The following is a 144,179-nucleotide window of genomic DNA, read 5'->3' as shown; positions in this document are numbered from 1 at the left end:
GCTTAAAAACATTAATTTTTATGAATTAGTACATTCATTCAATGTACTTTCTAGTTAAGAATTAATGTACCGATACATTGATTCAATGTACCGATCCATTGATTCAATGTACCGATACATTGATTCAATGTACCGATACTTTGATTCTTAACTAGAAAGTACATTGGATGAACGTACTAGTTCATAAAAATTAATGTTTTTGAGCATTAGTTAATATATGTACTTACATTGGACCAATGATACTGATCTTTGGACGAAAATTATGCTTCCCGTTTTGGAATCAGTGTTTTTTTCATTATATTTACGTACTTTTTTGGTTCAGTGTACAAACGAAGTTTTTTACTTCTGTACGATTTTTTAATTATGGTATACAGCCAGCTACTGGGATTTTCCCATTGATTTTACTCTACAGAATGGTCAAGTGCTACATATGGTCCATCTTGCTTTATGGCACGGAAACGTGGACTTTGAAAAGAACATCAATCAACAAACTTGAAGCATTTGAAATGTGGTCATTGAGAAGAATGATGCGCATACCGTGGGTGGATAGAGTTCCAAACGATGACGTCCTTAAGAGAGCCGGCGCGGAAAGAGACCTACTTGAATTAATTAAGAAACGCAAGATTACTTACCTTGGGCACATATTAAGAGGAGCAAAATATGAAATACCACAGATAATCCTACATGGGAAGATCAAAGGTAGGAGGAGAGTTGGCCGCAAACAACTATCCTGGTTAAGGAATATTAAGGAATGGGCAGGAATATACAACACAGGCGAGCTGTATCACGAGTAATGAGATAGTCGCCTGCGCACTGGTGTATGGCATGTTAAGAAGAAGAATTAAGATCTGTTGGTAGAGCTGAGTGTTATTCTTAGAACTTCCAACTTATTTGTTGACAACCCATCGGCATTGCTGAGAGTTTTATTATACATATTCATAATATCGACACTCCTTATTGCCTTGAAAACCCTTTCCAACTTCTAACCATCTCTATGATTCTTTTATATGAGTAACATATTGTTTTCAACTATAAATTTGATTTTTAAGAGAAATTGAGAATTTTTAAGAAAAATCAAGAATAGATTAAAAGTACCTATACAAAGTATTCGACCACAATTTAAAAATTTTAAGTGCACAATTTAAAGCAATAAGCTAAGGTGAATGTAAAAAAAACTAAAACAATGGTAATTCCAAAAAAGCACACACCAGTTATACTGTCAACATACTAGTCAACAACAATTTCATTGAACAAGTGAAAAAGTTTAAGTACCTAGGATGTTGGATACATGAAACCTTAGACCAAGAACAAGAAGTTAATGTAGAATAAAATAGGCAAGAAACACCTTCTTAAAGATGCGACAGTTACTCACTGTCTCTCGCAATCTTGATCTGTCCCTACGATACCGCATGATAAAAGTGTTATGTATATAGTGTATAATTACACAGCGTGGAAGCTTGGATGTTAACAGTCAGCTCGTTACAACGTTTAGGGAGCTCTGAGATGTGGGTTGAAGAACTTTTTGCAGACGAAAGACTAGAAATAGCAGTGGCAGCACCTACAGACGACACAACAGGGCCGAAATCCTAAAAAGCGAGATAGAATATGCTATACGGAACACTAAAGTGGATAAAGCTGCAGGATTAGAGGAAATTCCTGTAGAATTATTGAAACTTAGAGACGACGACAGACTTGAAATAATGGTGAACCTCTTTAACACAATTTATAGAACAAGCATCATACCAAAGAAATGGCTCTCCTCTACTTTTTTTAGAATAGAATAGAAATATGCTTTATTGTCATGAAAAATTGTACAATTTTATCGACAAAGCTTATAAAAAGTCAAGACAACAAAACAATAATCCAATTTACTAAAATTACATAAATCGTCAATATATTTACAATAATAACAATAATAATGAAGTTAAACAGAAGTAGTCAATTGCAAAATTTAAGTAAATTGCAAATGCATAGTCTACCTAGTAATTAATAAGTTTAAAAGTTAAGCTGCTGCATATGACACCCAAATATACACAAAAAAAATGATAATAAAAATACTACTTGTGCAAAGGGTACTGTAATTTCTTAGTTATTGATTAGGAAAATCTTCTACTGAATAATATGGTCTTTCAGATAGGTAGGCTTTTATCACAATCCCGAAGACGAATAACGCCAGAGAGTGTTCAGACCACAGAACTATAGCATTGATGAGCCACACACTAAAAGTATTTTTACAAATAATTCACAAAAGAATATTTAATAAATTAGAAGTGGATATAAGCACCACACAGTTTAGATTCAGAAGTGAACTGGGAACACGGGAAGCTTTGTTTGGTCTGAGTGTGTTAAGGCAAAGATGTTTGGATGTAAACCAAGACCTCTATGTGGGTTTCATAGATTTTGAGAAGGCATTCGATAAAGTCAGACAACAAAAGCTGTATGAAATCCTAAGAAGCAAAAACATCGACAGTCGCGATATTAACATCATATCCAGGTTGTACTAGGGACAAACAGCAAAAATCAAAGTTGATAATGAGTTAACCGAAAAAATTGAGATTCATCGAGGTATGAATCAGGGTAGTGTGCTTTCTCCACTACTATTCAATATATATAGCGAAACAATATGTCAGGAAGCGCTCTTAGAGCAAAACGTTGCTATGAACATTAACGGAGAGTTAATCAATATACGATACGCTGATAATACGCTAATAGTAACAGATAACCTAGCAAATTTACAGTATTTGATGGAAAACATAAATACTCACCAATAATTATGGTCTAAAACTGAACATCAAAAAGACTAAATTCATGATTGTAACAAATAAGCTATACACCAATGTCAATTTAACCATAAATAATCAGCCAGTTGAAAGAGTTACGTCCTACAAATATTTAGGGGTTTGGTTCACTGATACTAATGACCCAGACAAGAGAAATCAAGAGGCGAATAGAGATAGCGAGACAATAGTTTGCCAAAATGAAAAAGTTCCTATGCAGCCGGTACAAAAATATAAACTTAAGAACGAGAATGTTAAGGAGCTATATTTTCTCCGTTCTACTGTACGGCATGGAAGCTTGGACACTGAAAAAGATAAACATCAAAAACATTGAGGCATTCGAGATGTGGTGCTACAGGAGAATGTGGAAAATACCATGGACAGAAAGAGTAACAAATCAAGATATTTTGCTAAAGATAGGGAAGGAATGCGAAGTCATAAAAACCGTACAAACGAAAAAACTGGAATATCTAGGCCACATAATGAGAGGAGAAAAGTATTCTCTGATAAGACTCATAATCCAAGGAAAAATCTCGGGAAAGAGAAATGTGGGACGTAGGAGGATTTCCTGGTTGCGAAATTTAAGGGAGTGGTATGGGTGCAGTTCAATACAGTTGTTAAGAGCCGCAGCCAACAAAGTTAAGACTGCTGTGATGGTAGCCAGCCTCCGATAGGAGATGGTACTACAAGATGAAGAAGAGATGTGGGTATTTCGTCGTATGCTGAAAACTCCATGGACCGACCGCGTTAGAAAAGAAGAAGTTTTAAGGCGTATGACTAGAGAACGTAAACTCATAGAAATTGTCAATAAACGTAAAAATTTTATCTTGGGCACATATTTAGACTCGACAGGTATAACTTCTTTCAACTTATTATAGAAGGGAACGAAAAATGACCTGAATGCGCAACATCAAAGAATGGACACGATTAGACTTTCAAAGTTTAATAAGAAAAGTCCAATATAGAGAAGACTTTGCTGAAGTCATCTCCAACATTCTCTAAGAAGACGGCACCTAAAGAAGAAGAGGATGGAATCTTTTTTGTAGTATATATGTTACGGACAATGACGCAAATCCGGCCAATAACGTTATTGGCCGGCCAATAACGACAATGGCCGGTTGAATTGGTCATTGTCGACAATGGTCGGACATTAACGTTATTGTCCATAGAAACTGAACATTGATGATAATTTTAAATTCTTGATAACATTTCTATCATTGCCCGGCCAATGTCGACAATGCCCGTTGTTAATAGGTTAATGTTGAGATTTTGACTAAAATATAGGTTATGTGTAGGTTTACTATTGTTTACTTCATGTGTGTATATTGTGTATTGTTTTCGTGCTGAAATTACTCGTAAATTTATTTAATAAGTGTCATCATGGATATCCACGATGTGCGCACTCGTTTTAATAATTATATAAACGCAGTAGTCAAACGTGATGACAATAAATCATTTTTAAACTGTGACGAATACAATAGCCGAATAAGTGAAATTAAAGAAGCGTAAAATATTTTGAGAACACCGGGTGCTAAAAAAATAACAAAGCACTATAGAATGTTTTGTAAATATGATGTAATTACAATAAGTGGTAAAGATCGACTGATTATGCCAGTTGACAAAAACACCCAGTCTAAAGTATTATATTATGCTACAACTATATATTATAAAAATATTATTATTTCCTTGTTTGTATTTATGAATATGTTACCCATATTATGATAAATAAAGACGTTTTATTTGTTTTTAATAACTACTTATATTTCTGCAACTACGTTCAGAAACATCTTAGTATCTCATTTTACACACTCATTGACTCACACCGATTTATCTTCTGAGGCATTGATTTATCAACATTGGCCATTTGCTTCTGGCCACTGTCGTTATTGACCGGTTATTGATGAAAAATCTAATTTTACGTTAAGTTTTTACAACATTGGCCAATAGCTAAGGTTATGGCCGGGCATTGTCGTTAATAACCAAGGAAAAGGGACATTCACGACAATGCCCGGCCATTAACGTCAATGTCCAATTTACATCATTGACCGTAACATATACATAAAAGGCATCGTCACTTTTATGTTATGCCACTTATTTCGCTTGAGTTTAAAGAAAAATTTCATAGTCATTTCATTTGAGCATCCTATTATTATCTTTAAATTACACATATCCATGATTTAGTTCGATTTACTATATAAATATTAAAATTGTCAAAGTAATGAATATATATGATTTTTCGGAATAATAGGATTATTTCGATATATATGTATATTTTCCGAGAACTTTGTATAGAAAGTTTGAAAGTTTAATTATATTTTTAGTTGTATTCGTTATCAGATGGCTGAATAAATACAACAGTTGCAACAAAATGGGCGATGCTATAGAAATCATCATCATTCTCTTTGCCTTATCCCTATGCGGGGTCGGCTTCCCTAATTGCATTTCTCCACACAATTCTGTCTTGGGTCATATCAATGTTAATCCCCTTTACCAACATGTCCTGCCTTATCGCCTCCCCCCAGGTCTTCTTTGGTCTTCCTCTCCTACTCCTTCCAGGAATCTGCACTTCAGCTATTCTTCCTATTGGGTGATTAACGTCTCGACGTTGAACATGACCGAACCATCTTAACCTATGCTCTCTCATTTTGGCATCAATTGGTGCCACACCTAGACTTCCCCTAATATACTCATTTCTAATTTTATCCTTCTTTGTCACTCCACTCATCCATCTAAGCATTCTCATTTCCGCCACATGCATTCGTTGTTCCTCTTTCTTTTTCACTGCCCAACATTCAGTTCCGTACATCATAGCCGGTCTTATGGCTGTTTTATAGAATTTTCCCTTCAGCTTCATTGGAATTTTTCTGTCACACAACACACCACTCGCTTCTTTCCACTTCATCCATCCAGCCCTAATTCTACTGCATGCATCTCCATCTATTTCTCCATTACTCTGTAATACCGATCCTAGGTACTTAAAACTATTGCTTTTCACAATCATTTCACCATCCAAAGATACCATTTTATTTGTAGTAGCTGTAGTAGTAGCTGTATTAGGGCGATGCTATAGAAATATGAAGTCTAATTAGACCAATTACATTATTTTTAAAATATCTATTTACCAAAGATATTATCATTTCCAATTAACGAAAATTTTAAGCAAACTTCACCATATTGTTTTTTTTTCTTTTTAAATTACAAAAAATAGTTGATACAAATTATAAACCCTTGTTTATTTCTCTACGGCGCGGCAGGTCGATTAGCATAATTATGTTTCCTATCTTCACGCATAATATCTTTCTCTTCACGCCATGTCTCCTGTAATTGTCATTAACTATGTCTTTCTCTTCTATTCTCTCCACGAACATCACAAACTTTTCTTTCCTCATATGGGTTTAAGTTTTAGGTTAATTAGATCGAAGCAAGTAAATGTGAACTATTAAAAATAATAGTTCACATCATTGATTTGTTAAAATTATTATCTATTTGTGTTTATCTAAAGTGCATAATACGTTGAAATAAATACCAATAAAAGAGAAAGTAATTAGAAAAGAACAGGAAAAAATAAACAGGGTCAAGCAGAAATTGATGAAATTAATGGATAAGCATGTATATATGTATGTGACAAGAAATCGCTAAAAATACAATTACTAAAAAAGATAGCAAAAATGTTCAATTAAATAGTTTAAAAAAAGAAGTAGGTACCTTAAAAGTGGATAACCAAAATTCTTCTTCCTCCTCAGCTTTTCCATTTTCTGGATCCTCTGTTTCTTACTCTTCTTCTCCACGCATGTTCATCGGGTCTCCTTTATTTGAATCTTTCTCTCTCACCGCTAAAATTGAAGACAAGCATTACTACATTGATATTAAAAAAAGTACGAAGAAAAATCCAGCTAACTACATAGGAGTATCATTGCTGGGAACAATAACAAACATATTTATTAAAATTATAGCTAAAGTATCAGGGATGTATCCTATCGCCGTTGATATTTAATATGTACTCAACAATATTAGAAATGCCGACGACAATATGGTGATAGCAGACAGTTTAGAGGGACTTCAGAGGCTAATGGACAGAATCAACGAGTACAGTCAACAGGAACGGACTAAACATTAGTACCCAAAAAACCAAGCAAATGATTATCAGCAAGAAGAATATAAACAGGGCTCATCTGTACATTAATAGAACGCAGATAGAGCACGTAAAACAGTATTGCTACCTAGAAACTATTATAAATGAGCAGTGGAGCAATGTACAGGAAATAAAGTGCCGCATAGGAAAAGCAAGAACGGTCTTTAATAAAATGAGCGCGATCTTCAAAAGCCACAACATACCCCTAGATGCAAAAATGAGACATTTGAGATGTTATGTTTTCTCTATATTATTGTACGGAGCGGAGGCATGGACGCTTACAAACACCACTATTAAAAAACTTGAAGCGTTTGAGATGTGGCTCTATAAAAGAATGCTGGGAATATCCTGGACGGCAAGGATCACGAACAAGGAAGTTCTAGGAAGAATGAAGAAGGAACCGGAGATTGTGCTTACCATCAAACGCATAAAACTGCAGTATAAGGGACACGTTATGAGAAATCAGCACCGTTGCTCCCTGCTGCAGTCGATATTGCAAGGTAAAGTCAAAAATAAGCGCGGACTTGGTAGAAGGAGAATATCATGGCTGCGGAATTTGAGAACATGGTTTAAGAAAACTACAACGGAACTGTTTCGAGCCGCAGCGAGCCAGGTTATTTTGGCCAATATGATTTACAACATCAGAAATGGATAGGAACCATAAGAACAAGATTAAGAAAAATGATCCCTATTAGCGCAGAATAACAAGGGATTCGGAAGACTATATCGGCAGTAGATGTCATCTTTATATAGTGGAATTCTCCAGGTAGTGGAGTGTATTAAATAGTGTGTTGTTACTGCCTTCTGGTTCTAATTAATTAAAAAGACTAAACACGTCTTACTATACACTATATTTTATTCACTGGTATCCAATATCTAAACAATAACATTAATGATTCATAGCACCTCGCCTCACTACATACTAACTTCTAATAATTATTTGTATATCTATATCCATACTGATTGTTCAGCGTGTTTTTATACCTATCTGAACCATAACAAATATAGTTCAAGTTCACTCGTAATAAACATGTGATACAAACTATAAGCTATTGTTTTTATGTATGTTCAATACCCTAAAGGTTAATAACATCATATTTAAATTATGATTTATACAGAGGGTTCATAATATACCACATCTCCGCCGTTTTTAAAAAAGAAAGTCCTAAGAAGAGAAGAAGAATATCTGACGGTATATTCCTCTTTCCCTTTTACAAAATGTTTATGGTTACCTAATACTATTTTCAAAAATTAAATTTCCTAACTATCCTAACTAACTGTAACATGGTACGTTTCAGAGTTTTTTTTTAATCCTAAAAATTGTTTATTATTATCACTAATTCACTTTCTGTTCCGTCTTGCTTTTTAGTCTTTTCTCCATTCACAAAACAGTGTCCACATAAAAACAGTGACTAAACCTATCGGGATTTTTAATATAGTCTTTTAGTGCCTATATGCATCTCCTATAAGCAGGGGAATAATCTAATCTACCTAACTAAAAATCTCGTATCTAACTAAAAGTCCTAAGCTAAGCTCATATTACTCGAATAAGTAAAAAAATGTATCCTTTACTCTATTAATAATTCCTATTTCAGTCTTCTTTTGATTTATTTATATATGTCTTACTAACTTTAAAATAATGTACCTATAATAAAAATGTAGGGGAAGGACGGGGAAGATGACGCAGCGTCTAAGATGACGCACCTCTGTATTTTATCAAGTACTTCACTAAATTCAGTTTTAATACCCGTGGCGCCCTCCTTTAGAAACTACTATTACTTTAAAACTTCATCGGTCAGCTTTCGTACTGTTTAGTATCTGTGAGGCAGAGTAACGCGATACACGTTGATTTCTTGTTATTTTTGACACTGCGAATATTAATGGTAAGTTGTTTAAAAATGGTTCCATTTTTTGTAGGTTATGCTGAACAGGCTAAGTTGACGCAGACTGCGTCATCTTTGCTGTTATAGTGCGTCATCTTTGCTGTTATAGTGCGTCATCTTTGCCTTTTCAGTTCATTACCTTAAATAACAATGGAGTATAGAATATTTATTATTTAGTGTCTATTTTGCATTTTGAGGCATCTTTTTCTTTTTTAGAAATGGGAAAATATATACGAAAAACACAGAGAGGATCATTTTCTGCAGCAGCTCTTAAGGTGGCAAGGGCATTTTCAATACCAGAAGCTACATTGAGGAGAAAACTTAAGGTTAAAAATTTATTAAAGGAAGTCAAATCAGAGTCTCTTGGTACAGCCCCATTGTTTTCGGCACATCATGAAAAGGAGATACTAGATCATGTTCTCAAGCTGGCCAATTTATTTTTTGGTATCACTTGCATAGAGCTGAGAACCATGGCATTTGCTTATGCAGAACGCAATGAAATTAAACACAATTTTAATAAGAATAAACAAATGGCTGGAAAAGACTGGTATCTAGGATTTATAAAACGAAATCCTCAAATTTCCTTGAGAAAGCCAGAAGCTACAAGCATTAATAGAATAACAGCCTTCAATAAAATAGAAGTAGACCGCTTTTTTAAAAATTTGGAAACAGTGCAAGAAAAATATAAATTTCTGCCAGATCGCATTTACAATGTTGATGAAACCGGTATATCTACGGTTCCTAAAGAATCATGTAAAAGACTTGGACCCAAAGGAGTAAAGCAGTTTGGAATCATTTCTTCTTGGGAACGAGGGAAGAATATCACGGTAATAATGGCGTTCAGTGCCTCCGGTAACTACATACCTCCATTATTTATATTTCCCAGGAAGAGGATGAGCCCACAGCTTCAGAAAAATGGACCAAGCGGTGCGATTTACAACTGCACGGATAATGGATGGAGTAATACGTCTATGTTTTTATTATGGCTGAAGCATTTCCAAAAAAAAGTCCTGTCTAGTCCAGATAATCCCGTGCTGTTAGTATGAGATAATCACTCGAGCCATATTTCACTGGATATTTATAATTACTGCAAAGAGAATTGGATTATAATGGTTAGTATTCCACCCCACACATCCCACAAATTACAACCTCTTGATGTGTCATTTTTTTCTGCATTAAAATATGCGTATGGTCGCCATTGCAATTCCTTTCTAAAATCTAAGATCAGCAACTCAGAGTTTGAAGATAAAATTACTCCATATGATGTCGCCGAGATTTTTAAGTTAGCATATGATCAGGTGGCAAATATTGATAAGGCCGTTTCTGGTTTCGGAATGTGCGGAATTTTTCCGTTAAACTCTGATAAGTTCACAGAAGATGACTTTTTTCCTGCTGATAATTTAAACAATGATAGCTTGGATAGAGATGTTTCTCCTGAACCTGCACCTCAGGGAACACCTCCACTAATAACAACACCATCTATAAGAGAACCAGAATTACCACGTCCATCAACCAGCCGACAGTCTCCTGAAAGTCGTCACACAACCCCCACAAAACAAAATGAAATAACCAAACGTCCACATATTTCTCTTTCACTTATTTCTTCAGTTCCTTTGCCCAATAAAAAAATTAAAAGAAAATATGGACGACAAAAGCAACATTCTGAAATTCTAACAAGCACCCCTTTAAAAGAATTCTTAGAAGAAAAAGAGAATAAAAAAAAAGAAAAACTGGCGAAGTCGGAAGAAGGAAAGAAAAAAGTAACCAGACAAGTATTGGTTAATGATGCAGGATTAAAACTAAATAAAAATAAAGGGAAAGCCAAAGTACAAAAAATAATCAAACAAAAAATAAACAAAAAAATCTTGGAGGATAGCGATACTGAAGAAAGCGATTTTGATGAAGAAGGTCTTTGCAATGACGATGAGTTGGATGACATAATCAACGAGGGAGGTGAAACTGATATCTGCATATTATGTGGAGACTTCGGCAAAAAGACGGAAACATGGTTCAGATGCACAAGTTGTGGACAATGGGTGCATAAAGAATGCAGTGGAGCCAAAAGTCCCGAAAACTACATTTGTGACTTTTGTTAATATGTTAAAAAAGCTTTGTTTACATTTTCTTACTTTCAGTATTAAAAAATAAATTTTCTTTTCATATCACTTGCGCTTTTAATATAGATACCTACATGCGCCATCTTCACCATCACCGTGCGTCATCTTTCCCTCGGTGGAAGGTAAGATGGCGCAAAAGCGTTTTTTTTTTAAAGCCGCATAAAAAATACTTCCTTTTATTGAATTTAAAAATAATCCTAGAAATTGGTTATAGAAATGTCAAAATTACAGGCTCGTAGCATTCAAAGTTAGCTTAAATATTTTTTACCCTTAAATAAAATGTATTTTGCTTAGGTGCGTCATCTTCGACGTCCTTCCCCTAATCTCTCTAAACATTTCTAATATTTCTCTAAACTTCTAATAACTCTTTTGTAGCTATAATAAAGATTTAATCTCTGTTGCTGAATGTCTAAAAATTTCACTTTTTGTGTCCCTTTGCTTACTATCTACTAACACTATTGTAAGATATTGTCTATCCTTAATTCAAATACTTCCATTTTTCGCGAAAATTTAACCTGAATTCATTATCTACATTTAAAAATAAGTTATTTATAATTAACATTACTTTAGAGAAAAAAAAAGTTTACAGCTTTAATTCTTAGACATAATTCAATGATTAGCTACTTATTTGATATTATTCTTAATTTTGCTTCTTTTCTTGCAATTTTTATGTGTCTTCTTTCATTTTTCCCACATATTTTAATAAAAAAATTATCTTTTTTTCTCTTCTTCTTCTTGTCTGGTACTACAACTATATTTCTTCATTTTCTCCACATAATAACACTTCTACAGTGTACATAATTCATCTTCATATACATCTTTCATATAACAATCATATATCATTTATCTCATATATCATTTCATATAACATCATAATCATCACTTCATATACTAGCTCCGATACCTTCGTTTTACCTTAATAAAAGAGGTTTCACTCGGATGTCTTAGTTCTCCGCCAATATTAACCCGAATTTTCGCCCTGATCTGTACGCACCATTAAGGTGGTATAGTTAACTCAAAACACGAAATAGGTATTTTATGCGGTTCAAATTCTTCTAAAAATATTACAACCTCAATCCCTTGCTTTGAGGCCGTTGTTTATTCACGAATAATCATGAATAAAATAGGTACCCTTCAAAACACAGAGTGGGTCTCTAATAAGCGTTCAAGCTTCTATAAATCATTAGTACCTTCCTAATTTGACAAGAGCAGTGGGTTTCTTATTGTCTCTAGTTGCCTCATAATATTTAGCTTATATTATTGTTAGTTCTTCTTCTTATCTATATAGTCCTCCAGATTCTTTATCTCGACTCTTCAGGTCGGTTCGTTAAAAATATATCTCTTGCTTATAGCAATGTTTGTCTTAAAGCTCTTATATCAACGTATGTCATCACTAATCATTATTCATTAGAAAAATATCATTTATCACTCAAAAAAATATTAATTCAGGTTCATCTCATACAAAATTTAACACAAAATCGATGAAAATGTATCTATAGAATCAATAAATATCAATAATAAAAACAAAATGGCTAATAAAAATTCAATAATAGTATATATATTCGATACAAATTCAATTCAAAATTCAAAAACAGCCTATGCAAAAGTTAGATAAAAATATTCAAAATCAGTGCAAATCTCAAAATTCGATAGAATTTTTTTAGGAAAAAATTCGATATTCCATACAATATTTAAAAATAACCGTACTAAAAATCGAAATCGGATAGAGATTTTTCAAATAAATTTAATAACAATTCAAAATTCAATAAAAATTCAAGAATAGCATATATAATAAACTTCTATAAAAATATTCAATTCAAAAATCACTTCATATTTCAAAATTTATAGATATTCTTAAAAAAAAATCGATACTTCATAAATTATTAAAAAATCTCAATGTTCAATAATAATATAAAACGAGGGAAGCATTTTTAATAAAGATAGACATTCTTACTTACATTTTATTTCCACTTTGTCTTTACACTGTCGCTCACTGGGTTTCCTGTCCATCTTCGTCGTCTCCGTTTCCAATTTGTTGCCGCCATCTCTGCTCCTTTCAGAAGACCTCCTCTAATCTGCAGGATCAGCCATGTATTAAATAGTGTGTTGTTACTGCCTTCTGGTTCTAATTAATTAAAAAGACTAAACACGTCTTACTATACACTATATTTTATTCACTGCTATCCAATATCTAAACAATAACATTAATGATTCATAGCGCCTCGCCTTACTACATACTAACTTCTAATAATTATTTGTATATCTATATCCATACTGATTGTTCAGCGTGTTTTTATACCTATCTGAACCATAACAAATATAGTTCAAGTTCACTCGTAATAAACATGTGATACAAACTATAAGCTATTGTTTTTATGTATGTTCAATACCCTAAAAGTTAATAACATCATATTTAAATTATGATTTATACAGAGGGTTCATAATATACCACAGGAGCAAGCCATAGAATGCAACAATCCTATAGTTATATTCTTCAGGGTTATTACTAAAATATTTGATACGACAGAGACGTATAGGTCTGGATCCCGCGTATGAAAAAAAAGTTGATTAATAGCAAGCTGAAAATTTGTTAATAGCTTAAGGGTGTATAGTCGGATAAACTTTGATATATGGGAACACTGGAACAGTGGCAGTTTTAATTGTGAAACAGGTTAAAAATTTGGAACGGTCAGACCACGAAAACGGTACGTTTATTTTGTCCGACAGAACAGACTTAAATTCTCCGAACAGAGATTAAACTCTCATGCAAAAATCAGACTGCTATTTATCACCTGTCATAATTCCTGTGACTTGATATATTCTACATGTTCCACTCATTAAAACGCCCATTTGGTGATAAATAGCAGTCTGATTTTTGCATGAGTCTGTTCTGTCGGACAAAATACATGTGCCGTTTTCGTGGTCTGACCGTTCCAAATTTTTAACCTGTTCCACAATTAAAACTTCCCCTGTTCCAGTGTTCTTATATATCAAAGTTTGTCCGACTAGACACCCATAAGCTATTAACAAATTTTTAGCCTGCTATTAATCAACTTTTTTTCATACGCGGGATCCAGACCTAGTTGTAAACTTATTTATAAAGAAAAATTTATCTTGAAAAATGATAAGGTTTTAATTCTTACTGCTTAACTAAAATAAAAGCAGATGGTAAGCTAACCGAAGGAATATCAATAAATACAGGAATAAGACAAGATGCCCGCTTAATTCCATTGTTGTTCAACTTGGTACTGCACAAACTAATACAGAATATAAGAGCATTAGCTGGCTACAAATTGGGATAGAGATATAAACAACATCACAGTCTGTTCCGGGGATAGTGTATTGCTGCCCAGTGCCCACTAGCGTAGGTGAGCTACAGAGAATACTCTAAATATTTAAAAAACAACAACAAAGGAATAACAGGTGGTATTAAATTATTTGGAAGTAAATATAACCAGTCATTCAGACATGTCTGAATTGCCGATGAGAATGAGTCAGATTAAATTAAATTATTAGAAGAATTTTTTCACTAAGCAACAACATTTTTGTTTAATTTATTAATATTTTGTATTTTGATAACGACGTGAACAGGTTTCTGTTCACAAGATGGTTCCTCCTTATGTAGATGTTCTACACACTTTTACAGTTTTAATTAAATGAAAATGCTAAAAATAGCTTAACACCAATAGCGATGAAGTTTGTGTAACTATATGTATCATGTGAACTAGTTGATTCTTCCTTTCTCCTGTTCGGGTCAGTCCTTTGTTGTTTATGTTCCTGTATTTAACCTGATGATGGCTGGTGCTGAGCCGAAACGCTTACTTTTTTGACCTTTTAATAAAAAAGTTTGTGGTACTTCTTCGAGTTTTTGTACTTGGTTATTTGCATTATCGTATAGGAGCAAAGTATGCTAAATGTGCAGTCACTCGAGCGCTATGGAGACCTATTGGGTGGTGATTATTAGGTCCTAAAACCAAAAAAAGTTAAGTAAAATTTTCCATTTTAGTGGGGACTTTTCATTTTTTAATTTAATTTTCCATTTCCAACAATCTTTTTTCCGATTATAGCGCCATCTATCCGTAATTCGAAAAAATGTTTCGAATAAAATTTGTTTATTTTTACGTAAAGAATCCAAATCTGCAATAAAAATTTGGGGCTCCTATTTAAGATTTTAAAGTAACCCCCCACCCCATGTCCGTGAGGGGTCGTGTTTGGTACCATTCGATAGATTTTTCAAAAATATTGAATAAGTGTGTTTTGCAGTTTTTCCATCTGATGTTTTTTTTGCGAATTATCGCGGGATTTCTATTTAAAATTTTAAATTTACCCCCACCTCTCTCCGTGGGGGTCATGTTTGGTATCATTCGATAGACTTTTGAAAAATATTGATCACGTATTTTTTAGTTTTTCGATCTGACGTTATTTCGCGAAATATTCGCTTTTTTTTGTAAAACTTTTTTACTCACCCATTTCTTTACGCCCCGCTCAAATCGTCAGATTTTTGAAAATACACTCTTTAGCATGTACTTAACTTACCTTATCTTAATCTGACAATTTCGAGTATTTTGAAGGATAGATTTTTTTCTCGGGACCCCTTAACGAACACCCCTGTGTTAAGAGAAAATATATGGTAGAGGTACATCTGCAGGGTACCAGGTTTCTCCCCATATGATAATTTGACGCGCTCGAGTAAGTGCAAAAATCCCTGCTTGGGCTTCCCTACCATTATGTTTTATTGTGGGACCTGGTTTAAAGAAAAAGTTATTTTCTTGTTATTGTCTATTTGAGTACCACTCCAGGTTATAATTGTACAACCTTTCGTTCTGCTCCACGTCCACCACAGAAACCAATACAATATTAAATTCTTGGTAGGTATTCAGTTTACGCACGTAATTAATTGTCCAAAACAATGAAACTGAAACCGAGATATAGAACACGACCTATTTCATGAAACACGTTTCAAGAAGAATGTTTCATGGACATGAATCACACTCGTTTCATAGATAGACGGAAGTCTATTTGTTTAGCAGTGTTTTATTTCCATGAAACGTATTTCACATTTCATGTTTCGTGTTTCACGTTTTATGTGTCTTTGGTTTGCGGCCTCCCGAAGATCAAAATGTTTCACGCGCATGAATCACACTCGTTTCATTGGTAGACGGACTTCTACTTGTTTAGCAGTGTTTTATTTTCATAAAACGTATTTTAAGTTACATGTTTCATGTTTTACGTTTCATGTTTCTTTGGTGTGTGGCCTCCCTTAGTCCTATTTAGATTTAAGAGACTTGTATAGTAAATATAGTGACTGAACAGAAGTAAATAACCGTTCGGTAAACAAATTGAATAGCCCCTTTTATGCAAGACTCAACTCGTCCTTTTCCTTAAAATAACGTTTACGTGCCCATCTCTTGCTCTATCGAGAGGAAATAATATTGAGAAGTTCGTGATGGCAGCAGCATCGGCAGGTGTCTCCGCAGAGATACGACCTACATACGTTCGAAGTCCACACAAGCAGAGACATTGAAATGGGTTTAGAGTTCGAATCGACATCGACAAGGAGCTAGATGATTTCCCCTGGGAAAGGATTTGCTATCAGTAGTTTACCTGCTGTGTCAATTACCTTCTCGTTTTCAGTACACACTTACAAAATATGAAAAATTGCTTATTTTATTATATAACATAATTTTGTCGTAAAGGCTACAGATCACATTTGACATTTAAAAAAGATAAGCATATATACAAATTTTGGGAGAAAGGTATATATTGTGTTATTTAAAATTGTTGAATTTGCTGATTGGAACAATGACAATTATTGAAGATTAATCTTACAAGAAAAAAGTGTTAGAGTTAGATTTTAACTTTATCTTTAATTAAATATTATATTATGTACATTAGAGAGTTATTGCCAACGTCTTTTAAGTCGGCCTGTAATAAAAGATCCTTTATTTTGACATATAAGCATGCGCATTATTGCGTCTTTTATTTTTGTCCTTTAATAAAATACAGGCCGCCTGTATTTAAGGAAAATTAGAAGACACCCTTCTTTTAATAAAAGTTCCTTTATTTTGACATAACGTGTCAAAAATGTGAAGAAAGGTCTAACTTCACTTGTATTTTGAATTTATCTTGTCTTGTCCCTTCTTTGGATTGATAATTTATGTATTGTGGGATTGATATTTGATTAAAACTTTCATCATTAAAGTTGTGTGTTGGGTTTTATTTATTAAAAAGAACTCTTAAGTAATATTCTCAGATATAGATTATTGATGTTTTGACCCAAACGAATATAAAAAAGAACATTTTATTGAAGCTTGAGTTATTACAAAAAGTTGTAAAAAGGAATATATAATGTAAATAATTTTAAAGTGCTACTAATTACAATGATCAGACATAGAATATCATTAATTCATTTATTAAACTCAATATATTTTTCATTTTTGTATAGAAATAAATATTTATTGTAGATATAAGAGGTAATTTCAATAAATTTTAATGAAGGTTAGGATTTGTTAAAATTCTAGATTCAAAATAGAGTTCAATTCAACAGATATATAACAACAGGTTAACAAAATAAAACAAAGTTTCTAGTATGTATTTATTTTTGAAAATTTAATCTTTTATAGATTAGAAACTATAAAATTTTTAATCAAAAGTATTAATACACTTTCATTTTCATATCATCTTCTTTTGGTTCCTACCCGTTTCAAATCGTATTGCAAATCATATTAGCAATCATAACCTTCCTAGCTGCGATTCGAAACAGTTCCATTGATATTCTCCCTCTACCGGGTTTTCACTTACCTTTGAATGTACCTTTCAATATGTACTGCAGCAGGGAGTAATGGTGCTGATTTCTCATATGTGTCCTAGATACTGCAGTTTTATGAGTTTAATGGTAAACACAATGTCCAATTCCTTCTTCATTCCTCCTAGAACCCCCTTGTTCGTGATCCATTTCATGCCATCATTATTTGTTTATTTAAACACTGATAAAAAAATTAATAAAAAACCACCATAAGCTTAATTCTTCTATTATATTTTTGTCTATCGGGAAGTTTATCTGACAGATTAGATATTAGAGGTCTTTTCATTTCCAGATAACTAATTATTGGGAAGTTTATATAACAGTATCCTTGATACACGACAATTAGACCGAAAAGCACTTTACCGAAACCTCACTAGACCGAACAGCATTAGACCGAAATGGTACATACATTGAAAAAGATTGCAGTAAATAGTTATGCTAAGATTTTGAATATCTGTCTTTCTGTTTATTGTATTTTTTTTGTATTATTTTATATATAGACTGTGTACAGTCTGATATAAAATAATTTTCATCCGTTAAACAAATTAGTGGAGGTAAAAATAAATTAAGGGTAGAGTGACGTTAACACCATTTTAAATGTTTCTAATAACCATCCAAATAACATTTAGTTGTAATTATATTATTTGTCTTATCTCTTTTACTGCGACAAATAAAAAGAAGAAAAAATAAACAAAAAACAAAGCAAAAAAAAACAACCTCTAAACTCGCCAGTACTTTGTGCTGCGATTCCTAAGCCTGGTTAAAGGGTGAGGGGAGGTTGATGTTACCCTTGCTCAGATTACAATCTTGTTTGAGCACCCTGTATTATGTACCTATTGCTTTTCGGTCTCCTACTGTTCGGTCTAGTGAGGTTTCGGTGAAGTGCTTCTCGGTCTAATGATTTCGGTCTCTACAGTAAACCAGTATCCTTAATATCTGTCTTTTCAGCTCCGGATTACTAGTTAACGGAAGTTTTTCTCTGTCAGATATCTATTAGTATCTAATCTGTCAGATAAACTTCCTGATAACTAGTTATCCAGAGGTGAAAAGAGAGGCCCATAATGGATCGTAATGAACATATTTTAAATGATAAAAGATCATCAAACACCAATAGCATGTATATATTTATAAATTTATTATTTAAAACCTGCTAATGATCATAAAATACTTAAAATCAGTCACCAATATAATATTTATTTATACATATATTAACAAACTGCAGTCCAATAAAAATAAAATTAGTTTAAGCTAGCTTTAAATGTCGAACAATATTTTTAAACAAACACACACACACAATTTAGTTGCATTAGATTAGCTCCTGGTTGAAAATGTACTGCCACAGCTTCTATATCAATATCAACAGCACACTCATTTGCCAGTATTTCAATGTTTTCTCTATTATCTACTGCAATATTATGTAAAACTGAACAAACTGATATTATTCTTTGAACAAAAGGTAACTTGCATCTCATTAGTTAAAACGGGAAATGTCTTCAATATACCAAACGTTCTTTTAATAACAATTCTTGAAGGGATTTGTGATTGAAAAACACAACTTCTGTCTGAAAATTCTGCAATGGTGTCATAGTCATAAGGTAGTTGTAGACTGGATATCCACTATTCCCTAATAATATAAATTCTCCAGAAATTACCCATTTTATATACCCATAAGCCCATAATGCAATTAAAAACTCCATAGTGTTTCCAATTGCACTTCCATATTATTGAACGATGAGTATTATGGGATATATTATGTTGTTCTCTAAACATCTTTAAATGACAAAATAATTAAATTTAACGTTATACTCTTTTCAATTATCTTGTTTTAATTTTTATCAACAAATGGAATTATATAGGTTATTTTTATATTTACAAAAATATTTCATGTCATTTGTCAAAATAAAAGATTCCTTAACTGCGTTTGCAATACCACTCTTTTAGACCCGTCCTGTATCTGTCCTTTATTAAAGTATCCTCTAATAAAGGATCCTTTATTTTGCGTTGGCAATATCTCTCTATTATCATTATCAAAGCTCAGACGTTTTGAACGAGAAAAATTTTCGGACCTCACCACGACATTAACACAAACCAGTATAGGATCAGAACCAACTTCGAATTAAAAGCACTCTACGATGACACCGATATTGTCCAAGAAATTAAATCACAGCGACTAAGATGGGCAGGCCACGTGCACAGACTTCATAGTAGAGAGACTTGTAAGACTGGTATGGGAGGAGATTCCTACAGGCAAAAGACCACTCGGACGTCCCAGAATGCGATGGAGAGACATGGAGATGGAGAGATACGTGATGATGATGACAGACATTATCATTTAATGTCCACTACTGGACATAGATCTCCCTCATAATTTTAGTGATACGCTCAACATAGCACGTTTGCTAGGTCTCTTTTTACCTTGGGAAACTACCCAGGTAAATGAGTAGCAAGAAGGATGAAAACTATTCAAAATAAAATTGATTATTTTAACAGTTTTAAGCTACCGGCTAGGCTATTATTCAATCTATTTATTCGCGGAGAGTAGGTGGGTAAAAGGCTGTAGTTCAATTGAACGTATATCTATATTATTATAATTTACATGCTTAATGACAATAACAATTATTGATACCTTATAGTGTTGTTTATATACGAAAGAGGTTATATGAATATGGAAAGTTCCTCAAAAGTACTTTTGGGATTACACTGGTCTATTGCAAATTATTTAATATTATACCTAGATGAATATAAAATATAACTATATATATAGGGTGTAACAAAAATACAGGTCATAAATTAAATCACATATTCTGGGACCAAAAATAATTCGAATGAACCTAACTTACCTTAGTACAAATATGCACATAAAAAAAGTTATAGCACTTTGAAATTACAAAATGAAAATCGATTTTTTCGAATATATCGAAAACTATTAGAGATTTTTTATTGAAAATGGATATGTGGCATTCTTATGGCAGGAGCATCTTAAATAAAAATTATAGTGAAATTTGTGCTTTCCATAAAAATTTTATGGGGGTTTTGTTCCCTTAAAGCCCCCCAAACTTTTCTGTACGTTACAATTAAATTATTATTGTGGTACCATTAGTTTAATTCAATATTTTTAAAGCTTTTTTGGCTCCTAGTATTTTTTCGATAAGGCAGTTTTTATCGAGTTGCGGCTTCTTTTTTAATATGTTTACATAAAGATTTTATAGGGGTTTTATTCCTTTAAACCCCCCAAATGTTTGTGTACGCTCCAATTAAACTATTACTGCGATACCATTAGTTAAACACAATGTTTTTAAAACTTTTTTGCCTCTTTGTATTTTTTCGAGAAGGCACCTTTTATCGAGATATGGCTTCTTTTTTAATACGGTTCAAAATATACCTAAAAATGTAAATCATACATAAATTTTTATATTATTACCAAATCTAGATAATCGTACTTAACCATATACAAATATGTGGTGGATTTGACAAATATTCAAAATATCTCGATAAAAACTGACTTTTCGAAAAAGTACTAAGAGCCAAAAAAGTTTTAGAAATATTGTGTTTAAGTAATGGTACTCCAATAATAATTTAATTGAAACGTACACAAAAGTTTGGGGAGGTTTAAAGGAACTAAACCCCCATAAAATTGTTATAGGATGTCCAAATTTCACTATAATTTTTTCTTAAGATTATACTGTCATAAGAATGCCATATGTCCATTTTCAATAAAAAACCTTTAATAGTTTTCGATATATTGGAAAAATCAATTTTCATTTTGTAACTTCAAAGGGTTGTAACTTTTTTATATGCACATTTGTACTAAGGTAAGTTAGGTTCAATCAAACTATTTTTGGTTCCAGAATATGTGATTAAATTTATGACCTGTATTTTCGTTACACCCTGTATATTATGTTTAATAAATAACGATATAACGTGCCAGGTAAACCAAATATTTTTCACTAATTGTGATTGTGTAAGATGTAAGCGAACAACACACTTTATAGTCAAGAAAACAGGAAAGGTCTTACTTGAGTTTCGGTTGGTTATATGTATATTGCTCTATTCCTTGCTCATTTGCCGACTCCTGTTTGAACGGCTGTCATCCCCTGCGGCCATCTATGATATTGTAGTGTAGAGTCTTATATTGTATTGTACTATGGTAGATGGTGACGGAAAACAATCGTAGAGGCTGTTAGACCATGTGTCACTATGTTTTTGTGGAAATGGTATGTATCGTCATGTAGGTAATTGGTATCGGAACCAAAAGAAGGAAAAGAAAACGGTCTAAAAAGATTTAATAATTTTATATGCTGTGTCGTTACAACCACGGCTCAACAGTTTTACGGTAGATTAAATCGGAAAGACTTACCATAGATGGCAGATGATCTCTAAGTGGGTTTTTATATCGATAGGGATTGTATATCCATGTATCCCATGAGTCCTATAATTTCTAGGAAATGCCTGATCTTTGTTGTGTCCTTAAATTCGCAGATCCATAAAATATGTAGGTAATAAACTTAATTTTACCATGCGAACTTAAGTCTGAAAACGTGACCAAAAAACCAATATAGATCCACCTGCCGGAAGTCGCCTCTGTTGTCACGGCCTTGAAAGGTCAAGTAACGGATTTTTGACATTTACTCTTTGGTTCATGGTCAAAGAGGTTGACTGAACGTTCAAACAGATAAGACCATTTTGCAGTGAGCAAAAGATTGAGCGTTTTAAATTAAATATTACTGTATTAAATGAAATATATTTATTATTTTAAATCCACTCCCGCTAAGGGGAAAATTGACTCATCCCAGATACCTACGGTATCAAAAGGACTGAGCTCTGGTGGGACTCTTCCCGTGTTATCGAGCCCTAGGTGACTTGGAATGCAGGTGTATCTCCCAGAAATCTTCGTACGCATCTGGCCGTCGCGAGTAGTACAGCTTTCTGCATGGTCTTATAAAGATGTTCATTCAGACCCAGCTTTTTTATACTTTCGAGGAGGGTCTTCGGAATGACTCCAGTAGTAGACATAATAATCGGAATCGTCTGGGTACTTTGCATGCTCCATTGCCTTCGTATTTGAATTTCTAGATCTCTGTACTTGGCGACCTTTTCAGTAAATTTACTACGTAGGTTATTGTTGTTAGGTATCGCCACATCAATTAGTATTGTTTGTCTTGTTAATTTATTAACTAGTACGAGATCTGGTATATTATGTGCCACTGTTTGGTCTGTGAGCACAGTGCGGTCCCAGTATAGCTTGTAGTTGCCATCCTCAAGCATACTCTCAGGGATGTATTGATAATACGGGAGATGATCTGTTTGGAGAAGACCCAGCTTGATAGCTATCCCTTGATGAAGGATTTTTCCCACTGCGTCATGCCGTTCCTTGTATTCAGTTGCAGCAAATGCCTGGCAGCCCCCTGTAAGATGTTGGATGGTTTCTTGGGCTTGACATCCATATCGGCATCTGTCGTTTTGAACCTGAGGGTCTTTGATGATATATTTCAGGTAATTTCTGGTTGGTATAACCTGATCCTGAATGGCCAGTAATGAACCCTCCGTTTCAGGGAACATCTTTCCTGATGTCAACCAGTAGCTCGACGCTATATTGTCGACATAATCTTGGCTGACCTCATTGGGATGTCGCCCGTGCAGAGGTTTACCCATCCAGCCGCGCACTTTTTCGTCCTTAGTAAGGAGGTTTATGCGCATTTCTGGTTCCCTCAGTTTGACGGGTGTTGTGTCATCTACTCCTCAGATAGCGCGATGTAGAGTAGATATCTCAGCCTGCATCTGAAAATAAGTTCTTAAATGTGTGTTCGTACTTTTCGCTGAAGAGCTTCTATATCTGTTTTTGTCCACTTAACAATACCAAATGAGTAGCTAAGCGCGGAACATGCGTAGGTGTTTAGTGCTTTAAACAAATTTCTACTGTTAAGGTGTGAGCGAAGCAGCTGTTTTACCCTTCGTATAAACTCAGTAGTTATCTCTGTTTTCATTTGTTTATGGTCAATTCTCCGCGCTTGCTTTACTCCAAGATATTTATACATATCGTTTTCACCCATGGCCTCGATGTTCTGGCCATTTTGCATATCGAATCCTCCGGGCTGTACTTTTCCTCTGACTATATTTAAAATACGGCACTTATCTATCCGAAGTGCATACTAATATCATTAGAAAAAGTTTCTACAGTTTTTAGCGTCTCGTCGAGTTGGTTTCGAGTGGAAGCCATTCATTTCAAATCATCCATGTACAATAAATGATTAAGATTCGCCACCACATTGTTGTTATTCTTGATGCTAAAACCTGCATTTGAGGAGTTCAATAGCTGAGATAGTGGGTTCATAGCTAGACAGAACCACAGAGGACTCAACGAATCTCCTTGAAACAGGCCCCGGCTGATTACGATATTTTCAGTTTCGATGTTACTTTCACCAGGTATTTGAAGGTGAATTCTAGTTTTCCACTCTGTCATTATATGTTGTAAAAAGGTCACTATATATTATCATCGACTTTATATATTCTCAATATATATTTTAAATTATTATTATATTTTATTGCTGATTTTATTTATTTATTTAATATATGCAAAGTAAAAAGTGAACCGTAACACGTTCCATCGCCCTTTGAGCCAGATGGATCTTTTGCACTATTCTCCTTCTCCTGGTCAACTATTCCGCTTCATAAGTCAACACTGACGAAACACACTGATTAAAGGTTTTTCTTTTAAGGGGATGGGTACGTATTTTCGGCTGCAATGCTATTCAAATGAGAATTTATTTTTTTCGAATCCTGAGAAGTTTAATAAATATTTTTGAAAATTTTAAACGCAGAATGAAAGATTACGTTATTAGCGAGGGCCGAAAGTCCCTGAGAACTTCTATAATGTTTATTTTAATAAGTTACAGGGGTGAAAAGCTAAGAGAAAATTTAGTGTGATTTTTAATTTCAAATATCCCATTCAAAATAAACTTTTTATTTATTCTAAGGGACTTTCGGCCCTCGGTAATAATTTAGTCTTCCATTCTGCGTTTAATTTTTTTTTAATATTTATTGGTTTTTTCAAGATTCGAAAAAAATGAACACAATGTCCGTCGTAATATTTTCCAAATCTATCTTTGTCTTACAACGCACTCAGTCGAATAGAATACTGTCAGCATATTGTCAGTCAGACAGTGACAATCACTGACAACTTTGACATGGCATCGGGAATATTCTGAGTAGTTGATTAAATAATGTTGATATATTGTGTATTTGATAAATAATTAATTAAGACGTGAACTTAATAAAAAGTTATTTATTGTGTATTATTGGTGGAAGATCCAAGCAAAGAATACATCAGGATAATATCGCACCCTCAGTGCAAGACTGCAGTAACTCAAAATTTTATGAAAATGAAGTAATCATGGAATTCGATTGTAAACATGCATATCTATCCCCTGTAAAACTTTAGTAACTTTCAAATGCTTAATGGGCTAAATATTACAACAACAGTTTAACTATTTTGCCTTTTTAAATATAAGTTCCGTGAAAAACTGTTGTAACTCTAATGTAACAGAGATACAACAGTTTTGCATGGAACAATGCAACGGATTCGATAACAAGCAATAACAAGCAATGAAAAAAGTAAGATATTTGTTATTTTAATATCTATATCTGTGGTGTTTAATTTTAATATACAGCTTGTCTATGTAACTCATTAACGGCTGAGACAATAAACAAAGATTTTCGAGACCAATCTATTCATGTAAATTTCATGTCCTTTGTGTGATATTATATTTATTTTCCATAAGATGTGTGCGATGTTGTTTGACCATTTATTTGTTAGATTGGATTAAAACCACATAAATTAAGACAGTTATCTTAAAACTTGTGTATTGACAATACTGATAGGTCAAAAATATCTACTCTCAGAAAACTTGCCAAAGAACAGCCAAAAATTCAAATGGCCAAGAAGAAAGATTTGGTATACTTATGCCATTCGGGTATGATACCAGAAGCCCACCATAGCTTTTATAAAAATATTTTGGCACAAAATGATGTACGAAAAGAGGACAACAACTACGGTAAAACCTGTCAGCAACGGCCACTAAAAATGAAAGAACTATTGGCCGATATATAAAGGTGGCCGGTATTGCCAGTTTTTGTAGTGTAGATATACATAATTGGTTTGGGGAATTTTTAAACTGGCCGTTAGTACAGGTGGCCGATGTTGGCAGGTGGCCGGTAACACAGGTTTTACTGTAAAAGTAAATGTGTCTACACTTTTTATAATTTTCTCCGTGCAAAACTGTTGTAACTTTGAAATTATAATACTAAATGTGTAGTGATTAACAATTTTTTCCGTGCAAAAATGTTGTAACTTTGAAATTCCTAATTTTTTTGCATTAATATTATTTTATTTAAATTTCTATTTTTGGTTAATGTAATATAGGCTGAAAAGCATGCAAAATCATAATCAAATGTTAATTTTTCTTAACACTTGTGTCTTATTTCACCGATATTAGCACGAAAATAAACAAAATCGTCTTTATCTCGAAACTTACTTATTTTGACTTACTGCAGTCTTGCACTGAGGGTGCGATATATTCTGTGATCCAAGTACTATGTTGTTAAAGATGTTGAAAATTGTAAGCGTTTCATAGTAACAATATATTATTAAAAAATCACATACACACTTTTCCTCTTTTCTCGATTGAGTATTAGTTTTTTGAAGTGAAAACATATTTAGGGACGTTGTGCGATTTTTGGATAGGGGAAAAAGCACTGAATTGGCGACCGTCATCGCGACCGTCATCGCGACCTTCATTGCGACCGTCATCGCTTATGCTATATATTATGGGTATTTATATATAAGTTGTGCAGAGGTATTTAAATTTAAAATAAATGTAAAACCTATTTTAGGATGGGAAAAAGGATTGATCTCGCGAACATCATCGCGACCGTCATCACTTCAGCGAAATAAATTTTGTACATATTTATATAGTCTGGGCTGATTATCGGAGAATAGGCCATTTTTGGGAAAAGTTATTTACCAGCAATTTTATTGCAGGAATCGAATCTTACGATTGTATATATTAATAATATAGGTATGCAAAGTCCGCAGATAGTGTGCTACTTTTTTTATAAACAAAATGGCGCCCGAAAATCGTGTTTTTTTCAATTTTTGCTCTATAACTCCAAAGATTTTAATTTACACCAAAAACACCCAAATAAAAATTCACCGCAATTAAATTCTGCATAGAGACGTGTTTTTCCCGATTCACTTCGACGAAAACTTTCCCCGTAAAAAGCAGGTTTTTCCAACAAAATCTTTAACTTTCAACTAAAATTTTAGATAAGTAATTGTTAATCAATAATTAAATAACTTGGTAATGTAAAAGCGCTTTATGTATAAATTATAACTCCAGAATGCGATGGAAATTAAATGAACAGTTTAGCAACAATTGAATAGTTAATTAAAAATTTACGGTCGCTATAATAACGACAATAATTGTGATGCATGAGAATAACTATGATTTTTTCATAAAAAGACACTATACCTATCTAATGCACTTTACAGAATTGAAATTGGACTATCTAAGCGGCCTCAGGAATATTTTAAAATTATAAACAATTTTTTCGCATATAAACAAATAGAATATCTCGGGAAGTATTAAACTAAATTCAATTGTAAAAACGGCATTCGAAAAACAGCGACAGTGAGCTTCTTTTAAAAGAAAAAATATTTAATTATGATGAGTAGCTCCTGAGATACAACCGGTCAAAGTTGACCGGAATTTACGGAAAAGATATAAACAGTAGGATCATAATTTTCAAACCATCAACTTTTTATTTTTTTCCTCTTTCTCCACACCAATTTTCATATCCTTAAAATACTCATAACATATATTATTATAATAAAAACTATCGATAATACGTGTGAAAATTGCCAAAAATAGCAAAATTCCAATCAAAAATTAGGTTGGAGAAAATGTAACCCTCAAAGTTCAAAATCGGTATACGTTAAAAAAAATGCATTTTCTCGGCTTCCCATGGAGCAATTTCCTTCATTCTTTTTTTGTTCCCAAGTAACTCGAGTAGAGCCATTGAACTAACGCATTATTAAATGTCAGACTTGCTTTTGTTTTGGTATAATTAATTAATTTATTTATTATAACACAAAATTTTAATTTGTTTAAATAAAAATTGTTTAAATAATTATACAGCTTTCAAATGAGAATATTTATGTTTTTAACTTTAAAAGGTACATTTGTAGTAAGTTTACTTAAAAAAAAGCCTACAACTGGAAAAAATATGTAGTTTTCTGTTCTTATAAATAAATTAATCTATTATAACAAAACAAAAGCAAGTCTGACATTTAATAATGCGTTAGTTCGATGGCCCTACTCGAGTTACTTGGGAACAAAAAAAGAATGAAGGAAATTGCTTCATGGGAAGCCGATAAAATGCATTTTTTTAACGTATACCGATTTTGAACTTTGGGGGTTACAGTTTCTCCAACCTAATTTTTGATTGGAATTTTGCTATTTTGACAATTTTCACACGTACTATCGATAGTTTTTATTATAATAATATATGTTATAAGCATTTTAAGGATATGAAAATTGATGTGGAGAAAGAGGACAAAAATAAAAAGGTGATGGTTTAAAAATTATGATCCTATTGTTTATATCTTTGCCGTAAATTCTGGTCAACTTTGACCGGTTGTATCTCAGGAACTGCTCATCAGAATTAAACATTTTTTTCTTTTAAAAGAAGCTCCCTGCCGCTGTTTTTCGAATGCCGTTTTTACAATTTAATTTAGTTTAATATTTCCCGAGATATTCTATTTGTTTATAAGCCAAAAATTTGTTTATAATTTTAAAATATTCCTGAGGCCGCTTAAATAGTCAAATTTCAATTCTGTAAAGTACATTAGATAGGTATATTGTCTTTTTATGAAAAAATTATAGTTATTATTAAGCATCATAATTATTGTCGTTATTATAGCGACCGTAAATTTTTAATTAACAATTGAATTGTTGCTAATCTGTTCATTTAATTTCCTTCGGCTTCTGTAAATATAGTCTACACAAAAAGGGCTTTTACATTACCAAGTTATTTAATTATTAATTAACAATTACTTATCTAAAATTTTAGTTGAAAATTAAAGATTTTGTTGGAAAAACCCGCTTTTTACGGGGAAAGTTTTCGTCGAAGTGAATCGGGAAAAACACGTCTCTATGCAGAATTTAATTGCGGTGAATTTTTATTTGGGTGTTTTTGGTGTAAAGTTAAGATCTTTGGAGTTATAGAGCAAAAATTAAAAAAACACGATTTTCGGGCGCCGTTTTGTTTATAAAAAAAGTAGCACACTATCTGCGGACTTTGCATACCTATATTATTAATACATACAATAATAAGATTCGATTTCAGCAATAAAATTGCTGGTAAATAACTTTTCCTTGTATTTTGCTAATTAGCCCAGAGTAATATAAGTATATTATGTGTATGCGTATATAAATTGAATAGAAGTATTTAAATTTAAAATAAATGTAAAACCTATTTTAGGATGGGGAAAATGGATATATTTCGCGACCGTCATTGCGACCGTAATCTCTTCGACGGAATAAATTTTGTACGTATATTATTATAATGTACGTATAATAAAATACTAATATTATTGAAGTGAAAACTTCTTTAGGGACGTTGTGCACTTTTAAGTTGGGGAAAAGTATTGAATTGGCGACCGTCATCGCTTCGGCGAAATAAATTTTTGAAGTGAAGAAAAGTTGTTTAGAGACGTTGTGCACTTTTTAGATGGGGAAAGAGTATAAATTAGCGACCGTCATTGCTTCGACAAAATAATGTTTTGAAGTGAAATCTTCTTTAAGGACGTTTTGCACTTTTTAGATGAGGAAATACATTTTTGAAGTGAACACTTCTTTAAGGATGTTGTGCACTTTTTAGATGGGGAAAAAGTATTGAACTGACGACCGTCATCACGTCGCAAAAATTAATTTTTGAAGTGAAAAGTTCTTTAGGGACGTTTTGCACTTTTTAGATGGGGAAAAAGTATTAAATTAGCGACCGTTATTGGTTCGACGAAATAAATTTTTGAAGTGAAAACTTTTTTAGGTATGTTGTGCACTTTTTAGGTGGGGAAAAAGTGTTGAATTAGGAAAAAGTGTTGACTGTTATTGCTTCGGCGAAATAAATTTTTGAATTGAAAACTTCTTTAGGGAGTTTTGCACTTTTTCGGTGTAGGCACTCCCATGAGTGCTTTCATTTTTTTTGTACATATAAATTATTACAATCACTGAATAGATAGTTAATGAAAAACTTATCAGTAGTAATTGCACAAGAGCTCTAAAATTATCGAATTTTTCCCGAGTGACACTTTGACAGTTTTAATTTCACGACCCAAAGGGGAGTGAAATTATATCAAAGTGTCACGAGGGCAAAAATTCGAAAATAATTTTAAAAATCGAGTGCAATTTGTTGCGATTATTTCATGAATATAACTGATCAAAACCAAAATTTTATTGTAATTTATTTATGTAAGTTCAAATGAGTACAATTAAACACACAGTTGTTATAAATATTTGGCGGTTGAAAGTCATCACTTTTATAATTTTTAAAACATTAATTGTCATTAATGTCACTGAATGTATTTTTTCGTAGCAACGAAGGGCATCTGACGTAATATACTTGACGACGGGATATTATCAAAAATTATCAGTTTAACTTTTATTTCTGTAGCTTTCTATTGGTCAGAATCTCCTATGAATGAAATAATCGTCGGTCATGACGGTCCAGTTAGCTGAGGCGCAGTCGATCGACAAATTTAGTGGATTTGCGATTTGCGATCGCTGGTTCGAACCTCAGCTAGGTCATGAAATTAATAAAAGGCCAATGCCGTAGTATAAAGTTCGATAGAGTCTACGACTTGGACTGGAATAAACTGGCGTCTGATCCGCCTATGGAGGAGCGTTACGGCAAGGGATAAGGGCTTGCGGCTTGGTGATAATCCTCCATAGATCTCTACCGAAGGGCGTTGACGCCTAAAAACGGTGTATATATATAATTTGCAATTATACAAATAACAGTTATCCAAGAACATTTAAAAGACATCACTTTAAAGTTAATCATGACATTGTCAAGTAGAATGACGTTCTAGTAATGTTTACATATCCATAGCAGTGTGAATTTTACTACACATAATTTGCCGTGTAACGGCAGAAAAAGTAGGGATAGCCGTAAAATATTTGCGAATTATGTACCGATGGCCGTAAGACATAATAACATGTAAGACAATTTGAAATTGTGGGTACACTTGCTCAAGGCTGCCCAAGTCAGTCTTATACGAGGGTGAAACTCACCGGTTTGGTTATCTTTCCTATAAGAATCTAGTGACCTAGGCGTTTATAAGTCGTAAATAGTCTATGGATTTTGTTTTTAATCATAGATCTTCGCTGATTACAAGATTTGTCATCATATGAGTTTTAAATATTTTTATTTTGAATCTCCCTTCTAGCAAAGAAAGATAAAGCTGATTTAAAAGCTCGTTGGCCTCATTTATCCTATCAGCTATTAGCACAATAGCATCTGCAAACCTCTGCAAACCTGGAACAAATGTAGGGCAGTCCAAACAACTTTTTTTATTAACAATTTTCGATATTGATAAAGCTACTTTACTCTTGAACAAGATTCATATTTTTTGACAAACCTCATATGAAATTAATAAAATTTAATATCTGATATAAACATTAACTGAATAGGGAATTAAATAACCTTTCAAATGAGCTAGCACACCACCCCTATTCTCATTTAAAAAAATAGTCGACTACGTCATCACGTCCAGATAGATGACGTCACTAGTACGATATATATGTCAAAAAATCATAATTAAAAAATCGAATAACTTTTGTATTTTACATTTTTTTCTAATTCTGTAAATAAAGCAGTTAACAAGGGGATTAAAATATATTGAATAACCCTGTACATTCATTGGGGCCGATCGACCGGCTCTGTTCCGTCATACAGCTGACCGACTATAATAACTTTTATTTATATTTAATTTAGAATGTGTGTACTGATTTTTAGCCTTAGTGAATGGATTTAATTACCTCCGCAGGTAAGCAACTTTGACAAGCTGTCAGTACCACCTGTTCTACGTTTGGCTTGACCGAACGCAGTATGTTTCTCTACACAATCACCGTAATCAACTGTGAAAAAACTAGCTTTAGTAAATTCAGAGAGATTTTTCGGAGCTGCCTCTCCGTCTAATACATTAGCACTACAGGGCTAGGAGGCCCACGGCTTGGTTGACTGTTCTTCTCCATTCGTTTCTGCTCTCTGCTTTTCCTAGTTGGTCACTTTTACCCTTCTGATATCTTCCTGCACTTCCGATATCCATCTCTGCTTCCTATTCTTTTTCTGGTCTTCCTATTCTCTTCTTTGATGAGGCAGTTTGGTATCCAGGTGTGAAGCATTCCCTTCAAGTCGTGTCCCATCTATCTTAATATTTGTGTCTTTATGATTACTATATGTCAGACTCTTTATATAGTTCTTATAATTCTTGGTTTGTTCTGCGTATCCATATGCCATTTGTTGTTTTTTCGTCGTATATTTTTTTCAACACTTTTCGTTCCCATATCAGAAGTTTCAACTGTTATGCTGCTGTTAGTGTCAATCAGACTACCGGTCTGATTACTAGAGCTCGGGAAATATGCAAAATGCATATTAAGTGCATATTTGCATATTTTGGATAAATTTTGTAAGTGCATATGCATTTATTAAAATTGCATATTTTTAGACTTATTTGCATTTTTTGCATAGATGCATTTTAAAGAGAAATGAGAAGTCCCAGATCTAAACAATAAATCTGAAAATTCTCGTGGAACCACTTTATGGTAACATCCTTTCTCTGCCTTTTACAATTTTTAAGGCGACGAATAAAGGAGACGAAGCAGACTCTACAATATGCAATGCAGTCACATTTTGTTAGTGAAAACATTTTGTTATTGTTAGGTGATGCTTCGCCATATGACCAAAAGTGGACAACATTTAAAAATATTTTTTCAAATTTATTACTTGTCTAGAGCACGCTTCTGCTACAAATAGAGTAGCAGGAGGCTACAAACTGTAAGGATGGAATTTCCAATGATTAATACCCTTCTATCAAAAATAAAAACATAATTTTGAAAGCCCTTCTGCGAGGATAGGTGTATAAAGATCGTTTACCTAATGTACCTTTACCACCTGAACCTGTGATAACTAGATGGAGAACATGGTTAAATTCTGTAAATTTCATAACCGATATTTTGAAGGAATTAGAGACGTCAATTTGTAGTTTCGATGTAGACGTAACTCAGGTGCTATGAAAAATGTGTGGATGTTTTAAAGAAACCGTTATTAAAAAGTAATTTGACACATATCCAATCCAAACCAATTTTGTAAATATTGTTTAGCCAATTACTAAATTAGAAAAGCGAAACAATTCTTTAGACCAAAGTATTGAACACCTTGGTGAAACCAACAAAATGTATCAAAAATTCTGCACGGCGTTAAAGAAAAATGAGGAATATCACAAAATAATTAAAAAAAATATTATTATGATGGGAAAATGTGAAGATAATTTAATTTTATAGGTAGAACCCTCAATTAAACGATATTTTAAGTAAGCTTCTTTAACTTCATGTGAAGTAGAAAGAATTTTTTCCGTGTATGCTTAAACAATTACAATCAGATATACCTACGGCTGTTTTTCTGTAGAAAATTTAGAAAACGTTTAATAATGTACAGTTTTAATAATAATTGTAATAATAAATAATAAAGAATGATGATAAATATAAAGAATAAATGAATATAATGATGTAGGTTATAGAAATTTCAATAAATATTTTTTATGACTTTAGCATAAAATAAATATTTCTTTTATTTAGCTTAAATGCCTCGAGAGTCCATTGGCATCAATAAATAATTAAATACCTTCAAAACAAGGATTACCGTGTTGTTTATTTATATGCATTAAATGCATAAAAGCATATTTAAGTGCATATTTCAACTGTTTTTTGTGCATATTTGCATGCATATTTTAGGGTTTTTTAAGTGCATATTTCACGAGCTCTACTGATTACGGTTTTGTAGATCCTGATTTTATACCTCTATACTAAAATTACAATAAAAATGTACTAGAAATAAACAAACCAAGACACGTTGAATGTTACGAGAAGCACTCCCGAATCATGATTTATTTACAATGGATATACATTGTAAATCCCAAATCGTGATTTACAATGTTCATAGATTTTAAATCATGATTCGTGAGTGCTCCTCGTAACATTCAACGTGTCTTGGTTTGTTTATTTCTAGTGCATGTATATTGTGATTTTCGTATAGATATGTGGATACTTCTCAGTACTCTATTTAATAGTTAGCTAAACTCATAATACTCTGGGCTACTTAGCAAAATACAAGGAAAAGTTATTTACCAGCAATTTTATTGCTGGAATCGAATCTAACTATTGTATGTAATAATAATATAGGTATGCAAAGTCCGCAGATAGTGTGCTACTTTTTTTATAAACAAAATGGCGCCCGAAAATCGTGTTTTTTTCAATTTTTGCTCTATAACTCCGAAGATTTTATCTTTACACCAAAAACACTCAAATAAAAATTCACCGCAATTAAATTGTGCATAGAGACGTGTTTTTCCCGATTCACTTCGACGAAAACTTTCCCCGGAAAAAGCGGGTTTTTCCAACAAAATCTTTAATTTTCAACTAAAATTTCAGATAAGTAATTGTTAATCAATAATTAAATAACTTGGTAATGTAAAAGCCCTTTTCGTATAAATTATAATTCCGGAAGCCGATAGAAATTGAATGAACAGTTTAGCAACAATTTAATTGTTAATTAAAAATTTACGGTCACTATAATAACAACAATAATTATGATACATAAGAATAACTATGATTTTTTCATAAAAAGACACTATACCTATCTAATCTACTTTACAGAATTGAAATTGGAATATTTAAGCGGCCTCAGGAATATTTTAAAATTATAAACAATTTTTTGGCTTAAAACCAAATAGAATATCTCGGGAAATATTAAACTAAATTAAATCGTGAAAATGGTATTCGAAAAACAGTAGCAGGACGCTTCTTTTAAAAGAAAAAACGTTCAATTATGACGAGTGGTTCCTAAAATACAACCGGTCAAAGTTGACCGGAATTTACGGCAAAGATGTAAACAGTAGGATCATAATTTTCAAACCATCACCTTTTCATTTTTGTTCTCTTTCTCCACACCAATTTGCATATTTTTAAAATACTCATAACATATATTATTATAATAAAAACTATCGATAATACGTGTGAAAATTGCCAAAAATAGCCAAATTCCACTCAAAAATTAGGTTGGAGAAAATGTAACCCTCAAAGTTCAAAATCGGTATACGTTAAAAAATGCATTTTCTCGGCTTTCCATGGAGCAATTTCCTTCATTCTTTTTTTGTTCCCTAATAGCTCGAGTAGAGCCATCGAACTAATGCCTTATTAAATGTCAAACTTGCTTTTGTTTTGTTATAATAGATTAATTTATTTATAAGAACAGAAAACTACATATTTTTTTCCAGTTGTAGGCTTTTTTTAGATAAACTTAGTACAAGTGTACCTTTTAAAGTTAAAAACATAAATATTCTCATTTGAAAGCTGTATAATTATTTAAACAATTTTTATTTAAACAAATTAAAATTTTGTGTTATAATAAATAAATTAATTTATTATAACGAAACAAAAGCAAGTTTGACATTAGTAATACGTTAGTTCGATGGCTCTACTCGAGTTACTTGGGAACAAAAAAAGAATGAAGAAAATTGCTCCATGGGAAGCCGAGAAAATGCATTTTTTTAACGTATACCGATTTTGAACTTTGAGGGTTACATTTTCTCCAACCTAATTTTTGATTGGAATTTTGCTATTTTTGGCAATTTTCACCCGTAATATCGATAGTTTTTATTATAATAATATATGTTATGAGTATTTTAAGGATATGAAAATTGGTGTGGAAAAAGAGAACAAAAATAAAAAGGTGACGGTTTGAAAATTATGGTCCTATTTTTTATATCTTTGACGTAAATTCCGGTCAACTTTGACCGGTTGTATCTCAGGAACTACCCATCATAATTAAACGTTTTTTCTTTTAAAAGAAGCGTCCTGCCACTATTTTTCGAATACCGTTTTTACAATTTAATTTAGTTTAATATTTCCCGAGATATTCTATTTGATTTTAAGCCAAAAAATACTTTATAATTTTAAAATATTCCTGAGGCCTCTTAAATAGTCCAATTTCAATTCTGTAAAGTACATTAGATAGGTATAGTGTCTTTTTATGAAAAAATCATAGTTATCATTATGCATCGTAATTATTGTCGTTATTATGGCGAGTAAATTTTTAATTAACAATTTAATTGTTGCTAAACTGTTCATTTAATTTCCATCGACTTCTGGAATTATAATCTATACGAAAAGGGCTTTTACATTACCAAGTTATTTAATTATTGATTAACAATTACTTATCTAAAAGTTTAGTTGAAAATTAAATATTTTCTTGGAAAAACCCGCTTTTCCGGGAAAGTTTTCGTCAAAGTAAATCGGAAAAAACACGTCTCTATGCAGAATTTAATTGCGGTGAATTTTTATTTGAGTATTTTTGGTGTAAAGTTAAAATCTTTGGAGTTATAGAGCAAAAATTGAAAAAACACGATTTTCGTGCGCCATTTTGTTTATAAAAAAAGTAGCACACTATCTGCGGACTTTGCATACCTATATTATTAATATATACAATCATTAGATTCGATTCCAGCAATAAAATTGCTGGTAAATTACTTTTCCCAAAAATGGCCTATTCTCCGATAATCAGCCCAGACTAATAACCAGTTACCTTTATTAAACCTATAGGCAGTTCGTTGGGTTTGGGAGCTTTTCTTCCTTTAGGTTGTTTTATTGCATAGACTACTTCCGAATATACCATTCTTTATCTCATTTTAATCTTCTGACCTATTATCATCGAACACTTCCGTAATAGGCGAGCGACACACCCCTAATTTGAAGCTTAGAAATCGAAAAAGCGACCATGATAGGTGAATGGCATATTTTGGTCATTCTTAATATTTTCTTCGACGTCGGTGAATCCGAATATGAAGTTTATTTTTATCTAGAGTTGTTGAAACACGTGCAAAAATTAAATTTTATTTAAAAATGCGAAAAATCAATTTTGATGATTTTTCATATTTCCCGCTGTGTATCTCTGGTTACTGAAAATATTTCCTTTTGAAAATTTTATTGCATCATCTTTCGAGTATTTAAATGACAAGGTTTTTCCAAAATGTTTAAATAAATTACAAGCGGGGTTGTTAATTTTTAAACATGTTGTCGTCAGATTTCGTTAGTTTCATGTTTACTTAAATAACTTCAGTGGCAAACTTTTTAGTTTATAATTTTAACCAACACAACAATAAAATATCATCCATCAAAAAGTTTTCTGGAAAATTTCAAGTCAAAATATGCAATAAGGGAAAAGTTATGTGACTTGATAAACGAGTGGCACTCTTCCAAAAAATCGCTTATTTCTCGAGATACTGACCACGGTGTGGTGAATGGCTAATTTTGGTCTTACTTTATGTATTTGATAGTGCTGAAAACGAAAATAAGGTTTATTTTGAAGTTTAGATGGAGGAACTTTATCAAAATCGCAATTTTACCCCAAAAAAAAATTAGATCACGGTTTTCTTAAAATTAAAAGTTGCATTCTTTTTTTTTTTCTATAAAACATTTTATTCTTTGTGCCCTAAACAAGCCTATGTGCACTATATTTTATCATAAACTTGATTAAAAAATTAAATTTCAAATTTTGTCGGTCAACTTTTGTGATGAAACTTTGAAAATCAGGAATCTGCACCTTTCACTTTAAAAAATTCATAACTGTTAGTAGGTATAATGAGATAGAAAGAGTGAAACAGGTACCACTGTCTTTAAAAAGGTAAGAAATATATACTGCAAAAATTTCAGAAAAAAACTATTAAAATGGAACAGAGTTATTAAACGCAAAATGTGATTTTATTTTTTTTTTTATTTATTTTTGGGTAAAATTGCGATTTTGCCCATGTTTCCCCACGTAAAATTCAAAATAAACCTAATTTTCGTTTTCAGCACAATCAAAATCATAAAATATGATGAAAATTAGCCATTCACCACACCGTGGTCATCATACCACACAGTACCTTGAGAAATAAGCGTTGTTTTGTAGTGTGCCGCTCGTCTATAAAGTCACATAACTTGTTTCTATTGCATAGTTTGACTTAAAATTTTCCAGAAAACTTCTTCATGAATTATGTTTTATTACTGTGTCAGTTAAAATTATAAGCAAAAAAGTTTGTGGCTTAACTTTTTTAAGTAAACATGATACTAACGAAATCTGACTACAAAATGTTTAAAAATTAACAACTCCTCTTTTAATTTCTACAAATATTTTGCATAAAGCTCGTTGTTATCTAAATACTTCAAAGATGACACAGTAATTTTCAAGAGGAAATACTTACAGTGACCAAAGATACAGTGAGGTAAAGTTGAAAAATCATCAAAATTGATTTTTCGAATTTTTGCATAAAATTTGATTTTTGAATATGTTTCACCAATTCTAGATAAAAATAAACTTTATATTCAGATTCAGCGACCACGAAAACATAAGGAATGAAGAAAATTTGTTATTCACCTTAAAGTTGATTTTCGTGGTCGGTATAACGTAATTGTAGGGTTTCTGCCGCTCGCCTATAATGTATTCTAAAATAAGGCGTTGTGGAATATTACGTAAAATATTGACGTGCAACGACATTTTGCTTTATTTTTATTGTATGAGTGTTTTACATTGGCAGAAACCTGTACTTTAATCGACATGGTCCACACTATGTCCAGAAAAAAGTCACACCATTTTGAACGTCGGGTTTGGGGAAGAGAGGGGGGAGAAATCGGTAAATTCGTAGTTTCTTAAGTTTTTCGCCAATATTTCTAAAACTATGTGGTTTAGCATGAACAACCCTCTATACAAAATTGTTCTACATTAAATTTGAAATAAAAAAGGCCCTATGCATAATCTTTCTAAAATAAATGGTTCCAAAGTTACGGAGGTAGTATAGTATAACTGGTGCAAAAAAAGGCCTAACCCAAAAATCCAAAGTAAAAGTTTTCCTCCAACACCAAAATGTTCTATATGGTCCACATATTAGTCCTGTCGCCAGGGGGGGTACAACGGCCTCGTTAATTCAGATGGACTTACCCAAATTTTTTTTATGTATTTTGACCCGTAGAACACGAATTTTTTGGGTAACAGTTCATCCGGATGTCGATAAGATTGTTATAGACCAAGAACTTGAGGAATCAAATAACAGCGATTTTTGGCAAAACAAAACAATATTTTGTATTTTTTGGGTCATTTTAAGCAAAAAATATTTCTACAAGTTTTTTAGTAGGATGCACAGTTTTCGAGATAAACGCGGTTGAACTTTCAAAAAATCGAAAAACTGCAATTTTTAAACCCCGAATAACTTTTGATTAAAAAATAAAATAGCAATTCTGCTTAGCGCCTTTGAAAGTTCAAGTCAAATTATGTCGGTTTTGATTATTTGCATTGCTAAAAATTTATTGTGTTATTGCTAAACAAAGCTACAAACAACTAGTGCGTGAGTGATGTTTCTATGATTTCTCATTTAAAATCGAACGAGTAGGTAGAATAGGTACTAGTGCAATCAAGACTATTTCTACGTTACATGCGTTAAAACGCATGTAAAAGCACGGGAAACCCTACGTGTTTATAGCTTTGTTAAACAATAAAAAAATAAATTTTTACCAATGCAAATAATCAAAACCGATATAATTTGACTTAAACTTTCAAATGCGGTAAGCAGACTTGCTATTTTATTTTTTAATCAAAAGTTATTCGGGTTCAAAAATTGCAATTTTTCGATTTTTTTAAAGTTCAACCGCGTTTATCTCGAAAACTGTGCATCCTACGAAAAAACTTGTAGAAATATTTTTTACTTAAAATGGCCCAAAAAATACAAAATATTGTTTTGTTTTGCCAAAAATCGCTGTTATTTGATTCCTCAAGTTCTTGGTCTATAACAATCTTATCGACATCCGGATCAACTGTTACCCAAAAAATTCGTGTTCTACGGGTCAAAATACATAAAAAAAACTTGAGTAAGTCCATCTGAATTAACGAGGCCGTTGTACCCCCCCTGGCGACAGGACTATATTGTTCAGTAAAAAGTTACACCATTTTGAGCGTCCGGTTTGGGAGGGAGATGGGAGAGCAGCCGGTAAATTAGTAGTTTTTTTAAATTTTTCATCAATATTTCTAAAACTAAGCTTTAGCGTAAACAATGTTATGTACAAAAATATTCTACATGAAATTTAAAACAAAAAATGTTCTATACATAATTGCTATAAAATCAACAGTTCCAGAGTTACGGAGGGTGAAAAGTCGAGGTTTTTGATACTTTTTATATTTTTTGGCAATATTTATGATATAACTATACCAAAAACCCAGACATCCAAAGTGAAAGTTATCCTCCAACACCAAATTGTTCTATATGGTCCACATAATGTTCAGAAAAAAGTCACACAATTTTGAGGGGGGAAGAGGGGGAGAAATCGGTAAATATATAAAGTATCGAAAACCTCCACATATCACCCTCCGTAACTCTTAGTCCTGTCGCCAGGGGGGGTACAACGGCCTCGTTAATTCAGATGGACTTACTCAAGTTTTTTTTATGTATTTTGACCCGTAGAACACGAATTTTTTGGGTAACAGTTGATCCGGATGTCGATAAGATTGTTATAGACCAAGAACTTGAGGAATCAAATAACAGCGATTTTTGGCAAAACAAAACAATATTTTGTATTTTTTGGGCCATTTTAAGTAAAAAATATTTCTACAAGTTTTTTCGTAGGATGCACAGTTTTCGAGATAAACGCGGTTGAACTTTAAAAAAATCGAAAAATTGCAATTTTGAACCCGAATACTTTTGATTAAAAAAATAAAATAGCAAGTCTGCTTACCGCATTTGAAAGTTTAAGTCAAATTATATCGGTTTTGATTATTTGCATTGGTAAAAATTTATTTTTTTATTGTTTAACAAAGCTATAACACGTAGGGTTTCCCGTGCTTTTACATGCGTTTTAACGCATGTAACGTAGAAATAGTCTTGATTGCACTAGTACCTATTCTACCTACTCGTTCGATTTTAAATGAGAAATCATAGAAACATCACTCACGCACTAGTTGTTTGTAGCTTTGTTTAGCAATAACACAATAAATTTTTAGCAATGCAAATAATCAAAACCGACATAATTTGACTTGAACTTTCAAAGGCGCTAAGCAGAATTGCTATTTTATTTTTTTAATCAAAAGTTATTCGGGTTTAAAAATTGCAGTTTTTTCGATTTTTTGAAGTTCAACCGCGTTTATCTCGAAAACTGTGCATCCTACTAAAATACTTGTAGAAATATTTTTTTGCTAAAATGACCCAAAAAATACAAAATATTGTTTTGTTTTGCCAAAAATCGCTGTTATTTGATTCCTCAAGTTCTTGGTCTATAACAATCTTATCGACATCCGGGATGAACTGTTACCCAAAAAATTCGTGTTCTACGGGTCAAAATACATAAAAAAAATTTGGGTAAGTCCATCTGAATTAACGAGACCGTTGTACCCCCCCTGGCGACAGGACTATCTGAAACCGTTGATTTTATAACAATTATGTATAGAACCTTTTTCGTTTTAAATTTTATGTAGAACATTTTTCTATAGAACATTCCTTACGCTAAAGCATAGTTTTAGAAATATTGACGAACAACTTTAAAAACTACTAATTTACCGACTTCTCCCCCATCTCCCCCCCCAAACCTGACGCTCAAAATGGTGTAACTTTTTACTGAACAATAGGTGGACCATATACAACAATTTGGTGTTGAAGGAAAGCTTTTACTTTGGATGTCTGGGTTAGGCCTTTTTTTGGACTAATTATACTATACTACCTCCGTAACTTTGGAACCCTTCATTTTAGAAGGGTTATGCATAGGGCCATTTTTATTTCAAATTTAATGTAGAACACTTTTGTGTAGAGGGTTATATATTGACGAAAAACTTAAAAAACTACGAATTTGCAGATTTCTCCCCCCTCTCCTCCCCTCTCCACCCCCTCTCTCTCCCACCAAACCCGACGCTCAAAATGGTGTGATTTTTTTCTGAACATTATGTGGACCATATAGAACAATTTGGTGTTGGAGGATAACTTTCACTTTGAATGCCTGGGTTTGGGTCTAACTATACCATACTAATAAACGAGCGATTTTTCAATTAGTTTTCCGAATGCTGCAAAACATCTCCCGAATATTATTAGCGTTGGTATCGGAAATTTCCTGTTGCTACTTCACTATTCAAAACTTGCTGTCACTAATTGAGTAATTAAATTTTACGGTATATGTTTACAGATTTTACATATTTAATTAGGTTTTGGTAATACATACGTAGGAATTGTTTCAACGCAATGTTTTCCAGTTACGATGAAAATGGAAAGACTCATATTTTAATGAAATATTTTATAAACTGTTTTGGGTAATACATCTAACGAAAAAATCTGGGTATATTTTCAAAGCACATTTAAGTTCATGGTTATTTATTTATTTAATCTGCTCTACAGGCCTTGCAGGACTAGGGCTTTACAATTTTACAATTACAACTTTACAATTTTAGATAATACACATGATAGTATATACTAATGTCTTATATATAATTTTATTTAATGTCTATGTTAAAGTTGCTGCACTATGGTTCTCCACTGTATCCTATTTTTTGCCTTCTCTTTCCCAGTCTGAAATTTATATCGATGCTATATTTTCTTGAAACTTTTCTTGCCATCTTTTTCTTGGTCTACCTCGTCTCCTTGGTCTCCTTGTCTTAACTAGTCTTCTTAGCAGTACCTTCTTTGGCATTCTTGCTCTATCCATTCTCTCGACATGACCAGCCAACCGGATTCTTTGTGCCTTTGTGTATCTTGTTATAAGTACTTATTGTTATAGGTACTTGATTGGTTCTTCTTTGCCAACCGTATTCTGTATCTTTCCCCCGAAAAAAGCTATCAGTATATTACGTTCCTACCTCTCTGTCATTTATTCTTGTGTTATATTTAGCACCCATGTCTCACATCCGTAGGTGACTTTTGCTCTTATTTCGGTTTTGTATATTCTGGTTTTCGTCTTTCTCGATACATACTTTGACTTTATAATTTTTTTAAACTGTCGATTTTCGATTACCTCTTGCTATGTTGTGCTTTAGTTCATTTTTCTCGTGTTCTTTTTCATCAATTATGACCCCTAGATATGGAAAGTTCTTTAATCTTTTAAATTCCATCATTCCTTTCCATCGAACGCTGTTATAAAAAAAAAACGTATTTTTACTACAAAAGCGATATTACGTAGGTCAAATTTTTGACGTAAGAGAACTGTCAAAACATTAGAATGTGACTTTTCATTATTGCCATGTTTATAATAAACATGGCTATAATGAAAATTCACATTCTAATGTTGTGACAGTTCTCTTACGTCAAAAATTTTGACCTACGTAATATCGCTTTTGTAGTAAAATTACTATAACTATAACTAGTGTAGGAAACAGAGGTTGAACCTTGCAAAATGGACACAAGTCCGGTTTTATTTTTTTTCTGTTATATCAAGGGGTGCTCATTATAAGACTAACTTTTTCTGAAAAAATTTCGCCCTGGAACCCCCCTTTTCACCCCTTTAAAGGGGGTAATTTGTGGTTTTTGCAGAACGTAGCCCTTCCTGTACCTTTAACAAAAATTTTTTTATCGAAATATGAAGAGGACTATATTTTCTACGATTTATTTCCCGACAGCATATGTCTATCATCCACCGTTTAGCGGGGGTGGCGCCCCAAGGTTGACAACTTTTTAAAAAAGATGTTTTTAAAAAATATATATTTATACCTAACTGTAACGGAAATTAAGAAGAAATCCTGCGACAATTATTCACAAATAAGTGACTGATTTTTTGGTATAGGTTTTACTTAAGGGTAATTGCCCTATTTTTAATTACAGGGTGTTACATTTTAAAAAACCCATTTTTATACCATCTGAACCGTTTAGGCTAGAGTAAAAACCCTTTCAGCGATTACTCAAGTACTGGTGCTATTTACAAATTTTTATAATTCACCCCCACTTTTTCCCCGGAACCACCAAAAAAAAAAGAAGAATTAATAAATAAACTGATTTTCTTGGAAACCTTCACACACAATGCCCTTTATTAATATGCTTTATATATCATTTTGTGCACGTTATTATTACCCATGCATGGACATCAGAAGCGATTTCCTAGTGCAACCCTTATAGCAAAAAAAAATAAAATGGGGGGTTGAAATATTTTTTGTTTTTTGCTTTTTGATCCATATGGGCATATGCTTCATCAATAGTGTTTTTCAAAAATATATATGGTTATTGCAACATCCCTGCGGAAACCACCCCTATCCTTGAAAATATACTGCAGAAACTACCCCTATCCCTTGGCGAGCATGTTTTTACGATTTTCTCATTACCTACGCATTATTTTTAAACAAAACTTATACAAGATTAAAGACCACCATTTACTCTAAAAGTTAGGTTCTCTTCATTTTTTTCGTATAAGCAACCGTTACAGCACGCCGTAAACTTCATATATGCTTTGGCGGGCTCCAGTTTTTGTTTTTTTTTTTTTTTCGTCATCTGTTCGTTTTATTGATAAAGTACTTATGTAAAATAAAACAACACAGTGTAACCTACAAATTATGACCTATGCGCATTTTACAATCTTTGCGCCCCAAAGCCACAGTGGTGGCCCAAAAATCAATTTTTGCATATTTTCGCCACCTATACGCATTTTATTGCATTAATGCTACCTTAATAGCACAAAATTTACCCTTAAGTGGTCGCTAAGCAGTGGCGGATTAAGGGAGGGGTGATGGGGGTGATCACCTCCCCCCCTCTTAAACCAAGTGATATTATATTCAAAGATATAAAAATATTTATTTATTTTATAGAAATACTTATATTATATTATTATTTTTATAAGAATGGCGTACTTTTTATGCTTAGCGACAGTGGAGGATCCAGCATCGTTAAGAGGGGGGGTGCCAATTTGCTAAATTTCTATAAAAATAAAAGAATATTTTTATAATCTTTGAATATAATATCACTTGGTTTGAGAGGGGGGAGGGTGATCACCCCCATCGCCCCTCCCTGGATAGGCCACTGCTTAGCGACCACCTAAGGGTAAATATTGTGCTATTAAGGTAGCATTAATGCAATATAATGCGTGTAGGTGGCGAAAATATGCAAAAATTGATTTTGGGCCACCAATGTGGCTTTGGGGTGCAAAGATTCTAAAATGTGCATGAGTCATAATTTGTAGGTTACACTGTGTTGTTTTATTTTACATAAGTACTTTATCAATAAAACGAACAGATGACGAAAAAAAAACAAAAACTGGAGCCCGCCAAAGCATATATGAGGTTTACGGCGCCACTGTGCCGTAACGGTTGCTTATACGAAAAAAATGAATAGGGCCTAATTTTTAGAGTAAATAGTGGTATTTAACCTTGTATAAGTTTTGATTAGAAAGAATACATAGGTAATGAGAAAATCGTAAAAATATGCTCGCCAAGGGATAGGGGTAGTTTCTGCAGTATATTTTCAAGGATAGGGGTGGTTTCCGCAGGGATGTTGCAATAACCATATATATTTTTGAAAAGCACTATTGATGAAGCATATGCCCATATGGATCAAAAAGCAAAAAACAAAAAAAAATTCAACCCCTTATTTTATTTTTTTTTTTTTTTGGCTACAGGGGTTGCACTAGGAAATCGCTTTTGGTGTCCATGCATGGGTAATAATAACGTGCACAAAATGATATATGAAGCATATTAATAAAGGGCATTGTGTGTGAAAGATTCCAAGAAAATCACTTTATTTATTAATTCTTCTTTTTTTGGGGTGGTTTCGGGGAAAAAATGGGGGTGTAATATACAAATTTGTAAATAGCACCAATACATGGGTAATCGCTAAAAGTCTTTTAACTCTAGCATAAACGGTTCAGATGGTATAAAAAAGGGTTTTCGAAAATGTAACACCCTGTAATTAAAAAAAGGGGCATTTACCCTTAAGTGAAACCTATAATAAAAAAATGAATCAATTATTTGTGAATAATTGCCGCAGGATTTCTTCTTCATTTAAGTTACAGTTAGGGAAAAAATATATTTATTTTAAAACATCCTTTTTAAAAACTTGTCAAATTTGGGGCGCCACCCCCGCTAAACGGTGGATGATAGACAGATGCTGTCGCGAAATAAATTGTAGAAAATATAGTCCTCTTCATATTTTTATAAAAGAAATTTTTTGTAAAAGGTACAGGAAGGGCTACGTTCCGCAAAAACCACAAATTTCCTCCTTTAAAGGGGCGAAAAGGGCGGTTCCGGGGCGAAATTTTTTCAGAAAAAGGTAGTCTTATAATAAGCACGCCTTGATATACCAGAAAAAAATAAAACCGGACTTGTGTCCGTTTTGTAAGGTTCAACCTTAGTTTCCCACACTAAACAAATCTTCAGGTTTTCTTTCTGTATTTCCTAGCACCATGTATTTAGTTTTTTATACCTACGTATGGTTAGAGCTCGAGTTAATATTGCAAAAATATTTATATTAACTAAGTTAACACAGCGGGTAGCGGGTAGACACTTTCTACGATCCCGTTAAAGACAGATCTGTTTCAGGGATGAGCCCCTGCCCTGCCTACGCGAGCTCAACTTTTTCTCCCAATTCTCTTCCGGGAGAGAAGCGGTTCCTAATCCCTGAATCCTACCCACTAACCCAAATTCTTGTCTTCCCTCCTCAACCCGCACTGGACCAGCGTAAGGAGATAGCGGTCCAAACCTTCAAGTCAATGGATAGGACAAAAAAGAAAAGGTCCACAGTCCCCAGCACTTCTTAACCTTCGGATGACCAAGCGGGGGAAATTGTGACCCCAGCGTATGTTTTTCTTTAATAAATTCAAAAGTATTTTCAATTTTTAACTCATTATTTTTTTATTTGACTTTAATATCATTCTAGATATCCTCATATTTTGAAATAAAAAAAACTCCTTATATTTTACGAATAAAAAATATATTCTGAAGTTGATGTAGTAAAATACCGTCTCTTATGTGTAATTCCAAGTAGTTTTACGCTAATGACGTCGACTTTGCAAAGTAACAAGACACTTACTCAATATACACACTACACATGACACAAATACTCATGTTGTGACTGGCTAAATGACATAAAGTCCATGCAATAAAAAAAGTCTCGATCACGTCAGCGATCAAACAACTGACGGAAGAGGGGGTGCTAAGACTCCCTGGGCAGGACCCGGCTGCCACAAGATGACAATTTGGCTATGCTCGTACAATATTCGAACACTGACGGACGCCAATAGATTTTCAGAAATAGAAAGTGAATTAAAGGATATAAAATGGGATATCCTTGGTATATACGAAACCAGAAGAAAAAGTGATGACTATACAGGGTGTAACAAAAATACAAGTCATCACTTAAATCACATGTTCTGAAACCAAAAGTAGTTCGATTGAACCTAACTTACCTTAGTACAAATGTGCACATAAAGAAAGTTATGCCTTCTTGAAGTTATAAAATATCAACGGAGTTTTTTCAATAAATTGAAAACTGTTAAGGATTGTTTATTGAAAATGGACATGTGGCATTCATATGGTAGGAGCATCTTAAAAAAATAAAAGTGAAATTTGTGCACTCCATAAAAATTTTATGGGGGTTTTGTTCCCTTAAACCCCCCAAATATTTGTGTACGTTCCAAATAAATTATTATTGTGGTACCATTAGTTAAACAAAATTTTTTTAAAACTTTTTTGTCTCTTTGTAATCTTTCGATAAGTCAGTTTTTATCGAGATATTTTGAACATTTGTAAAATCCAACAGAAATTTTTACATAGTAACATTATAGAGACCTGGTAATAATATGAAAATTTATTGTGAATTTACATTTTTTAGGTATATTTTGAAACATATTAATATCTCGATAAAAAATCGTTTATCGAAAAAATACTGGGACAAAAAAGCTTTAAAAACATTGAGTGTAACTAATAGTACCACAATAATAATTGAATTGAAACGTACACAAACATTTGGGGCGTTTAAGGGAACAAAACCCCCATAAATTTTTTATGTAAACATTAAAAAACAAGCCGCATCTAGATAAAAACTGGCTTATCAAAAAATACTAAGAAGCAAAAAAGTTTTAAAAATAATGTGTTCTTGGTGCCGACAGAAGTTGTTCCGTGTGCGCACCGTTTGTGTGTCACTTGAAAATACGTACTAACGAGTACTAATTTAACGAACCAGCCACGAACCCTTACCGCACTCATGGCACGAAGTGTTCGGCGCACATATCTATACGTACCTTAATATCACACTCGTTCGATAAAGAGTCACTTTACTGACTTGGTATATAAATAACAAACTATAATCATGTGTTTCACAAATTAAGTAAATTTAAACCATTGTAATTGCTAATAGAATAGGAATGTTAAATTTAATGTTTTGGGTTTAATGTTAAAAATAATGAAGCGTTGATTGAATATACATGTATTCAATCAATAAATGAAGTAACCTGATGTTTTAAGTTTGTATGCTTGTTTTATACAGCATTTTTCTTCTTAACATTGCATTTACTGATAAAATAATTATTATAAAGTAAATGTAAATCAAAAATGAATAACCATTTTCAATTTCGTTGCAAACCGAAAAAAAATTTACTCTGATTGGAGTACGAAGGGAACCATTCTCGTTGGAATTTTACCGCGCTGAGCAGATGGGACGAGAATTTTAAATTGTAGAATTCCCTCATCTTACTTAGTCTCAGCATCCGTATGACTTGCAAATTGTAGAAGCCTCGGGGGTGTAACCAGAGAAGGCTCCCATTGTTTTCATTCGGGTGGGGTGTAGAATAGCATCATGTTGTTTTATATGCCATTAGAGTGAAAACTTAGTCTTTTTGCTAGCAGTTGCCGCTAGGGCATCTATGCCATTTCGTTCGTTGCGATCCGGTACTGCACGCTGGGGTTTGTTTTGGTTGGATCGGGGAGAGCAGCATATGTGCCTCCTGATGAGAGACTAATAAGTTTCGAAACCGGTAGAGGTGCTTGATGCACTCTCTGATTGGACTAGAATATGGTTCGGCTGTATTTTCGGTTTGCAACGAAATTGAAAATGGTTATTCATTTTTGAATTATTATAAACTTATTTTGGCATACCCTGATGAAGCATAATATGCTTCATCAGTATTAAACCTTTCTACTTTATTACCTCTGCTTCCAATTAAGGTAGGTGTAGGTAATATGGCCATGTACGGTAATATGGACATCTAAAAAATTTCCTACTATCTTTATGTTTAAACGATAGAAGTCTTGATATTAGCATAGTAATACAAATTTAGTGCAGCAATTGTTAAACAGATGGTGCCACATTCTGTATACGTCAGAACAGCACGTCATTGTTGTGAAAACTCGCCATTGTAAAAGGTGGTTATTAATTCCATAATTTTTAAAAAAATTTTAACTGGTTCTAATAGTTAAGTTTTTATTATATTAATTGTATTTACGGGTTTCGTAGACCTTGAAAATTATGTACATGTTCTTATTTTATTGTATAATTTTTGATTTATTATATTTTTTCGTAGACAAATATCAAAATACAGTGTTGAGTAATACGGCCAGGTGAAAAGTAGGGTTATATGGCCATGGCCATATTTACCTTCCTGTGGCCATATTACTCTACAATAAATATTTTGCTTGCTCTATTGATTGATTTCTTTTGATACAGAAATCAAACATGCCCCAGTATCAGTGCAGGGGCCTACGAGGCAACTGGACCGAAGAAAATTTGGCAGCAGCTTTAAGAGCGGTGGAAAATGGTACCGCAATTAACACAGCTAGTCGTACATATAACATCGCAAGGCGGACACTTCGACGATATTTAGAGCAGGAAAAGCAAGTAAAGTCTTGTCTAGGGCGAAAAGCTATACTTACAAATGTCCAAGAAGCAGAATTAGTTCAACGCATTATCCGTCTTTCGCAAATTGGATATCCACTTACTGCAAGGGTACTGTGTAAATGTGTATATCGGTTTACAGAACTCAATAAAATCCCAAATCCTTTCTAAGAAAGAAAAGGAATAGCTGGTAGTTATTGGATACGTGGTTTTATGAAGCGCAATCCTCGAATCAGACCTAGGAAAGCACAAAACTTAAATCCGGCTAGGGCACAAAAACTTAATAAATTCATTGTAAAATATCATTTTACTAAGCTGGAAGGTATTTTAAGAGAACTGGACATAATAGATAAGCCCGAACGGATATATAATGTAGACGATAAAAGTTGCAGGTTAACACTTCACCACCAGCAGAAAGTGAAGCACCACTGATAGTAGCAACTTCTGTCGTCCCTCTACTTCGGGTATTCCATCGAAAAATCGCCCGAAAAAATAATTTCCGGACACTGATAGTAGCAACTCTGACTCATCATTTAGTTTGAATGACTCTAGCAGCGATGAAGTTATTGATTCAGAAGACGTTCAAAGTTTTCCGATTCCTTAAACATCCAAAATACTTCATTCACAAGTATTCACCAAACACCTGAAAATGCAGCAATCAAGAACACTAACAAGAAGCCTAGAAAACTAGCAATCAATAGTCGAGCTCAAGTTGTTACTAAAGATTTATTCGGCAGCTGTGTTAGACTAAGCGATTCAGCAAATATTGAAGCCAATACGCATACCATAGATGGTAAAAAAGTCTCATCAATGCTCCAAAAATTACCCAATCCAACAAAAAAATTTAAGGCCTTGCCTTCTAAGAAAAAGGGAACAAATAAACAAGAATCTTGGTTCTGCAAATTATCCAAGGAAGACAGAATGATAGATATGAGACTATGTACCGTATGTAGCAGTTATGTCCACGAAGATTGCATGGGTCTAACATCTAAAGACAAAATTGATACATTCTTATGCCCTGATTGTGAAAAATATTAAGATAATATTAAGTTTCTGTACTGTATTTTCTTAACATTTAATATAGTGTAGGAAACAAAGGTTGAACCTTGCAAAATGGACACAAGTCCGGTTTTATTTTTTTTTCTGGTATATCAAGGGGTGCTTATTATAAAACTAACTTTTTCTGAAAAAAATTCGCCCCGGAATCCCCCTTTTCACCCCTTTAAAGGGGGTAATTTGTGGTTTTTGTGGAACGTAGCCCTTCCTGTACCTTTTATAAAAAATTTCTTTTATAGAAATATGAAGAGGACTATATTTTCCACGATTTATTTCCCGACAGCATCTGTCTATCATCCACCGTTTAGCAGGGGTGGCGCCCTAAAATTGACAAGTTCTTAAAAAAGATGTTTTTAAAAAATATACATTTTTCCTTAACTGTAACGAAATTAAGAAGAAATCCTGCGACAATTATTCTCAAATAATTGACTGATTTTTTGGTATAGGTTTCACATAAGGGTAATTGCCCTTTTTTTAATTACAGGGTGTCATATTTTAAAAAAACCCCTTTTTATACCATCTGAACCGTTTATGCTAGAGTAAAAAAACTTTCAGCGATTACCCATGTACTGATGCTATTTACAAATTTGTATAATGCACCCCCATTTTTTTCCCGGAACCACCCTAAGAAAAAGAAGAATTAATAAATAAAGTGATTTTCTTGGAATCCTTCACACACACTGCCCTTTATTCATATGCTTCATATATCATTTTGTGCACGTTATTATTACCCATGTATGGACACCAAAAGCGATTTCCTAGTGCAACCTCTGTAGCTAAAAAAAAATAAATAAAATGGGGGGTTGAAATTTTTTTTTAGTTTTTTGCTTTTTGATCCATATGGGCATATGCTTCAACAATAGTGCTTTTCAAAAATATATATGGTTATTGCAACATCCCTGCGGAAACCACCCCTATCCTTGAAAATATACTGCAGAAACTACCCCTATCCCTTGGCGAGCATGTTTTTACGATTTTCTTATTTCCTGTGCATTCTTTTTAAACAAAACTTAAAGAAGGTTAAAGACCACTATTTACTCTAAAAATTAGGTCCTATTCATTTTTTTTTATATAAGCAACCGTTACGGCACAGTGGCGCCGTAAACCTCATATATGCTTTGGCGGGCTCCAGTTTTTGTTTTTTTTTTGTCATCTGTTCGTTTTATTGATAAATTACTTATGTAAAATAAAACAACACACTGTAACCTACAAATTATGACTTATGCATATTTTATAATCTTTGCGCCCCAAAGCCACAGTGGTGGCCCAAAATCAATTTTTGCATATTTTCGCCACCTACACGCATTTTATTTCATTCTTCTTCTTTTGCCCTTTAATTCGTCCAATTCTGAACATAGGCTTCCCCCAGTTTCCTCCATTCGCTTCTGTTTAGTGCTTTCTGTTTCCAGTGCGTTCCTCCTATCTTTTTAATGTCGTCTCCCCATCTCATCTGGGGTCGTCCTCTTGCTCTCTTTCCTGTCCATGGTCTACATTGTTGTATCGTGCTATTCCACCTATTGTCCGTTTGTCTAGCGTTATGACCTGCGAAGCTCCATTTTAGCCTGGTTATATGTTGGCCTGCGTCTTTGACTTTTGTTCTATTTCTGACCCAGTTGTTTTGCTTTTTGTCTGTCAATTTTACTCCTAACATTGCTCTCTCCGTGGCTCTTTGTGTCTTTATTATTTTATCCATGTTTACCTTGGTCAAGGTCCATGTTTGGCATGCGTATGTGAGAATTGGGAGTATGCACTGGTCAAACACTCTTGTTTTTAAGTATTGTTGTATTTTTTTATTCTTTAGGACCCATTTTAATTTTCCAAATCCTGCCCAGGCTAATCTGACCCTTCTTTTTACCTCCGCTGTTTGGTTTTCCTTATTTATTTTTATAATCTGTCCCAAATATATAATCATTAACCGCTTCTATTGTGGTGTCGTTTAGTATAACGTTTCTATTGTCTTGTGTGTTTGTCATTGTTTTTGTTTTGGCAAAATTCATTTTTAGACCTATTTGTTCGGATTCATTTGCTAGTTCGGTTAGCATGGTTTGTAGTTCTTCAAAACTTGATGCTATGACTACTACATCGTCTGCATATCTTAGGTGGTTTAGTTTCTTTCCATTTATGTTTATACCCATGTTTGTCCATTCCATTTGCATTAATGCTACCTTAATAGCACAATATTCACTCTTAAGTGGTCGCTAAGCAGTGGCGGGTCCAGGAAGGGGTGATGGGATGATCGCCCCCCCCCATCAAACCAAATGATATTATATTTAAAGATTATAAAATTATTCATTTATTTTTATATAAATTTAGCCAATTGGCACCCCCCTCTTAACGATGCTGGATCCGCCACTGTCGCTAAAGCATAAAAAATACGCCATTCTTATAAAAATAATAATATAAGTATTTCTATAAAAATAAATAAATATTTTTATAATTTGTAAATATAATATCACTTGGTTTGAGAAGGGGGTGATCACCCCATCACCCCTCCCTGGATCCGCCACTGCTTAGCGACCACTTAGGGGTAAATATTGTGCTATTAAGTACTATTGCACAGTACTATAAGCAGTATTATTGTAGCATTAATGCAATAAAATGCGTGTAGGTGGCGAAAATATGCAAAAATTGATTTTGGGCCACCACTGTGGCTTTGGGGCGCAAAGATTGTACAATGTGCATAGGTCATAATTTGTAGGTTACACTGTGTTGTTTTATTTTACATAAGTACTTTATTAATAAAACGAACAGATGACGAAAAAAAAACAAAAACTGGAGCCCGCCAAAAAATATATGAGGTTTACGGCGCCACTGTGCCGTAACGGTTGCTTATATAAAAAAAATGAATAGGACCTAATTTTTAGAGTAAATAGTGGTCTTTAACCTTCTTTAAGTTTTGCTTAAAAAGAATGCATAGGTAATGAGAAAATCGTAAAAACATGCTCGCCAAGGGATAGGGGTAGTTTCTGCAGTATATTTTCAAGGATAGGGGTGGTTTCCGCAGGGATGTTGCAATAACCATATATATTATTGAAAAGCACTATTGATGAAGCGTATGCCCATATGGATCAAAAAGCAAAAAACAAAAAAAAATGTCAACCCCCCATTTTATTTATTTTTTTTGGTTACAGGGGTTGCACTAGCAAATCGCTTTTGGTGTCCATGCATGGGTAATAATAACGTGCACAAAATGATATATGAAACATATTAATAAAGGGCATTGTGTGTGAAGGATTACAAGAAAATCACTTTATTTATTAATTCTTCTTTTTTTGGGGTGGTTCCGGGGAAAAATAGGGGTGCAAAGTCGCTGAAAGTCTTTTTACTCTAAAATAAACGGCTCTAAAATCAAATGGTATAAAAAGGGGTTTTTTTAAAATGTAACACCCTGTAATTAAAAATAGGGCAATTACCCTTAAGTGAAACCTATACCAAAAAATCAGTCACTTACTTGTGAATAATTGCCGCAGAATTTCTTCTTAATTTCCGTTACAGTTAGGGAAAAATATATATTTTTTAAAAACATCTTTTTTAAAAACTTGTCAACTTTGGGGCGCCACCCCCGCTAAGCGGTGGATGATAGACATATGCTGTCGAGAAATAAATCGTAGAAAATATAGTCCTCTTCATATTTCTATAAAGAAAAATTTTTGTAAAAGGTACAGGAAGGGCTACGTTCCGCAAAAACCGCAAATTACCCCCTTTAAAGGGGTGGAAAGGGAGGTTCCGGGGCGAATTTTTTTCAGAAAAAGTTAGTCTTAAAATAAGTACCCCTTGATATAGCAGAAAAAAATTAAACCGGACTTGTGTCCATTTTGCAAGGTTCAACCTTTGTTTTCTACACTAATAAACTGTTGAAAATTCTGAAACTATTTTATTGTATTATGTGTTTTTATAATGTAAGTTTCATAATTTTATATAAAAAATTACTTATTGTAAAGTGGCCATATTGCTGACACCATGTTGGTAATATGGTCAATGGTAGTATTTTTTAATTACGTCATAAATATCGTATTTTTATCAATTTTGGGAAAATTATATATATATATATATATATATATATATATATATATATATATATATTTATTTTTAGCCTCTCACGACGTCCCCCCATGTTAAACTGTAGTCTCTCGTGGCGTCCAGGTCTTCGTGGACTCCGATATACGGTTGCCACGAGGATTTTCTCTAAAATATATCGCAGGTGAAAGGTACCACTTCCTACAATGCCTGAACAAAATATTGGCCGGATGTCCTCAGACACGTTATCTGTATAATAATATACACATTACTTGGAGCAGTTGCCATCAGGCGCGCCACGTTCGCTTGCTGTATATCTAAAATCACTTTAACGGTTTTGGTGACGTCCAAATATATATTTATTCAGTTTAAGGTTGTCGCGGAATCCGTATATTTCAGTTTATGTCCTCATGGCTTCTACTACGCTGTTGCCACCTCAAATGTTGGTATTTAGACTTCGGATATTTTTATAAATGATTATTGTAGTATGTTAAAACAATTATTGTTGTGACAGATTAATGATGTTCTCTTTGTATAATTAACAATGTATTTTTTATTACAAAAATAAAAAAAATTAAAAAGTATGTTCATTAAAATTGATGAATTTATCATAACCAGTTGCCGAAACTGGTGGTCTAATTGCTCAATTGTAACATATTATAGAAGTGTTAGAATTTAGTTCTTAATTCTTGATTAGAAAATCCAGATTTAGAAATTAGAACCACAAACACATTTAAAGAATATAAATATCTCGGATCTATAATATCTAAAGAAGGCAAAAGAGACATCGAAAACAGAACACAGCAGGGAAAAATAGCGGTAAACATTCTAAGCTCTCAGCTATGGTCTAAAAAGATAAGACAAAAAACGACAATCTATAGTACCTTGGTAGAGCCTATTATGACTTATGGGGCAGAAGTTTGGCAGATCACGAAAAAAGATAGAAAGAGAATAGAAGTAGGTAGTAGAAATGGATTATCTAAGGAGAGCGTGTGGTATATCCAAAAAAGATCGCATCAGGAATGAAGATATTAGGAGGACAAAAACTGTATATTCCAGAGTGGATAGAATTGAAACGAGACAACTAGTGTGGTATGGTCACGTCAAACGAATGAATGAAGATAGATGACCAAAGAAAGCTTTAAATTATATACCACAACAAAGAAGAAGAAGAAGGGGAAGGCCTTCAGTTACCTGGGAAGAACATGTACAGCAAGCACATCATGAGAGATAGAGCCATCAAAGAAGACGAATGGATGGACAGAAAAAGATGGCGGTCGAAATGCGAGAAGCAGCAGAGGCTATAGGAACCTCGCTTATAGATATATAGATATAATTCTTTATTACAATATTTTTAATTATATAATTTTTCTATTCTCATACTATAATAATAATATATCAATTATGATGTCACCACCTTTATCATAGATAGAATCAGATAGATCATTAGATACAACTAAGAAAGCAGGACGACCTTCTCCAGGAAGTACATAAAATAATGCCCTCTATTCGTCACGGAACATCACAAGAAATATGGGAGACTTTTAAACATTGTGTAACAACACCAATTGATCATCCAAAGATAAATAATCCTGTGCAACGGAAACACTGGATAACAGATGAAACCTTTCAAATCATTGAGAACAGAAGAAATCTTTGTCAAAGTGGTATGCATAGTGAAAGGGAAAAAGCTAGTTTAAGAAACCTCAATAAAGAAGTAAAGCGAAGATGCAAGGCAGATAAAAAACTCTACTATCAAAATATATGCAAAGAAATTGAGAGACATGATCAGAATAATCAGCCGAGAGGTCTATTTAGAAAAATACGCTACTTAACAAGATACTTCAAAGCCAGAACTTGGGCCATTGAAGACAACACTGGAACTCTGAGAACAATCAGAGAAGATATAGCAGAGACATGGAGATCGTATTGCAGGGACCTATATAAAGATGATCAACGCCAAGAACCTGTTAACCCAATCTTTGACGAGGTAGAACAAGAACCTGATATACTTGAAAATGAAGTAAGACTAGCGATCATTTAGCTCAAATATAATAAAGCACCAGGTCCAGATATGATAACAGCAGAAATACTCAAAGCCACAGAAGAAACTGGCGTAAAATTACTTCATCGACTCTGTAACCAAATATGGCATTCTAAACAATGGCCTAAAGACTGGACAAAATCTACAATAACAACGATTCATAAAAAAGGCAGCTTCCATAAATGCAACAATTATAGAACTATTTCTCTTATATCACATGCCATTAAAATTAAAATAATGCTACATATAATCAATGAGAGAATAAAAACATTTTTTCAAAGAGAAATTCCACAAGAGCAAACTGGATTTACCAAAGGTAGAGGTACTCGAGAACACCTGTTGAATATATGACAGATAATCGAAAAATCTAGGGAATTCAATATTCCACTGTACATATGCTTTATAGATTATCGTAAAGCGTTCGACAAGGTCAAGTGGAGACACTTATGGCGAATACTAAATATTACATGCGAGTAAGGGCCAAAATAAAGATGAAATTAGTCAAAGACAAAAACCGGAAAGTAAACACAAGAAGAAGATACAATGTCGAAGCTCTTAAACAAGAAAACACAAGAATCGAATTCACAAAAAGACTGAAATTAAACCGAACAGCACTGTCCGAACATGAGGAAACAGTGGAAGAAATATGGAAGAACTTCAAGGACATTATGCAAAAACTGCAAACGAAATTATAGGGATGAAAAAAAGAGAAAAGAAATGGATAACCGGAAACACATTGTACTCCAGGGAAATATATCAAAAATATACGTTCGGAACACTTGACCGGCCAGGTTTCAAATGGATTTTTTGGACACTATAGGTATACCTATTACATTATAAATACAAAAATGTCCGTTACAGTTCGGACGATAATTTTAGTTATTAACAAATAAGGGTCAAAAATGGCAGTTTTTTCGTTTAAATCGCTACAGGTAAAAATAAGTAATTAAATATCTTATATCAGATAGAGTATTCATTTTTAGTAGATGAACAAAGGTTTAAAATGGCAGTTTTTGAATTTTCGTAAGATTATTTGTTGCTTCGGTAATTGCAAAATAAAACTTAAATTTCGAAAATAAAAAATTTGCTATAACTTTTGCAAAAATAAACTTAAGACTGATATTACATGAAATATTGGGTCGAACAGTCCATGTCCAGTCCAGATAATATACAAAAAATTTCAAGGCGATTCGTCAATTAGTTTACATTTTATTCAATTTGTTTATAAAAAAAGCCTTTTTTTTGCAATTATGAAGCATGATTTTCTTCATAAAATAATAATGATACAGCAATTTTGTGGAAACCACATGAAAACAGAATACTTATGTTTTCAAAGTTTTTAAAAAAATAATAAAAAGTCATTTTTATCATTCCGAAAATATTTTAGTAAAATAGAGTCATTTTTGGCTTATAAACAATTTGAATAACTTTGTTAGTATTGACTGCAAACTAAATTAATCGACTTAAGGATGCTAAAGACCTACCGGTTATAACCTAAAACCGGTTTTTTTAATTCGAAACAACCGGTTGTTTTTTTGTCCCGGTTATAACCGGTTTTTTCTTTTTAAAGTAATTACCGGTGAAAAACCGAAAAAGTTACCTGTGGAAAAAAAATTTATTTAGAGAAAAATGAAAAAATTTCTATCTATTTTCGATCTCAATCATATGTATTATAAATAATATGCGAAGTAATTAACCCAAACAACCATAATTCAACTTTTATTTACTAATAGAGAACTGGACGAAAGTGTCACATCAGCTTTTATGAAACAATTTTGGGAATAGTTATTTTTAGATTTAGATGATAATATATTTACATAAAAAAGTAAGTGATCTGCTTGAAATTGATATTCCAACCATCATCTAAAAAATTGTTTATACTTGAGTACTTGAGACTTGAGACTCTTGTTTGTAAGAAATTTGAATACCGAAAACCGATTAGGAACCTCCATTATGTAATTTTTAAACAATAAATAATTCTTAGGATATAAAAGGTAGGTATTATACGAACGTATTAAAAAATATTACCTACTGAAATTTTTTGATGGCAATAGAGAAGTAAATAATGAATTGGTTTATCGAATTTATTTTTAAGTAAAATATGTCATTTGGATATTTTTTTAAACCTGATAGATCCAAGGGACATTTCGGTAGATCGGTAGGATCATCACTTTTGGGAATATCCCAATTATTGACAACGCAATATACGCCGACGCCGTCTACAACGAGCGACGAATCAGAGATTGGGGTACTTTCGCCCATTTTTAGGGTAATTTGAAAGCGCCTGGGAAAATTTTTATAGGTTGAATTGGTTGGGGAATTTTTCGGGAGGAAAATTGAGCAAACTAAAGTGCAATATAAATTTAACATTATAACCTATTGAGTATTTGCTTTTGATGAAAAAAACGAAAACCGGTTTTTGGAACAACCGGGTTTTTGACCGGTTATAACCGCCAGGTTAAGCCGTAAGTAAAAAAAAACGGTATAACCGAAAACCGGTTTTTTGTTCAACAACCGCCATCCCTAGACTTTAGGATTTAAAAGGCTGGTACTTTTACATTATTATTGTATTATCGGTTTATAACGTTCTCCGTCTTCCGATACCCGTTCGCCACTCCTCTCCGTCCGCACATTGATCTACTTTCAGACCTCTTTCATCCATGACTTTTTTTATTCCTGCCTGTCAACTTTTCCTCTTTCTACCTCTTCTTCTTCTACCTTGCGGTTTCTAGTTTTGCACTTGTTTTGTGATTCTGTCTTCATGCATTCTTTGTACGTGACCAAACCATCGTAGTTGTATTTCGTTGATTTCGTCATTTATTGTATGTGTAACCTTCATTATTTCTCGTATCCGTTCATTGGTGACATGTTCTCTTCTTGATCTTCCTGCAGCTCTTCTTTAGAAGTCCATTTCGGTGACATCTAACATTCGTTTTGATTTTTCCTTCATATGCCATACTTCTCAGCTCTATGTTATAATGCTTTTCACTACGGCGTTATAGATCTTTTTCTTGTTTTGGTTGTTTATCTGCTTGTCCCAGAGTACTTAGTTTAGGAGCCTAATTGCTTTCCTGGCCTGAGTATTTCGTTCTTTAATGGCTCCGTCCAGTGTTCCATCATTCGTGATTTTTATACCCAGGTATTTATATTCGTAACATTTACTGATTGTTTCTCCTCCTTCTATAGTCGAGGTAGTGAAGCATTTTGGCTCGCAATTTTTTCGTCCAACATGGATTTACATGAAATTTTCACAGAAGGTAGGGAATAGTACAAGAATCATTTTCTATATCATGCCGCTGTACGCTAAAAACTTGGGGTGGTTGCCACCCTATCTCGGGGACGGGAATTTTTTATTGCATTTTAACCATGTAAATCGATGTAAAAAGTAATTCTAAGAAAAAAATGTTTTTTAAATTTTCTTCGTAAAACTAATATTTTTCGAGTTATTCGCGCTTGAAAGTAACAGTTTTTCGACGAAAAAATCGCCTTTTTTAGAGGGTTTTTTGAGAATACCTCGAAAAATATGCATTTAATCAAAAAAAACTGTAGATATTAAAAATGTGTCTTTTAGTAACACAAATTAAATTAAACTTAAATAATCTTTTTTCAAGTATACTGTTAGACCTTTCAAAAAATAATAATATGAAGCTCCTCTAGTATGACTTATGATCAAAACAGTCGGTACCTGCTATTCTCTATGAAAAAATCAGTGAAAACAACCCCCTAACTACCCTACTAATTAAAAATTAGTCTTCACCTTTCTGTCATTCCCTTTATATTCGTATTATAAATACACACAAGAAGTTTGACCTATTTAAAAGGCTTAATTTTAGAAAAATTGGAGTTACGAATACTGGAGATACGAAAAAAATTATGGACTACTAAATTGTAGCTTATTATTTAATAAGTAAAATTCCCTTCTGCATAGATTTTCATTACAGTGAACAGTTAGCGAGATACTATAGCTATTTAAAACCTCTATTTTCGAGCAAACACCCCCTTATTCTTTTAAACCCACCCCAATTAAAACTAAGGGCTCTTACAGAATTTAGTTTTCACAGTCTTATAACTCTTTAAAAATCCTACAAAATTATTTTTGAAAAAACTTTTTATCGCAAAAAATGAAGGAGCTATGTTTAGAAAACCAATATTTTTTTGAAAAATTGGAATAGTCCACTTATGGATCATTTTCAATGTATGTATAATACCACAGAACCGGTTCGTATACTAGAAGATGACTAAAAAACTATTTGTATTTGTATTTGTACATATTTGTATATTCGTATTTTTGTGTAAATAAATATTTTTGTAATTCTTTAATTCTACTTTTTTTTCTGTATAGATCTATTAAATTATCTACTTATAAAAATTGTGATGTTATTAAGGGTGGTTTTTAAGGGTTGAAATATGATATTTTATCCTAAAGTATAAAACAATAATTATTTAACCAATCATAACCAAATTTTACCCATATTAAAATTTACAATGTTTTTATATCATTTTTGTTAATAAGGGGTAGGTTACACCCCTAAAATAATCAACGCCCTTAAGCATGATATAGAATATGAAGTATAGGGTGAGATGATCCTAATCCCAAATTTTTATGTAAATCGATGCAAGCCGAAATGATTCTTTTAGGATAAGTAAATTTTTTATATATAGCTCCAAGAAGGGTGGTTTTAAGGGTTGAAATATTACGATAGTATATCTTAAAGCATAAAACAATCATTATGTAACTAATAAAAACCAAATGTTGACAAGATTAAAGTTTAAAATGTTGTTTTATAATTTTTTACAATTAGGGGTAGTTTTCACTTTTCACGTTTCTGTGTTAATATTTGTATTCACCATTGCCTCCCACAACTTTACCAAAGGTACACTGTCGTATGCCTTTTTCAGATCAATATAATATACGAAATAAATCTCTTGGTTAATCGCTGTTTTCTTTTCCATGACTTGTGCGATTGCAAAAAGGTGATCAATTGTAAATCTTCCGGCTCTAAATCCTGCTTGTTCTTCTGCTTCCATTTCCTTGTATTCGTCTTCTATTCGGTTTTTTAAGATCCTTCCGTATATTTTGCTGATTGTTGGTGTAACGGAAATACCCCTGTAGTTATCACATTGTTTTCGATGTGTATTTTTACATAAATGTTAAAAAAAAATTACCTTGGTTAATTACGGTCAAAGTTAGCCACTTTTTTTTATTTAATTCACAGCTAGTTTGTTCATAACAATTAAGAAACCTAACTATCGCTATTTTGAAGTTCAAGGTATGTATATAGTTTATGTGTAAAAAAGTGTGAGTAAACTTGAACATAGTGGTTAATATATCTTTAAAAATAACGTGGCTAACTTTGCTCGTAATTAACCTAGGCGAAAGGTTTTTTTTTGAAAATTCGTGTAAAAATATCAGCTTTTCAAATCCCAACGCAGATTTAGTCAATATGTTAATATGGTTATTCAAATTGTTTATAAGCCAAAAATGATTCTACTTTCGTAAAATGTTTTCAGAATGGTAAAAATGACTTCTTATTGATTTTTTAAATAAGTTGAAAATATAAGTATTCTTCTTTTCCGCAAATCGCCAGGAAATTTTGACATTCCTGTCAAAATTTCTTGAAGAAAAAGTCAGGACTTCCTTACTGTAAGGAAATGTCATTTCCTTACTGTAAGGAAATGATATTTCCGTACAGTTGTTAGTGTTAAATTTATAAGCGTCAAGTTTGACAATTCAACCTCAATACGTTTCCATAGTAACCCAAGTAATTTTATTAGGAATTTCAAAGCACCATTTATTTGGGAATAAAATTATCGCGTTTTTTTTAAATCAATCAATATCTGTCGAATTTTAAACGATTTGCGGAAAAATAGTATGTTTACCTCGTAGGAAAAGCCACATTCCTGGACTCTGTGTTGCTAAGTCTCGGCTTGCGCCTCGACTTAGCAATCTTCACAGTCGTCCAGGAATGTTAAGCTTTTCCTACCCGGTAAACAATGTACTATTCCTGTGGTTTTCACAGAATTGCTGTATCATTATTATTTTATGAACAACAACATTGCAAAAAAAGCTCTTTGTGATAAACAAATCGAATGAAATTTAAACTAATTGACAAATCGTCTGGAAATTTTTTGTGCATTATGTGGACTATTTGACTCAACATTTCATGCAATATCAAAGTCTTAAGTTCATTTCTGCAAAAGTTATAGCAATTTTTTATTTTCGAAATTTAGTTTTATTTTGCAATTTCCCAAGTAACAAATAATCGGATCAAAATTTAAAAACTTCCATTTTAAACCTTTGCTTATCTACTAAGAGATGAATAATCTAAATAAGATATTTAATTACCTTATTTTTACCTGTAGCGATTTAAACGAAAAACTGTCATATTTGACCCTTATTTGTTAATAACTAAAATTCTCGTCCGAACTCTGACGGGCATTGTTGTATTTATAATGTAATAGTAGTAATGTTATAACTAACTAAGAGAAGAAAGAAAGAAACTTAAAGAAGAAATGTTACAAAAAGAAGCAACCGAAGAAGGAAAAGCAGTAGAAAGGAAATACAAAGAAAATATATAGCGGTTAAAAAGCGACCCAGAAAAGACAAGATACTATGTAAATCATATGGTAAAAATGTCCGAAAAAGCTGCGCAAGAAAACGACCTGAAAATACAGTACAATATCATCCGAAATTTGACAGGGCAAAAACACTAAACATTAATAAACAAATCAACAATAAACAAGGAAATATAATTACATCAGAACATAAAATAATACAAAGCTGAAAAGAACACTGCGAGGAAATATACTCCAAACATCAGATATAAACGAAGATAATGTAATACAGGAAATAAACATTAGAACAGTTGAAATTACGAAAGAAGAAATACAAAACACACTGAATCAACTAAAAAATGGCAAAGCCGCTGAAAGCTACAACCTACCGATAGATTTAATAAAGGCGAAATGGAACGAGGGTGTAACCATTAAGATACCAAAAAAGGGCGATTTAAATAAATGCTAGAATTGGCGAGCAATAACACTGCTAAGTGCCACATTCAAAATAATGTCAAATATCATATTGAATAGGCTGAAGCCAGAACTAGACAAGAAACTAAGACTAAGAAACAACCAAGAAGGTTTTCGCGCAAAACGCTCCATTATCGACCACATTTGTACTCTATCTGTACCTCTGTATCTTGTACCTGTACCGCTGTATCTCTTGTACTCTACAATTATCTTGGAACAAGCTAGTGAATGGCAAAAAAATATAAACATGTTTACTTTGACTTTGAGTTTGAAAAGGTCTTCGATAGTATAAACAGAGAACAAATGTGGAAGATTCTAAAACTATATGGACTACCGATAAAATACATCAACTTAATCAGACTACTTTACAAGAAATATAGAGCCAGACTAGAACATGCGGGAAAAATGGTAGTATGTAGATATAGCTATACAAAGCGGAGTTAAACAAGGATGTGTGCTATCCCCGACATTATTTCTAATAATAACGGACTGGATCATGCAGAAAGTAAGCAATAATAAAACAGGTATTAGATGGAAATTGCATAACTAGTTGGAGGATTTGTAGTTCGCAGATGACATTTGTCCCCTAACCGAACATAGCAGCCATAAGCAAAAATAGATCGACACGCTTGCAAAATACTACAAGGTAATGGGCCTGAAGATAAAAAAAAAACAAAACTTAAAAAACAGTAACCAATAAACTAAAATTAAAATAAAAGGAAGACAAATACGGGAGGTAGATAACTTTACATATCTGGGATCAATTATGGAAAAAAAGGCGCTAGTAGATCAGATGTAGAAAAAAGGATAGTAAAGGCACAATATGCACTCATTATATAATCATATAATGCATTAAGGAAAATCTGGAACACACGCGATATATCAGAATTAACCAAAATCAAAACAGCTGTTTTAAGACTATATTGTTGTATGGCGCAGAATATTAGAGAGAGGAAGAGACAACTAGCAAAAAATTACAAACCTTTATAAATAAATAGTTGAGGAAAATCCTAAAAATATACTGGCCAGAAAATAAAAAACATAGATCTACGGAGAAGAACAAAACAAGAGAAAATAACAGTCACGATTAAAAGAAGGAAATGAAAATGGATTGATTGTACATACTCTGAGGAAGGATCGAAATAATATAACCAAACAAGCACTCGAATACCAACCAGACGAAAGAAGAAGAAGAGGAAGACCTGATAATAGCTGGAGAAGAACTGTAACAAGAGATCATGAAAGAATTGGCGTTGAGATGGAGAGAAGTCAAACAGAGAGCGAGAAACAGAGAGCAATGGAAAATACTTGTATAGCAAATTTCGAAAGAATAAAACAGAAAAGGATGCGCTGAGGAGAGAGAGAGAGAGAGAAACAATACCGAGTATTTATCAAAATAAAAAAATAAAATTTAATAATAAACCTAACCTATCGAAAGGCTCATCAAACAATTACCTATTAACTTTAAAAAATAAACATTTGTCAAGGGTATATAGTGGTATTGTTAAGTATATTACATTATAACTTATTCCATCGAATCTTCCGAGATCCATAATCTTCTTCCATCGAAATAAAATAGAAAATTTAAAAGTTTAGAAAATACATTATCCATAACTATACCCAAGAAATAAGTTTTTCTAACCTGATTTAAGAGTAAAAACAAAAACGAAAACAAACAATTTACAGCAAATCGTATATCCGAGCAAAACCACCTAGTTGGCAAAAGTTATAAATAGAATTTGTCTGGGTTCTTCAACTAAATTCTCACATAAACACGACCAAGGTTAAATATTTTACTTCATACCATAAGTACATTGTTGCCAGTATAACGGATGCCAAAGCGAGCGCTAACTGTATGAAATAATTCTTGTTAATATACACGCTGTATATTGATCGGAAGTCACGAAGAGTCAAAACTATACAGAAGCCACGAGGGACGCAAATGCAATATATATATATATATATATATATATATATATATATATAAAGTAAAGAAAAAAGAAGTAATTTGTTGACTTGTTTGGATAAAACAATTTTGAGTTTCGGTGGGTTGGAGTCAATAAAAGGGCTACTAGAAGACTATTTTTTAATTACTCAAGCTTTCGAATGTGTTTACATTCATTTTCAAGAGCTAAAAAGTAACTGATAAAGTGGAACAAAGATCATGTAAAAATACAACTTACCAGATAAATCTAGATTGGTAATTAAACTTGCTTACATAAATAAATACAAATAAGAGAAAAAATGTTAATAATCATCAAATGAATTCTTCCCAGAATATATATATATATATATATATATATATATATATATATATATATATATATATATATAATATATATATATATATATATATATTGATAAGGGGTACCTTGTCGCCTAAAAACGGTGAATCGGTAGACGTTGTCGCCTCATATATGACGTTGTCGCCTCACTTTGGTGAGGCGACAACGTTTTGGGCTGAAAATTTCAGGACAGCTTCCCAACCACCTTATGAGTCGATGTGCAAAAAATAGTTTTGAGGTGACAACGTACCCCTTTTCACTATTTTTTGGTTCGTTAGTTCGGCAGTATATCACTGGCGCTAGTATCGGCATTGCCGCAGTGACTAGCTGTATGTTGTCGCCTCAGCATATAAATTCTACTTTTTGTTTAACAACCGGTACCTTGTTGCCTCAGATTTTGGCAACGTCGCTTTCAGTTTGCATTGGGTATTAGGTCGTGAAATATAAAAATATGCGCCGTCGGTACCGTAACAAGGCAGCTAAAAACTTTATGATATAAGTTGCAGCTCACGATTTAAAATTGTTGCCCGTATACAGGGTGTCCAGAAACTCTACCGACAAATGAAAAAAGGAGATTCCTCAGATAATTTTAAGATAATTTAACCCAATTCACTTAGTCCGAAAATGCTTCCTAAGGGAGCTAGAGCTCTTTGAAGATGGCGTCTTGTAATTAGTTTTTCTTAAATAGCCCCAGAACGCTTCTATTTAGAAAAACGAAAATTATTACGCATATTTATCATCCAGATATAAATCCATTCCATTCATTGTGGATTTCCAGTACCGGTCATAGGCGCCCGTATTGGGTACGGCAACGGTTATTTTATCCCATACTTTTTTATTTCATTTTTAAGCATTTTTTACTATGGATTATTAAATTGTGAATTATTCTAGTACTAATAGGTACTCTTGCTTTAAGTCCATAGAATATACAATTTTCTAGAAACATCGACTTGAAAATTTTTCGTTTCTTGAATTAAAAAAAATTAAAAAAAAAACTATTTAGAAAACGAAAACTGGTACGTTTGTTTATATCCCAGAGATGAATCGGTTTCATTAATTGCAAATTTTTAGTACCGGTCATATGCGTCCGTTTTGGGTAAGTCAACGGTTATTTTATCGCATAACTTTTGTCTTTCATTTTTAAGCATTTTTGACACTAGATTATTACATTATGAGGTATTCTGGTACTAAAAGTTACTCTTGCTTCAAGTTGGTAAAATACACCGTTTTTTTTAATTCTTTCCAAATTCAAAAAACGAAAAATTTTCAAATAAATTTTTCTAGAAATCGATGTGTTCTACCGAATTAAAGCAAGAGTATCTTTTAATTCTAGAATACCTCACAATTTAAAATTCCAGAGTCAAAAATACTTAAACGCCAAAGACAAAAAAGTTATGCTATAAAATAACCGTTGCCCTACCCAAAATGGACGCCTATGACCGGTACTAAAAATTCACAATGGATGGAATCGATTTATCCCTGGAAGATGAATAGGCTTACCAAATTTCGTTTTTCTAAATAGAAGCGTTTTGGAGGTATTTAAGAAAAACTAATTACTAGATGCCATCTTCCAAGAGCTCTAGCTCCATTAGGAAACATTTTCGGACTATGTGAATTGGGTTAAATTGTCTTAGGAAAATATCTGAGGAATCGCCTGTCTTCGTTTGTAGGTAGAGTTTTTGGACACCCTGTATAAACAAGTTCTATAAGAGAGAGAGCATGCCGGAATAAAAATATGTTAGCTGGTCGCATAGGAATTAATAAAAATTACAAACAGAATATTAGTAATCATGGAGCGTATGTAATACTTAAGTAGTTATTATAATATGGAACTGAACAAGTCTATGCCCCAAAGGATCATGAAGACGAAAGTATAGGAAAATTTTAACCAGTCATTAATTTAATCCTAAAAAATAAAAAATTCATTATATTATGTGACTTTATTACAGAAGTAAGAACATAAATTATTTTTTCTGTAACAGCAGTAGGAAAAAAAATAACAGTTATGACAAAGGATAAACACTGAAATACCTACTATCGAAATTACAGAAAGTTGAAAAACACTAAAATGAACCTGAATGGCTTAACACAAATAAAAAAAACTATGTAAAATCAAAATAAATATCTTTATGTGGGTGACATGCAAACGGGAGTCAATCTAAGTAAATTTCGTATAGGAATTTATCATTGAGCAGTAATAGCAACAGTTTCAAAAATCTCAAAAATGAAACAAAAAAACACTATCCAACATCAGAAGTTTGCTACTTCTGCTCTGAAAGAAAAACCTGTATTCTGACATTAAAATGTTTGAATAGAAATGACAACAGTAATATTTCAAGCAAAAAAAATATAGGACGATAAAATGAGAAACTAACAAAAATAAATTGACAAGACATGAAACGAAAAAAAATAACTGAAAATAAGATCTTGATAGATGGCGATGTAAAGAAAACACGGGAAATACATATCATCGCAGTACCCTTATTTTATTATTTATTTTATTTACCATTGATATTGCTCACCAGATTAATATCCTTATAGGTAATTTGCATGTTTGTGCTTATTTGTTTACGATTATTTCTAGCCCTTCAACTGATGCGTTATCTTTCCTGATCCTCATATATTTAGGTTCCTTAATATTAGGATTTAGTCCATAAAGCTGACTCACTTCTGTAACTTTATTGATTATGTCTTGTAAGCCTTCTAGCTAGACTATTAGCAAATGACGGTATCATTATAAACGACTAACAGAATTTGCAAGCAAAAAACCGTGGTGGTTCCAGTAATAATTACGTTTCTGAATCGCAAACCCTTACAGCATGTGTAATGGATCCAAAAAACGTTGTCCCCAAATTAAATGTTAAGGAACAAGAGTCTTCTACAAAACGAAAGATGTATAGCATTTACATTTACGTTAATTTTGATAATTCTTACTTAAAAAACCATCAGAGAGAGGGTATAAACTATGCATGTAGTGGAAGAATGCGAACCCTCTCTATATTTATTATTAAGTATAGAACGATGGTAAATAATAATACGATTGCTTTAAAGCATATTTTAAGACCCAAAAATTTTGACGATCTCAAGTGCTCCAAGAGTTTTATATGTCAAAAATGAATAACCATTTTCAATTTCGTTGCAACGCGAAACTACAGGCGCATCAAATTTTAGTCCAATCAGAGAGCGCTGCAAGCGCCCCTACAGGTTTCGAAACTTATTAGTCTCTCGTCAGGAGGCACATATGCTGCTCTCTCTGACCCAACTAGGACAAACCTCGGCGTGCAGTCACGAATTGCAACGAACGAAATGGCTGGGATGCCCTAGCGGCAACTGCTAGCAAAAGACTAAGTTTTCAAACTAATAGCACATAAAACAACACCAAAAATGTTGCTCCACATCCTACCAGATTGAAAACAATGGGAACCTTCTCTGGTTATACCTTTGAGGCTTCTAAAATTTGCAAGCCATAACGGATGCTGAGACTAAGGAAGATGAGGGAATTTTACAATTTATAATTCACGTCTCATCTGCTCAGCGAGGTAAAGTTCCAACGAGAATGGTTCCCTTCGTACTCCAATCAGAGTAAACATGTAAATCAAAAATTAATAAGCATTTTTAATTTCGTTGCAACACGAAACTACTTAGTCTTTAGTTTTATATGTATACAATAATTTTAAAAAGACCTTCAGTTCTCCTACTCGTATTATCGCGTTGCACTTGGGTACGTACCTAAAACTATGTTGCTATGAACACCTCCATTTAATACTAAAAGAATCAGCTGATTTTACGTGTACAACAGAAAGACAAATACAGGAATTGGCCAAGGGCTATAAATACATAATTTGAAAACGTTGCTGACAAATCGTTGGAGTTTGGAAATTGCTTCTCTCGCTAACAAAGATATTCAAGAATAAAAATTGCCAAAGCTAGTACCACTAAGTGATATTAAAATATTTTGAGAAGAAAGTATTAAAATTGGTGTGAAGTGTCAGAAGACGTTTGAGAGCAATATTGGTAATGTTGAAACATAAAAACTTAGTTAACTATGCTCTAGCATTAGCCATTATTTTTAACAGAAGACGAATAGGTTATGTTCAGTATTTAAAAATTCAGCAATCTAGTAACGAAAGATAAACGGATTTCAGTGATTTTGAAAATGTTTTAACTGAAGGAGAAAAGGCACTTACGAGAGGACACAAAATTCCAGTGTGTTATGGTAAAGGTTCTTGAGCTGTTGTTATTTTACTTTCAAAAATGTTGCAAGGTTTCATACAAACTTTAATAAAACAGACATAAATACATGTCTGACGTCGTCCGACGTTAATAACTATATGTTTGCAGTTCCAGGCAGTAAGCTAAAATGGGACAAAGGGGATGTTTAGATCCGTAAATTGATAAGCAAAATGATTTTAACAAACTCTGAAGCTATATCAAGCAACAAATTACGCAAAAATATTGCAACAGTAGCACAAATTTTAAGTATGTCCAAAAATTAAACCTAAATAATTTGTCAAGTTTATGGGGCATGACGAAAAAATGCATGATGAATGTTATGAATGACATTTATCAAACCGTAAAATTGTCAAAATTTTTAATAGTAATGGAAAGGGATTCTCTTCCTTTAGAATATAAAAGAAAATCGCTTGAAGAACTAGATTTTCACCACGATTGAGAAAAATGCGGAAGAAAATAAAAAAAGCAATCTTCAAAATACGAATAGTAATTTTCCAAGTATTGCAGGTATGCAAAAAGTTAAAAAAAGTAAAGCGTTGGTTGCAAAAGATAACGTTCTGGCTCAAACAAGTAAAGAATTTAAAACGGACAGTGACGATAAGTACTATCCAAATAAAAAAACTACTCAAAGCATCAAAAAACCAAGCAAGGGAAGATTCTGAATGCGATTCATATGTGCCTCCACAAAGAAGAAATATTAAAAAACAAACCTTTTAAGAGAATACTTTTCAAATTATATTCAAGATGGCGTATATCCATCTAGATAAAAAGATGAATTCCAATATTATAAAATCAAAAATTCAACATCTTATAAAAATAAAATATGTATGGCATATGTAAGTTTTTTATATGATGCTTAAGTGAAAATACAGAAATATTTTTTTTACTTTTTGTTGCTATTTTTATAATTTTTTTTATTCTTAGATATAATAAACATCTAACCAACGCCTCAATTAAAGGGTTTGACATTTAAACAAAACATAATGAAATCATTTTTGTAGAAGAAAAAAATTAAATAGGTACCTAAAAACCTAGCTTTGAGTTTTTCTCAAAATTTTTTGAGATTAGGATAAAAAGACCACTACACAAATTGTAGATTTTTTTATCGCCCACAGCTTTTGCGTTGAATTTTTTTAAACGATTCAATGTTTAGCCAGAAATTTCAGAAAACCATTTTCGCCCTTAAAACCACCCCACCTTCACCACCTTATGGATTATTTTCGTACACTTTGCTGTAAGAATACGTTTTGTTGGAACATTTTTACAGCTATGTATACTAGTTCACTGATTTTTAATTAAAATTTTTAAATAAACCGTTGACACTTTTTTCTGTGAGATAGGTAATATGTTTACAGCAAATAATAAATTATATCGTTAAGAGCCTTTATAATTTTACTGTATAAGAGCAATAATTCACACAAAATAACTTGGCTTAGCTTAATTTATTGCAAAATATTAGCTTTGGAATATCTACTAATAAAAATTTTTTAAACATATAATCCAAACAAACCATGTTCATATCTTAAGCTTATTTAAAATATCAAAAATAACCATCCTTTATTTTTAATGTAAACAACAATAGAACATGTGAACAAATTCCCACTATTTCTTTACCTATATCCGTAATAAATACCTATACTACCTCTCGCTGTGCACCAAAGTTCGACCCACTCAATCCTTTATTCATTTTCGAATATTTGGCAACGCCGTCTGAGGCAACAACGTACCGGCTTTCATTCTTAGTCATATATAGTTGTGAGGCGACAGCGCATTGGATTTAATCGTAAATTTATATATAAAAAAAAACATTTTAAATCGTTTCCCCTCTTTAGAGATTCTTAATTAGAAAGTTCCCCTCATTGTATATATGCATATATTTTTTGAAAAAAAGCACTACAAAAGGGTGAGGCGAGGTCGTCATAGTTTTCACCGCGAGGCGACAACGTACCTTTTATCGATATATATATATATATATATATATATATATATATATATATATATATATATATATATATATATATATATTGATACATGTATCCATGTGACTTCCAAAGTAGATTCTCGTAATACGTTGTTACTTCATATATACCGTTATGACTTCCGATTTCGGAAGTCACAACGTTTTGCCTATATTTTTACGAATTTGGCTACTAGATGGTATCAGAAGGCTTATATTAAAAATTTCGCTGGAAGTCATATCGTATCTAACATACTCATAAGATCAGATTTTAGTTCGACGGTATATCACCAGCGCTAGTGTCCCTCCCGTGCTACTATACAGGTTATGTACACAACGCGTAGCGTCTTCCGTATACCACACCGCTCGGTGTGACTTCCGTTTTTTGGCAACCCTGTGTAACGGTTTCCAGACATTTATCTGTTGTAGATTCGCGGTCCTAATCGTACTTAGTGTTTTGTGTGCCTTTTGTTTTTAAACATTAATAATAGCAGATCTGCTTTACTTTTAAAGTTAGCCTTAAATGAAGGTACAATATGTGATTATATATCTCTATAATTATATATTTTCTGTACTTATTTCAATCTATAATATTTACTTACCTATTTACTTATATAAATTCATTTTTCTCGTGTTTTTGTTTACTTCCTTTTTTACAATGAACTTCTAATTTAATCTACACTCACCGGCACAAAAAACGGGCACCCTAAAAAAATGGGTAATTTTTGATGTCTCGTATCTCCCAAACCTTTGGTCCCATTTAAGTAATGTTTTTAATATGTTATAGCCTTATTATTTAACAATATAGCTATGATAACATTGTTGATAGACAGGTAAATTTTCATTGTATACCGGGTGTACCAATCAAACTGGGTTTTTTTCTCAATTTTCACAACACCCTGTGGAATATTCTAGCCTTTATAAAATATTTAAATTAAAGCCTAACTATAGCTCCAGGTTTTATTAACATTCTGCTTTTTTATTCATTCGCTTACGTTGGATAATAAAAAAGTTAAGGAATTTAACAACTAGCCATGTTCTTTATCGATACAGGTGTTTCTAAATATAAGTGCGACAAATTTTAAGGGGTAATTTCTGCATGAAAAAATAATGATCGTGTGGCAAAATAATTTTATATTTGCAAGCATTTGCGGACATAGCTTTATCAAGTAAACGATCATTATTTTTTCATGCAGAATTACCCCTTAAAGTTTGTCGCACTTATTTAGAAACACCATGTATTGATAAAGAACATGTTTAATTGTTAAAGTCCCTAACTTTTTTATTATCCAACATAAGCGAATGAATAACAAACAGAACATTAAGAAAACCTGGGGCTATAGTTGGGTTTTAATTTCAATATTGTATAAAGGCTAGAATATTCCACAGAGTGTTGTGAAAATTGAAAAAAAAACCAGTTTGATTGGTACGCCCAGTATACAATGATAATTTACCTGTCTAGAAACAATATTATTACAGCGATATAGTTAAAGAATAAGGCTATAACATATTAAAGAAATACTTAAATCGGAGAATAGGTTTAGGAGATACGAGCCATCAAAAATGACCCATTTTTTGGAGTGCCCGTTTTTCGTGCCGGTGAATGTATCTATTAAATAATCTAAATTATTTTTAAAAATCTTATTAAAAGCTTAAATACAAGAAATGTAGGTAAATGTTCTCATTTAACGAAATTTCCGAAAATTTTGTATTTTTTTGACCCAAGTAGGCTGAAAAATCGATTTTATAGTTATTGTTATTTCGAAAGTAATAAAACGTGTAAAAATTACAAAAAAATTGAATGTACAATTACAATTGAATGGAATTAAATACACGATAAAATGAATCAAGAGCGATAAAAAGTTTAAAGTAATAAATTCTAGTAATAATATAAAATGCAGTAAACTCTCTCTTAAGGGGGTAGGCGCAAAATCTCTGTCCAATGCTATTTAAATACATTTATTTTTTTCGAATCCTGAGAAAACTAATAAATATTTTTTAAAACATACACCCAGAATGAAAGATAACATTATTACGGGGGACCGAAAGTCCCTTAGAATAAAAAAAAGTTTCTTTTGAATGAAATATTCGAAATTAAAAATCACACTAACTTTTCTCTTGTTTTTTCATCCCATTATCTTTATTAAAATAAACATATATTAGGTATATAAGTTATTAAAATAAACATTATATAAGTTTTCAGGGACTTTCTGCCCTCGGTAATAATGTAAGCTTCCATTCTGCGTTTAAATTTTTCAAAAATACTTATTAGTTTTCTCAGAATTCGAAAAAAATTATTGCATTTAATTAGCACTGGACTAAGATTTTGCGCCTATCCCCAACGAGCACCTCCTCTATACGGACGGTATTTAAAACAAAATTCATTTGCCGATATATTGAGCCTGTACTCTTCCGGACAATCCCTTAAAATGATGTGTACATAAATGAAAAAAAAAATACATAGATATTTTTTCCAAATATTTTAGAATACAAAACTACAATATTTATATTTTTTTATTTCAAATTAACACAGAGATGACAACGAGTGATATTTAATAACTCTTTACCTTATCAGCAGTAGGTAATAAAAATCTGGTTCTAGTGTGGGATCCGTCATTAAAATATTTTGTGTGTCGGTCATTAAAAGAAATGTGACACCATAACGCGTTGCTCTAATAATACTTTAACATTGATATTATGTTGTGACTAAAAATGTTAACGGAATGTCTGCTTGGCAAAAGAAAACATCGGCACAATATCAATTTTCTTCTTTGATATGTTACCTATGTGTATGCCAAATTTCATGTCAATCTTAAGTGGTTTTTTAAAATTTATGGGTTTTGCAATATTTTACCGTCAGCGAACGGACTAATAGAAGAGGATCCGATATAAGGCCGATCTGCATCGATCTATTTAATGGATAACAATAATTATTGGATATGTAATTTAGTATGTTAACAATTATAAAAAACAAGGGGTGCATGATCTAATTTTCTTCTGACTATAATCAATTAATAATTAATAAATGACTTTTATCTACTCTATGTCATATCGCACTTTGAAAACCATATGGCAATATCTGCAATTTTTTCATGAAATGACCTTTGAATGCAGTCTAATAGGAAAAAAAGTCTATTTTTTAATGCTATATAGCAGCGTCTGCAAAAAATTTTAAGTTCGGCACCAGAAAGATAAATCTCTATGGCTTTTGTCAAAAATCGATTCTTCTTTTTATACCATCAGGCATTATCTGCAGTAGTTGATGCTCTACGGTTCTAAAATTGGAACAAAACCCCAGATCTATATGGCAATATGTGCAAAATGTGACCCACGCTCGTAAAATGAAAGCAAGATCTACTAAGGAAACATCCTTTGAATGCAACAAAACAAAGAGTGCTGCATAGAGATTTGATTGCAACACTGGAAATAAGCGACAAGACTATAACAGATTGATATACAACGTCGTACTGCAGATGGGTTTATCCCAAAAGAAAAGCGAATTATAACCGACAGACATTATATAAGCGAAAGATTATAATATGCAAGACTTTGATTAAGTGTTAACACTACAAATTTGTAATAAATAAGTAAAATCAATAAAAAAAAACTCTTATTTTATATGAATTTTTACTGTATTATGTGCGAAAATTGATATATTTTTTAAAACCATATGGCCGTATGTGCTAAAATACCTATTTCCTGGGGGAAATTTTACGTACTTTTTAATTCATATAAAAATATGTAAAATTAAAGACAATTGTGCCAAATACCAGTTTTGCAGCTTAATTTTTGGAATTACAGTAAATAAAATTAACTTTACAAAAACTTAAAATGGTCATAACTCAATATTATGATTTTTGCAGTTACTGCCCTATGGTTTTCAAGGTGCGATATTATAATTGATAAATTTTTAGTTTGTGAAAACTGTCATTATAGATAGCAGTGCTTTAAAGTAAGCATGAAGTAACAATGTATTTTAAATGGGATTTACTTTTTCTCACTGTTTTTGACACACTTTCATATAATTAAATATTCTTTCTTAACTTTCGCGTTTTATGGTGATGACATCTTCTTTTTCTTCAAGTGCCATCTCCGCGAAGGAGGTCGGCAATCATCATAGCTATTCGGGCCTGGAGACGGCTGCTCTGAAAAGTTCGTTTGATGTACATCCGTACCATTCTCTCAGGTTGCGCAACCACGATATTCTGCGTCTCCCTATGCTTCTTTTTCCTTGAAGCTTTCCCTGCATAATGAGTTGGAGCAAGTTGTATCTCTCTCCACGTGTAATATGTCCGAGATATTCCAATTTTCTGGTTTTAATTGTATTTAAGACTTCCATTTCTTTATTCACCTTTCTCAGAACCTCTTTGTTTGTGACGTGTTCTGTCCATGATATTTTTAGAATTCTTCTATATACCCACATCTCGAATGATTCCAGTTTTTTCATTGATGCCGCATTCAAGGTCCAAGCTTCCATTCCGTAAAACAGAGTCGAGAAAACGTAGCACCTAGCCAACCTTATTCTTAGCTCTAACCTTAGATCTCTTGTGCAGAGCACAAGAGAGGTGATGACATAATGAGCAATAAATTACAAAAAAAAATTTGACAGTTTTGTGGTTTGAAAGAAATTAGAATTTTTATATGTCACAGTTCTAAGAATTGTAGAATAGAAATGAATTCCAGTGACGAAGAGTTACAGTATTTTTATTTGTTTATCGTAGATAAAATATTGTATGAAATTGTGCGTGAAGTACTTTTTGCGAACTTACGCGATGTATAGCACTCACTCCGTTTCATAAATAACTATTTTCATATATTAAAAAAAAAATGTTTCGACCCGGGTAGATATTATTCCAGATTTTCTGATTTGGGCACAGAGTTGGATTGTTGGGGCATATATGGAGAGCAGGTAGCGCAACAACTATAAACTCAATTTTACAATGGAGACCAGGAGTTAGAAGGAGACGCGGAGGAACTAGAATAAATGGTTACAGGCAGTGCTGTTTTTGTGACGGTACGCGCCGGTACGCCGTACCGGCACCTCTTGGTACAAAAAATTTAAAAAATCAACAAAATTATAGACAAATTCCTGAATTCTTCCCTTGCTCCCAAATAGCTTTAAAACACCCTTATTGATGATAAATTTAAAAAGTTTTCCCGGGGGTGAACCCCCCTATGAACACTCCCCAGACCCCCAGGAACATTGCGTACCGGAACCTAAGCGTACCGGAACCATTGCGTACCGGAACCTTATATTGTTACAAAAACAGCACTGGTTACAGGAATTAAAGGAAGATTTATATAGGGCAGGAATTAGAGACTAGCAGAAAAACAAAAGAGGATAGAAAGAAATGGAGAAGCATAGTCAATAGTATCGAGTAGCAGATTGGGAAAAATCTGCTCGAAAAAGATGGATCTAGATAGCTTTTTAGCGGGTAATCCCCACCTGGAGGGTTTAGCCATTTAATTTTTTATTACATATTATTATTGGTACATCAAAAATTAAAAGGACGGTGCCTGTAATAAAATCTAAAATATTAAAATTTTCTATAAGTTCAAATTTATTTATTAACATTTTTGATATAATTTTCGTAAATAAATGACTTACTATTAACACTTTTTTAATTAATTCCAATAAATCCATTTTACAGCAATAATAATATATTAGTATTTTTGTAAAGTAAATATCAATCATATTATGATAAATAACACAGGTTTACAAAAAAAACTAAATTTCGGACAATTTGACGAAACCATATGACAAGGGGGTTTTTGGAGTGGCTGATCACAAATCCGGGGTCTGCTCACCTCTATCGCGTCAGGTAAAGGTCATTTCAAGGTCAAATCAAGATAAATCGACAGTCGCTCTGAAAAAGTATATTAGGGGGTTCTTGGAGTCGCTGAAGATGAATCCGGAGTCCGCTGACCTCTATCTCGTCTAGTTCAACGTCATTTTAAGGTCAAATCAACATAAATTGACACAATTGCTCTGAAAGTATAGGGAGTTTTGCGGTCGCTGATCATGAAAACTGCGGTCCGTTGAGCTCTACTACGTCATGTAAAGGTCATTTCAAGTTCAAATCAGGAGGAGTTAACAAAATTGATTTGACCTTAAATGGCCTTTACCTGACGTGGTTGAGCTCAACGGGCCCCAGTTTTGTGATCAGGGACCCCAAAAACACCCTAATATACTTTTTCACAGCGATTGTGTTGATTTATCTTGATTTGACCTCGAAATGACCTTCAGCTAGACGTGATAGAGGTCAGTGGATCCTGGATTCGTTATAAGCGACCCCAAAACCCTCCTAATATACTTTTTCAGAGCGACTGTCGATTTATCTTGGTTTGTCCTTGAAATAACCTTTACCTGACGTGATAGAGGTTAGCGAACCCCGGATTCGTAACCAGCGACCCCAAAAACCCCCCTAGTCATATGGTTTCGTCAAATAGTCCGAAATGTATTTTTTGTAAACCTGTATAATCAAATGAATATCAATATTTTAATTTAAATAGACAACTCTAAAACACAGACAACTGTATTCACAGTAAAGTTTCAAAAGATCACACATTCCGCTCAAAATAGGAGGTAAATCTAGCAGACGAGTCGTTGTGACTTCCAAAATATGACAACACCGCTGGAAGTGACAACGCGCCTTGAACTACCCTTTATATGGAAGCCATAACGTATGCTGTACGCTTCGGTATATACGTATATATATACAAAATTTATTTTGGTAAATCCTTTCCCCTCAATAGGTAGACCCATTTTATAAGCCCCCCCTTTTACCAAATAAACAATTTTTAAAAAATAATTCCTAGTAGAAAAGGTGGAAGTCGGACAGCCTCTTCTGTATACCGGAAGTCACAACTTAACGTGCATCAATATATATATATATATATATATATATATATATATATATATATATATATATTATATATATATATATATATATATATATATATACATATATATATATATATATATATATATATATATATATATATATATATATATATATATATATCGATAAAAGGTACGTTGTCGCCTCGCGGTGAAAACTATGACGACCTCGCCTCGACTATATATATATATATATATATATATATATATATATATATATATATATATATATCGATAAAAGGTACGTTGTCGCCTCGCGGTGAAAACTATGACGACCTCGCCTCACCCTTTTGTAGTTCTTTTTTTCAAAAAATATATGCATATATACAATGAGGGGGAACTTTCTAATTAAGAATTTCTAAAGAGGGGAAACGATTTTAAATGTTTTTTTTTATATATAAATTTACGATTAAATCCAATGCGCTGTCGCCTCACAACTATATATGGCTAAGAATGAAATCCGGTACGTTGTTGCCTCAGACGGCGTTGCCAAAGATCTGAAAATGAATAAAGGATTGAGTGGGTCGAACTTTGGTGCACAGCGAGAGGTAGTATAGGTATTTATTACGGATATAGGTAAAGAAAGAGTGGGAATTTGTTCACATGTTCTATTGTTGTTTACATTAAAAATAAAGGATGGTTATTTTTGATATTTTACATAAGCTTAAGATATGAACATGGTTTGTTTGAATTATATGTTTAAAAATTTTTTATTAGTAGATATTCCAAAGCTAGTATTTTGCAATAAATTAAGCTAAGCCAAGTTATTTTGTGTGAATTATTGCTCTTATACAGTAAAATTATAAAGGCTCTTAACGATATAATTTATTATTTGCAGTAAACATATTACCTATCTCACAGAAAAAAGTGTCAAGGGTTTATTTAAAAATTTTAATTAAAAATCAGTGAACTAGTATACATAGCTGTAAAAATGTTCCAACAAAAAGCAAAGAGTGTACGAAAATAATCCATAAGGTGGTGAAGGTGGGGGTGGTTTTAAGGGCGAAAATGGTTTTCTTGAAATTTCTAGCTAAACATTGCATCGTTTAAAAAAAATTCAACGCAAAAGCTGTGGGCGATAAAAAAATCTACAATTTGTGTAGTGGTCTTTTCATCCTAATCTCAACAAATTTTGAGAAAAACTCAAAACTAGGTGTTTTAGGTACCTATTTAATTTTTTTTTTCTACAAAAATGATTTCATTATGTTTTGTTTTAATGTCAAACCCCTTTAATTGAGGCGTTGGTTAGATGTTTATTATATCTAAGAATAAAAAAAAAAATTATAAAAAGAGCAACAAAAAGTAAAAAAAAAATATTTCTATATTTTCACTTAAGCATCATATAAAAAACTTACATGTGCCATACCTACATATTTTATTTTTATAAGATGTTGAATTTTTGATTTTATAATATTGGAATTCATCTTTTTATCTAGATGGATATACGCCATCTTGAATATAATTTGAAAAGTGTTCTCTTAAAAGGTTTGTTTTTTAATATTTCTTCTTCGTGGAGGCACATATGATTCGCATTCGGAATCTTCCCTTGCTTGGTTTTTTGATGCTTTGAGTAGTTTTTTTATTTGGATAGTACTTATCGTCAATGTCCGTTTTAAATTCTTTACTTGTTTGAGCCAGTAACGTTATCTTTTGCAACCAACCGCTTTACTTTTTTTTTAACTTTTTGCATACCTGCAATACTTAAAAAAATTAATATTCGTATTTTGAAGATTGCTTTTTTTATTTTCTTCCGCATTTTTCTCAATCGTGGTGAAAATCTAGTTCTTTCCATTACTATTAAAAATTTTGACAATTTTACGGTTTGATAAATGTCAGCAGGTAATTCATAACATTCATCATGGATTTTTTCGTCATGCCCCATAAACTTGACAAATTCTTTAGGTTTAATTTTTGGACATACTTAAAATTTGTGCTACTGTTGCAATATTTTTGCGTAATTTGTTGCTTGATATAGCTTCAGAGTTTGTTAAAATAATTTTGCTTGTCACTTTACGGATCGAAACATCCCCTTTGTCCCATTTTAGCTTACTGCCTGGAACTGCAAACATATAGTTATTAACGTCGGACGACGTCAGACATGTATTTATGTCTATGTTTTATTAAAGTTTCTATGAAACCTTGCAACATTTTTGGAAGTAAAATAACAACAGCTCAAGAACCTTTACCAGAACACACTGGAATTTTGTGTCCTCTCGTAAGTGCCTTTTCCCCTTCAGTTAAAACATTTTCAAAATCACTGAAATCCGTTTATCTTTCGTTACTAGATTGCTGAATTTTTAAATACTGAACATCACCTATTCGTCTTCTGTTAAAAATAATGGCTAATGCTAGAGCATAGTTAACTAAATTTTTATGTTTCAACATTATTAATATTGCTCTCAAACATCTTCTGACACTTCACACCAATTTTAATACTTTCTTCTCAAAATATTTCAATATCACTTAGTGGTACTAGCTTTGGCAATTTTTGTTCTTGAATATCTTTGTTAGCGAGAGAAGCAATTTCCAAACTCCAACGATTTGTCAGCAACGTTTTCAAATTATGTATTTATAGCCCTTGGCCAATTCCTGTATTTGTCTTTCTGTTGTACACATAAAATCAGCTGATTCTTTTAGTATTAAATGGAGGTGTTCATAGCAGCATAGTTTTAGGTACGTACCCAAGTGCAACGCGATAATACGAGTAGGAGAACTAAAAGGTCTTTTTAAAACTATTGTATACATATAAAACTAAAGACTAAGTAGTTTCGTGTTGCAACGAAATTGAAAATGCTTATTAATTTTTGATTTACATGTTTACTCTGATTGGAGTACGAAGGGAACCATTCTCGTTGGAACTTTACCTCGCTGAGCAGATGAGACGTGAATTATAAATTGTAAAATTCCCTCATCTTCCTTAGTCTCAGCATCCGTTATGGCTTGCAAATTTTAGAAGCCTCAAAGGTATAACCAGAGAAGGTTCCCATTGTTTTCAATCTGGTAGGATGTGGAGCAACATTTTTGGTGTTGTTTTATGTGCTATTAGTTTGTAAACTTAGTCTTTTGCTAGCAGTTGCCGCTAGGGCATCCCAGCCATTTCGTTCGTTGCAATTCGTGACTGCACGCCGGGGTTTGTCCTAGTTGGGTCAGAGAGAGCAGCATATGTGCCTCCTGATGAGAGACTAATAAGTTTCGAAACCTGTAGAGGCGCTTGCAGCGCTCTCTGATTGGACTAGAATATGATGCGCCTGTAGTTTCGGGTTGCAACGAAATTGAAAATGGTTATTGATTTTTGACATATAAAACTCTTGGAGCACTTGAGATCGTCAAAATTTTTGGGTCTTAAAATATGCTTTAAAGCAATCGTATTATTATTTACCATCGTTCTATACTTAATAATAAATATAGAGAGGGTTCGCATTCTTCCACTACATGCATAGTTTATACCCTCTATCGTATGGTTTTTTAAGTAAGAATTATCAAAATTAACGTAAATGTAAATGCTATACATCTTTCGTTTTGTAGAAGACTCTTGTTCCTTAACATTTAATTTGGGGACAACGTTTTTTTGGATCCATTACACATGCTGTAAGGGTTTGCGATTCAGAAACGTAATTATTACTGGAACCACCACGGTTTTTTGCTTGCAAATTCTGTTATGTCGTTTATAATGATACCGTCATTTGCTAATAGTCTAGCTAGAAGGCTTACAAGACATAATCAATAAAGTTACAGAAGTGAGTCAGCGTTATGGACTGAATCCTAATATTAAGGAACCTAAATATATGAGGATCAGGAAAGATAACGTATCAGTTGAAGGGCTAGAAAAAATCGTAAACAAATAAGCACAAACATGCAAATTACCTATAAGGATATTAATCTGGTGAGCAATATCAATGGTAAATAAAATAAATAATAAAATAAGGGTACTTCGATGATATGTATTTCCCGTGTTTTCTTTACATCGCCATCTATCCAGATCTTATTTTCAGTTATTTTGTTCGTTTCATGTCTTGTCAATTTATTTTTGTTAGTTTCTCATTTTATCGTCCTATATTTTTTTGCTTGAAATATTACTGTTGTCATTTCTATTCAAACATTTTAATGTCAGAACACGGGTTTTTCTTTCAGAGCAGAAGTAGTAAACTTCTGATGTTGGATAGTGTTTTGTTGTTTCATTTTTGAGATTTTTGAAACTGTTGCTATTACTGCTCAATGATAAATTCCTATACTAAATTTACTTAGATTGACTCCCGTTTGTATGTCACCCACATAAAGATATTTATTTTGGTTTTACATAGTTTTTTTTATTTGTGTTAATAGTCTGGGCTGATTATCGGAGAATAGGCCATTTTTGGGAAAAGTTATTTACCAGCAATTTTATTGCTGGAATCGAATTATAAGATCCTATATATTATTAATATAGGTATGCAAAGCCCTCAGGTAGTGTGCTACTTTTTTTATAAACAAAATGGCGCCCGAAAATCGTGCTTTTTCAATTATTGCTCTAGAACTCAGAAGATTTTAATTTTACAACAAAAACACTCAAATAAAAATTCACCGTGATTAAATTCTGCATATAGACGTGTTTTTCCCGATCTGCTCCGACGAAAATTTTCCTCGGAAAATGCGGGTTTTCCCAACAAAATCTTTAATTTTCAAATAAAGTTTTAGATAAGTAATTATTTACCAATAATTAAATAATTTGGTGACTTAAAAGCCTTCTTGGTTTAGATTATAGTTCCAAAAGCTGGTGAAAATTAAACGAATATTTTAGCAATAATTCAATTGTTAATTAATAATTTACGGTCGCAATAATAACCAAAATATTTATGATACACTGATCAAACGTTGAAATCTTATAAAGATGAGATGCCTATTTAACATTTTGTCGACAAAATATAAATTTTTTTATTTTTTTGCATAATCTTTAAATGTTTAAAAAAAAATAGTTATAAACAAATTAACGTTTCTCAGAAAGTTTTTATTATATTATAATTTTAAAAAATAGCTAAAATGCGCATTTCAAATATCTTGAAAATGAATGCTTTAAAACTTTTTTGCAACCATTTGCAAAAAAGTTATGAAATAGCAAATAAACATACGATTACTACGGTGTTAATAATTTTTTTAAATTCTTTCAAAGTGTAGAAGGGAGTTTAAAGTACAAGCTAATTATTTATAAAACAATATCGATTATCAGCTTAATGGTTATATTTTAATTAAAGATTATAAATATATTTTTTTGTAATTTACACGCGCGAAAGTAGAATAATACAGTACCGTATCAAGCCGGCTCCGGCTCTGTATCAAGCCTACTTTCGCGCTAAAAATTACAAAAAAAAGTATATTTAATCTTTGATTAAAACATAACCATTGCACTAATTTTTGACATTCTTTGTGAGTAATTAGATTGTACCATAGACTCACTTTTAAGCTTTGAAACAATTAAAACAAATTATAAACAGTGAAGATATCGTATATTTATTTTGCTGTTTCCTAACTTTTTTGCAAATGGTTGGAAAATTTTTTTAAAGCATTCATTTTCAAGACCTATGAAATACGCATTTTAAGTATTTTTTAAAATTAGAATATAATAAACAATTTCTAAGAAATGTTAATTTGTTTATAACAATTTTTTTTTAAACATTTAAAGATTATGCAAAAAATTGAAAAATTTATATTTTGTCGACAAAATATTAAATAGGCATCACACCTTTATAATCTTTCTAAGTTTGATCAATGTCTCATGATTATTTTGGTTGTTATTGCGACTGTAAATTGTTAATTAACAATTGAATTGTTGCTAAAATATTCGTTTCGTTTTAACCGGCTTCTGAATTTATAATCTATACCAAGAAAGCTTTTATTTCACCAAGCTATATAATTATTGATAAATAATTACTGGCCCAAAAAAATTATTTGAAAATTCGAGATTTTGTTGGGAAAACCCACATTTTCCGAGGAAAATTTTCGTCGGAGCAAATCGGGAAAAACATGCCTCTATGTAGAATTAAATTGCTGTGAATTTTAATTTGAGTATTTTTGGTGTAAAGTTAAAATCTTCGGAGTTATAGAGCAATAATTGAAAAAAATACGATTTGTCGGCGCCATTTTGTTTATAAAAAAAAGTAGCACACTATCTGTGGACTTTGTATATCTATATTAATAATATATAGGATCTTATAATTCGACTAAAGCAATAAAATTGCTGGTAAATAACCTTTCTTTGTACTTTACTAATTAGACCAACGTATTATAACTATTTTTTTTCAAAATTTAAAGATTATGCAAAAAAAAGAAAAATTTATATTTTGTCGATAAAATATTAAACAAGCATCTCATCTGTATAATCTTTATAAGTTTGATCAATGTATCATGATTATTTTGGTTATTATTGCCATCGTAAATTGTTAATTAACAATTGAATTGTTGCTAAAATATTCGTTTAATTTTCACCAGCTTCTGGAATTACAATCTATACCAAGAAATCTTTGATGTCACTAAGTTATTTAATTATTGATTAATAATTACTTACCTAAAACTTTATTTGGAAATTATAGTTTTTGTTAGGAAAACCCGCATTTTCCGAGGAAAATTTTCGTCGGAGCAAATCGTGAAAAACATATCTCTATGCAGAATTTAATTTTGGTGAATTTTTATTTGGGTGTTTTTGTTGTAAAGTTAAAATCTTCGGAGTTATAGAGCAATAATTGAAAAAAATACGATTTGTCGGCGCCATTTTGTTTATAAAAAAAGTAGCACACTATCTGCGGACTTTGCATACCTATATTATTAATATATAGGATCTTATAATTCGATTCCAGTTCGAATTCATCAGTCTAATAGTGCGGACATAAATTCGTGTGCTGGTATTTTTACTTTTTGCTGAGATAAGTATATTACCTGCTAATTATATTTTAATTGAAATACCTAGTATTTCAACTATTGTTTCCTATTTATATTTAAGAGTTTGGTTTTGATTTTACGATTTATATATTTTATTTACAAATATTATTTAAAAACATTTCTAATATTTTATAAACCATGGGGGAAAATACGGGCGGGAAACCGCCCGATTTAAATTTAAATAATTGTCCGAACAATACTGAAAAAGAAAATATTGATTCTAGTTATAATAATATTATTGATTTAGAAAATTGTTATAGACCAGGCGATAAAGGTCCTTATTTTGTTTTCGTGGAAAGTAAAGAAAAACATATTGGAAGGCTTTTCCCAATTAAAATTGGTCACTATATACTCCCGGAGGAGAAATTAAGTAAACAAGTGGAGGATATAAAATCGGTAGGAATAAACCGCGTAAAAGTCATATTTAAAACTATGGAATCCGCTAATTCGCTAGTAAATCATTATGTTATAAATCAAAATAACTTAGTAGCATATATCCCTAAATTTTACACCCATAAAAAAGGCATCGTCAGAATGGTTGATACGACTTTCTCCGAGGAGTATCTACTAAAAGCCATCATTTCCAATAAACAAATTGTAAGCGTTCAAAGAATGAAAAGAAAAATTATAGACACAGACGGAAATTCCAGTTTAGTTAACAGACAAATGATTATAGTACAATTTCTGGGCAATGAAATCCCACAAAACATACAAATTAATCTTTGTAACTTTCAAGTAGAACCTTATGTACAACCGGTTGTCCAATGCTTTAAATGTTTGCGTTATGGCCATTCGGCCAGACAGTGCAAATCTAAAGAAAGCAGATGCAAAAAATGCACAGGTTTGGATCATCTGGAAGATGAGTGTCAATCAGAAAATGTTTGTATTTACTGTAAAAACAATGAACACACTTCAATCTCCCGTAAATGCCCTATTTTCACAAAACAAAAACAAATTAAACATATTATGGCTCAGGAAAACATTTCCTTTAAAGAAGCTGAAAATATGTATGTAAATCCTTCCTATGCCAAAATTATTACGAATAACAGGTTCTCGGTGTTAAATAATATTAACAACTTTCCACCATTGCCTGAAGTAAGGCAAACATCTTCTCAGAGTTCTTCAGCCGTATTAAGGAAACCCTTTATCAAAACAAATATTCCTACTTCCAAAAAACGAAAACCTTCCCCACTATCTCCCACTACAGAAATGTCACCAATAAAAAAAACCCCCCAATTAAAATCAAATGCTAATACTGTTCTTCCTAATCCTTATAGGGACGAATATATGAACTATAAAGAAAAGTCAGTACTTATACTATCTACATTCGTTAAACAACTTCAAAAAAGTTTTCCGTCTAGCCCAGTTTCTTTTGCAGAATCAGATATAAGAGAATTTGTTAATAATATGTTTGATACCGACAATCACACAGATGGAATGGACATTAATATTAGTGGATCTGAATCCGAATATTATTAACCTTCCCGATTCCTGACCATAATATTAAAAAAGACAAACTATATATTTTGCAGTGGAACTGCAGATCTTTAAAATCAAATAAAGCAAGTTTAATTAATTTTGTTAACAGTACAACTATTGACATCATTGTTATATCAGAACTATGGCTTAAGCCTGACGAAAACTTTTTTTTGAAAGGGTTCAATTTAGTTAGAAAATGTAGAGTTGATGGTTATGGTGGCGTTGGTATTTTTGTAGCGCAAGGGCTCGGTTTTAAAGAGGTTAATATCATCCAGCCGTTAAGCATAGATTTAGAAGTGTGCGCAATTACTTTACCTTCTATAAACTTATCAATAGTGTCTATTTACCGACCACCTGACGTGATTGTCAATTTTACCGACTGGCTACAATTATTTCAGCAGTTCAAGTCCCATACTCTTTTTTGCGGAGACTTTAATGCGCACCATGATAGGTGGGGACCTATACCTGATGATCGACATGGTAAAATTTTAGTAGATGCAATAGATCATCTAGACCTTGTTGTATTAAACGATGGTACTCCCACTAGAATTAACTCTAGTGGAAATCATTCAGCTGTTGACATAACATTAACCTCTCATTTTTTAGTTGATAAATTAACTTGGACGGTTTTAGATGACACTATGGGATCGGACCACTACCCAATAGCTATCGACATCCAAATTAAGCCTTCAAATTTTTCAATAAACCCATCCACTAAGTGGAATGACACATGCGCAGACTGGGAATTATTCCAAACACTCTTGGAAAAAGATGTTACTCAGTTACTTACTGAAAATAACACAAGTAATGCATCAACATTTTTCGAAATGATTTCCAATGCAGCGACTCGGTCTATGCCTGTTAAAAAATCTTTTACTCCCATTTCCCCAAGACCAATTTGGTGGGATCAGGAATGTAGTAAGATGGTAGAAAAACGGAAAACGGCCTTAAAAAATTATAGAATTCTGTCCAATCATAATAATTATTTAGTTTATAAAAACGTAGCTGCCCAAGCTAAACGTTTATTTAAAAACAAACAACGTTGTAGCTGGATTAACTTCCTAAATAAACTTAATAAAAATACACCACTAACTGAAATTTGGAAGTTCGTTAAAGCTGTAAATAATAAAAATTTTCATTGTCCCAAAAAACCTCTTTCAAAAAAATTAATAGAGGAAATACTAAACAAAATAGGTCCTCCTTCTGCTTCTAATTTTGTGGTTAAATCAGTTAACAAATTCCCATTTAATCATGAAGATGAATTGTCTACTTCTTTCACAATGGACGAATTGGATTTAGCGATCAAAAATAGTCGGAACACAGCTCCCGGGTTAGATGGCTTTACTTATAAAATAATTTATAACTTACCATATTCTGCTAAAAATTTTCTTTTGCAATTATTTAATGACTGGTGGAGGAAACAAAAATATTATGACTGCTTTAAAAATATTATAATTTGTCTGTTACTTAAACCTTATAAAGATCCAGAAATTCCATCATCATACCGCCCAATCTCGTTAATATCATGCGTGACCAAAACATTCGAAAGATTAATTAAGTTTAGATTAGAACATTTTGTGGAATATAGGTCCCTTTTACCAAGCATTCAATATGGTTTTCGCAGAGGACGGGGAACAATAGATGCGGTGAGTCACTTAGTTTCAGATATACAAATAAGTTTTTCCAGAAACCTATATACATTATGTTTATTCATAGATCTAACAGGGGCCTATGATGTAGTTGACCTAAATATTTTATCAAAAAAGATGGAAAAAATTGGAATTAATAAAACTGTATGTACCAATATCTTAAGTATCTTTCATAATAGAAAAATATTTTTACGTGATCATAATAACGTATTACATGGTCCACACACAGTATGTAACGGTTTACCTCAGGGGTCTGTATTGAGCCCTATTTTATTTAATATATACACTGCAGATCTGCATACGTTAGTAGGTGATAAATTCAACATGATACAATACGCGGATGATTTATGTTTTTACTTCAGCCATGGTTCATATGAGAAATGTTTAGATGACTTAAATGAATGTATGCATTTGATAACAGGTTGGTTTAATGACATGGGATTCAGTGTTTCTCAGGATAAGACTGCCTTGGTATGTTTTACTCGTCACCGAGTTAGAACTGCTAGAGCTGCTTGTCTAGACGAGTTCACGATTCCATTCGTCGACGAATATAAGTACCTAGGTATAGTACTAGATAAAAAACTGCTTTGGACTAACCACATAAAATATATTAAAAAAAGATCCGAACACGGCATAAATCTACTAAAAGTGGTTTCCAAAAAAAAATGGGGAGCAGATGTTACTGTATCGTATACATTCTACAAAGCATATATTCGTTCCATATTGGACTATGGTTGTACATTATACGGGGCGTCATCCAAAACGAATCTAATCACTATTGATCGTATACAATATAAGGCTTTAAAAATTTGTATGGGTCTAATGATGTCATCGCCTAACCAAGCAGTCCTTGCAGAAATACAAGAACCCCCATTAAATATACGTAGACAGTACTTAGCTGAAAAACAAATAATTAAATACAGAACATTTAATACGAGTATGATCCGAAAAATAGCTTTTATTAACACTTGTAATCTTACAACACCTTATTGGAGGATAAAAAATTCCCCTCCCTTGGCAGATGGCTTTGTTAATACCAACCATTATGAAATTTTTATAGTAAATAGTCCCATATATCCAATATTTCAATATAGTTATCAAAGTATCATATTTCGGCCAACAATTATATACCCTGAATATTCAGAAATCCCTAATTTAAATAACCTAATACTCACCACCACATTGAATGCTTTTGGAAAGGATGTAACTAAAATATTTACAGATGGGTCCAAAAGTGAGGTTGGAATAGGTGCAGCATTTTTTGTTTCACACATCAATCATGTCGAAAAATTTAAACTAGCGGATATATTCTCTATTTACAGCGCCGAGTCCTTGGCGATTAAAAAAAGCCTATTATGGTGCACGCTAAATCCAGTTCAAACTGTTTGTATTATGTCAGATTCTAAGTCCGTTTTGCAAGCTATTGAAGGACCTCCAATAAATATATATAATCAAGAATTAATTTGTGAAATAAAAAACTTATTGTACCAATTAAATCAGCAAAATAAAAAAATAATTCTCATATGGGTAAAAGGTCACAGCGGTATTATCGGTAACGAAAGGGTTGATTATGAAGCGAAAGAAGCTTGTAAATCAGATAAATTCGTAAAAATATTTTCACATACCGACTTAAGTACTAAATTAAAAAAATCTATTAAAGACAGATGGACAGAATCTTACAATAATTTTAGCAAGACATCGAAAAATCTTTATTTTCAGCTTTATCCACAACTTCCAAATAAAATACCGCATACGACTTTTGATTATATCAAAAGACATACTTCAGTTATAACTCGCTTAAAATTGAATCACGGCCGTTTTCCGGCGCACCTTCATAAATTAGGGATACTTAACTCCCCGTTATGTGACTGTGACAACATGTCCATAGGTGACATTAACCACATGTTCCTGGAGTGTCAAAAGAATAGCACAGCTATTTTTAAACTATATAATTCCTTAATAGAACACAACACACCTCTCCCTCTCAACATCGGTTCCCTGTTATCTAGCAATAATAAACTCGTCTTCGATGCTATAATAAATTTCGTTAAAGAAGCTAATATCGATATTTAATCTTATATACATCTAATATAAATATGCGTATGAATAAAAATAAATTCTGTGGCTAATAGACTGCGTCTAAGGCCATCCCTTTCCTCTACACACACATAATTCGATTCCAGCAATAAAATTGCTGGTAAATAACTTTTCCATGAATTTTGCTAATTAGCCCAGAGTATAAGCCATTCAGGTTTATTTTAGTGTTTTTCAACTTTCTGTAATTTCGATAGTAGGTATATCAGTGTTTATCCTTTGTCATAACTGTTATTTTTTTCCTACTGCTGTTACAGAAAAAAATCATTTATGTTCTTACTTTTGTAATAAAATCACATAATATAATGAATTTTTTATTTTTTAGGATTAAATTAATGACTGGTTAGAATTTTCCTATCCTTTCGTCTTCATGATCCTTTGGGGCATAGACTTGTTCAGTTCCATACTATAACAACTACTTAAGTATTACATACGCTCCATGATTACTAATATTCTGTTTGTAATTTTTATTAATTCCTATGCGACCAGCTAACATATTTTTATTCCGGCATGCTCTCTCTCTTATAGAACTTGTTTATACAGGGTGTCCAGAAACTCTACCTACAAACGAAGACAGGTGATTCTTCAGATATTTTCCTAAGACAATTTAACCCAATTCACCTAGTCCGAAAATGTTTCCTAAGGGAGCTAGAGCTCTTGGAAGATGGAATCTAGTAATTAGTTTTTCTTAAATACCTCCAAAACGCTTCTATTTAGAAAAACGAAATTTGGTAAGCCTATTCATCTTCCAGGGATAAATCGATTCCATCGACTGTGAATTTTTAGTACCGGTCATAGGCGTCCATTTTGGGTAGGGCAACGGTTATTTTATAGCATAACTTTTTTGTCTTTAGCGTTTAAGTATTTTTGACTCTGGATTTTTAAATTGTGAGGTATTCTAGAATTAAAAGATACTCTTGCTTTAATTCGGTAGGACACATAGATTTCTAGAAAAATTTATTTGAAAATTTTTTGTTTTTTGAATTTGAAAAGAATTTAAAAAAACGGTGTATTTTACCAACTTGAAGCAAGAGTAACTTTTAGTACCAGAATACCTCATAATTTGATAATCTAGTGTCAAAAATGCTTAAAAATGAAAGACAAAAAGTTATGCGATAAAATAACCGTTGACCTACCCAAAACGAACGCATATGACCGGTACTAAAAATTTGCAATTAATGAAACCGATTCATCTCTGGGATATAAACAAACGTACCAGTTTTCGTTTTCTAAATAGTTTTTTTTATTTTTTTTTAATTCAAGAAACGAAAAATTTTCAAATCGATGTTTCTAGAAAATTGTATATTCTATGGACTTAAAGCAAGAGTACCTATTAGTACTAGAATAATTCACAATTTAATAATCCATAGTCAAAAATGCTTAAAAATTAAATAAAAAAGGTATGGGATAAAATAACCGTTGCCGTACCCAAAACGGGCGCCTATGACCGGTACTGGAAATCCACAATGAATGGAATGGATTTATATCTGGATGATAAATATGCGTAATAATTTTCGTTTTTCTAAATAGAAGCGTTCTGGCGCTATTTAAGAGAAACTAATTACAAGACGCCATCTTCAAAGAACTCTAGCTCCCTTAGGAAGCATTTTCGGACTAAGTGAATTGGGTTAAATTATCTTAAAATTATCTGAGGAATCTCCTTTTTTCGTGTGTCGGTAGAGTTTCTGGACACCCTGTATAAGGGCAACAATTTTAAATCGTAAGCTGTAACTTATATCATAAAGTTTTTAGCTGCCTTGTTACGGTACCGACGGCGCATATTTTTATATTTCACGACCTAATACCCAATGCAAACTGAAAGCGACGTTGCCAAAATCTGAGGCAACAAGGTACCGGTTGTTAAACAAAAAGTAGAATTTATATGCTGAGGCGACAACATACAGCCAGTCACTGCTGCAATGCCGATACTAGCGCCAGTGATATACTGCCGAACTAACGAACCAAAAAATAGTGAAAAGGGGTACGTTGTCACCTCAAAACTATTTTTTGCACATCGACTCATAAGGTGGTTGGGAAGCTGTCCTGAAATTTTCAGCCCAAAACGTTGTAGCCTCACCAAAGTGAGGCGACAACGTCATATATGAGGCGACAACGTCTACCGATTCACCGTTTCTGAGGCGACAAGGTACCCCTTATCAATATATATATATATATATATATATATATATATATATATATATATATATATATATATATATATATATATATATATAATATATATATATATATATATATATATATATATATATATATATATATATATATATATATATATATATATATATATATAAAATTTTTTTTTTTTTTTGGGGAATGCAGTCAATAAATTTTTGGGCTATTCAGTGAAACACTTTGAACTTATTAGTCGAGCTTTCGAAAATTTTATTTTCTTTATCAAGACTATCTACAAATAAAAATGTTTAAATTTAGATAAAACTCAAAACAAAACTTAACTTACTGCTCGTGGTTAATAATTATACAACTTATATAAAAACATGAAAATTTCTTAAAAGTAATATGTAAACGTAAAAATTTTGATATAAAATATATATATTAAAAATATATATATAGATAACTCATGTAACTATAATAACAGTTACTTTTTTAAAAAACTTATTTTTGGCGCTAAATACAGCCAAAAGTTCTTAAGGTGGCCATATTACCTGCACATACCTTAATTAACAACACATCCTTTCTCATAAAGTACATTATTTGAATTCGACTTTTTCAGAAACTGTTTTCTTCTTCCTACTAGTACTTCCTTATTATTTTTCCCACAAATAACCTTGAGATCGATTATAATTTTGATCCAATTAATTGTATGCTGACATTTATAAGCACATTATTTTGGATCAGTGCAGTTAATTAAAAAAAGTAGTAGCCTTCGGACATTATATTACACTTCAATCAATTTGCCATCTAGGACAAAATATTAATTAATAAAATAATTTCGTCATTTGAATTGCTAATACTCTTATACTTCGCTTCGGTCGGATTTATAAACACTAGTATTAGTCCATGTGGTGAGACCGCTCCCGTCTGAAAAAAATTTCTGATTCGGTTTCTTTGTGGATTCCTATTAAAAAATGTCCCCTTTAACCAAATCTGAAGGGTGCCGGGCGGAATTTTTGGGCAGAAATTGTTTAAACAATTTTTTTAAAATCAATTAAATTTTAAAATAAAATAAAATTTTTAAACAATTTTTTTAAAGATCATGTTTTCTTGCTCTGGAACATATATTTTTAGATTTTTTGTGTCAATCTAAACAAGAAAGGTATCTTATAATTTTTCTCAGAAATTGATAGTTTTGGAGTTATAGGCCATTTAAAATCTAAAAAATGCGAAAATACGCATTTTCGAGGCTTAAAAACTCATATTTAAATTAGAATTTTTGAGGTTGCCAGATACTTAGATTGAACACTGAACATTCAGCTTAAAGAGTCTGAACAGTGATCGAGTTTAACTTTAATTTATACCGTTGTTTTTTAATTATTAAATATGCGTGTTTATCCGATTTTTTTGCCGGTGCGGCGCGCTCCATTTCAAAAATCTCCTAATTTCATCCGAAAAATATTTTTTCTAGATTCTTTGGGACATTCTAAATAAAATAAGTTTCTTGACATTTTTCCCAAAAGTTGATAGTTTTTAAGTTATAAGCAATTGAAAATCCGACAAAAAACGCATTTTCGGATTTTAAATCGCTAATAACTTTAAAACTATTAACTTTTGAGGAAAATTTCAAGAAACTTATTTTATTTAGACTGTCCCAAAGAATCTAGAAAAAATATTTTTTGAGGATAATTAGAGATTTTTGAAACGGAACGCGCCGCACCGGAAAAAAAATCGGATAAATACGCATAGTTAACAATTAAAAAACAACGGTATAAATTAAAGTTAGACGCGATCACTCTTCAGAATCTGGAAGCTAAATATTTAGTCTTCAATTTATGTATTTAGTAACCTCAAAAATACTAATTTGAATATGAGTTTTTAAGTCTCGAAAATGCGTATTTTCGCATTTTTCAGATTTTCAATCGCCTATAACTCGAAAACTATCAATTTTTGAGAAAATTTACAAGATACCTTTCTTGTTCAGAATCACCGACAAAACTCAAAAATATATGTTTGAGAGCAAAAAAACGTGATCTTTTGTATTTGTTTGAAAAATTTTTTTAAACAATTTCTGCCAAAAATTCCGCCCGGCACTCTTCAGATTTGTTTAAAGGGGACATTTTTGAATAGGAATCCACAAAGAAACCGAATCAGAAATTTTTCCAGGCGGGAGCGGTCTCACCACATGGACTATATCAGGGTTGTATTAAACTATTTTTAAATGAAAAATACAAGACAAGTAATTGGACTTCGCAAGTCCTAGGTTTTCACCCAAAGTGATCGACTTTTAGTGTAAGAAACAGAGGTTGAACCTCGCAAAATGGACACAAGTCCGGTTTTATTTTTTTTCTGGTAGATCAAGGGGTGCTTATTATGAGAGTAACATTTTCTTTAATTCGCCCCGGAACCCCCCTTTTCATCTCTTTTAAGGGGGTAATTTGTGGTTTTAGCGAAACGTAGCCTTTCCTGTGCGTTTTACAAAAAACTTACTTAATAGTAAAATGAAGAGCACTATATTTCCTACTATTTATTTCTTGTCAGCATATGTCTATCATACACCGTTTAGTGGGGGTGGCGTCCCAAAGTTGACAAATTTTAAAAAAAGATGTTTTTAAAAAAAATTGTTTTTCCCTAACTGTACTGAAAATTAACAATAACCCTGCGACAATTAATCACAAATAAGTGGCTGATGTTTGGTATAGGTTTCATTTAAGGGCAATTGTAAATTTTTTAATTACAGGGTGTTACATTTTAAAAATGAATGAGAAAATGAATTAACTAGACCCCCAACGCTAGAGGAGGTCCAAACTGCAATCCACATAAAAAAAGCCATAAAGCACCGGGAATAGATAAAATAACGGCAGAACTACTCAAGCAAGGAGGAAGGAATTTGACACAACAGATGTACCAGCTAATACGAGAGATATGGATAGAAGAAGAAATCCCCCAACAATGGAAGAAAAGTATAATCTGCCCTATTCATAAAAAAGGAGACAAACTGTTGTGTCAGAATTATAGAGGCATGAGGAATTTAGATTCAGATTCAAACATTGTCTTAGCTTGGATAAAATCCGAACCTTTGAATCTAAATCCCTATGTTGCCAATAGAATTATTAAAATTCAAGAAATGACATCCGAATTTAAATGGTTGTATATAAACACTAAGGAAAATCCAGCAGATTGTCTTTCTCGTGGACTTGAACCTCATGAACTTAATTCAAACAACCTTTGATTTAATGGTGCTGAAATTCTTTCAAATATTGAATTCTTGCACTTTGAAATTCCATTTTCTACTCCTGACCATTTGCCTGAATATAAAGTTGTCACTTTAGCTAAGGTCAAACCAGAAACTTTCTTCATAAAATTCTCTAGCTTAAGAAAACTTCAAAAAATAGTGGCTTATTGCCTACGATTTGTAAATAATATAAAAAATAAAAATAAAAAGATTACTGGAAGTTTAACAGTTGGAGAACTGGAAAATAGCCTTAAAACCATTATTAAGTATGAACAAAATTTTCATTTTTCTGAGGAAATAAAATGTGTAACCAACAACACAGCAGTTAAGTCTAATTTAAATTCTTTATATCCTTCTTGGATTCTGAGGGACTGTTAAGAGTTGGTGGTAGACTGGAAACTCAGATATTTCGTTTAATAAAAAACATCCTTTGATTGTTCCCAAAAACAATCATATCACTGATCTTTTGACTCACAGAGAGCACTTAAGACTTTTACATGCAGGTCCGAAACAAGTTTTAAGTTCATTAAATCAAAAGTTTTGGATTATTAGTGCCACTAAAGAAATTATAAGGATTTTGCACAAATTAATAACCTGTTTTAAATGTAAGGCCAAGTGCAGTGAACAGCTAATGGGATCTCTTTCTGAACAAAGGGTACGTTCATCGAGGTTCTTTCAGAATGTTGGTATAGACTTCTGTGGTCCCTTCCAAATTAAACCGTCACGAATTAGAAAGTCTATAACGACAAAGGCGTATATAGCATTGTTTGTTTGCTTTTCTGTGAAGGCAATTCATATGGAGTTACTCTCTGATCTAACAACAGATACTTTTTTAGCTTCATTAAAAAGATTCATTTCTAGAAGGGGTAAACCATCCAAGATATTTTGTGACAATGGTGCCGCATTCAAGGGAGCAAACAATCAACTTCAAAAATTTCTAAACCACAACATTAAGTTAAACAACTTTTGCCTTGATGATAAAATTGAATTTTGCTTCATCCCAAGTTATTCTCCAGTTGGGGGTCTATGGGAGGCAGGGGTGAAGAGTGCTAAATATCATATAAAAAGGGTGATGGGAAATAATATTTTAACATATGAAGAATTTAATACTTTGATTACTCAAGTTGAAGGAATATTAAATTCAAGGCCTCTTATGGCAATTAATAATGATTCCTCTGACTTGGAATATTTGACCCCAGGTCATTTTCTAATAGGTGCTCCTTTGACAACTTTCCCTGAAACTAATTTAACAGAGATTCCTGAAAACAGATTAAAGTTTTGGAGGTTGTGTGTTCAAATGCAGCAGTATTTTTGGCAAAGGTGGTACCAAGATTTTCTAACAGAACTTCAAACCAGACCTAAATGGAGAAAATCGTTGCCAAATTTACAAGAAGGCATGCTTGTGCTTGTAAAGGAGGACAATGTTTCTTCTTTTGGGTGGCCTATAGCAAGGATTAATAAAGTTATTCCTGGTAAAGACGGAAAGGTAAGAGTGGTGGAAGTAAAACTAAAAAGGGAACATACTTACGCTCTGTCACAAAAATTGCTGTTCTTCCAATTAACGATGAACAAATTTAAATTAATTTGTATTTCAATTTAAAATAATAAACAAAATTTAACTTTATAATTATTTCTATTTAAATTTAAAACCTTGTAATATTTTTATACTTATATAAACAATAAGTTCTTTAAAAAATGTGTAAAAAAGAGGGTGGAGTATATTGTTTTGGTATCAAAACCAAGGCCCCCCCCCCCCAGCATGGTGGAAAAATAAATTCCCAACACTAATGTTTAGTAAAACTATACTTTATTTCAATATTTTATTTAGTGGTTTGCGCCTTGTGTATACTTCACAAAGTTTTTTCTATGTTTTTATGTTCTATGATTCAAAGTTTACACAAAGGCGCAATATTCAAAACAAAAAAAGTTCGTCGCCAAGGTTTTGTTAGATATAATAAAAAGAATATTAAAACTGGAAAGTAGGGATTCTGTCCGATCCCACAAAAATTACTACATTATTGCCAAAAGTTTGTATTATTGTAGTAAAATAAATTAGTGAAAAGTGCCTTTAGTTATTCCTAGCTTCCCAAGTTTAAAACCAGTGAAAAATTATTTCTTGATGTTGAAAAAACCCAACAACTGTGATGCACTGAAAGATCCTCATGAGAAAAAACATATGCATTTTTCATTGAAAAAACTCACGTTCTATAACCTTTTTTCATGAATAACTTAAAAAGTTTTAATTTTATAGAAAAAATCATTAAAAACAAAATTGTATCTAATAAAAAAACAAAGAGATTCAGAAAGACCTATGTAAACCCAATAGCGACCCTATTGCTCTTTAAATTATGGCTATTTTCAAATCTCGAAATGGAGAACCTTCAATCTCAAATAACTCGAGTGTGGTGCAATTTTTTGGGAAAATTATTAAAGAGATATCCTTTAAAGGTCATTAAAAAAAATTCAAATGAGCTCTGACAAATGTTGTTTGCATAAGAACTGGCTGATTTATGACGAAAATAAAGTCGCTCCCGGCATTTTTTTAGAATGTTACCTGATGGAATGTATATCTGATACAATCCATGTGATTTGACCGGTTTGGAATGCTTACTTTAGAAAAAATAGTTGATTTAATCGAAAAGGACATTTTTATAATTAAAAACAAGGGCCTTTTTCCTAAATAAACCTAAATGTATTCATAATATAAAAAATGTTTCAAATATTAGTTGTAGAATTTTTTTTACTGAAAACTTTATTTTTTTTTTTGTTTTTGTATCGTGAGTACTTTTAGGTTTATTTAGAAAAAATACAGTTTTTTTTTATTATAAAAAGGTTATTTTCGATTTAATCAACTATTTTTTTAAATAAGCATTCCAAACGGTCAAATTACATATATCGTATCAATAATTATACATAACTAAAGTTAATTTTAAGTGGGAAGCTATTCATTTCTATTAGGATTGTAATGACGAGGGTATACTATTGTTAAATTTCAAAAAAATAGCAGGGAGCGACTTTATTTTCGTCATAAGTCAGTCAGTTCTTATGCAAAAAAATTTATAATTTTTTTTAATGGACTTTAAAAGATGTCTGTTAAGTTTTCTCAAAAAATTGCACCACATTCGAGTTATTTCAGATTAAAAGTTCTCAATTTCGAGGTTCTTTGAAAATAACCATCCTTTAAAGAGTACTAACTTAGTCGTTATGAGGTTTACGTAGGTCATTCCGACGCGAATCTCTTTGATTTCTTATTAGTTACAATTTTGTTTGTAATAGTTTTTTTTTATAAAATTGAAGTTAATGTTGTTCTGAAGCTATTATTATTGTATATTGTCCTATAAACAATCGGAAATAAATTCAACATTTCAACAACATTCAAAAAAACAAACACGCTGAGATCTATTCTATCTAAAACTAAACCTAACAGTGAACAAGAAAGAACAAAGAATTGGATTTATAAAATACCTTGTGAATGCGAACAATTTTATTTAGGTGAAACATCAAGACCATTAAACGCTAGAATAAATGAACATCAGTCTTATATTAAAAATAGAGAATTTGATAGATCTCAAATATGTCAACATGCATGGGATAATGAACATAGAGTTCAGTGGAGCGATTCAAGTATAGTTCTGAAAGAAACAGATAGTAAAAAGAGAAAAATCAAAGAAGCGGCTTTAATTATGCTAAATGAAACCAATTGCGTCGCAAATTCCTCGGTAGAATGCAGTAGGATGTGGTTACCCATACTAAAAGAGGAAGTCAATAGAAAGAAAATACCACGATTAGTAACTCAATAACATATCGAGTTAGTGCATATTTTATATTTTAGTATTATTTATATGTTGTAAAATTTTATGGGAAAATTTTAGAAAATAAATTGATATCGGAGACCACGAGATCATAGATTTTCATCGCCCTGTATATGACCAAAAATTGTAAATATTATAAGTTAGCTAGTAATCAGTTTTTTCGCGGAAGGTGAAATCGTTAAAGTGATTTGTTAATGGCTCTTTGAACGGATATACAATTATGCGGTAAAAATTAGAAAGTACATTTATTTCGGACTATTATGGAATCGACAATAGGACATTTGTAAGTGATTCGTAGAAGGAGAGACAACAAACAAATTTATTGAGTTTAGAATATAAGGTTTTTTCTTTAGCATATTGAAACAACGAAAAGTAATTTGGTATCTCCTAGAATTTAACAAAATGGAAAAGTTGTAAACAAAATAAATGGGTTCTTAAGAAATGAAAACATGAATGTAGTGGGTAGACAGGATGTTTGTGATTGGTGGAGATTAATAGATGGAAGGGATGAGAGTGTTAACTCTGATTTTGAGGAGAGAAAAAATAGTCACTGTGTAATTAATACCTGGAGAGTGAGAAGTCGGTGTAAAGTGGTGAAATTGGCCTTTGCGAGTTGTTCGTGATATAACGAAATCGTTGACCGAGTTGAGAAGTTAATTTTCCTTGTGTCCGAGGAGATTTCTGTGTTCTGTCTAGAACGAGTAGCCGGTGAGTATCAATTTGCACAAGATATCGACCAGAGAGAAAACTGAATAGAGATTTCGAGCGAGTCCCGTTGTTTGTTTGTTGGTGAAGCAGTTTGGATGAGAAGGACCTTTCGCTATATCTTAGGAGCAATTGTGAGAGAATCGAAGGCTGCGCAATCCAGGAAGAAGAAGTAAAGAAGAAACAAAAAGGTTAGTCAGAATTTTTGTGAAACGGAGAGAGTTTGTTTTATATCCACACCATATTTGTTTATTTTTTGTATTGAGCATTTTTATAGCAAAATTTAGTCATTCCAAAATTTCAAGAAAAGATAATAGGGGAGAGTGCATTTAGATTTTCACTTCGGAAAAAATCAAACAGGATAAAACTTTTTGTAATTTCATTAAGAAATGTTTAATAAACAACATATCAAAAAGTTCTACTCGAGAAGTGAGTGCTTCATTTTTTATTAAACAAATGAACAGCGAAGTTAGATGTTTTTTAAATAACTCCGAAAATATAACTTTTAGAAAAAAACTGACTTTACCATTGAAAAATTCATAAAATTTTACAAAAAAAAACTTTATAAAGATTTTTCTAAAATTAAATCTCTAGCTTCTGTAATTTTTTATTTATAACGCTAAAGTCACCCTTCTCACACACATTGGCGCACTGTAAACTAGCGTTGGAAGAAGTGCACAGTTGAGTTTTTTTAACGTAATTCTTTAACTAATGGATCAAAAGAAAGTTTACAAATTGGACATGAAAGAAGATGAAATAAGCTATCTTATGGTTGTAATAAAAATAAATAAAATGTATGGACATAAGTACGGTGTGGGCGGAAAATTAGCCTTACATGAATTTTGTTTAAAAATGATTTAAAAATGTGTAACTAATACAATTTTACGTATAAAACTTTCAAATTTGCACAACTTAACTCTCAATCATCTTACTAAACAATGTTTTGTTCAATAAAAATCTCAAAAATTTAATTCAAATAATACGATGTCTCAAAAAATGTAATTTTTTGAAAACTTCGTAGTTTTACAGAATTCCCACCAGTTTAAGACGGTATTACTCAAGCTTGAATAAATCTAATACAATTTTTTTGCTATTTTTTTAAAGCTTGCGATGTAATCTTTAAAAAACAATGAATTATTTTAGTTTAAAATTGAAGTAAACAATTTATTTTTGAGAAAACTAAGAAAGATAACAAAAATGTAATACAAAAACCGAAAATTACCAGCTGAAAAAATGTATATACAGAGTGATCAAAACTTTTTTCTGTAAAACTTACCTAAAATACATTTAATAATAAGCTTCAACAATACTAAATGTTCAACAAAAAAACATTTTTTTTAGCTTTTATACAGTATGTTTGCGTAACTTGGAACCTATTGATAACTTTTTTAATATCAGTTTTACGAAAAAAAGTTATTTTTTATAAAATACTCTGCATCGTATATAACATAAGATGCAACCATCAAATATCAAATTTTGTTAATTTTGTACGAGGTATGTCAAAAATATGAATTTCACTCAAGGGTAAAGTACCTTTATATTTCACAATATCGAAAATTTTTATAAAGAAAAGTTGTTTGGAATTAAAAACTATGTTCCAATATGTAATTATATCCTTCTAATCGAAAATTTGTTTTTTTTTAAATACTCTTTCTAATACATTTTAATTTTTAATATTATTTTGAAAATTATTTGTTTATCTTTTTTTTAAGAATTAAATTCCATATTTGTTTGATTGGATTCTACCTGTTTTTCATTTAAATATCCGCCATTTTGGATCCGCCATTTTGAATTTTAAATTTTTAATCTTTAATTCAGATTCAACAAACTGTTAAAAATAAAAACAATAAATGTTTTACAAAAATGTTCCTTTTTATGTTCTTTTTAGAAAATCCGCATTTTGGATCCGCCATTTTATAGTTTATAATGTTAACATTTAAGTTAGATTTATCAAAGCACTCAAAAATAAATATATGTAGAAATAAATATATTTTGTAAAGTAATTATGATTATACAACTATTTTTAAAGTTATCCGCCATTTTGGATCGGCCATTTTATAATTTAAATTATCAAAATTGGATTCAGGTTCAGCAACCTCTCAAAAATATCCACATATATGCAAACAAACACGTTTTATAAAAAAAATTCGGATTTTACAACTACTTTTTAAGGATTTTTAGAAAAAAATCCGCCATTTTGAATCCGCCATTTTGAATTTGCAAATTGTAATGTCAGATTCGGGTTCAGCATAATCAAAACTAAAATAAAAACATTTTTTATCAAAATAAAATGTTGAATTCACCCATATTCTTAACATTATTTGTACAAAACAATTGTTATTGTTTAAACAATTAACAAACAATTAGCGGCGAAATTTGTTAGTAGAACTTTTTACTTTAACATATTTATAAACTAACAAAAAAAGTTGTAGAAAAATATAACCTTGTTTGATTTTTTCCGAAACATTGTATCTTTTCGTTCTAATTGCACTCCCCTAATAAGTAATCAATTCAAAAGGAGAAAAGTAAATTTTAGTATTTTTGTAAGAATAGTCTAACAAATTATTTAAATAAAATTTTTGTTAAAACAAAGAAGATATCAGAATTAAAGCTTAATTTATTAGATGGGAAAAAGTTGCAACAGAATTAAATTTTAGTATAATTTTTAAATCTTATATTTGTGGTATATGGGATAAATAGAAAATATTTATAACATTTATATGACATCGAGTGTGTTTAGTTTCCCTGTTTTGTCCCTGGATGAAGTAAGCAACTAGAGATACTAGAAGCCACAAACCTAAGATAATGCATTAAAATTAAAAAAGTCCTGAGAATAAAATGTATTATATATATATTGATGTGATCTTGATTATTGATATGAGATAATATTCTTATATGTCACTTAATTTAATCAATGTATTAATACTAATCTAATTAATTAACCAGATCACATATCAATATGTTTTCAACCTCAGGGCGAATTATAAATTAATTACTTACTTCCGTGGCTTCTAAATATTTCTTAATGGTTCCTAATCGGGATAGAAAAGAAAAGAGTAAAAAAAAATACACATATGGGTTACAATTATAATTAAAATATTTTTTATTTTATTTAAAAAGCAATCAATGCTTAATATTTGCTATTTCTTATTATTCTTAAACATAACATTTACAAATGGGAATCTTATTTCCTTTTGGTTTTCAATTGAAAGTTTTTATTAACATTTAACTATTAGGAGTTATTAGGAACAACTCTATTTAAGTTTGATGAAGCTTTTCTGATATTATTGCTTATGTTATTCAATTTTTTATGTGGAATTTAATACGAAAAACCCATACATTCATGTCCAAACAAATGAGACTGACCTTTTCCTGGTGAACTGAAAATGTCCTCACACAAGACCCGTTTCCTGCTATCCTTGGCTGCGATCAAACCTCGTCCTGGCTTCCAGTAATGTTCTCCTTTGAAAAACTAGCTCGAATAGCTCTCGTTCCTGCGTCTGTCGTGATGCTGTGTTCTACCTTTCTCGAAACTGCTATCAGCTACCGGGACACTCTTGGCTCAAGGAGGTTCTTTTACTCTCGACCTGGCCTACTTCTCGTTCCACGATAGATACTCCACACTCACGGAACTACACCGGCTTTCTCACTCTCCGTACACTACCGTCTACTACTCGACTTCACTTCTCGACAGCTCAAAACATTCTGCCTCACTTTGTCATCCATTCCCCTACTTTCTAAATATCCCTTCCAGATTCACAAATCAATCTTCCACCACCAACTCTCATTCGTAATATTCCTCAAAACCAATTTTTAATCTTTCTAAATATGCTTAATGGATTTCAAAAGAAAATATTTAATTCCCATTCTAAAATACTTTCTAACTATTTACAAATTTTAATGACCTATTCTCTCTTTCAAATGAGTCTTATTTAGCATAGGCTAATGATCGAAACCTTCCGCGAAAAACGATAATGGTACGCGTCATTCACTTTGTTTATCTAAGCACATTGTTCCGAGTTTCGTACGCTTATTCTAATCACTTCTTAAAATTAAATATAACAATTTGTTGTATACAGGTTGTTCTAAATTTATATGCCCGAGGTTGAGAAAATTAAAAATATTTTATATTAAAGTGAATTTTGTTTATAATTATCAAATTTTAATTTTTATATCAAATAGAAATATATATATATATATATATATATTTTGTTATATTTCTATTTGATATAAAAATTAAAATTTGATAATTATAAACAAAATTCACTTTAATATAAAATATTTTCAATTTTCTCAACCACGGGCATATAAATTTAAAACAACCTGTATACAACAAATTGTTATATTTAATTTTAAGAAGTGATTAAATAAGACTCAAGTGAAATCGTTAATAGGTCATTATCGTTGTTCGCGGAAGGTCGTTCGTTATCATCATTAGCCGATGCTAAATAAGACTAAGTGGAAATAGAGAATAGGTCATAAAAATTTGTATATAGTAGAAAGTAATTTTAGAATGGGAATTAACTATTTTCTTTGAAATCCATTAAGCATATTTAGAAAGTTTAAAAATTGGTTTTGAGGAATACTGCGAATGAGAGTTGGTGGTGGAAGTTTTGATTTGTGAATCTGGAAGGGATATTTAGAAAGTAGGGGAATGAATGACAAATAGAGATCAGAATGTTTTGAGCTGTCGAGAAGTGAAGTCGAGTAGTAGACGGTAGTGTACGGAGAGTGAGAAAGCCGGTGTAGTTCCGTGAGTGTGGAGTATCCATCGTGGAACGAGAGGTAGGCCAGGTTGAGAGTAAAAGAACCTCCTTGAGCCAAGAGTTCCCGGTAGCTGATTGCAGTTTCGAAAAAGGTAGAACACAGCATCACGACAGAAGCAGGAAGCGAGAGCTATACGAGCTAGTTTCAGAGGAGAACATTACTGGAAGCCAGGACGAGGTTTTGATTGCAGCCAAGGATAGCAGGAAACGGGTCTTGTGTGAAGACATTCTCAGTTCACCAGAAAAAGGTCAGTCTCATTTGTTTGGACATGAATGTATGGGTTTTTCGTATTAAATACCACATTTAAAATTGAAGAAACATAATCAATAATATCAGAAAAGCTTCATCAAACTTAAATAGAATTGTTGCTAATAAATCATAATAGTTAAATGTTAATAAAAACTTTCAATTGGAAACAAAAAGGAAATAAGATTCCCATGTGTAAATGTTATGTTTAAGAATAATAAGATATAACAAATATTAAGCAGTGATTGCCATTTAAATAAAATAAACAATATTTTGATTACAATTGTAACCCATATGTGTTGTTATTTTACTCTTTTCTTTCCTATCCCGATTAGGAACCATTAAGAAATACTTAGAAGCCACGTATGTAAGTACTTAATTTTATAAAAAGCCCTGAGATTGAAAACACATTGATATGTGATCTGGTAAATTAATTAGATTATTATTAAAGCATTGATTAAATTAAATGACATATAAAAATATTATCTCATATCAATAATCAAGATCACAACAACTGTCGTCCAACGTGGAGGGCATGGAAAAGTATTTCTAGTGGTAAATTTGAAGGATAGAAAGAGTAAAGCCGGTATTTGAAAATTAATATGCCTGTGGTAAAAAGTGAGATACTTACATTTGATAACATAAAATTTTAGATCTCTTTAGGTACAAATTTTACATAACTGATTTAATATTTTATTTTTACGATATTTACATTTGATATATTTATTGACAATTTATAATATTTGGGTGAGAAAAAGTCGTCTTGGTAACATACTAGTAAAATTTCATATTTGGCGGGGACAGTACTTCTTGAAAACAAATGTCTGTGACAAGAAGCCAAAGCAAAGACAACAAAAAACAAAAAGAACATTCAAATCAAGAGAATAATTCAGACCAAGAAGATATTTTAGACACGACAATCATGGCATCAGAACAGCAAGAATTATCAGGAATAGATAAATTATTACAAATGATGCAACTCCAGTCACAAAAAATGGATAAAAATCAGGAAGAAACATCAAAGAAAATGGATGAATCACAACAAAAAATGGATCAAAAAATGGATGAAACACAACAAAAAATGGATGAAAATCAACGTGAAACGAAACAAGCCATGGAAGAAACATCAAAGAAAATGGATAAAGTGGATCAAAAAATGGATGAAACACAACAAAAAATGGATGAAACACAACAAAAAATGAATGAAACACAACAAAATTTGGATCAAAAAATGGATGAAACACAACAAAAAATGAAAAAAGCAATAGAAGAGAACAACAAGAAAATGGAGGAACGCATAGAAAAGTATGAAGTGAAAATTAAAGATCACATGCAAGAACAAGAAATGAGAATGAAGGACCACATGAAAGAACAAGAAATGAAAATTCAAAATAAAATGAAGGAGTTAACGAATTGCCAGAAAAAAGAAATGGAAAGTTTGGAAAACAAGTTGGAAAATGCTATTCAAGTAGACAGAGAAGAAGTGGAAAAAAGAATCACAGGAATAGAAAAACAAGTCACCGAAAACAGGACGCAACAGAATGTCGGAGAAAGAAGAGAAATGGTTATACATAGCACAGATGACGTGAAGATAAGGTTTGGCGGGGATGTAAGAAGATTACACCCAGTGCCGTTCATAAATAGCCTGAAAAAGAAAATACAGCACATCGGAAATTTCGAAACAGCAAAAGAAACTATCAGAAACCATCTCAAATATGAAGCAAGCCTATGGTTCGATTGCAAAGAAGAAGAATTTGACAGTTGGCAACAATTTGAACAAAAATTTTTGAATTATTTCTGGGGAAAAGTCCAACAATTGGAAATTAACAAGGAATTGCAAAATGGGAAATACAATGATAGGATGGGTATATCAGAAAGGACATATGCATTACAAATTTACTATAACGCAAAACATCTACAATATAATTACTCATCGGAACAATTAGTCGAACTGATTGCAAGACATTTCGAAGAAACGCTGGAAGACCATATCACATTGCAAAACTACAAAGACATAGATAGTTTATGCCAATTCCTACAAATAAGAGAATCACGTTTAAGAGAAAGAAAATCAAGAAGGTCGCGAGAAGATTACAGGCTCCGAGAAACACAGGATTACAGAGATAGAAATCAAAATAGGAGGGACTATACAAGACGAGAATTTAATCCCAGAAGGGAAAACGAAAATAGAGACAACGGAAGAGGAAATTATGAACAAAGAAATAGGCAATGGAATGAGGACAGAAATCGAGAATACCAGAATAGAAACACCACACTCGCAAATCAAGAAAACAGAAATAATGGTAGACAAAATGAACAGGGATATCGAGAAAACCGAAACAGATCCGACAGACCAAGAGAAAATAGAAGAGAAGTAAATAATACCCAGACAGATGAATATGACGGAGAGAGACATTATGACGAAAATATAAACTACGATGAGCAACCGGCGTTTTTTCACGACGGCGCTCACTAAAAACCAAAAATCAAACAGGAATCTTTTGTAACCCCAAGGAGTTTATTAAATTGGCAAGAAACAACGAAAAGAAAAATGGAGTTAATTTAAAATTTGTGGATGGATTTATCAACGAGAAACCAATTAAAATTATGATAGACACTGGATCTGAAATAACATTGGTCAACAGAAAACTAATAGAAGAAGTTAACTTAACAAATTTAATTTACAAAATACCTAGGGTAAATTTAGTGGGCGCAAACAAACGGACATTGGCAACTATAAATGAAGGCATACGAGTAATGGTACGACTGGGTAAGAATATGTATGCACTACAATGTGTAATAATGCCAAATATGTCACATGACATGATAGTAGGAGTTGACGAATTGGCAGAAAAACATGTAGTGATAGATTTTAAAAATAATACGATGAAACTAACAGAAGAAAAAGAAAAAGAACAGGACAAGGAACATGAGAAACAAATTACGGACGAATCAGGTAAAGAACAAACAGTGGAAATGAATTTGGCAGCGAAGCAAGGACAAAGAAGAAAAAGGAGAAAAGGTCAGAAAAAGATAAAAGAAAATGAAACCTGTGGCTCCTCAAAAGAAGAGTTGAGCCCAGAAGAAGAAAATTTGAGAGTATCAGAAACAAAGGAAACCTGGGATTCCTCAAAAGAAGAGACGGGCTCAGGAGAAGAAGAAATAAAGCTAAAAAATGAAAGTGAAAAGAATATGATTGAAACAGTGGTATTTGAAGAGGAGGTATATGCAAACGAGGATGCAGAATGCACGGTAAACATGTGTGAAGAATCTGAGAAAAAAGACAGAAAATTGATATGTGGAGAAGGGAAAGAAAAAGAATTGCGGTTGATGTTAAGAAACTACGAAAATTTGATCAATGAGGAAAACAGAGTGGCTAAAAAGTACGAACATTCATTTGAGGTGAAAAACTTGGGAAATTTTCGATCAAAAACTTACCCGATTCCATACAAGTATCGACAAGAGGTGAAAGAAGAAATAAATAAAATGTTGGAAGATCAAATCATCGAAAGATGTGATTCACCATATGTTAACCCGATTGTGATAGTAAAGAAAAGCAGTGGAGAATTGAGATTATGTTTAGATGCCAGGAATATCAACCAGCACACTGTATCACAATATGAATCACCTCTAAACATCGAGGCCATTTTTGGAAGAATCACCGGGTCACACATATTTTCGAAAATTGACTTAAAACACAGTTTTTGGTTGATACCGTTAGCTGAAAAGTGTAGAAACTACACCGCTTTTTCTATTGATGGTATTGTCTACCGGTTTAAGGTAGTGCCGTTTGGATTGCAGAGTGCTTGTGCTGCACTTGTCCGAGCTCTACATACCATTTTGAATCGCCACGAAGATTTCATAGTTCATTATATCGATGATTTATTAATTTTTTCACAAGATACTCAGAGTCATCTGAAACACATAGAAATAATTCTGGAAGAATTGGACACAGCGGGATTGAAATTAAACATTGAAAAATGTCAATTTTTTCAAAAAGAAGTCATTTATTTGGGTTTTCAATTGGACACCAAAACAGTAAGATTATCCGAAGACAGAGTCAAGCTCATAGATGAATACCCAAGACCAACGAATTTGAAAACATTGAGAGGTTTTCTTGGCACGATTAATTATTTTAAAAAACTGATCCCCGATTTGAGCCAAAAGGAAATCCCTCTGATAAAGTTGCTTAAAAAAGGAATAAAATGGAATTGGAAAGAAGAACAGGAGGAAGCTTTCGAAACATTAAAACGAGAATTCGCAAAAGGAACGAAAATATACCACCCCATTTACAATTTACCTTTTATACTCCGAACTGATGCGTCCATACAAAAATTTGCAGGAGTTCTGTCTCAAATACAAAACGACCAAGAAGTGCCGATATGTTTTATATCGCGAGTGACTAAAACACATGAGAGAAAATATAGTGTTACAGAATTGGAGTTTGCCAGTGTACTATATTGCGTAAACAAATTGAGGTTTTACTTATTGGGAGCAAAATTCACAATCGAAACAGACCATGCAGCTTTAGTACATATCATGAAGAATAGATTAGTAAATAATAGAATACATAGAGGCATTCTATTATTACAGGAGTATGATTTTGAGTTCCGATATATAAAAGGAAAAGACAACATAATAGCCGACGCTCTAACACGGGATGAGGACACGGGAAAAAAGGAAACAATTACTCTACAGGTGGGACTAAATAGATTAATACAAGAAGAAGGGATATATTCGTTAAATGAGATAAGGACAAACCAAGAAGACCTAGAGGAAAGAGAGAAAAGAAGAGCGGAAGTAGAAAATGACATATATTTTAAGAGAATAGACGGAAAGGAACTATATTTAGTGACACAGACATTGGCCGAAAAGATAATAAAGAAATTACATGAGGACAATGGGCATATCGGTAGCAGAAAAGTTTGGCTCGTTTTTAGGGAAAATTACATCAGCCGACAGGATTACCGCATTGCAAAGGAAATTACCCAGAAGTGCGATGTATGTCAAAAATATAAGAGTCGGAATTTCAAAAACGAAAATGTTGCCAAAAATATTGAAGCCCGAAACAAACTAGACATTGTAGCAATAGATATGTTAAGCGATCTAATTATGACCACTAAAAGGAACAAACATATTCTGGTAATGGTGGATGTGTTTTCAAAATACGTAAAATTATATCGTTGCCGCACCACAAAGGGGGAGGAAATATTAAGAAAAATCGACAATTTTATAGCCATAGTAGGAACACCAAAAAAGATTCTACTGGACAATGCAACGTATTTCCGAAATGATCGTTTCAAAGGACAACTTCGAGAACGAGGAATAGAGACAAATTTGGTCAGCATCAGGCATCCACAGAGTAATCCTTCGGAACGATTCATACAGGAAGTGACGAAATTTCTTCGCATTGCAACAGATGGTCAACATCGCCACTGGGACAGGAAAATGGCGGAAATAGAAAGGTATCTAAATACAATTCCGAGCACAGTAACAAAGGAGACCCCAGAATACATCATGAAGGGTGTAATGCCGATAAGGCCATGGGAAGACCAAGAGCCAAAAGAATATCAACAGGTGATTGAAACCGTACAGAGAAGATTACGGCGAAGCAACGAAAAATATATCCAAAGACAGGAACAAAATAGAAAAAGAAGACCAGTGACTTTCCAAAAGGGTGAAAAAGTACTCGTGAGGGCATTACGAGTATCAAATCTTCCTGGGGGCATTTGCGCAAAGTTGATGCCTGTTTTCGAAGGCCCGTATATCGTGAATAATGAAAATGGGATAAATAGTTATGAGTTGAGGCACAGGAACTCGGAAAAGATCCGAGGAATTTATAATATTCACGATGTATACAAATATCACGAATAAAAGACAGAATTACATGAAGTAGATAGTAAGTTAGGGTATAAGACATAGATTAAAGTAAGAAAATATACAGGGAGTTGGTTTTTGCCTCGAGAAAATTTATTTAAAAATGCAGATAAATTTTATCGAATACAAGGCGGGGATTTGTTATATTTCTATTTGATATAAAAATTAAAATTTGATAATTATAAACAAAATTCACTTTAATATAAAATATTTTCAATTTTCTCAACCACGGGCATATAAATTTAAAACAACCTGTATACAACAAATTGTTATATTTAATTTTAAGAAGTGATTAAATAAGACTCAAGTGAAATCGTTAATAGGTCATTATCGTTGTTCGCGGAAGGTCGTTCGTTATCATCATTAGCCGATGCTAAATAAGACTAAGTGGAAATAGAGAATAGGTCATAAAAATTTGTATATAGTAGAAAGTAATTTTAGAATGGGAATTAACTATTTTCTTTGAAATCCATTAAGCATATTTAGAAAGTTTAAAAATTGGTTTTGAGGAATACTGCGAATGAGAGTTGGTGGTGGAAGTTTTGATTTGTGAATCTGGAAGGGATATTTAGAAAGTAGGGGAATGAATGACAAATAGAGATCAGAATGTTTTGAGCTGTCGAGAAGTGAAGTCGAGTAGTAGACGGTAGTGTACGGAGAGTGAGAAAGCCGGTGTAGTTCCGTGAGTGTGGAGTATCCATCGTGGAACGAGAGGTAGGCCAGGTTGAGAGTAAAAGAACCTCCTTGAGCCAAGAGTTCCCGGTAGCTGATTGCAGTTTCGAAAAAGGTAGAACACAGCATCACGACAGAAGCAGGAAGCGAGAGCTATACGAGCTAGTTTCAGAGGAGAACATTACTGGAAGCCAGGACGAGGTTTTGATTGCAGCCAAGGATAGCAGGAAACGGGTCTTGTGTGAAGACATTCTCAGTTCACCAGAAAAAGGTCAGTCTCATTTGTTTGGACATGAATGTATGGGTTTTTCGTATTAAATACCACATTTAAAATTGAAGAAACATAATCAATAATATCAGAAAAGCTTCATCAAACTCAAATAGAATTGTTGCTAATAAATCATAATAGTTAAATGTTAATAAAAACTTTCAATTGGAAACAAAAAGGAAATAAGATTCCCATGTGTAAATGTTATGTTTAAGAATAATAAGATATAACAAATATTAAGCAGTGATTGCCATTTAAATAAAATAAACAATATTTTGATTACAATTGTAACCCATATGTGTTGTTATTTTACTCTTTTCTTTCCTATCCCGATTAGGAACCATTAAGAAATACTTAGAAGCCACGTATGTAAGTACTTAATTTTATAAAAAGCCCTGAGATTGAAAACACATTGATATGTGATCTGGTAAATTAATTAGATTATTATTAAAGCATTGATTAAATTAAATGACATATAAAAATATTATCTCATATCAATAATCAAGATCACAACAATATATATATATATATATATATATATATATATATATATATATATATATATATATATATATATATATACATAAGGAGAGGTTAATACTTCCATCTTATGCATATTTTGTATATATATATATATATATATATATATATATATATATATATATATATATATATATAGTGGCTAAACACCCCTTTAGGGGTTACGCCGCTTACGCTCTCTAGATCAGGTCCATGTCACCAGCCCCCCCTTTTCAATTTGAGGGTCAAAAAAAAGCTCATTCGTTTGTATTGCGTTAGTACTGGATTGTATCACCCTTCATTCGTTTGTACTGCCCCCACCCTTTTAAATCTGCCTGGAGGGGCTGGTGACATGCCATCCCCCCCTTTTTCGATTTGAGGGTCAAAAAAAGGTTAATTCGTTTGTATTGCGTCAGTACTGGATTGTATCACCCTTTATTCGTTTGTACTGCCCCCACCCTTTTAAATCTGCCTGGAGGGGCTGCTGACATGCCATCCCCCCTTTTTCGATCTGAAGGTCCGGGATGGGTATGTTCGTTTGTAATCCGTTAGTATTGGATTGTATCGTCCTTATTTTGTTTGTACTGCCCCCACCCGTCTAGATTGGCCTGGGGGGGCCAGTGACATGCTACCCTCTACTCTGCACTTTTTGCCTTCTGAAAGTCGAAAATAGGCTATTTCGTTTGTACTGCGTTAGTACTGGATTGTATCACCCTTCATTCTTTTGTACTGCCTTCACCCTTTTAAATCTGCCTGGAGGGGCTGGTGACATGCCATCCCCACCTTTTTCGATATGGGGGTCCGGAATGGGTATGTTCCTTTGTACTACGTTAGTATCGGATTGTATCGCCCTTATTTTGTTTGTACCGCCCCCACCCGTCTAGATTGGCCTGGGGGGGAGGGGCAGTGACATGCTATCCCTCTAATCTGCACTTTTTGCCATCTGACGTCTAAAGTAGGCTATTTCGTTTGTACTGCGTTAATACTGGATTGTATCACCCTTCATCCATTTGTACTGCCCCACCCTTTTAAATCTGAATGGAGGGGGATCCCTTTTTTCGATCACGGGGTCCGGGATGGGTATGTTCGTTTGTACTGCGTTAGTATCGGATTGTATTGCCTTTATTTTGTTTGTACCGCCCCGACCCGTCTAGATTGGCCTGGGGGGGCCAGCGACATGCTACCCTCTACTCTGCACTCTTTGCCTTCTGAACGTCGAAAATAGGCTATTTCGTTTGTACTGCGTTAGTACTGGATTGTATCACTCTTCATTCGTTTGTACTGCCTCCACCCTTTTAAATCTGTCTGGAGGGGCTGGTGACATGCCATCCCCCCTTTTTCGATATGGTGGTCCGGGATGGGTATGTTCGTTTGTACTGCGTTAGTATCGGATTGTATCGCCCTTATTTTGTTTGTACCGCCCCCCCCCGTCTAGATTGGCCTGGGGGGCCAGTGACATGCTACCCTTCTACATTTAAAACAGGGGAGGATTAATGCTAGGAGTAAGGACACAAAATTAGCCAAAACTATTATAGTAACACCGCGGGTGTAAAATTTGGTAAATTCGTCAAAAATGTAACGAATTACATTTTGAAACTGAAAAACAGGCTTGCAAGCCACTCTCCATGGGAAATGGAAAGTTACACCCTCAGATGGATCTCGGAGTAGTTCTTCGCTACCGATTTGAAAAATGGTACATGTATTTGTTGGAGATATTTTGAACACCATTTTCGATCAGAAATCAGAGGAGCGACCTTGCCTTTTCCTCCTAGGAAGAAATTTATCCATCCCCTCAATAGATTTTACAGTTTTACACGCTATCGATATGAAAATCAAAGGTCTCATGCGGCGCATTCCGAAATGCACTCTTCGTTGTACAATTTCAACCTCTCTGTTGAAATCTTTTCAATCGTTTTTAAAACCATTCATTTTGGAACAAAGTCGTATAGGTCTAGATCCCGCGTATGAAAAAAAAGTTGATTAATAGCAAGCTGAAAATTTGTTAATAGCTTAAGGGTGTCTAGTCGGATAAACTTTGATATATGGGAACACTGGAACAGGGGCAGTTTTAATTGTGGAACAGGTTAAAAATTTGGAAGGGTCACACCACGAAAACAGCACATTTATTTTGTCCGACAGAACAGACTTAAACTCTCCGAACAGAGATTAAACTCTCATGCAAAAATCAGACTGCTATTTATCACCTGTCATAATTCCTGTCATTTGACATATTCTACATGTTCCACTCATTAAAACGCCCATTTGGTGATAAATAGCAGTCTGATTTTTGCATGAGGGTTTAATCTCTGTTCGAAGAGTTTAAGTCTGTTCTGTCGGACAAAATAAATGTGCCGTTTTCGTGGTGTGACCGTTCCAAATTTTTAACCTGTTCCACAGTTAAAACTGCCCCTGTTCCAGTGTTCCCATATATCAAAGTTTGACCGACTAGACACCCTTAAGATATTAACAAATTTTCAGCTTGCTATTAATCAACTTTATTTTCATACGCGGGATCCAGACCTAGTAGGGAAATAAAATAAAGATAATTGAATTTTTTATGATATACGACTATAAAATACACTTAATAGGTTTTGCATAATAATTTTGCAATCTAAATTTTTTTAAAAAAGTTAAAATTTTTATAAACTTTCTGAACAAAAAGTAGACTATTATTTAGAAGTTTGCTAATTTTTTTACATATTAAGGTACGCTCTACCTATCTAATACACTTTACAGAACTTAAGTTGGTTTATTTAATCGGCCTCAGCAATGTTTTAAAGTTATACACAATTTTTTGGCTTATAAACAAATACAGTGAGGACGTTTCAGTTAATAAATATGAATAAATTCATTTTTCTGTTGTTTATCAGATAAACATTTTTTTCTATTTTAGGACAACAGTAAAATATATCTCGAATTAACTAAATTAAATACTTTCTTCTGTTTGTCTCAATTAATTAAAAAAAAAATGGGCACCCTGTATAAATAATTATGTAATAAATAGAGAATTAAATAATATTTCAAATAAGCTAGCACACGACCCACATTTTCGTTTAAAAAAGTCATCGATTACGTCATCACACTCAGATGGATGACGTTAGTAGTATGATAGATATCCCAAAAATTATAATTTAAATATAAAAATCGACCTGTTTAGGGATTTATCTCCAGAGTTGCCCATTCTCGAGAAAATGAATTTATTCCAACTCAAACGTCCTCACTATATTTGTTTATAAGCAAAAAAATTGTTTATATCCTTAAAACAGTGCTGAGGCCGCTTAAATAATCCGATTTTAATATTGTAAAGTGTATTGGATTGATAAAGTACCTCTCGATATGTAAAAAAAATTAGCAAACTTCTAACAGGTCTATGTTTTGTTCAGAAAGTTTTTAAAAAATTTGAACCTTTTCTAAAAAAAATTAGATTGCAAAATTATTATGCAAAATCTATTATGTCGATTTTAATAAAATTTGGTGGACGGATTGAGTATGTTGTAAGAATTTTCTAAGTAAAATACGAAGGTTTTAAGTGCAACCAAAGTGGTTGAAAAACATTGAATAAAAAGAGGCTTATTTTGCCCTCTTATTTTGTATTTATTGCTATTTTGCAGAAAGGATAATCATTTAAGATATTTTATACCAGTCGTGTCGTATATCATACAAAATTCAATTATCTTTATTTTATTTCCCTATGACTTTGTTCCAAAATGAATCGTTTTTAAGTTACAAGCAATGAAAGTTGAAAAAAATCGATGTTTTTCGAAATTTTTAAATATTTAAATTTTTTTAGTAATGTTCCAAACATATTTGAGAAGGAGCATAAGTCAATTATAATTACTGAAGTTGTCACCTAATTTTATCTGCAAAAATCGGAATGCCACCTCTCACATCCACCTCAAAACAGATCCGCCCTGGTCTATACAGCGATAATTCCATAATAGAAATCGAAAATTGCAATGTCATTGTTTATTTAATAGGTCAGTTTGGCATTTAATATACTTGCAAATATTTTTCTATAAAAATGTCTCGTTTTGGCACTGAATCTGTAGAGTCAATTAACACGTTGACGGACAGTGCGTCAAATGTATAAGCAAGTTTTTGACACTATATTTATTTTACAAATAATGAAATACGGAAATTCTCAATCTTATTGCAGTCATAAATGAACAATACGAACCTTTCTAGAAAACAAATTACCATAACATAGCAGCTGCAATTATTGTTATCTGGTCTCTGACATTAGATGGTAAGAAAGATATTGATTGTGGGAATTTTTCATTTAATGTTCCAAATATGTACTTTTAATAATTTTCGATTCCAATGAATTCTGCCGTATGTATGTTTCAGTTAATCAGTTATCCAGAGAGGTTGAAATTGTACAACGAAGAGTGCATTTCGGAATGCGCCGCATAAGATCTTTGATTTTCGTATCGATAGCGTCTGAAACTGTAAAATTTATTGAGGAGATGGATAAATTTCTTCTTAGTAGGAAAAGACAAGGTCGCTGCTCTGATTTCTGATTGAAAATGGTGTTCAAAATATCTCCAACAAATACATGTACCATTTTTCAAATCGCTACTACTCCGAGATCCATCTGAGGGGGTAAATTTCCATTCCCCATGGAGAGTGGAGAGTGGCTTGCAAGCCTGTTTTTCAGTTTCAAAATTTAAATCGTTTCATTTTTGACGAATTTACCAAATTTTACACCCACGGTGTTACTATGTGCAAGGTTTGGTTGATTTTGTGTCCTTACTCCTAGCACTAATCCTTCTCTGTTTTAAATGTAGAAGGGTAGGGGTAGTACAAACAAAATAAGGGCGGTACAATCCAGTACTAACGCAGTACTAACGAAATAGCCTATTTTTGACATTCAGATGGCAAAGAATGCATAGCAAAGGGGTAGCATGTCACTGGCCCCCCAGGCCAATCTAGACGGGTGGGGGCGGTACAAACAAAATAAGGGCGATACAATCCGATACTAACGTAGTACAAACGAACATACCCATCCCGGACCCCCATATCGAAAAAGGGGAGGATGGCATGTCACCAGCCCCTCCAGGCAGATTTAAAAGGGTGAAGGCAGTACAAACGAATAAAGGGTGATACAATCCAGTACTAACGCAGTACAAACGAAATAGCCTATTTTCGACATTCAGAAGGCAAAAGTTAGAGTAGAGGGTAGCATGTCACTGCCCCCCCCCCAGGCCAATCTAGACGGGTGGGGGCAGTACAAACAAAATAAGGGCGATACAATCCGATACTAACGCAGTACAAACGAACATACCCATCCCGGACCCCCAGATCGAAAAAGGGGGGATGGCATGTCACCAGCCCCTCCAGGCAGATTTAAAAGGGTGGGGGCAGTACAAACGAATGAAGGGTGATACAATCCAGTACTAACGCAATACAAACGAATGAGCTTTTTTTTGACCCTCAAATCGAAAAAGGGGGGGCTGGTGACATGGACCTCTCTAAATCTATGGTTTGAGGTAGATCAGTCCTCATGTTCCTTATTTAATTTTCTCGGTTATTTTTCTCCACTCTTTCCTGTCTCTGGTTTTTTCTTTCCAATGACGTATGCCCGCCTTGTTGAGATCACTTACTACTTCTTGTAACCATGTAGATCTTGGTCTTCCACGTCTTCTCTTGCCAGCTGGTGTCCATTCCAATATTGAGAATATCGTCGTAGTTGATCCGGATCTCCATATGTGTCCTAGCCATTTTGCTCTTTGCTGTTTTATTTTACACACTATATCTTCCTTAATTTCATCCAGTAGCTCAAGGTTCGTTCTTTGTCTAAATTCATTGTCACTTATTTTTATTGGTCCTAGTATTGCTCTTAGTATTTTTCTTTCTTGTATTCTAAGGTTTTCCTCTTGTTTTTTTGTCATGCTAAGAGTTTCTGCTGCATACATCATCGTCGGTCGAATTATTTTTTTGTATGCTTTCATTTTTGATTTCTTACTCAATAACTTATTTTTAAGTAATTTTTTATTTGCATGGAAGCTCTTATTTGCTGTAATAATCCTTTCTTTGATTTCGGTTTCTCTTTCTCCATCGTTTGTTATTAATATTCCTAAGTATTTAAATTTTTCGATTTCTTCAAAAGTGTATTCTCCTACTCTAACCTTTCTCTTTTCAAAGTTTTTGTCAGATCTCATTATTTTGGTTTTTTCTTGGTTTATTTTTAATCCCATTACTTTTCCTTCTGTTACCAATTCGTTTAACATTCGTTCCATTGTTTTTCTATTTTTTGTTATTAGAACAATATCATCAGCGTATGCTCTTATTTGTCCTTCTCTCGTTCGGAGGGTGCCTTTGTTGATCTTCCTGACGATGTATTCTAGGGCAAGATTAAACAGAGTTGCTGATAACGAATCTCCTTGTCTCACGCCTTTATTGATGATAAATTCTTCTGTGTCGCCTACTTGAGTTTTTATGCTAACTGCAGTTCTACTCATTGTCATTTGTATTAATCTTCTTAATTTATTTTGTATTCCCATTTCTTTCAGAGCTACCATTAATTTTGATCTTTTTATTGTATCAAATGCTTGCTGAAAATCTATAAAAAGCAGTTCAATTTCTATTTTATATCCATGTGCTTTTTCCATAATTTGTTTAAATGTATGTATGGCATCTGTTGTAGACTTTCCCTTAACAAATCCGCATTGATAGTGTCCTATGATATTCGTGGTAGCTTCGGTCAGTCTCCGTTGTATTAAGGCGGACATGATTTTATATGCTGTGTTTAATAGCGTCAGTCCTCTGTAGTTATTGCACATCTGTTGATCTTCTTTTTTATGAATCGTGATAATTTGTCCTTTGTACCATTCTTCCGGCATTTTTTCTTCGTTCCATATGTCTTTTATTAAATTGTATGATTTATCTTTTAATTCTTCACTACCGATAAAATGTATTAGAGAATTCAATATAATTTTGGTTTTATTTTACATAAGTAATAATTAAAATATTTAAGTAATTAATCAAAATAAGAATGTGCTGATCAATCTTATAAAAGGAGAGAAATACAAAGCATAACAATATCTATAGTCCTGTCGCCAGGGGGGGTACAACGGCCTCCTTAATTCAGATGGACTTACCCAAGTTTTTTTATATATTTTGACCCGTAGAATACGAATTTTGTGGGTAACAGTTGATCCGGATGTCGATAAGATTGTTATAGACAAAAAACTTGAGGAATTACATAACAGCGATTTCTCGCAAAACAAAACATCTTTTTGTATTTTTTGGGTCATTTTAAGCAAAAAATATTTCTACAAGTTTTTTCGTAGAATGCATAGTTTTCGAGATAACCGCGGTTGAACTTTCAAAAAATCGAAAAATTGCAATTTTTGAACCCAAATAACTTTTGATTAAAAAATAAAGTAGCAATTCTGCTTACCGCATTTGAAAGTTTAAGTCAAATTATATCGGTTTTGATTATTTTCATTGCTAAAAATTAATTTTTTTATTGTTAAAATAATCTATAAACACCTAGTGTTTCCCGTGCCTAATACATGCGTTTTAACGTATGCTACGTAGAAATTGCCTCGCTTGCACTCGTAGCTACTCTACCTACTCGTTCGATTTTAAATGAGAAATCATTGAAAACATCACTCACATACTAGGTGTTTGTAGCTTTGTTTAACAATAAAATAATAAATTTCTAGCAATGAAAATAATCAAAACCGATATAATTTGACTTAAACTTTCAAATGCGGTAAGCAGAATTGCTACTTTATTTTTTAATCAAAAGTTATTCGGGTTCAAAAATTACAATTTTTCGATTTTTTGAAAGTTCAACCGCGGTTATCTCGTAAACTATGCATTCTACGAAAAAACTTGTAGGAATATTTTTTGCTTAAAATGACCCAAAAAATACAAAAAGATGTTTTGTTTTGCGAGAAATCGCTGTTATGTAATTCCTCAAGTTCTTTGTCTATAACAATCTTATCGACATCCGGATCAACTGTTACCCAAAAAATTCGTATTCTGCGGGTCAAAATATATAAAAAAAACTTGGGTAAGTCCATCTGAATTAAGGAGGCCGTTGTACCCCCCCTGGCGACAGGACTACTATGTATTATTAATATTAATTATAATTTAAAATTACCATGTACATATTAAGGTCAGAATTTGGTATTAGTTTTGAGAGTAAACTAAAGTAAGACCTAATACTTATGATGGTTTTCCCTCGTGATTTACTGTGGAATCTCTAATGCGAGAATTTTACTGTCACCATTGCATGTGGTTGTCTTTTAAAGACAAATCACATGTTATGATTTTTTTGAGACGGATATTCTTGAGTTGGGGTTGATATCATGAAATCGAATAAACTATCTTTCAGTAAAGTCGTCCCAGGAACGCAATTCATAAATATTGGCAATATCATTTTAAAGTCTTCTACTTTAAAATATATAATATATGTCTGAATTGCCGATAAAATGAGTCAGATTAAATAAATTTTTAGAAGAATTTTTTTACTAAGAAACAGCATTTTTGTTTAATTCATTAATATTTTCTGTATTTTGACAACGACACCCGATTTGGGCGTCGAAACGTTAATAAAATCATTTATTTAGTAAAATTTTGGCTTATTTCCCATAAAATCTAGTTAATTGCAAAATTAAAGTTTTTAAGTTATTCGTGAAAAACAACTATAAAATGTGAGTTTTTTCAATGAAAAATACATAGTTTCAATCGCTAATAACTGAAGGGTAACTGCGAAAAACGATCAGAGTCATTTTTAATAGTTTCTGTAAAACCATGATTTTAAGGTTTAAAGTCGAATTGTTTGAGGCGGTAGCTTATACCTATTTCCCCTATTTTCTCACAAACCTTAATCTTTCCTTGCCTAGCTATTTATAGTTAGAAACTAACTGACAACCTCTACAACATAGAACGTAGATCCTAATTTTGGCCAAAATTGACATTGATCGTTTTTCGTAGTAGTACCTACGTTCTTTAAAGGTAAAATATTGCAAAACCTCTAAAGTTTAAAGAACCGCTTGGATTGATATGAAATTTTGCACACACATAGCCAACAAGTCAAAAAAAGTGATATTGTGCCGATGTGTGCTTTTGCCCTAGGGGTGAGTTTCACCCCTTTTTGGGATAAAAAATATATGTTCGAAATAAGTCCGAAAATGGATAAAATGACTAATTCTAAGCAACTTTTGTTCTATAAAGTTTTTTCACGAAGTTAACACTTTTCGAGTTACTTGCGACTGAATATGTTAAATTTTCTACAAAATAACCACGTTTTCAGACGGTTTTTCGCAAATAACTCAAAAAGTAAGTATTTTATCGAAAAAAAATTCCTATCAAAAATATAGCACGTAAAGAAGTGAAAAACATGGTGTATATATTAGGTCACTATAACTAGTAGAAGCAGAGTTATAGCTAATGAAAAATAGGTTCATATTCGTCAAATTCCAAATCGAATATTTTAACGTCCCATAACCAAAAAACAAAGCACTTTTTTGGGAAAAACTATATTTAACTTTTTTAAAGTGTTTTAAAAATGCTTAATTTTGTTTTTAAAAAAAATTTTAGCGTCAAAAGTAAACAAGTTACGCTCAAAATAAAGTTGATTCCTTTTTTTGGTAAGAAATCGGGAAAATCACCTCCTAATTAGCACTTCAAATGAACTTAATTGTTACCACTTCACAAGTTTTTTACTCGCATATGTATTGGTCATATGATCTGTAAGTTTCATCAGTTCAAAGTCCTTATTTTTGAAAGAGCTGTAGTTAAAAGGGCTTGAACGAGTCACTTATCACGAGTGTATGCAAATTTAGAAACACCGAATCTTAACCAATTTTTGTCTTACAGAAAAACAGAAAAATACAAAATATTCAGAAATAGTATGGTATAGTTAGACCCAAACCCAGACATCCAAAGTGAAAGTTATCCTCCAACACCAAATTGTTCTATATGGTCCACATAATGTTCAGAAGAAAGTCACACCATTCTGAGCGTCGGGTTTGGGGGGGAGAGGGGGGAGAAATCTGCAAGTTCGTAGTTTTTTAGGTTCTTCGTCAATATTTCTAAAACTAAGCGGTTTAGCATGAACAACCCTCTACACAAAATTGTTCTACATTAAATTTGAAATAAAAAAGGCCCTATGCATAACCCTTCTAAAATGAACGGTTCCAAAGTTACGGAGGTAGTATAGTATAATTGGTCCAAAAAAAGGCCTAACTCAGACATCTAAAGTAAAAGTTTTCCTTCAGCACCAAATTGTTCTATATGGTCCACATATTGTTCAGTAAAAAATTACACCATTTTGAGCGTCCGGTTTGGGGGGGAGATGGGGGAGAAGTCGGTAAATTAGTAGTTTTTTTACGTTTTTCGTCAATATTTCTAAAACTATGCTTTAGCGTAAGGAACGTTCTATAGAAAAATATTCTACATAAAATTTAAAACAAAAAATGTTCTATACATAATATTTATAGAATCAACGTTTCCAGAGTTACAGAGGATGAAAAGTGGAGGTTTTCGATACTTTTTATATTTACCGATTTCTCCCCCCTCTTCCACCCAAACCCGACGCTCAAAATGGTGTGACTTTTTTCTGAACATTATGTGGACCATATAGAACAATTTGGTGTTGGAGGATAGCTTTCACTTTGGATGTCTCGGTTTTTGGTATAGTTATATCATAAATATTGCCCAAACAATATAAAAAGTATCGAAAACCTCGACATTTCACCCTCCGTAACTCTGGAACCGTTGATTTTATAGCAATTATGGATAGAACATTTTTTATTTTAAATTTCATGTAGAACATTTTCGTATATAACATTGTTTACGCTAAAGCACATTTTTAGAAATATTGACGAAAAACTTTAAAAAACTACTAATTTACCGGCTTTTCTCCCATCTCCCTCCCAAACCGGACGCTCAAAATGGTGTAACTTTTTACTGAACAATATGTGGACCATATAGAACATTTTGGTGTTGGATGAAAACTTTTACTTTGGATGTTTGGGTTAGGCCTTTTTTTGGACCAATTATACAATACTACCTCCGTAACTTTGGAATCATTCATTTTAGAAAGATTATGCATAGGGACTTTTTTATTTCAAATTTAATGTAGAACAATTTTGTATAGAAGGTTGTTCATGCTAAACCGCATAATTCTAGAAATATTGGCGCAAAACTAAAAAAACTACGAATTTACCGATTTCTCCCCCCTCTCCCCCCCAAACCCGACGCTCAAAATGGTGTGACTTTTTTCTGGACATTGTTTGGACCATATAGAACAATTTGGTGTTGAAGGATAGCTTTCACTTTGGATGTCTGGGTTATGCCATCTTTTGGATCAACTATACTATACTATACTAAAAAGTAAAGCCGACTTTTTTATTGTTTAAGATTTTTGGGATCTCTAACAATGTTTAAGTTATTTTGAAAAAAAGCAATCTTTTTCAAAATTAAAATTTTTAAAAATTTTACTTTAAAACCAAATTCTTTCAAAAATAAGCACATTGAATCGATGAAACTTATTATAGATCATATAAACACAACATAAATAAAGTAACCTGTGACGGTAACGATTAATTTCATTTCAGTTGCTACTTGGGGGTGATCTTTCTGATTTGTTTTTGCCAAAACAAAAGGGACCAACTTTATTTTGAGCGTAACTTGCTTACATTTAATGCTAGAAATTTTTTTTATAAAAACAGAAATAAAGCTTTTTTAAAAACTTTAAAAAGTTGTAATGTGTTTTTCCCAAGAATGCTTCATTATTTGGATATTTCACATTGAATTATTCTTTTTGGAATTTTTCGAATATGAACCTATTTTTCATTAGCTATAACTCTGCTTTTGCTAGGTATAGAGACCTAATATATACAACGTTTTTTCACTTTTTTATAGGCTATAGTTTTGTTAAGAATATGTTTTTCGACAAAGTGCTTACCTTTTGAGTTATTTGCGAAAAACCGTCTAAAAATGTGGTTATTTTGTTGAAAAATGAACATATTCACTTGAAAATAACTCTAAAAGTATTGATTTGGTGAAAAACTCTACAGAACAAAAGTTGCTTAAAATTAGTCAGTTCATCCATATCGGGACTTATCTTGGACTTATATTTTTTCACTCCCAAGATGGGGTGAAATTAACCCCCAGGGCAAAGGCACATTCGGCACCATATCACTTTTTTTATTTGACATGTTAGCTATGCGTATACTAAATTTCATGCCAATCCAAGCGGTTCTTTAAAATTTACAGCAAAAATTTAAAGAATGTACTATAGTGACCCATCGACTTAAAAAGTCTCAACTTTGCAAAAAAAAATTATAGAACAAAATTGACTCACAATTGGTCAATATATCGACTTCCATATATTTTGATTGAAAAAAATTTCATCCTCTAGATGGGGTTGTTTGCACCCCCAGAGCAAAAGCCCGTTTCGGTATAGGGTAGATTTTGAAGAAGACGGTCAACTGAGCTTATATCCAACTTTTCATTAAAATCGGTGTTGATTCTCAAAATTCCACGGTTTTATAGTTTTTTACCGCTGATGAGTGGTCATGTTAATAAATGGTTTCAGCAACACGGAGGTCGAGCTAATTTTTGTGAAATTGTTCGATCCCATTATTTAGATCAGACGTTTCCCGAATTTTGGATTCGTATATTAAGTAGTATTGAATAGCATCCTAGTTCACCCGATTTGAACCCTAAAAATTACTTTTATTGGATATTTATATTTAAAAAATGATAAATCTGGTAAGGTTACAAACAGCATATTTTAAATCTTCATATTGCAAAATAGGTGTATCCTTGTTTTTATATAATCAGGATCATCCGTTTTAGAGATAGATAGGCGTTTGCAGAATTTTCGTGCTCTCTGTATATAAAGACCAATAAATTAGATATTTACTTTTAACTTTGTTAATCTATTTTAATAGGTATTTATATTAGATAAGATTAGAATGATTTCAAAAAATAGCTCTTAAATATGTACTATATATAAACTGATAACCTTTAGCAATATATCATTATTAACAAGTTAGCAATGGCAAAATTAAATATCATCCTTTTGGTAGCTGTAGTTGTAGCAGGCTTAGCTACAGAACAATTGAGCGCAAATGCTGGAGGTAACTATTAAATAATTTGAAAAACAATTTACGTATTTTATATTTGAATTATTTTTTAACGACTGCATGAGAGTAATTTTAGTATTTTACCAATAGTTGGTAGATAGGTTTGTGTATCTAGAATTTTTGTTCTAGAAGTTTGTGTATCTGAAATTTACTAAACGCAACAGCAAGTGACAGAAAGTGAATTGCTGTTGCGTTTAGTAAACTTCAATTTCCGACTTATCATCGACTTATTTCTTCTTCTTCTTCTTCTTCTTCTTCTTCTTCTTCTTTTTGTATAGACATGACTCTGTCTGTTTTTTCAATGTGCCTCCAGTAAGTTGTCGTTCCATCGTTTTCGTGGTCTTCCCACTGATCGTCTTCCTATTGGGGAACCGTCTCTCGCTGTCCTGACTACCCTATTTGTTGTCATTCGGCTTATGTAGTCATTCCATTCGATTCTTCTGTTTCTTACCCAGTTATTAATGTTATCCACCTTGCATCGACTTATTTCGTATGCTTTAAATGATGACGTACGGGTAAAGATTCAGGGATTCAACTGTAGTATAGCACGAGATGCATCTAAACATTCCGTATATTATGTATTTGGAATCTAGGAGTTTTCTGTTGGTTCGTTGCAGCACGCGGTCATATTTTAACCAATAGACGTCGAGATTCCAAACGCATATCGAGGGTTTAGTATCAAACAACATTAACTACAAAACCATAAAGTGGCAGAAAATGCGAAAAACTGTTTTGAAACGTACTATCGGCCAACAAATTTGTGATTACGGAGGCAAAATACATTACAATAGAAATCTGTAAATTTATATATAGTATTATTATGGTTTCTTTGACATATGGTAAAAATTATTACAGGTTATTGTTATTCTACAGAGAAAAAAATAGAATTTCTTTCTAATAATGACCTGATAACGCTTTTTGATATTACCGATATATATTTTTTGTAACCGTTAACGTCGCACCTATAATAATAGTTTTACTACAGGGTTAGCACTGCTGGGTGAAAATGTAAAAATGTAATTTCCCTAAAATGTTGAGAATATTTCATTGATATTTCCCCTTTTTTCAGGATATCCTTTAACTTAAATTCGCTGATATTTTCAAAATTTTCAGGATATCCAATGCAGCACTAACCCTGTATTATAAAAAATGGTATAAGTGTATTTAAATAAAAAACTTTATTTTTCTAATAACATACAAATATTAAACTTATGAAATGTCTAAATACTTATAGTCGTCTATAAACGTCTTCATCTTCTGAAACATTTTCATTATGATCCTCACCCCTTCCTTGAAGATTCTAGTAAAAGAAGTGATATTGGTCTTTAATTTTTGCTCACAGAGTTCTACTAAACCTTTTAACTTTTTATTATTAATCGTTAACGGTTTGTCATATTTTCTTCTTGGCACAAGTTTGTTAATTGAAAATGTTCGAAGTTGCCTTCTCTGTATTTTTAATTTCGTAAAGTTGTCTGATTTAAAATTATATTTGAAATAACTGTGTGCAGTGTCTTTTTTTATAATATTAGTTTAGGCTGATTATCCGAGAATAGGCCATTTTTGGGAAAAGTTATTTACCAGCAATTTTATTGCTGGAATCGAAGCTTATGATTATATATATTAATAATATAGGTATGCAAAGTCCGCAGATAGTGTGCTACTTTTTTTATTAACAAAATGGCGCCCCCAAATCGTGTTTTTTCAATTTTTGCTCCACAACTCCGAACATTTTAATTCTACACCAAAAACACCCTAATAAAAATTCACCGAAATTAAATTCTGCATATAGACATGTTTTTCCCGATCTGCTCCGACGAAAATGTTCCTCGGAAAATGCGGGTTTTCCCAACAAAATCTTTAAATTTCAAATAAAGTTTTAGATAAGAAATTATCTACCAATAGTTAAATAACTCGGTGACATAAAAGTTTTCTTGGTTTAGATTATAGTTTCAGAAGCCGGTGAAAATTAAACGAATATTTTAGCAACAATTCAATTGTTAATTAATAATTTACGGTCGCAATAATAACCAAAATAATTATGATACACTGATCGATCTTTGAAATCTTATAAATATAAGATGCTTATTTAATATTTTGTCAACAAAATATAAATTTTTAATTTTTTTGAATAATCTTTAAATGTTTAAAAAAATATAGTTATAAACAAATTAACGTTCCTCAGAAAGATTTTAATATATTCTAATTTTAAAAAATAGGTAAAACGCGTATTTCAAAGATCTTGAAAATGAATGCTTTAAAACTTCTTTACAACTATTTTCAAAAAAGTTATGAAATAGCAAAATAAACATACGATTACTATGTTGTTTATAATTTTTTTTAATTCTTTCAAAGCGTAAAAGTGAGCTTAAAGTACAAGCTAATTACTTACAAAAAATATCGATTACTAGTTTGATGGTTACATTTTAATTAAAGATTATAAATATTTTTTTTTGTAATTTACACGCGCGAAAGCAGACTAATACAGTACCGTAGCTAAGAACATTTTCACTCGAAGCGACAACCGCCCGCGACGTACAGTAGTTAATAAATAAAATTAAGCTTCGGCTCTGTATCAAGCCTATTTTCGTGCTAAAATTTACAAAAAAAAACAATTTTAAGCTTTGATTAATATATAACCATTGAACTAATGTTTGATATTTTTTGAGAGTAATTAGTTTGTACCATAAACTCATTTTTAAGCTTTGAAACAATTAAAACAAATTATAAAAAACGGAGTAATCGTATGTTTATTTTGCTGTTTCATAACTTTTTTGCAAATGGTTGGAAAAAAATATTAAAGCATTCGTTTTCAAGACCTTTGAAATACGCATTTTAAGCATTTTTTTAAATTATAATATAATAAACAATTTCTGAGAAATGTTAATTTGTTTATAACTATTTTTGTTAAACATTTAAAGATTATGCAAAAAAATGAAAAATTTATATTTTTTCGACAAAATATTAAATAGGCATCACATCTTTATAATCTTTCTAAGTTTAATCAATGTTTCATGATTATTTTAGTTGTTATTGCGACTGTAAATTGTTAATTAACAATTGAATTGTTGCTAACATATTTGCTTAATTTTCACCGGCTTCTGCAGTTATAATCTATACCAAGAAAGCTTTTATTTCACCAAGTTATTTAATTATTGATACATAATTACTTGCCCAAAAAATTTGTTTGAAAATTCGAGATTTTGTCGGGAAAACCCACATTTTCCGAGGAAAATTTTCATCGGAGCAAATCGGGAAAAACATGCCTCTATGTAGAATTAAATTGGGGTGAATTTTTATTTTAGTGTTTTTGGTGTAAAGTTAAAATCTTCTGAGTTATAGACCAATAATTGAAAACAACACGATTTGAGGGCGCCATTTTGTTAATAAAAAAAGTAGCACACTATCTGCGGACTTTGCATAGATATATTATTAATATATAGGATCATAATATTCGATTCCAGTAATAAAATTGCTGGTAAATAACCTTTCTTTGTACTTTACTAATTAGACCAGCATATTATAACTATTTTTTTTTTCAAAATTTAAAGATTATGCAAAAAAAACGAAAAATTTATATTTTGTCGATAAAATATTAAATAAGCATCTCATCTTTATAATCTTTATAAGTTTGATCAATGTATCATGATTATTTTGGTTATTATTGCGATCGTAAATTGTTAATTTACAATTGAATTGTTGCTAAAATATTCGTTTAATTTTCACCGGCTTCTGGAATTACAATCTATACCAAGAAAGCTTTGATCTCACTAAGTTATTTAATTATTGATTAATAATTACTCACTTAAAACTTTATTTGAAAATTAGAGATTTTTTTGGGAAAACCCGCATTTTCCGAGGAAAATTTTCGTCGGAGCAAATCGGGAAAAACATAACTCTATGCAGAATTTAATTGCGGTGAATTTTTATTTGGGTGTTTTTGGTGTAAAGTTAAAATCTTTGGAGTTATAGAGCAAAAATTGAAAAAAACACGACTTTCGGGCGCCATTTTGTTTATAAATAAAGTAGCACACTATCTGCGGACTTTGCATACCTATGTTATTAATATATAGGATCTTATAATTCGATTCCAGCAATAAAATTGCTGGTAAATAACTTTTCCATGAATTTTGATAATTAGCCCAGAGTATATGTATATTGTAGCCAAACTATGTTCAACCATTTGACAACATTTCCTTCAATGTCAGTTTTTTTATTTGTAATCATTTGAATTTGAAGTCCTTTAAAATTCAAAATGTCTTCCTGATCTATTTCAACTATTTCGTATTTCGATTTCTTTAAAGCCATTTTAATCACTGTACATATACCATCCCGATGGATCATAAATTTCCAAGCCTTTACTTGCGTTTTCGATGTGGGCATGGACCATATCACGTTCCATTTGGGAATATCCGGGCTCAAAAAATAACGAGTTTTGAAATATTTAGTGTTTCAACAGCAAACAGAAACATTTTGGCCTGAACAACTTTCAGACATAAAAGCGAAGTCTTTCCCAGTAACTTCACTTTTCATTGTATTTGTAAGGCAAGAGGCTAGATACCTCAGAAGATCCACGACCCACTAGTGCTTCGTGTCATACAAAGTTTTGTGCTACGACTGGACATTTTTCTGTTAAACACTGACAAAATCAAAATATTACATAATTACGACAAATATATACGCAACCGGCAATAAGAAAATAACATATGTTTTCTTTTAACTTCGGTAAAACTAAAAAATGTAATGAGTAATCAGATTATTGTAATCATGTAATCATGTAATGAGTAATCAGATGGTAGAATCGAACAATATCGAAAATAAAAAAATTCATGTATTTAGCTATCCAGTATCATAATGGCGTTTTTCAACAAATACGATTTATAATAATAACGCTGTCTTAAAATATTAGTGTCAATAAACGTTAACAGTAGATAACTGTTTTTGATGTATGACGAAATTCACTGTGTTATAACGTTATCACTTCTTAGATGTTTTTGACATGAACAATTTTTTCACAATTGGTAGTTAACGTTTAATGTATTTTGTAATCTGCTGCCGATAGAGATACAGGTTTTTGTTACTAAATGAAGTCGAAAACGGTGAACTCGATTATAGATATATCTCAATTTCCCAAAAAATGTAGATAACGTTGTTTGACACTAAACCCTCGATATACGGAATGTTATTCGGTGCCAAATTCATATACGAAATGTTAAATATTCGTACACCGAAAAAGATAATAGGTCTGGATCCCGCGTATGAAAAAAAAGTTGATTAAAAGCAAGCTGAAAATTTGTTAATAGCTTAAGGGTGTCTAGTCGGATAAACTTTGATATATGGGAACACTGGAACAGGGGCAGTTTTAATTGTGGAACAGGTTAAAAATTTGGAACGGTCAGACCACGAAAATGGCACATTTATTTTGTCCGACAGAATAGACGTAAACTCTCCGAATAGAGATTAAACTCTCATGAAAAAATCAGACTGCTATTTATCACCTGTCATAATTCCTGTCATTTGACATATTCTACATGTTCCACTCATTAAAACGCCCATTTGGTGATAAATAGCAGTCTGATTTTTGCATGAGAGTTTAATCTCTGTTCGGAGAGTTTAAGTCTATTCTGTCGGACAAAATAAATGTGCCGTTTTCGTGGTCTGACCGTTCCAAATTTTTAACCTGTTCCACAATTAAAACTGCCCCTGTTCCAATGTTCCCATATATCAAAGTTTATCCGACTAGACACCCTTAAGCTATTAACAAATTTTCAGCTTGCTATTAATCAACTTTTTTTTCATACGCGGGATCCAGACCTATAAGTTTTTATTAGAGTCTGTTAAAAGGTGATTAATTTTAAAATACTTGTTACTGTATTATTAAATAAAAATAAAACAATTGTAGTATTTGGAATGTTATTTGGTGCGAAATTCATATACGTTATATTAAATATTCGTAGAACAAAAAGACGATTTTTATTAAAGCCAATTAAAATGAGACTGGTTTTTAATAGTATATTATGCAACAAGCACCTAATTACTGTCATTATGAAGCGAGTATAAGGGATACGAAACGAGCCGCCTAGTGGCGAGTTTCATATAGAGTACGATCTTCATATTGATAATTAAATGCAAGTTGTATACACGATTTTTTTTATGATCATTCACAAAAAAATATATTCAAATTTATTAATTTTGTAACGCAAACAAATTAAGTAGTTTGTCAGTCTGACAGTTTGTTTACATATTGAGAACTGTCAAAGAGTATGTATTTGATTCGCCATTGGTTACTGCGCGTGTGCCACCTTTATCGCGAATGTCATATCGCGATTCTATTGGTTAAAAATCTGTATCCTAATGAAAATGACATCATAATTGATATATTATAATATGAGAATAGAAAAATAATTATATTAAAATATAGAAAAATAAATAATAAAATTATTGTTAATGTATTATTAAAGATCCACAAGGAAAAAGGTTTTCCTATAGTTGGCTGTATACCATATAATACAAAAAAAACGAATAAAGTCCTTTATAAAAATCTATATTTAAAATCCCTAAAAAGGGCTACATCACAGAACTAGTTTTCGATTGGTTAACCAATCATCATCAGTGCTTTCCTAAAATGAATACATATAGCCCGATAAAATGATGCAAAGGTTTTAAAATTTTGACTCCGTTTAAAAAAAGCTGTAGGTTATTCTCAAGTGACCTTACCATGCTAACCACGAAAATATAATATTACAAATTTTATTTACATATATTACATAATTACAAATATTTTGGTGGTTAGCATGTAAGACACGTGGGTATAACGTACAACTTTTTTTAACCGTAATCAAAATTTTAAAACCTTTGCACCATTTTATAAGGTTATATTCATTTTAGGAAAACACTGATTATGATTGGTCAACCAATCGAAAACTAGTTATGTGATGTAGCCTTTTTTAGGGATTTTAAATATAGACCTTTTATAAAGGACTTTATTCGTTTTTGTTTGTATTATATGGTATACAGCCAACTACAGGAAAACCTTTTTCCACCTACCTCTACCGAAAGTATACTTTTCCGGAACTGATTGTAGGGAGGAAAAGTAAAAGTGACGTCATGGTATTTCATTCATGAAATATAACTTATTGACGCCCTTTACAATATCTATTTTCTATTACGTAAGTATCTATACATTTTAACGTTTATTTATAAAACATCCTGTATTTTACAGAATGGTAAAAAACAGTAAATTGTTATTTTAATTTAACAATGTTTACATTAATAATTTTACTTATATTTGACAGTTGACAGTTATATTGTACCTACTTGTTAGTTTTAGTTCTAATAATTTTTGTTGGTTAGTTACATAAAAAAATTAAGTAAAAATGAAAAATGACTTATTATATGAGGAAGGTGGAAAAACCATATGTATAACATGGGAGTAAAGTGCCTTTTCCTCCCTTGAATGATTACTGCCCTCCGATCAATTATGATGTCACTACCTGTATCATAATGAACTTCATTATGATACAGATTTTCAATAAGATACAGATTTTTAACCCATGGAATCACGATATGACATTCGCGATAAAGGTGGCACACGCGCAGTAACCAATGACGAGTCAAATATATATGCTTTGACAGTTCTCAATATGTAAACAAACTGTCAGACTGACAAACTACTTAATTTGTTTGCGTTACAAAATTAATAAATTTGCATATATTTTTTGTGAACGATGATAGAAAAAATCGTGTATACAACTTGAATTTGATTATCATTATGAAACTCGTACTCTATACGAAACTCGCCGCTAGGCGGCTCGTTTCGTATCCCTTATACTCGCTTCATAATGACCATCATTAAATGCTCGTTGTATAATATAACTATTAAAAAGCAGTCTCATTTTAACTGGCTTTAATAAAAATCGTCTTTTTTTCTACGAATATTTAACATACTGTATATGAATTTCGCACCAAATAACATCCCAAATACTATAATTGTTTTATTTTTGTTTCATTAAACAGTAACAAGTATTTTAAAATCAATCTCCTTTTAAGAGACTCTAATAATAACTTATCTTTTTCGGTGTACGAACATTTAACATTCCGTATATGAATTTTTCACCGAATAGCATTCCGTATATGCGTTTGGAACCTCGCCACCTATTGGTTAAAATATGACCGCCTGCTGCAACGAACCAATAGAAAACTACTAGATTCCAAATACATATGCGGAATGTTTAGATGCGTACGGGATCCGAATAGGAGGTCGAAATGTACCCATCTGCTTGCCGGATGAAACATTTTTTTTAGTCTGGGCTGATTATCGGAGAATAGGCCATATTTGGGAAAAGTTATTTACCAGCAATTTTATTGCGGGAATCGAATCATAATATCATATATTAATAATATAGGTATGCAAAGTCCTCAGATAGTGTGCTACTTTTTTTATAAACAAAATGGCGCTCGAAAATCGTGTTTTTTTCAATTATTGCTCTAGAACTACGAAGGTTTTAACTTTACAACAAAAACACTCAAATAAAAATTCACCGTGATTAAATTCTGCATAGAGACGTGTTTTTCCCGATCTGCTCCGACGAAAATTTTCCTCGGAAAATGTGGGTTTTCCCATCAAAATCTTTAATTTTCAAATAAAGTTGGACATAAGTAATTATTTACCAATAATTAAATAATTTGGTGACTTAACAGCCTTCTTGGTTTAGATTATAATTTCAGAAGCTGGTGAAAATTAAACGAACATTTTAGCAACAATCCAATTGTTAATTAATAATTTACGGTCGCAATAATAACCAAAATAATTATTATACACTGATCAAACTTTGAAATCTTATAAAGATGAGATGGCTATTTAACATTTTGTCGACAAAATATAAATTTTTTACTTTTTTGCATAATCTTTAAATGTTAAAAAAAATAGTTATAAACAAATGAACGTTTCTCAGAAAGTTTTTATTATATTATAATTTTAAAAAATAGCTAAAATGCGCATTTCAAATATATTGAAAATGAATGCTTTAAAACTTTTTTGCAACCATTTGCAAAAAAGTTATGAAACAGCAAAGTAAACATACGATTACTACGGTGTTAATAATTTTTTTAAATTCTTTCAAAGCGTAGAAGTGAGCTTAAAGTACAAGCTAATTATTTATAAAACAATATCGATTATCAGCCTAATGGTTATATTTTAATTAAAGATTATAAATATATTTTTTTGTAATTTACACGCGCGAAAGTAGAATAATACAGTGCCGTAGCTACCCGCCCACATAAACAACTCGCGCGAGTTTAAGCGTGTCAGTCGCTTCGAGTGAATATTTTATCTCCGGCTCTGTATCAAGCCTACTTTCGCGCTAAAAATTACAAAAAAAAGTATTTTTAATCTTTGATTAAAATATAACCATTGCACTAATTTTTGACATCCTTTGTGAGTAATTAGATTGTACCATAGACTCACTTTTAAGCTTTGAAACAATTAAAACAAATTATAAACAATGGAGATATCGTATATTTATTTTGCTGTTTCCTAACTTCTTTGCAAATGGTTGGAAAATTTTTTTAAAGCATTCATTTTCAAGACCTATGAAATACGCATTTTAAGTATTTTTAAAATTAGAATATAATAAACAATTTTTAAGAAATGTTAATTTGTTTATAACAATTTTTTTAAACATTTAAAGATTATGCAAAAAATGAAAAATTTATATTTTGTCGACAAAATATTAAATAGGAATCACACCTTTATAATCTTTCTAAGTTTGATCAATGTCTCATGATTATTTTGGTTGTTATTGCGACTGTAAATTGTTAATTAACAATTGAATTGTTGCTAAAATATTCGTTTTATTTTAACCGGCTTCTGAATTTATAATCTATACCAAGAAAGCTTTTATTTCACCAAGCTATATATATATATATATATATATATATATATATATATATATATATTTTCATATATATATATATATATATATATATATATATATATATATATATATATATATATAAGGGTTGTCTACAGCTAATGCCGTTTCCCTTCCGTCAGCCAGGACTTCCATTTTTTTCGATCTTCCCAGTCTCCGTCTTCCAATCCTTTCTTAGACATGGCTTCGTCGACTTCATTTTTCCAAGATCTTCTAGGTCGTCCTCTTCTTCTCGTTCCTCTTGGGCTCCATTCTGCAACCTTGTTTATCCAAGTGTTTTCTGCTCTGCGTACGTGGCCGTACCATTTCAGTCTTCTCTCGTCTATATATTGCAGGGCATCTTTTCCCACTTGCATTCTTCTCCTTATCTCCTCATTTGTTATTCTGTCTCTTCTGGTGAGACCACAGCATCTTCTCCAGTATTCCATTTCGGTTGCCAGAATGCTTTTTTGGGTTTTTTTGTTTATGACCCAAATTTCTGCGGCATGTGTCATGATGCTTCTTACTATTGTCTGGTATATCATTCTTTTTGTTTTTCCCTTGATGTTTTTATTCCAGATTACATTATGGAGTTGTCTGATGCAAGATCTTGTTTGTCCCAATCTACTTTTTATTTCTGCTTCTGTTGTTCCGCTTTTCGACATTATAAAGCCCAAATATTTAAAATTCTTCGTTCCTTTTATTTCAACTTGTTCTTCTACTTCTAAGTATTTTACGTCTTCTTCCGATATTACTAAGTATTCCGTTTTCTTCATATTTATTTCCAGGCCCACCTTTTTGTATTCCTCTTTTAGTTTTCTTACCATGTAACTGATATCCTCTTCATCTTGAGCCATCACCACCTGATCGTCTGCAAAACACAATGTGTAGAGATAATCGTCCCTTATCGGTATTCCCATACCCCTACACTTTGTCTTCCAAGTTGTTAGTGCGTGTTCTAAAAATATTTTAAATAGAGTCGGTGACGTTGGGCATCCCTGTAGTAATCCTTTTGTTGTTTTGAAGTTAGCAACTACCTTGTTTCCGATTTTTATATTTACTTAATTTCCACTGTACCTGTTTTTGATTGCTTCTGTTAGGTTAGGTGGTGGTATCCCTATTTTAGTCATTGCTTTGTACAGTTCTTTCCTTGGCACGGTGTCGTATGCCTTCCTAAGGTCTATAAACGCCATGTGTACATCTTTGTTCTTAGCTCTTTTTTTCTCTATTGTCTGTTGTATTGTATGGATATGATCTAGACATGATTTCCCTGCTGTGAAACCTGCTTGTTCTTCTCCGATTTTACCTTCTATATTTTTCTCTATTTTGTTCCTGAGGATCCTGCCATACAGTCTTCCCATTGTAGCGATGACGCTTATCCCCCTGTAATTTTCGCAATCTTTTCTGTTACCTTTTTTGTATATCGATGTTATGTAGGCTTCCTGCCGTTGTTTAGGGATGTCCCATAGATTTAAGAAGCCCGAGATGTAACATGAACCTATTTAGATAGCTGCGCGAATGTTGCCTTGTTTCTAAACAGAATTGCAGGGGTGGGGAGCTTCTACATAAATGAAACAGAGTTGGATTCAGAATAATTAATAATATTTATTGAATTAGTTCCGAATATAACACAAATTAATATACACTTATTTAACTAATTACACTAATCGTATTGACTAATCACAAAAAACAACATAAAGTTTTACAATAAAAATAATCAATGATCAAAAACTAAAAAATATTTTCATTGTCCAGAGAATAATGTCATTTTATTATGAAAAATTCTTTTACTTTTACTAGTATCTATAATTGTTTTATGATAATGATGAATTCGGACGTTAATGTAGGTGAAAATTATTAATTTTAATAAATTGGAATAATGTGACTCTAAAAAGAAATAATGTTTGAAATGGTTGTTTAAGTTCTTAAATAATAATTGTTCTGTTAATTCTTTTAATATTTGGACATTAACAATATTAACATTAATACTTTTATTAATGTTTATGTGGCACTGTAGCACTTTTTCGGCAGTAGAGCAAATAATAACAACATCGTTGGATGGATAAGTTAAATTTAATGTATCTCTTTGGTTGATGAATGATGTCAACAAGTCTGCTCAGTCTCCTATTATAAATGCGTTTACACAGTCTTCACATTTCAAAATTTTCGATATTTTATAAACGACATATCCTGAAATGTATATAATAACTTCTCTCTTGTAATGTGTAAATGATAAGTTCCTTAATTGAAGTGATATAAAATGCGTATTGGATATGTCATCGTTTTCATCAACACATTCGTCTTCAACAATTCGTTCTCTGCCACAAGACTTATTAATTATTTTTTCAGGAGCCATAACTGTAATCAGTTCTAAAGGAATACAATTTCCTTTAAAACTATCCCTTAGTTCTAAATGTTTTAACATTTTTTTATAAGCTGCCTTAAACTGTTTAGCAGTTGGATTATTGTTATAACCCCCCATTGATCTATTTAACCCAAAAAAAGTTCTGATCTTGACTTAATTTATAGGTTGGAATATACACTAATAAATTTGTTTCCACTAATTGTTTGTACAAATGTTGAAGACTATTAATACAAAATAGAAATCCCAAAACTCCCATTTTTCTCTTGCTTTCGCAAAGCTTTACCCCGTTAACTAAAGTTAACGATTTTAAATATTCAGCAGTTTCGGTTAAAAAGTCATTATTTTGATATAATTCTCTGTATTTAAAGGCTTTTTATAATCTTTTTGTGACATATTTCTAGAATTAAAAACATCAAACAAATTATTTAAGATACGAATAAAATTGACCGTAGCAGCAGAGTTACTAAATTGTTGTAACTGTAAAACTTGTGTTGAATATTCAATAGCATGTGTCACAGAGTTACTAAATAATTGTGTTGCCAACCTTACTTTCATTTTTTGTTTTTTATAATTAATATGAGATTTTTTAAGTTTATTTCGTAAATGAACCCTCTCTTTCGCTTCGAGTTTATTTAATTCCTTAATATATTTCCACTCTACAGTTTCACCATTATCATCAACTAAAATTAGTTTATCTCCTAGTGTGTTTCTTAATAATTTTATCATATGACACGGGTCGAACAGAACTGCAATTTCTTTATTTGATTTTTGTAAAGTAAATGTAGATTTTAATGAATTTAATTGAAAACTACACCCTAACTCCTTTACCATTGTCACATTATTTTCTGCACCATCAAAAGTTACTGATATCAGTGATATCACTTCTACACCAGATTGATTTACCAAATTTAAGCATTGTAATATTAAATTTTGTTTTTGTTTGCCAGTTAATAAATCAATTAAGAAATACCCTACGGGAAGTTTCCAAGAGCTATTAATACATACTAACATAAATACTATTGCTTCCTTGGCAATTGAATGACAATCCGTTTGTAAGTCAACTCCATAATCTACATATCCATAATATCACACACTCTTGATTATACACCATCAAATTAAAGTAATGTATCAAAGGTAACTGTATTAATCAGTAATAATGACTAACTTATGTTTACATGCTTTATTTACTTTATCACCCTGTATAATGATTATGTGAGAAGTTTGATGAAATATGGTGTCTAAATTTTTGTAATATTTTTTTTAAGTTATATTACATTGCATTAATATATATTTAGAATAAACAACTAACAGACTACGACATCTTGAGCATATACATATATAAAAAAATAAACAAAGCAATACAATGCTAAAATAAGTAACTCGGTACTTTTTACAATTACAAACAATCGGGCCTAATACCACCCTGGCCCTGGTGTCGAATGTAAACAAACCGGCGCGGCATTTGAATTTAAATACTGTTCAATACTTACGTAAACAAATGAATACTTCTTTTATCACGTCGGCATACTTTAGATTTGTTGTATACACATTGTTTTACAATACATCGACTCATTTTGACACTAAAATCACAAAAAAAACAGAAACTATTTTGATATTCACAATTTAATTGCTTGCGTTAACCTTCAACGGCACGAAACAAAATATGAGCTTCGAACATTATCGGCGGTTCTCGTCACGATACGATGCTAATGTCCACTCCAATTGGTGGAATGGCGTAGGTAGGGATAAAGAAGAATTTGGCACGCTGCGCAATGAACCATGTTACATCTCGGTGTTTTCATTAATCTAAGGGATGTCCTCTCCATTTATTGCTCTTTCCATGATTCGGCATATCATTCTTCTTAATTTCTGTGTCCGTATTTGATTACTTCCGCCACAATTCCTCCTGGTCCTCCAGCTTTATTGTTCTTCATGGAATTTATTGCTTGTTTCATCTCTTTGTCTGTTATGACTATTTTTTCTTCCTCTGTGGTCATTATTTTTTGTTCGTCTCCATCGATGCTGAATTCTGGTCTTTGCTCTATCAGTAGATTTTTATAGCTATATAATTATTATATAATTATTTATAGCTATATAAGCTATATAATAATTGATAAATAATTACTGGCCCAAAAAATTTATTTGAAAATTCGAGATTTTGTTGGGAAAACCCTCATTTTCCGAGGGAAATTTTCGTCGGAGCAAATCCGGAAAAACATGCCTCTATGTAGAATTAAATTGGGGTGAATTTTTATTTGAGTATTTTTGGTGTAAAGTTAAAATCTTCGGAGTTATAGAGCAATAATTGAAAAAAATACGATTTGTCGGCGCCATTTTGTTTATAAAAAAAGTAGCACACTATCTGTGGACTTTGCATACCTATATTAATAATATATGGGATGTTATAATTCGAATTGGTAACTAACCTTTCTTTGTACTTTACTAATTAAACCAACGTATTATAACTATTTTTTTTTTTTCAAAATTTAAAGATTATGCAAAAAAAAAGAAAAATGTATAATTTGTCGATAAAATATTAAACAAGCATCTCATCTTTATAATCTTTATAAGTTTGATCAATGTATCATGATTATTTTGGTTATTATTGCGATCGTAAATTGTTAATTAACAATTGAATTGTTGCTAAAATATTCGTTTAATTTTTACCGGCTTCTGGAATTACAATCTATACCAAGAAACCTTTGATATCACTAAGATATTTAATTATTGATTAATAATTACTTACCTAAAACTTTATTTGAAAATTATAGTTTTTGTTAGGGAAACCCATTTTCCGAGGAAAATTTTCGTCGGAGCAAATCGTGAAAAACATATCTCTATGCAGAATTTAATTGCGGTGAATTTTTATTTGGGTGTTTTTGTTGTAAAGTTAAAATCTTCGGAGTTATAGAGCAATAATTGAAAAAAAATACGATTTGTCGGCGCCATTTTGTTTATAAAAAAAGTAGCACATTATCTGCGGACTTTGCATACCTATATTACTAATATATAGGATATTATAATTCAATTCCAGCAATTAAATTGCTGGTAAATAACTTTTCCATGAATTTTGCTAATTAGCCCAGAGTATTTTATTAAATTTCATACATAGACAAACACGACCAGCATGGGTTGCCTTGCAAAATCGTGTCATAGCTATCCTTAAGGGGGCGGTAGGGGTTGAAATCAACATTTTTTTGTGAATTTTTTTTGGAAAGTATGAGAGAAGAATTTTAATTTTAAATTAAATAAGCATATTAAGTAAAATTCAACGGTGGCAAATTTTTAAAGAGACTTCAAAAAAACAATGAATTTTGCGGTGGACATCAGAATTTATCATTGGATCATGGTAGACAAAAAATTCAAAAAGATTTTATTAGCTTATGAGTTTCTTGAGGCAACGCTGTCAAGTGTCTTTTAGTTTTAATGATCTTTGACTTTTAAGTATCACTCAGAAGTCAAAACAACGAAATTATTTACAAAAAAAAAGGGTGAAAATCAACATATTTATTATTGTTAAACAAAATATAAGCATAAAACAAAAAATATCTCGACAGTTTTACTTCGAGGAATGTCTAAAGAAATATGTACAAAATTCCAGGTGAGTTGGTCAAGTAGTTTTTGAGTTACAATGTCTAGAGGCCTTGAAAAAAGCAGCTTTGAGAAAAACGCTTTTAAAGTATTGTCAACTTTTATTTTCAATTTTTTTGTCTGCCAAATCGTAAAGTGATGCACACCGGAATATGTTTTTGGATCGCGGGGTAATTTACACAAGAAAATGAGAACAGCTGTTGACCGTTTCTCACTACGCTCAAGCGTGCTGGCGCGAAGATGCTGCAAAGCGAGTCGAGGGTAGGGAGATAGTGTTGAATATCCCTATCTTCGACTCGCTTTGCAGCAGGTCCGCGTAGGCACGCTTGAACGTATAATTTTCTTTTGTAAATTACTCCGCGATATAAAAATATATTCCGGTATGCATCATTTTACGATTTGACAGGCAAACTGAAAATAAAACAGAAATTGAAAATAAGAGTTAACAATACTTTAAACTCTTTTTCCTCAAAACTGCTTTTTTCAAAGGTTGAAGACATTGTAACTCAAAATCTACTTGACCGACCCACCTGGAACTTTGTATATATTTTCTTAAGATATTCCTTGAGGTAACGCTGTCAATATATTTTTTGATTTATGCTTATTTTTTATTTAACAATAATGAATATATATGTTGATTTTCGCCATTTTTTGTGCAAAAAATTTCGTTGTTTTGAATTCTGAGTGATATCAAAAAGTCAAAAATCGTTATAACTAAAAAAACTCGACATAGTTATCTCTATAAACGTATAAGCTAATAAAAATTGCATTTGCATTGCAAAAAGCAGATTGGTACATTTTGTCCTATTCGGATCTTAGACTAGTAGTTCGAATACTTTGTAAGGGTTAAGATGTTTTATTTCTTGTATAAAAATGGCGCGTCGTATGAAAAATATGAAGATATATTTTTTGTCACAAATGGAACGAGGAATTAGAAAATTATTGTTAATTTGAAATATGTCAGTGGAGTACTATCTTTTTTTATTTAAAAATTTCAGACAATTACCCGTATGCGCGCCAATGCTGAATATAAAATTCTTAATTGTATGTTAAAAATGCACAGTAACTACCTCTTAAACCTGCCAAATTTTATTACAATGTTGTCAGTAGTTTCGGCAAAATCATAAAAAATGTGTAAAATTTTGTTTTCTTCAACGCCCTGTATATTGAAAATGGAACATTACAAAAATTTTCTATTAAGCAAACCTCAATGGTTTTTAAGTTTTTTATCTATCTTAGTGACTGTGTTACCTTTTTTAACCACAACGTATCAAATTGTATCAAAAAGCAAAAGAAAACAAAAAAATGCGTTTTTTTATTTTTAAAAGTACGTTTCACCAATTTTAAAAATCTGAAAAAAAATCAGGGTGAAGTATTATGCCAAAATACATGTTATAATTTATTTTTTTTCGTGAAAACGAATCTCCTAGTTATTTTTTTATACTCATTTAAAATTTTAAAA

The sequence above is a fragment of the Diabrotica virgifera genome, chromosome 6 (genome assembly GCF_917563875.1).
Source record: "Diabrotica virgifera virgifera chromosome 6, PGI_DIABVI_V3a".
Taxonomy (NCBI): Eukaryota; Metazoa; Arthropoda; class Insecta; order Coleoptera; family Chrysomelidae; genus Diabrotica; species Diabrotica virgifera.
Note: the sequence above shows the minus strand (reverse complement) of the source record.